The sequence below is a fragment of the Nuphar pumila genome, chromosome 6 (genome assembly GCF_984573655.1).
Source record: "Nuphar pumila chromosome 6, dmNupPumi1.hap1.1, whole genome shotgun sequence".
Classification (NCBI taxonomy): domain Eukaryota; kingdom Viridiplantae; phylum Streptophyta; class Magnoliopsida; order Nymphaeales; family Nymphaeaceae; genus Nuphar; species Nuphar pumila.
Window position 1 is genome coordinate 19,201,457 of NC_143254.1, and position 144,179 is coordinate 19,345,635.

The following is a 144,179-nucleotide window of genomic DNA, read 5'->3' on the forward strand; positions in this document are numbered from 1 at the left end:
CTTTCTCCATCAAAGTTATCTTTGCCTCCGGTTCAGGAATCGAGCCATGGACATAACCCCAAAGCCCTTTTTCTTTAATATGAGCCTCCATGTTTCTGGCCCAAACGTGATAGTTGGACCCATTGAGTTTGAAACCGAGAGAGAAATGAGAATCTTTTTCACCCATTAGAGAGGAAAGATGATGAAAAAGAATACGTACCATAAAGGATTTTTAGATCTTTCTTGATAGAAGAATCTTCTAAAATATTGGATGAACAAGAGGATCCACTCCAATCTTCAAAAAATTGAGAGCACGCTTTTCGAGGCACCAGAAAAAGGTAGAATCCACACGATCTTTCTTTCTCCAACCTTGCTCTGATACCATGTGAAAGTATCTTCAATAAGATACTATGATCAAGACCTTAATATTCTTGATAGAAACGTGTGCACTCATGCACAATAAGAACTCTTAGAACACTTGTGCACAAAAGCACAACCCACTAAATCTCACAAATGCTCAAATGCATAAAAGAATAGGAACACTTTATTAATCACTTGGGCTTTGACCCAAAGCCATAGAAAATACAATAGGGGGATGCCCTTTTTATAGAGGAAGTGGATGCCTTGGAGGGGCTCCACTTCTAGTCGTTGGAGCCCCTCCAACGGTCACAAATGTGACCGTTGGAAGGGGCCCAACGACTAGATGGTGGGCCCCTCCAAGGTGTACACTTCCTTTTACAAAAAGGAAAAATACAAAAAATAAAAGAAAAAGAATTAAAGAAAAATACAACATATTCAAAAAAGAATATGTGCAAAATGACTAAACTACCCCTACGATTATTACAAGAAATAAGTATATATATATATATATATATATATGTAGGTAGGTACATGTACATATATATTTCAATATATATGTGCATGTATCTTCCTATATATATAAAATATATATATCATTACATAGATTTGATACTACAATTTAACATAAACATCTAGAACAGAGGCTTGGCTCAGCAGGCCTTAAGCAGTGCTCAAGCTTGATGCATGCTTGAACTTGCCTGCTCAGGCATGGACTCCTTGGGATTGAACTGATGTAAATTAGCACAGCCAAGCCAAACAAATAAATGCAGAATGCAGCTTGGAAGACCTCTCAGACTGCTCAAGCCCTGGAGTTATAGTTTGGCTGTTCAAGCTCGCTTGAGCTCGAGCTCATTACTGGCGAGAAAATATAGCAAAATGGAGTCCGTGAGATAAGTCTACATAAGCAAAGGCAGAAAAGGCAGGCTTGAACCCATTATCTCTCATATGAAACCAAAAAACTCACAAGATGAACCACCTCTATGGTTTGCATTCTCAACAAATGCACCTAGTATATGACAATAATAATATCAGAAGCATGCATGAACCAATCCTAGCACCGGCTCTCAAGATAAGTTTATTATCTATCAACCTTTAAAGCCAAGCTCAAGTTTGGTTCATGGTACCCATTTTAAATCTTGAAAGCAAGTGAACAAGTCAAGCCTAAAAACCCCAAGCCACTTGCAAGCGGTTCTGCTCATGGGACAAAAGGAGAAGTTTGCCCCCCTAGTTCAGAAAATTTCAACATATATGAGTCATTTGTCTGGCTCTTCCTGTATATATATATATATATATATATATATATATATATATATATATATATATATATATATATATATATATATATATATATATAATCTGTATTGTAATAGTTTGCCCTATAGGGGCATTTTTATCTTTTTACATGTAATTAAATACTGTTTATTAAAACAGTATTTTTCCTTTTTCCTTTTTTTATTTTTATAACATGTAATTAAGGGAGACCAATGGGGGCTCTATGGTCTTTTCAGACCATAGAGTCGTTAGGGCTCCCAACGGTCACAAATGTGACCATTGGGAGCTCCCAAGGTCTCCCTCTCTCTCTTGTTTTGTTGTGTATATATAGGGTTGTTCTCCCCCTATCCTTCTTATGCCTTTCCAAGCATATATTCAATAAAGAATATATTTTTTACTTGTCTTGTGTTGCCCTTTGTTGGCTTTTTTTATTGTCCCATAGTGGACTTGTGTTTTTGCACTTTTGTGCCTATATTGTGCCTTCGTGACCTTATATTATCCACTATTGGACTTGTATGTGCTTTTGCACTTTGTTCCTACAATTCCACATACTTCATTACACTTTCCCCATTAAAAGATTTTGTAAATAATTGCTCCATATAATATAGATTTTATGAAGTAATGGCCATTAAGATGCTTTTCACTTATGTGTATGTATGTGCACAACATACACAAACCAGCCACACCCTTGTACTGTTATAAAACAGCCGTAACATACCAGCAACCCATAACCTACTACACATCAGCACCTGCATCTATGTGCCATAGAGGAAGATCCTATTAACCTTTCCTTCAATTACACATGTAAATGTCATAAAATTTACAGTTCACAAAACAAACATTTTTCTTTCACTCAATCACTTCAATGTTAATCAAATCACTGAGGCATAGAAAACTTGAGTCAAGGACTCAACAAATCAAGTAGCTTGGTTGACAAACAGAATAACAAATTAAATTTACTAGGGTTTACTTTTTTATTTACAATGCCCAAACAAGCTCCCATAGAATCTAATTGTACAAACTTATATGAGTTGACCTACTTTGAGTCTTAACTCCTAACTCAACCAGTTTGCTACTGATGGGACTCGAATGGCTCAAACTCAACCCTGAAAAACTTATGGTTAAAGGAGATGGTACTAAAAAAGTAGACAATATCTAAGGTATAAATTAGTCATGTCAGTTCGTGAGGTTACAAGATATATTGATTCTAGGATTGTTAATCTAATCATGAGCTGATAATTGTCAAAGACTGACTAGAATTGTTTCATAATCTAATCACGAGTTGATGATTGTCAATCACAGAAATTTGCACTTTTCCTACTACACTGAATTAAATGTCAAAATGTTTCAAGCTCATTGCAAACATTTTTCTCTACAAATATAACATCTACCTATCAAATACAAAACAAGGTTAGTGAGTATAAGCCTTATCAGAAAGGCAATCAGAAAGATACAATAGAGCATGTTTTTTTGACAAAAATCGTGAACCCTTGCATGAAAATAGAAAATAATGCAACAGGAAAAATCTATCATGGTTAATCATAACCAGCTCCCTGCAGATATACAAACAAAGATGCTAGATCTGATACCGTAGATGTGCATTTATTTCTTATGAAAGTTTCTTTTCTTTTTTTAGTAACAGAGCTGGTGGATAGGCTCCAGGGTATTCAAAGCCGAGAACCCTCAGTTATATGATAATGCAGCTTAACCATCCGGCTAACTCATTCAACCCCCTTGAGCAAGTCTTCTTTAATCCAGCAAAAATAACCCAAAAAAAAAAAATCAGTCATTGTCGAAAGCCAGACGACAGCATTAAGGTGAAACTATCTGAATAAAAAACAAATAAAGGTACTTAGTAAAATAAGCATGATACAAGTTCAATTGGCATGAAACAAAAGAAAAAAAAGAACCTGAACGCAACCAAGACTTCACGTTTTAAATGCTATGCACGAAAAAAAAAACTTCGATATTTGCAAAATTCATAGTCTGATTCACATGCGAACCATGCATGTCAAACATGGTGAGCAAGAATCATGATGAGTTTTTCCATATCCCTTTGACCGTATATTCTCCAAAAAGGATTACTACCAAGTAACATAAACACTAGCAATCAATCCTGCACAAGATACTGCTTTAAAAAAAAACTATTAGCAGGTGGATCTCAATTGCATTCCACAAAATCATACCAACAATGATCTAATTCCTATTTTAAAAACTGTTGCAGTATTCACAAAATCCAATCGACACTAATGTACGTCAGTTGAGACATATCAACGATTCCGGCCACGCAAATCTGCAAATCGAAGCGAACCACATAAACCATCGACATGAATCTTCTTCTCCAGTATCTAATCAAGCATGAACCGTGCAAATCACCAAAGATGCAGCAAAATTAGTTCAGTAAAAACCATGAGCGACCCATTGGCAGAAGTGGGTGGTCAGAAAAAACGCATGTAATACCAAAATCCATATGTATATCGAGTAATCATATGAAAGGAAATCAGAAATTACCTGATCTCAGTATGTTCGAGAACAAAAACCACCAATGCGTGAAATTAATCTATACACATCATGCCAGATTTTCACCAAATCGATAGTTTCCCGTAACCACCATCATATTATGCTAAGGTGGGCATGAATCACAATGAGAGAGAGAGAGAGAGGGCGCGTGCGGCCGGTACTCCATGGGATTTTCGTTTTGACAAGAGATGATTATAAATGATTGAGTTTTAAAATTAAGCTCGAATTGTAGTGCTGCCACCTCTAACACCATGAGTTTTAAAGATGCAAATCAAGGTCATTCGTATTTGCTGGTATTGTGCCATTGGAGAACTTGACTCTTGAGTTTCCATCATATTGGCCTCCAGTGCTTCATTTGTTTCTTTTATGGAAACAGAAGGCATGACGTGTCCAAGAAAATGGAAACTGTGCCCTTCCTTCTTGGAACGCAGTTACTATTGCATTTCAGCATACGTTTCCTTCATAAATGACAACATGGCCTCATATCGATTTTGAAAAAACAACCGTAATCGTTCCCAGCTGCCACTTCCAAACCTTCTCGCCAAAACTCTTGGCCACTATCCTTGTTGGGATAATTAAGAAACGACGTGGTTATGCAACGTGGCTTCACAATATGACAGGACTTGATTTTTGGATTCTCTAATATTTCTTTCCAAGTATTTGGCACAACAACGAATGAAGAGTTTTTTTTTTTTTTTTATAATCAGGAAAATCTCGTGTGAAGGCCACGACTAGGGGGGGGGGGGTCAACGGGTCGGGTTTAGGCCACGACTAGGGGTGTCAATGGGTCGAGTTCCGTTGGGATCCAGATAGAATCAGACTTGGGCTCTATTTTTGGATATAGTATCGGATCCGGGCTCGAGTCTAATCAAGTTCACTATATAAGAAACCATACTCAGACCCGATAAGAACTACATGAACCAGACCCGAACCATACTCAGTAAAATAAAATTTGTTATCATTTTTTATATTGAAAAAATACAGGTCTTAGTAGAAACTTGGGTCAGGCCTGGGTCTGGTATAAAATTTCACAAACTATACCCAGATTCATGCATTAATCGAACCTTCAGGTCTAAACTCGGGTCTTAAATAGGTCTTATTATTTATCACCATATCCGGACCCTATAGGGTTTGGTCTTGGTTGGATCCGGGTAAACCTGACCCATTGAAACCCCTTGGCATGACCACTCTTCCTTGGGTGGTCCATCTCTGAAAGCTACGGACACAGCCGTGTGTGTGCCACTAAAATAGTTTGATCCAATGCTTTCATCTCAGCACCTCTCACAGCCACCCCGCTAGCCACTCGGGCTAAGCAACACAAATATTATATGAACCCCTTGTTTGTTTGAACCTTTAGGTTTGATATAAATTATTAAATTTCTCCCAAACCTTAGGGGCTCTATTGATGTTTTATTTTGGCTCAATCCGGGCCCCACCTGTTTACCAGTCGGGGTGGAGCAAGCCCGATTCTTATTGAACCTGGACTGTCCATGGCAGCCCTAAACCGATCCATGATGGGCTGGGTATCCGACAGCCTGTCAAGCACCTGTCCCATTGTGTTCCCTCGAGCAATAAGGCTAGGCTGTCAATGGGTCGAACATGTTCCAGATCAGGATGCAACTTTGAGTTAGGAATATTAGGTCCAGTTCTAGGTTCAACCAAACCTAACATCAGCAGAACCGGATCCATGTTTTGATAGAGATGGCGCATTCCAGATTCTGTAAAATATTACATTTTTTATATTTAAAGATTTGCGGATCTTAATCAAAAGTGGGGTCGGACCTAGGAATGTTTGAAATTTCACAAACTATACCCAGGTCCATATACTACTTGAATCCTACATTTCCGGCCCAACTTGTTTCAAACCATCGGACCTTACTTGAATAGGGATCGGTCAATTGACTGGCTTAAACGTACTTAATGTTCCTTGGTGGGGTTTACCTATTTATCAAACGAAAAATGATCGTACTGTAGGAAAAAAATTGTTTATTTTTTATACATTTGCATGTTTGTTGAATTATATATAAAACTATTTTTGTTTATTTTGCTTTTTTTCATTTGTTTTTTTTTTTAAGAACCTTCTTTTTTTTCTCTAGAACTATAGTATTTTATCTTCTTTTATGACGGTTTTCATAAAATTAATTTGAATTTTGATCAAGCTGCGGTATCTTTTCATCGACTTCTTGTCAAAAGGTGAGTTTCAAATGAAAAACCCTTTTAAACCTTTTTAATAAACGTTTTATTGAATTTTTGGTATTTTTTTAAAAATTTCAACAGTACATATGTAATCTAAATGCTTGTTTTTATAATTGTTTTTATAAGAATCAATTCTTGAAGCTTTTGATTCCAATGAACAAATAGATTTTTATAAGTTTCAAAATCAACAGCCTACAATTTTCATAAATTTTCAGTACCATTTTTTACATCCAAAATTGATGATTCAAGTGTTGATTTGTGGTAAATTCAATCATGTTACAACTTAATATACCAAAAACTTTTCATTGACCTCTTAAACCCCATTTGCATTTCGAATCCCTCTCCCTCTCCCGCTCCTCTCAAACTCCCATCCCTATTCTTCGCGAGGATCTTCTTTCTTCTAAAAAAACGTTAAAAGAATGAGGGTTTCGCTTCCTCACCACCGTCGCTGCTCTTGCATATGGATTCCAGATAAGGGTTTCTCAAACCCTAACCTGAGACCCTCTTCCTTGTATTGTTGGGCTTAGGCCGTTATTTAAAACTTGTATTCCTCTGTTTGAAACTCTACAGGCCGATCTCCTGATGTTCCCTGGAACTGCTTTTTTCTTATTTTTAAGCAAGCCCCCGAGAAGAGGCTTAGTTTTAAGCTGTGGCTCTTATTTTTCCTTTTTTTTGTTCTTCAGTGAAAATGTGAAATCTTTGCATTCGTTTTGCCTTGTGAATTTTGTATTGAATATGTGGCATATCGGAATGTGGATTGTTCTGTTTTGCCTTGGATATTTTTTCCACCAGCTTCGCAGATGTTCAAACAAAACCAACCATGAAATTGGGTTAATCTCGTTGTAGTGTCTTCACTAAAGCTCTGTAATCTTCAGTCGCTTTCTCTGTTTGCCACAATCCTCAGATTTATCATCTGAATGGTCCCTCAGATGTAGGATAGCATACAATTTCATCGTCATCACTATCTTTTGTATCAGAGGAACTGACTGGTTCAGGAATGACCATTTGAGCACCTGCCACAACAGATTCAGCTAATGCAACAGCTTCAGGTGTGTAAAGATCAACTTATGAAATGTGAAATAAAAACAAAGAATCACAAATTTAACGCTGTTGGGATCATATGATCCTACGTCCACGGCCAGGCAAACAAGTACTCCCTTGAGATTTTATTGAGGGTCATTTAAAGGTTACTAGCCTCCAGCCAGTGGAAAGGGATAACCACAAAAATAACAACCGAAAGGAAAGATATCGATAAAAAATGAAAACTCAATTATGATAGAAACAAATCACACCAGCCTAACTTCTTCCGCCGTAATGCCTGGTGAGCCAGCTTGCATTCCATCACTCCCCCTCAAGTGGGGGCGTACACATCGTAGCAGCCCCCACTTGCTACGAGCAATAGCAAGTTGTTGTTTAGTCAAACTTTTGGTTAGCCAGTCTACCAATTGGTTTGAACTCTGAGTATATGGAGTTTGAATTTCTCCATTCTCGACTTTTTTTTCTTACAAAATGGTAAACTATCTCTATGTGTTTCGTTCTATCATGAAACACGAGATTTGCGGCAATATGAATAGCAACTTGATTGTCGCAATACATTAGAATGGGCGATGAGAATATGATTCCCATTTCAATCAGTAATGTTTTTATCCACATAATCTTGCTAGCTGTAACGGTCATGGCCTGATATTCTGCTTCAGCACTGGATCTTGAAACTACCTTTTGTCGTTTACTCCTCCAAGATACAAGATTATCTCCTATATACACACACGATATCCCGTAGTAGATCTGCGATCTATACTGCTTGCCCAGTCTGCATCTGAATAACCCTTGATTTTCACATGATTGTTCCTTTTGTACTACAAACCCAGACCCAAAGATTTTTTTCAAGTATCTCAAAATCCGATCTATCATATTTAAGCGAGATTTGTCGGGACTGTGCATATGTTGACTAACTAGACTAACTGCGTGAGTGATGTTTGCTCTGGTCACAGTTAAATAAATATGTTTCCCTACAAGTCGTTGATACTAGGTAATATCAGAGATGGGCTCATCACCTTCCCTTTGGTTTCTGAAATTTCTTTCAAGAGGAGTATTCCTAGGACAGCTGCCTATCTTCCCTGTTTTTTTAGCAAGTTTAGAGTATATTTTCTCAAAGACATAAGAATTTTCTTTTTTGAATGGGGAAACTCAATCCCTAGGAAATATCTAAGTCTGCCCAGGTCTTTAATGTCAAATTCTTTTTGAAGCATTTCCTTGATCATTTGAATGTGGCTAGAATTGTTTCCTGTGATTATCAGGTCATCAACATATATGATAACGAGAACCAAATGGTCTCCATCCCTGCAAATAAACAATGAATTGTCTGCCTTTCATCTGACAAATTTATTCTCTTCCAACACCTTACTTATAGAAGTATCATGCTCGTGGGGATTATTTTAACCTGTAAATGGATTTTCTCAATCTGCAAACGATATTTGACAACTCTTGAGGATGGCCCTGTGGTATCTTTATATAGACTTCTTCTTGAAATTCTCCTTGTCAAAACACATTTTTTACATCCATTTAAAATAATGGCCAATTGAAATTACATGCAACCGAAAGCAATACCCGAATCATGTTCATTTTTGCTATGGGAGAAAATGTCTCCTCGTAGTCTAGACCCTGAGTTTGTGTATAGCCTTTGGCCACAAACCTTGCTTTGTGACTTTCTATTATCCCGTCGTGATTATATTTTATTTTGAATATCTATTGACACCCTACACTTTTCTTCAACTTTGGCAGAGTAGTTAAATTTTAGGTATGGTTCTTGTGTAGCGTTTCAAGTTCTTCTTCTATTGCTTTACGCCAGACCAAACTCTTTTTTGCATCTTCATATGTAGATGGTTCCTGTTGCAGAACAATCGAAAAAGCATGATATTCACCTGAAATATTTTTATATGATAATTGTTTTTCTATAGGATGAGTAACAACTTTATACATAACCTAGTCATTCAAGTATTTTGGTGTATGACTAGTATGTTGAGACCTTCTTAGTTCAACATTGTTCTGCTTAATTTTGCTTTCATCAAGCATTAATGGTTGATTACCAGATGGACACTGAGAATCAGTTTCTGAGTGTTCGCTATTTTGATGAATTTTAGTCATGACGACTAGAACATCATAATAAATCACGTTTGAAAGAACTATCTCCCCCTGTCTATCATTTTCCTCATCAGAATTTTTGAAGAAATGAGTAAATTCATTAAATTTGACATCTCTCAAAATATATAGTTTCTTTTCTTTTGGACTATAGCACCTATAACCCTTTTTGTCTGTAGCATATCCAATAATCACACATTTGCGAGCTTTAGAGTTAAGCTTATCACATTCAGTCTTGTCAATCATAACAAAGATAGTACATCCAAATATTCTAAGATGTTCAACACCAATTATGTGCCCTCTAAGAATTTGAAGGGGAGATTTCCCGTTCAACCGGCTACTAGGTAGCCGATTTATGAGATAACAAGCAATCAAAACAACTTCACTCTAAAACAATTTTGGCATATGAGCTTGGAAAATCAGAGATATGGTGGTTTCAAGAAGATGGCAATTTTTTCTTTCAGCAATGTCATTTTGTTGAGGAGTTTTGATGCAAGTATATTGATGTTTCATTCCACTATTGTTTTCAAAATTATCAAAGAATCTATTTTTAAATTTAGTCTTGTTATTTGTATGTAGGCATTTAATGCAAGTATCATATTGTGTTCTAATCATATTATAAAAAATCTCAAATTTTTCAAAAACTTGGTCTTTGATTTTCAGTAGATATAGCCAAGTTGTCTTTGAAAAATCATCAATAATCGACAAATAAAACTTGAATCCATTATATGACTCTATGGGTGCAGGCCCCCACACATCAACATGCACTAAATCAAACATTTTATTATCCACGCTTTCAGACAAACCAAATGATGGATGAAACATTTTAGAGTACACACATACTTTGATCAATAGTAACATTAGGTATTAGGGCTGACAGAGACCTACTAGATGGATGACCCAACCGCAGATGCCATAGTTGACCATCCTTGGAGCAAAACGTCATCATAACTACTGATTTCTGTTGATCTATCACATATAGCCTATGCTCCATTTTTCTCTCACCAATCTTCAGATTCGACCTCCTGTCCTAGAAGAATGTGTCACATGAAGTAAAAATGACATTGCAATTAAGATCCTGAGTCAACCTTGACACATATAGGGGATTTGACGCAAGGTCTGGCATGTAGAGGGTTTTAAAACTTTTTCCAAAAAACTTGGCTTCATATATCCCCTTAATGGATATTCCGGATCTGTTGGCTATTGTGAACGTTCTTGGATTATGACTTTCTTCTACCTTTTTAACCTTGTTGCATGACATATGTTTTATAGCTCCTGAATCCACAATCCATACATTAGGAGTAATATGATATGAGGATGAGACCATACCTAAACTTTTACCTATTGTAACGGCCGAGGCAGTGATGGCGGGTTCAGAACTTTGCTTGCCAAGATTCCTGATCATGTCGACAATAGTAGCCAACGTGATTTCTTGAGATTTTTCTTTAACACGAGCAACTTGAGCTTTTGCAGGCTCTTTATCTCTCTCACTACTCCCTAGCTTCCCATGAATTTTCCAACATTTTTCCTTCACATGACCTTCTTTTTTACAATAGTTACACATTTGTCATTTAGACGTAGGGCATTGTTTGATTAAGCAGTGCCAGCGGATCATAGGATGTTGCCTTTGGAGATTTAGTTAAGGACATCTCAACTTGCAAGAGTTTCTCATGTGTAGCGGTTGGACACACGGGTGTGTGTGGGGGTTAGGGCTAATTCCCCCAGGGATCACCTTAGGTGGTTCCAACTGAGTATGGTGACTCGGAGCTAGGCGAGTGAATGCCTAGTCGCCGGCGAATGAGTCTGGGTGATGCTCTTCGCTATGGTATTCAATCATCAACTAGTCTTTGGACTAGGGGCTGCAAGGTCTTGTTACTTCAATGGCGAGGTTTTGTTGTGTCGTACGCATGGAGTCACAATACGCGCTATGGCACACAAGGCTAAGGCAAGTTTATACTCATTTCGAAAGTGATAGCTGGTATGAGACGACTATGCACTAAGTGGTATGGACTAGATGAAATTCACATTTGAAGATGCGCTTGATCAGCTTTCGCTAGGCAGCTGTGCACGAGGTGGTGTGCATGGCCAATGAAATGATTTAGCACATAGAAAAGTGTTGGTGCGCGGCCTTTGGCCGTTAGCCTGGACAGTCTGGCGCATCAAGAGTTTGCAAAAAATTCTATGCCTATGACAAATATAATACCAATTTAAATGGATCTTATGCATGGTTCAAATGAAAATGTGATATTTTAACAAGTCCCTTTTTCAATTTCAGCATATGAGAAATCTTACATAATAAACATGAAATCTCATAAAGAACAGATGATACCAATTTAAATGGATCTTATGCATGGTTCAAATAAAAATGAAATATTTTAATAAGCTTCTTTTTTTCACTTTCAGCACATGAGAAATCTTACACAATAAACAGAAAATCTCATAAGGAACAGATGATTCCAATCTAAATGAATCGTATGCATGGTTCAAATGAAAATGCAATATTCTAACAAGTCCCTTTTTCACTTTTAGCATGAGAAATCTTACATGATAAACATAAAAACTCATAAGGAACGGATGATACCAATTTAAATGGATCTTGTGCATGGTTCAAATGATAATACAATATTTTAACAAGTCCTTTTTTTCACATTCAACACATGAGAAATCTTACATGATAAACAAAAAATAACTTAAGGTACTCTTGTAGAAGAACATGAGTAATGTAATATAAAGTGACTATCACATCTCCTTGTCACTAAAAATATATTACAAATACCTACAACTTTTCAAAGTTATTGCAAAGTTATTGCCGCAGCAAGAAAATAAAAATTATAGTTCTCTCTAAATCTCTCAGAACCTCAAATTAAAAGTTAATCACATACCTCACTATCATGCAATGTTTTTTTTGTTGTACATTATAGATGTCCATCTTCATGCATGTCTACCTTTATCATCTAATATATTTCATATAAAAAAAGTCATTTAAACAAGAAAGAACCTAAGTTCGTAAGTAGAGTTGAGAATTATTTAAAATATATAATATATGATATGTTTTTTAAAGGCCAAACAATTCTTTTTATTCTCCTTACAAATATGATAAAGTTGTGGTTTTCCACCAACATCTGCATAATTGTTTCTAAAAAAATATATTAATTATATCAATAATCAAAATAAAAAGATATAAAAAATCTACCAATTAAATTAGCAATAGAACATCGTTTAGCATGCTTACTTTAATGAATTCCTGATGAAATTCTTTTACCACATCCTTTATAACGCACTAGATCACAATCTCTCAAAACAATGTCATCTCAACCAACTGCCTTTTTTAATAGACTTTTGAATGAGAATAGGTATTTTCACCCTTATTCAACCTTTGCATGTGTGTCGAAACTGGTAGACTGTCTGGTGAAAAAATAAGCTAGAATCAAGGAGCTTTTGAATGATATCAAGATTCGGTCTGGCTCTTTATCAACAACATCATCAATGGAATGCAACACCTAGTTGTTATCTTTGTTACATATGTTGTAAGCATTAACATTGACATTCTCATCACTAACATGAACTTGAATCTTAATTTGTGCCAATTCATTTTATGCCTTGTTCAAGAGATTTGAGAAATAGTCGTAACCTTGTTCACAATCTATTGCATCACTGATATATTTGTTTACCTTCAACATAAGCACATGTTTTTTCATTATTGCAGATGATTTACTCAATACCAATAAACAACCTAAATGATGTATGTCACCACGCTTTGCATTCTTTGTCCATCTTTTGAGGATGTACTTAGAATGTAGTTCATGAATTTGTTTCATGTAAAAAATAGAAAACATGCAACAACAATCAATGTCGGCTTATTCCCATAAGCGACAGTGGCATCTTAATTTCTTGTGTGCTTTCTTCATATGTAATGATATATTCTTTTTCAATAATGCGATATTTTATTTCATCTTTTATTGCATGTGTCACTTTATATGTTTTAACTTTAAGAGCACTTTCAAGCTTTGCAAAAATAATTGAATATTTTCAAATATTCATCTTTTAATTTCAAAAATATTATTGGAGTGAAGACTGCTTGCAGTTGAAACTCCATTATGCTATATGTTTGAATGGATAGATTTTCTTCCTTTATTTGAAAGTCATATTTCTTTTCCTTGTAGCGATGTCTATCTAGTGCAACATCATATATTTATATAAACAAGTACAATGGAGTACATGTATCAACCTACTTCTTAAACAAGGTATTCATACTCTCGTTGCGTTGAGATGTAGACATTTCTGCTATAAATATATCATTGCAATATGTTGAAACCCATGAGATGCGGTCTTCTCAAAGGTCCATAATCCACTTACTATTTTGCATATCAGGATACATGGATATCATCTAGCATCAAATTCTATAATTGTTTTTGAATTATAAAACCATGCATCCCAATGCTTTTTAAAATCTGAATAACTTTTATTCCTTCTGCTTATAAAACATTTTTTATTCCTTCTGCTTCAGTGGCAAATAGAACCATCATTTGGTAAGTTTTCAAACCAGATTCTCCCCATGAATTTATAGCATTTTTATCCGGTCTGATTCATTTTGCTGACTTGTGCATATTTATTTTAGATGGATAATGCAACACATGATTGTGCCCTAATCGAATAGATAGAACAATCCACTTCTTTTTATTGGGACATAACCGGACGATCATTATTGTTTTGCAACATATATTTTTCCTTATTTAACTCACCTATTGATCTCGTATAATCTTTCTTTGTGCATGCAAATTGTCTCCAAACAACTACTCTCTCTTTTTCTGTGAAATATGCATTTTAGTATCAAAGTCACCCATCCTAGCATACCTATGGTAGAACTCATTTGCATCCACATCGCTCTCAAATTTCATGCCCTTATTAGACATATACTCCAATGGCACACTTGGCACATATTCTTTACTTATTACATTTTTCATAACACCACCTTCATTTGTACCAGCAAACATAAGACCAATATCATCTTCTTTATCTAATTTTGTAACAAATTCCTCATCGACATTCACATCCAAACACATATCTACATTCTCATAATTCCCCATATCATCACCATTGTTTATATTGTTCACAGACATGTCCAACTTCCTTGCTACATTAATATTAATAAAACATAAACTTTTGTCCATGTCTTCACCCTTCTCCAACCTAATTATAAACATACAAAAAACAAAAAAAATTATAAGCACTCAGACAAGTCAAAGCTTGCCCAAGGCAAGAATCTGTTGTTAAAGTAATGAAGGTGTTGATGAATAATTTTAAACGTGGGAGGATGGGACTTACTTGGATTCTTCTTTAAAACATAGGGACATTGTTACAAGTTCCGACCATCCTTCACCTTGTGAGAAGGTAAAGATGAAACAAGTTTTCTTAATCCTCGTATCTCGAATCGCTCCATCATTGATTGCAATATGCAAAACAAAAGAAAAAAAATGTATAAGCACATAATCCAAATATCAAATAAGATTGAGGTAAGCATGTTAGGGATTTGGGGAAAATACCTTTTTCAAACATGTAGGTTCATTTGTCGTTTAAGCATGTATTCTGTCTATAGCACCTTCGTAGATAGGAGCATTCATCAGTAACTTCTGGACAACATGTTGGCAACATTGAGTAGACATATTTGCGCAGAGCCATCACATAGGTATAGAATTTTTAGATGTCCCAAAGTATAGTGTCCAGTGCTTATCTGGAAGAGTTTTCCCATGCAAGAATTCATCCAAGAAAGAGTCCTTCCATCCTAGAAAATGTATCAGGGCAGTTGGAATCTGATAGAGAAAAGCCTCGAGACTTATCTGTAAGTTTGGTACATCGGACGACGATCAGCTTGTGTCATTCCCCTAACCAATGACACTCTTGTTTTGTTGTCCACAACAGACGACTAAACTGCTCTATTGTTTATCATTGGATGGCTAAATTGGTTATGTTGTCCAGTGACATGGTGTATAATTCTCATACTTGCGCACTTAAGAAAAATATTAGAGATTACACTACAACAAAGCAGTAGATTAGCGACGACCACATTCCGTCGCTAACATGGTTAGCGACGGATTAGCGACAACGAGGCGACAGTATGCTTACGTCGCGAATATTTCGACGCTAACTGGCGACGAAATTATTCCGTCGCCAGGTCCGTCGCTAATTGCGACGGAATAACGAGCGCTATATTCCGTCGCCAATCCGCCGGTACTAAACGGCGACCACGGCTTGGCGACGGATTTACTTCTGTCGCTATGCCGTCGCTAGATTAATATGAATAGCGACGGATGGTTCCGTCGCTAATCCGTCGCAAACACGAAAAAAAATTAAAAAAAAAATCATTTAAAAATTAATTACCGAGAACTGTACAATTTCTATTTCCTGTACAATTTATATTTCCTGTAAATAAAAAATAAACCACACAAAAAATTCATATAACACGAATCTACAACAATTAATCGTTCCACCTTAAAATTAAGAAGTTTAATTATTTACAATTCAACAATTACAATTAGGAAAAATAAAAAAAATAGAACTTCTTCAACACAGTCCTCTAATCATCGCCAAGATTTTGTGCGTCTTCTTGTTCATTGTCTTTATCTGTCCCTCCAGCTCCACTACCCTGATTATCGCTAGCAGCCTACACAAGAAAAGAACAGTCAGTATTGATAAACAAAATATAATGAAATAAATTACACACTATATGTGATTCTATCATGTGCTCATGTGTGATCTAAGGTAATAAAAAAACTTTATATGTGATTCTATCATGCTCATATGTGTGCTAAGGCAGTCAAAAAATTGAATATGTGATTATAGCATGTTCATATGTGTTCTAAGGCATCTAAAAAAACTCTATATGTGATTCTACCATGCTCAGATGTGCTTTAAGGCAGGCAAAAAACTATATATGTGATTCGATCATGCTCGTATGTGTGCTAAGGCAGTAAAAAAATTGAATATGTGAATATAGCATGCTCATATGTGCTCTAAGGCAGGCAAAGCCAAAAATTTTATATGTGATTCTATCATAAATGATATATAACATGTTCATATGTGTTCTAAGGCAGTAAAAAAACTCTATATGTTATTATAGCATGCTCATATGTGTGCTAAGGCAGTCAAAAAACTGAATATGTGATTATAATATGCTCATATGTGTTCTTAGGCAGTCAAAAAACTGAATATGTGATTATAGCATGCTCATATGTGTTCTAATGCAGTCAAAAAAACTTTATATGTGATTCTATCATGCTCATATGTGCTCTAAGGCAGACAAAAAGTTATATATATATATATATATATATATATATATATATATATATATGTGTGTGTGTGTGTGTGTGATTCTATCATGCTCATATGTGTGCTAAGGCAGTCAAAAAATTGAATATGTGATTATAGCATGTTCATATGTGTTCTAAGGCATCTAAAAAAACTCTATATGTGATTCTACCATGCTCAGATGTGCTTTAAGGCAGACAAAAAACTATATATGTGATTCGATCATGCTCGTATGTGTGCTAAGGCAGTCAAAAAATTGAATATGTAAATATAACATGCTCATATGTGCTCTAAGACAGGCAAAGCAACTTTATATGTGATTATAGCATGCTCATATGTGCTCTAAGGCAGACAAAAAAACTTTATATGTGATTATAGCATGCTCAAATGTGCTCTAATGCAATAAAAAAACTCTATATGTTATTATAGCATGCTCATATGTGCTCTAAGGCAGTCAAAAAACTGAATATGTGATTATACCTGAGAGGGACCTCGAATCGAAGATTCCCTATCCTGAACAGCGGCCTTGATCTCATTTCGGAGAAAGGGGGCGACGGTGTATTGAAAATAGTTATTCAGTGATTCATTAATGATCTGGCGTACATCATCACCGGAAAGAATAGTCGGCTGCTTGGAGCTTATGTCAGCGCAAGAAGTCGGTGAGCCGTAACTGGAAGAACCAATAACTGGTGAAGTGTTCATATTACTCCCAAACCCGAACACGCGACCTTTTTTGGGTTCACCTGCTGCAGTCACCCATGCTGTAGGATCAAATGATGGATGCTGATTAGCGTCATCGCCATATCGCTCTACCATTTGTTGCTCATATGCCTCCTACAAAATAATGTTTAAAGTATTCATTAATAATTAATGATAACATTATGATAACTTGCATATATATTGCAATGATTATTAATAGAATTAATACATACCGTTGTCGTTCTCGCCTTCTCTGATACGAAGACTCCCGTGGTCTTCCATTTATGTGCTTCTACAAACACATCCTTATATGGTACACTGTCTCCTTTTTCTGCTTCCTGCGAAGTTAAATGACAAAAGATTTAGTACACAAGTTTGCAACAATACTTATAAAATTAATATTATATATTGATGAGTTACCATTTTCTTTAGGTGGCTCCCAAATGTCTTAGATCCACCTGTGTGTAGATGGGCTTCGGGCATCTTCGATCGATTTTGTGCAGCCTTCGCAGAGCGATTTCTAAATGCATCTTCCGCCCACTTATCGCACATTTCATCCTAGTAATCTCTCATGATAGTAATAGGACCATGGCCCTTCCACAGTAATGGATCATCTACTACGCCAGATGCTTTTTTTGCTGCAGTCTTCCTAGTGTGCAGTATGTCTGCAAATCGATTGGCAGCCACCTTCTGTCACACCTTCCTTGCATCATTTTCTTCCACCGTAGTTGCGAAGCGATTCGAAGCTTACAAATATTTTCAGAAAGTTAGTAGACATTGCTTAAATAAATTAAATATGAAACACATTAACTATGAGGAACAACTGTATACCATGAATGAGGACCACAATCTGTCTAACACCTCCTTTGGGTACTCTTTCTATTGAGCAACTGGTCCTGGTAGATGTTGAAGAAGTGAATTCCTAATCTCCCGTACTACTTCTTGTGGCTCAAACCTCGTGCTGCACATGAATTGTTACACAGTAAATATCAATATAAATATTTAAAAGATATGCAATAATTGAAAACAAAATACTTACGGTCGATTATCGATATACACTATTCGAATGAGTCTTCTTGTGCCAGCCTGAGAAGACCCTGTTTCCTGTGTTGGCTGTTGACTTGTGTGATCAACTTGTGTAGGTGGGTTATGTACAGGCGCAACATCATCTGTAAAAAAATACATTAGAAATTCTCAGAATGTGCATTTGAACTTATCAAGCATCTAATTAGTTATATGATATACCTATCACAGGAGCCCGTGAAGATGAAGGCTGAGCCTGGCTACTACTGGATGAGCGACCACTATAACCTCCACGAACCATATTCTAACAAATAACATATGTCATACAATACATTCAAATAATTCACATCAAGTATTACAATGCATTCAAGTCATTCACATCAAGCATTGCGATGCATTCAAATAATTCAAATCATTGACATCAAGTATTGCACTAATTCAAATCATTCGTTAATTGCATAAATTATAATACATTCAGATAATTGAAATCATTCACATCAAGTATTACAATGCATTCGAATCATTCGTATCAAGTATTACAATACATTCAAATAAAATTTTTAATCATTCACACCAAGTATTGCAATACAACTCACATCAAGTATTACAATGCATTTAAATAGAGGTTTGTAGTATAAGATTTTGCTCACTAGCTTGAGAATTCTTCCTCGTCACTAGTTTGACTTTCTTCTTCTTCTTCTTCTTCATTGTTTGCCCATCCACTTGGTACATCATTTGGATCACATTCCTCTATGAATGTTTCATCGGCCAATGGAGATATGACATGCATATCATGCGCAACATCGTGACCATAAGCGAAGTCATAGACATCATCTGATTGATAGTAATCACTGTCTTCAGCTAATTCATCTTCCTGTAACTGATCATACTCGGGGTATAGTTTGGATTTCACCTTGCAAACTGCCCACCATTCATTTCTATCTGACTTTTTTATACTCGGATATGAAGTATAATAAACTTGTTGAGCTTGCGAGGCTAATATGAATGGTTCATATGTTTCAAACCTGGATTTATGATTCACCTCCACAATGCCTGAAGCTTTGTCGAGTCTTCTTGCAGTTGGATCAAACCAATGACACTTGAATATCGTAACCCTGTTATTCATGCCTAAGTAAGTCAACTCCATTATTTCCTCTATAACACCGTAGTAATCATGTTCATTTTCACCGTAGCTGCTACCCTTGACACACACGCCACTATTTATCGTTGATTTGTTTATACCGTAGTCTTTTGTATGGAATCGATAACCATTTACGATATACCCGTTGTAGCATTGCACAACTTTGGTCGGACCATTTTCTAAATCACATATTCCTTGATCTTTAACATCACCATTGCGAACCTACGCATAAACATAAACAATGATTGTGATCACGATCAATTAAGTAACTTAGTGTTGTTTATAAGTACAAAATTTATGTTAGCTTCTTTACCAACTGTTTCAACCACTCCACAAACTTAGTTTCACGTTCTTTTTGTACTTCTGCATCAGTGAGATGTGAAACTTCATTTTGCAACTCCAGATCAAATCGTCTGCAAACCACAAATACTTATATTACCGAGCCATGTATCCACATATAGAACATAAAAGGATTTATAATTGAGTTGCATATGCATATACTTATTCGATGTATGGGTTGATCGCTGAGCAATTAAAAAGAATATAGATGTGTGTTGCATCTTGCTCTCGATCTGTCAATAGCCTTGATCGGCAACTACCAAATGCATGCCCAAGTGGTTGAAATATCGACAGCTTGTCAGCTACAGTTACTTGTTCTCCATCATCGTTATGGGGCGGGCATGTGTAACGTGTTGGAATATGAGGTTCGAAGTACATAGATGAGAAATTTGAAATCTCTTCTAAAGTGTACGCCTCACAAATAGAGCCTTCTACTCTTGCTTTATTACGAACCTTTTTTTTTAGGTCGAACATGCATCTGACAAGAATATACATTTCAAATTTTAAATATCTGTCATTAAAGAGACAAATATAAAAAAACATATACCTTTCAAATGGGTACATCCATCGATATTGCACAGGGCCACCAACCCTTAGTTCATATGGCAGATGTATGATCAAATGTTCCATAACATCGAAAAATGCTGGCGGAAATATCTTTTCTAACAGACAAACAGTGGTGATGACAGAGTCCTCGAGATTCTTTACATCTGATACAACGACCTCCGATGCGCACAATGTTCTGAAAAATCCACTCAACTCGGACAATACCCCCCATATAGGTTTGTCTAACATATCATGGAATGCTAGGGGTATCAATCGTTGCATAAAGATATGACAATCATGGCTCTTCAACCCATATAACTGTCCATCGTCAATCTTCACAGCCCGAGCAATGTTAGAGACATATCCATCTGGAAATCTCAGTTGTCTCAACCATTGACATACATGTTTTATTTGATCAGGTCCGAGCACGTATTTCGCCTTTGGTTTCAGTACTTTGCCATTATACTCTTTAAGTTCCAATTCTGGTCTTTTACATATTAATTTTAAATCCATACGGGCCTTCGGATTATCCTTCATTTTTCCTTTAATATTCATTACTGTATTGAACACATTATCAAACACATTTTTCTCTACATGCATCACATCCAAATTATGTCGTATCAATAGGGTCGGCCAATACGGTAGTTCCCAAAAAATAGATTTTTTCGTCCAATTGTGATCCTTCCCAAATCCACGGAAGGGTGTAGGACTGCGGGCATCTGTTAATACATCTGGAAAGTATCACAATCTTCTTAGAATCTCTATGCCAGACAATCTTGAGGATGGACCTTCCGTTTCAGTTGTGCCTGCTTTAAATGCATTCTTTTGACGTCGGAATGGATGATCGCTGGGTAGAAATCGACGATGGCAATCAAACCAGCAAGGCTTCCTTCCATGCCTCAATCTAAAAGCTTTGGAATCCTCCATACAGTACGGACAAGCCAACCTCCCATGTGTGCTTCAACCAGATAACATACCATATGCAGGGAAGTCACTGATTGTTCATAGAACAGCGGCCTTCATGTTGAAATTTTGTTTTTTGTGGGCATCATACGTGGTAACACCGTCATCCCACAGTACTTTTAATTCATCAATCAATGGCCTTAGATATACATCAAGATTTTGGCCAGGTGAGGTCAGACCAGGGATCAACAGAGACAAGAAAAGATTTGGACGTTTCATACACAAGCTTGGTGGAAGGTTGTATGGAGTTCCAAATACTGGCCAGCATGAGTATGGAGTTGATCTACCTCCAAATGGATTAAATCCATCTGTACATAGACCGAGTCTAACATTTCGCACTTCCATTGCGAAGTTCTGATGAGTACGATCAAAGTGCTTCCAAGCTTCAGTGTCAATAGGATGCGTGATCTTGTTTTCATCGTGTCGAACTTTATTTGCATGCCATCTCATGTGTTTAGCTGTCCTTGAAGACATATACAATCGCTGCAATCTAGGAGTGATAGGAAAGTAGCAGAGCGACTTGTATGAAACTTCCTTTGATCTCGTGCTACCATTGCCTCTTGTCTTTGGCTTGAACCGAGGATGCCCACATGACGGGCATGATATGTCGTTTTCCTGCTCCTTGAAATACAACATGCAGTGATTTGGACAAGCATCAATCTTTTTATAACCCATACCTAGAGCGTTGACCATAACTTTCGCACGATAAAAATTTTGTGGCAATTTCTCATCTTTAGGCAACATACTCTTCACAATCATGCACAAACGGTCAAAACATGATTGACTCAAATTATACTCGGACTTCAAATTCATTAGTTGAAGAACTGCAGACAAGATAGTGTGACTCTCACAACCATTCCAAAGTGGCTCATCAGCATCTCTAAGTAAATCATAAAATCTACTAGCTGCATCGTTTGGTGATTCGTCATCTACGGCAGTTCTTACATCACTAGAACTCATAGCAGAACCCAGTTCTGTTTCTGCAGCATCAAATATCAAATTCGTATATCGATTATCGTGCACCACATTCACCCGTGCATCAAAATCGTTTCTAAATTCTTCTCCATGAAACGTCCAGTTCTGATAATCACTCACAAAACCCTTCCTGTATAGGTGATGTCTAACGCCATGAGGTTCTACAAATCGATTATTCTTACAAATCTTGTAGGAACACCTAATCCAACCTGTGGGATCTACCGTACTGACACTTGTCGTTGCAAATTCAATAAAACTATCGACACCATCCATATATTCATGCGATAACTCATTGTCCACTATCCTACGGTACATCCATTCACGGTTTGCAGTCATTCTGTCGTATGATATTACGAATAGTATCCTAACCAGTTAAAAGAGAACCATCAGAATGCTATGATAAAGAAAATATCAAATTTATCATGCAATATATGATGTCATACAATCACAAGAATTATAAAACATGCATTGATAACTTAATATTTTCATGTGTAAACTATTCATGACACGATACATTCATTTGAAACATGCTTTCAGTATACAATTTCACATGGAAGACATAATCAAATTGAAAGTAACTACATGTAAGCATGGATACAATCACATCAAACATTGCAATACATCGAAATAATTTATATTAAACAAATGTCAAACATGTACATGCAGCAAATACACTTCAATATCCCACTAACTACCACCATGCATAGCATGGACTCCGTACTCCAAAAATAAGAACACTTCCATATTCATACATTAAAATCATGCTCAGCATGATCTCCGAACTCCAACAAAGCAGTCCTAGATATCAACAACTAAGTGAGTGTGTGAACAATAAAGTGTTACATTCAATAAATTAAATAACATGTGATGCACTTGCATCACTTACTCACCACGGGTATTTACCCGATTTGCATTGTTTTTGTCACTTACTTACCACGGGTGGCGGGGCACAAGCGAGTTCCGTTGAGAAATCTGCAAAAAACACTGTGTTAAAATGAATATTAAAGCTAATTAGGGAAACACAAACACTTATGCAATGCAAAAAACAACTAAACTGTTGATGATATATCTAATGATGAAATGCGATGAAATAAAGTGAAAAAGAAGCATTGAACATCATGGAAAAAATGAATTAAGAAGAAGCAATTCACATGTGGAGGGATTGTGATTTCTACCCTGACATAGCAATTGATACCTTATCGCATAGGATTGGTTAATTACATAAATAAACCCAAATATGATCAGATCCAAACCCACAATCAATTATATCTCAGTTCGATATTGATGGCTTTACTAAAACCATGATTATTCTATTTGTCATTTGCCTAAACATAGATAAATACTAGGATTAAAAGATTCTTTATAAACTAGTAATTCTAAAAAATATTTACAAAATATTCACAAAATAATTAAACAAATGTTTTGTTTTTCTAATCTAGTTTACGCATGCAACAAGAGTTTCTAAACTTGCTATTATTTTTGAAAAATAAAACTCATGCAATTCGTAGCAAAATGGCACTCCAGGGGGTAATAGGCAAATCAGAGACCCTTCTGCAATTTCTAGAAAGCAAAAAATGATTCTATGAAATAAATATCAAAATACAAGTTAGGAACTCTGTTTATACAATTTTTTAAGTTAATTAAAAAAGACTTAACCACCTTTTTTTGAAATTTCAGAAAGGTGCAGAACCTGTAGGTCTCTGACAGAAAATAACAAGAATTAAGAGGACATGCTGGTATTAACAATAACTCAACCCTTCTCCCACAAACCCTAAACCCTCTTCCCTACTGCCCCTCTCTTTCCTCCTGTCAATCGCCCCACTCCGACGATCGATCTACACTGTCGGTGATCTGGCCTATGATCCTGCTATGGGGATGTTGTTCACCCGTGTTGCTTAAGGAGGACGATGGTGCCCTCTTTTTGGGTGTCCACTTTTTTTATTCAAATAGAGTCAATATGGATTTTTTAGGGGGCTCGATTCTGGTAGTACCGGGGACTGTGCACACCCTCGACTCATCGACAGTCACAGTGCATCTGCTGACAGTCTCTCCTCTCTCTTTTCTCTTTTGGGTTTATGGGGTTTTACTAGGTGCTTTTGGATTTTTGGTAAAGTCACAATCAAGGGGTTTGACCGCCTTTGATCGGTCGGAGGCGGCGATGGCTTGACGCCGGTCCCTCCACCTTTGATTATCCTATCTCTGATAACCCCTTTGAGACAATAGATTTGCTGCACCAAAAAACTGGTGATTTTTGCATAAATTTCACTCAAAATTCAAAGACATAAATATGAAAAAAAAAGTATATGCATAAATTTCATTCGAAACCTACATCAACCAAACCCCGAATTTCTCCCAATTTTCGTAATCATATGAACTTCAAAAATAATGACCTGGAGGCTGCAGATGAGGAATCGGAGGAAGAAGAAGAAGAAGAAGAAGATGCAAGTGATTACCTGCGCGTCGTCGGGCGGTGGCGGGAGGCTGACGGGGAGCGGCAGCTGGCGAGCGGTGGACGGCTGGCGAGCGGCGGCTGGCGAGCGGTGGACGGGGAGCGGCGGCTGGCGAGCGGCGGCGGCCGGGCGGTGGCGAGAGCCGACGGGCGGCAGGAGGGAGAGGGCGGCGGGCGGGAGCAAGACAGCGAAACAGGAAAAAGAGAAAGAGGGATGGGATTAGGGATTTACGCGACATTTAGCCATGGCTTAGCGACGGAAAAATTCTGTCGCTAAGCCGTCGTAAATCAAAATACCAAAATACCAAAAAAGCGACGGAATATATTATGTCGCTACGCCGTCGCTGATTAGCGACGGATTAGCGACGACAGAGTTCCCTCTCTAAATCCATCGCTAAAATGGTGTTCTTGTAATAAAAATTAGCGACAAAAAATTGCAGTCGCTAATCCGTCGCTAAGTAGCGACAAATTAGCGATAAAAGTTGTTTCCTCGCTAATCCGTCGTGAATTAGCGACAGATTCTATCTCTAGCTAATCTGTCGCTAATTAGCGATGAAAAAAATCCGTCGCAAATTTCCGTCGCTAATTAACAATTTTCTTGTAGTGTTAAGCATCATAAAATTTTTGGTATCGACATAAGGTAAAATTGCTCATGAAATTATTTTAAAAAATGAAAACTTGACACCAAAAGCCCATGAATTGATGAAAAGGATCACGAAGCTTTGTAAGTCGATAAAGAGACTACTACACTAGAATGATGCAAGTATGTTAATCCAATAGAAGAATGCCGGGAGACCATTATAAAGATTTTGATAGCCAAACAACAAATGTTGGCCTTTATAGTACTTTATTTCTAAAAGCAGAATTGAGGTTCCATTAAATGAAACAGAAAGATACAAGAAAATGAGGAAATTAAAAATAAATAAATCATATAGTCTCCAAGAATGCAATATTTCACTTTTTCATTAAAGAAAAAAAGATAGAAATATTGTTTTATTTCATTCTAAACTTTTTTTTTTTTTAGATATGAGCATTCAATCACCCCATGTGTATACATGTTTGATTTATTGTGAATATTTTTTATATGTTTCTTTGTGTTTTATTTAATATTTGCCACCAAATTTACTCTTTAGGGATTCTTTTTTATAGATATATATATTTGTGGTATAGATGATTTATATTTGTTTGTTCTTTAGTTAATATTTTATTTTTTTATTTTGGTGCAACGAGGTTAGGATTGATTGTGAGCAAAAAAAATGTGTGAATATACATTAGAGAAAGGATGTTTGCACGGTATGCAATAACTTTGGTATAAAATATATGATTTTACTAAGGTATTTGCAAAGTTATAATCATAAGGAGGTTCACAAAAGTTATATTTGTGTGCTTTGTGAAGACTGCAAAAAAAATAGCTGTCAACATAAATTTAAGTGATGGTTAAAGAAAAATGAAAGGAGGTTCGCATGGTTTCTTTTGATTTTGGTATAAAATATGTGATTTTGCTAAGATATTTGTGATTTTACGATTAACCTAGAAGACAATATAAATAACATAATTTTTTTTGTGCTTCTTGAAGATCGCAAAAAAATTTGTGAATATACATTTAAGCAAGGTTTTGCCTTAGTCTATGGGATAAATGATATAACACATGAACTTCGTGAGGTTTGCTTGTGTGAAGGTTAAAAAAGTAATTTTTCTATTTGTGGTTACGGAAAGCAGGTGGATTTAAAAAAATTTAGAGCATTTGGAGAAACACATCATATTTGTTGCACAGTACAATCATTTTTCATAAAAATATTGTGGCTATGATATTTTTTTTGAGGAACTTGGCATGTTTCAATTTTATGGTGTGACAGTGTCGAAGCTTCATATTTAGCTATTCACCCAATGTTTCATAATAGAAGCAAATATATTGAAATAGACATTTATTTTATTTGAGATCATAAACTGACAAAGATGCAACTATATGTTAAGTATATTTCTTCAAAGGATGAGCCCTTGACATCTCATAGGTTCAAACTCTTATGTGACAAGCTCAATGTGATTCCTGTCCCATTAAATTTGAAGGTGGCTGTTAGAGAATTAGATCCAGCTAGAGAACCGAAACCAATGATAACCACAAATAGTTTGGTTTAGAATCCAACTCTAAATCTAGTTAGAGAACCGGATCCAATGGCAGCAGCAAAAGTTCCAGCTAAGAGTCCAGCTCCACCACAGCACAAGAGTTGCCTATCAAATGGTACCAAGTAACAAGGGAACTTGGCAGCTAGAGATGTTGACCAAATCACGTATCATAGCAAGGAGTTGGAAAACCAAGATGGAAAGGAGATAAGAACCAGAAAGGATCACAACTTCAAGCTCTCTTAGGGCATCCGTTCATTCACTTTTAAAAACTGCAAGCTGCTTATTTGTGGATATGCTGGCTTGTGATATGTAGCGGTTAAGATATTGGTCTATCTGTTTTGTAAAGTTGTAGCTCTATTTAATGGAATTCAATCTACCTCCTCTCTCAAGAGAGGAACTTCATGGTGGACGTAGGTCTTCCCTAGATCAAACCAAGAAAAACTTTGGTGTGCCTTAGTTTATATTGTGCTATGTCAATGATAACATATCCCTATGACAAAGGTTCATATTTGTCTACCATAAAAAAGTGTTTTTTTTAGAGAATTCGCTAGCCCAAAAAAAGCTGGTGCTTTTCAAGGGCTCCTACTAATTGTAACCTCAGTTTTGTTGCAAACTAGGACGGCCATATGGAAAGCATTGTCCTTTTGTTAGTGAACTGAATCCAGTTAGAAAAAAGATGTCTTATTAATATAAAGGAGATTTTTTATATCAAACAACTTAGAGGTTCTTATCAAAGCAAATCATCCTCTTAATTTCACCATTGTGATAATTTTGAGTCTATCTTTTAGGAAAATTTGTAAAAGGTCTTATCTTCTGCCCTATATTTCAAAACAGGCCCATGTTTTCAAACATGACATGTAAGTGTTTTTTACCAAGAAAAAAACTATAGTTGCATAGAAACCATATTTTGCCCTCTTGTTTCAGGAGTCTTGGCACTGGTACAAAACTGGTTTCAATAACATTAAAACCAGTTTCAAAAACACCAAGAAACTTGTTTCTAAATTCATATGAAACTCATCCTTAAGAATATAGAAAACCAGCTTTTTATAGATGTGAAACTAGTATCAAACTTGTGTTTATCTATAAATGCATATGACCAGTTTTTTATATAAGTGAAAACAGTACAAAACTTGGTTTCATCTATGGTGGCGACAATAATTGCATCTCTCAAACAAGACAAGACCTGGGATAATAGGGCCTCCACAGCCCCCTCTTATACTTTTCTTATATGTGTGGATCTATTGCATATACTTTTTGTAAATTCTTGCAAGCGGAAAGCCTTACATCATTAGCCTGAGATTGTTTTATGTTTTTTCTTTATTTAGTTATTGTCTTAAAACATATTGTTTTCAGATTTTGCTTTTACATGTTGCTTGAGACATTGTCCCATTGATATACCTATACATAGTGAAATTAGGTGATATTTTGTTTTTTAGTGTTTTTGCTTTTCTTAGCATTTTTTTGTTACTGATATTATTCTTGTAACATAGATGAAATGTATTCAGAAACTCATACTAAAATCTTGTAACAATGTTTATTAGAAACTCATACCAAAATTTTTAGATACACGTCTCAATAAAATGTACCTGAAACTTTTGAGGGTCTTGCATACATGTACCCATCTCTAGCAACTACTGAAAAAACACCATCCCAGACTGCACATTGGCATGCCTCTAATTGTTAAAACCCTTGAGGTTCTTCCTGTATGAAAGAGTAGTACACCCAAGTTTGCCTCTGTGATAAGGGATGCACCTGACCGAACATTCCTTCAACTTGGTGATGCTCAAAGTCGCCCCTACAAGATGAGTGGAGCTCTCGTGGGCACATTTAAAGCTCTTTTATTGCTGAAAGAAGTCACCAAACAAATCCATGTTCTGCGCTTGCTTTGGAAACAATAATTTTTACATTTGTGTTAGTTTCCCTCGGTTCATGCAGTTTAGGTAACTCATAGCTAAAGTATGATCATAAGAGCTCCACTCATTTGGTAGGGGGGACTTGTGAATGCCACTAAGTTGGTGGACACACACATGAGGCATCCTTTGTCGCAAGATCGAAACTGGTGTACTCCCTGATGGGCATGGAGGACCTCAAGGATTTTACCAACCGGAGGCCAGCTAATGTCTCGCCGGTGATGGGGAGTTTTTCCCTAGCCAAAAAACAAAAAGACTGGCTAAAATGTAGTAACTAGAGCCAGTGAGACTCACTTGCACAATCTGTTTATAAAGATGTGTCTTGAATGCCATTGTTGAAAACATGGTTATTCTTTGGAAATGTGAAGATCCCCATATGAAAATTTTCCTTTCTTTGATTACAAGTATAGAAAGATGTGACTTCTCACTTCAATTTGGATGGTAAAGTTATGAGATAAAAATATGCCAAATAACACCTTAGTTGAATATATATATATATATATATGTTTACAACTTTTTTGAATGATGGAATTAAGAAACTGGAAATAAGAAACATTTGCCAATGACAATCTAGTTTCACGTTTTTGTAAGATTTGCAACATACATAAAACAGATAAAAGCCACCACTCAACTAAAATGGTGAAAATCTTCCACTTTTCTGTTATATAATGCCTTCAATTAATAACATATATGAGCTTTGGTGCCATCTATAGCATGCTAACTTGTGTAGGCTTAATGCCATACGTTGTCAAATAAAATCTATGAAATTGTGATCATGTGTGCCTAATAATACAAGGCAGCCGTAATACAAAGTAAAGAATCTAAAACTTGGTGTTCAAATTACTGTATATGAAACTTTAACCCTCTCATCGTTGACCTTATGTTAATAGGCTTCTGGTTCGTAAAACCCTTGAGCTCTCCCCTACTTGCCAGAGAGTACACCCAGCCAGGGCCGGCTGGCCTTTTTGAGATTTGAAACCACCGCCTAGGGCCTCAAATGAAAAAATTATATAAGGATTATATTTCACATGCTGAGGGCCTCCAATGAAACATGGCACATGCTGAGGGCCTCCAATGAACAAAAAAAATGGAGAAATATGGGCCTCCAATCAAATATGCCTAGGGCCTCAACTTCTCTTGAGCCGACCCTGCAGCCAGCTTTGACCTTGTGGCATGTGGGTTTCGAACACATGATGTCTCATCAACTTAGTGTCGTTCCCATGTCGCCCTTACCAAATGAGCAGAGCTCTTGTGGCAATATCACCCATGACACTTTAATTCACGTTTCATGAGATGCAAAAATAGAATTTACAAGCCTTTGGTTTTTTACATGATTTGAAGTGGTGTTATTAATTGGCAATCAAGGATGGTCTCTTTATAATGGGATAATATTTGGTCATGGCCCAACCAAGCTTGAAATCGTGGGCACAAGCCATGTTGACCCCATCTAACCTCATGGATTCATTCAGCATATATAGTCTGCTTGCTAAGAAACATATCTTGGATTGTGTTTTTCCAATGTGAAAACACAATATTTTGAAACTTCAAAGATTTTGGGTTGCTGATGTTTGGGGCCATCTAGAAAGAGTCAGGATCAGGTGCAATTACATGTCACACAATTTGTGCATATCGCCCTCCATCAGGACTTGGGCCACGCCGGCCACCGACAGGCCCTGTCCCCAAGATGGCGGGTTATCAGGTGCTTAATGCACAAATATTTGTGCAATCATATTGTACCTGAACTACTAAAAAAAGGCCTTGTAGATCAAACTTGTAGGCTTTGTTCTGATTAAAAATAAAAATAAAAAGGTGTAAAAATGGTACTTTCTACTCATTATGACAAAATTGCAAGACCAACGTGGGAAGAGGTGTTCAATTAAATATTGGTCTTTGTGCCTTAAAGGTTAATACTTCATATATTCTCTTTTTAAAGCAACAAAAACATGAACTAGCTTTCTCTGTAACCTATCAACCAGGGTTATTGGAAATTCTATAGAAGGATGGAAAACATATTTTCTGAAAAACCGTTTTCCAAACAGGAAACACTGCATTTTTGAAACATGTAGAAAACACCAAAAAAATTATGAGAAACATGTTTTCTATGGAAAAGGAAACGTGCGTTTCGTTTCCCAATTCGGTTTTAGTTTCACATTCACCTGAAAAAACTCATTTCCTGTTTCAGTTTCCCTTTCTGGAAACCGTGCTCTCAACTTCTGTTAATCTACTATTTCTGTCACTTAACTATCTTAGGTCAGATACCTTTTGAGGGCAACCTAGGCTACGTTGGAGTGGTTGAAGTTTAACTAGACATTGGATGATTTTGAGGCACAATGGAATCATAATTATTGTGTGCAGCTATCTGTTGCAAGAGACATGCCACTTTGTAGGAGACGTGCTTAATTATATTTAATTGGTCATATAATGTAAGGGTCATGCCTGCATATATCGCTAGTATCTCTAATATGTTTTGACTTGGAGCTTCCAGAATTGTATCTTGACTTAGTTGTGATCTTTCTCCTAAAGTGTCTGATGCCCTTACCTTCATAGTTTATTGGCCTAAAATTATTTTTTCATCTTTGACTTGAAACAAATGTTTACTGTTATGTAAACTAAATCATAGGCAGTTTCATTTCACATGGTTTTCTTTAGGACAAATAAGAAAGAATAAGCCCTAGAATGTTTTCACATCTAAAGAAAGCCAAAGGGTTTCTTTTTTGTTTGTAGAGAACAGCCTTCTCTTTTTTATGTGTAACGGGTCCCCACCAATTTTGCTAGCAAAACCTAGTTTTAACCCGATTTTGCCAAAAACCAAGCTTTTACAAAATCAGCTTTTGTGGCACCCAAAACTGACCACCAAATGCAGTTTGAGTGCACCAAAACCAAGTTTTGTACTTGGCCTTCAATGTCATACAAATGTACCCTTAGGGTGCATTTGATTGTGCATCTTGTGTGTCTCAAATTAAGGAAGCTGGTCATGCACCCTGTTAGAACATGACCATGAGAAGAGGCAGATTCTACAATAGGCTCTGGGTCTGGTAAAGCCTACCTTCGTGATTTGCCGATTTTAGCAGCTGAGATCCGAGTTATCTAAAATAAAAGAGGCCAATGAGAAAATGATAAACTAATTAAAGATGTATAGAGCTTAACAAAGACTCCTAAACACATTGATAAACTAATTAAAGAAGAATCATATGTTAAACAAATTCAAGAAAAGAAAAAGAAGCAACAAATTCAAGAAAAAAAAGAAGAAGCTCAAGTGAGGAAGGATTCCCACAAGGAGGGGCATCCTCCATAGTCTTGCTCCCGTTGAGACTTAATTTGCCTGGGGGTCTAGTCCTCAAATACGAACCTGGGCAACGGTCCATAACACACACAGAATACTGCTTTTTGTATAAATCCCCTCGAACGATGGGGACAGTACACTTTATATAAAAAAAAAACTGTCCAGAACAACTGGACAGTGCGTCCTAAACAGGAACACTGTCATGTTCGTCCTGTGCAAGTTGTTCTGTCCTAACCTTAACAAGAAGTCAAACACACCCTTAAGCAATACAAATTTGTGATAAGAACAAGAAAGTCGTTTATTGGGTTTAACTTCTGATTGGTGTAATACCATGTCAGGCCTATCCTGATAAACTTGTACTTGTGCACACCACACTTTCATGTAAAAGCACAAGATTTTAAATGTTTTGTACTGCATCATTTAGTTTCATCCTTGAAATTCCAACCTATTGACTAAAACAAAATGACCACTAAGTGTGCTGCCTATGGGTGTTAAGTGCTTACTTTGTGAGTTAATTAACTAAATCCATTAGAAATCTATCACTTTTCCTTAATCTAAATGATAAATATGTGCTTCCATCTTTTAGAAACTAATCCTCATAGGATGTCTAGCAGCTTATATGCCTACTTTCCCCAGGTTATCATCTTTAAACAAATATTTTCTAACAAATGCCCTATGGCAAAATCAAAGGTGGAGTCCAGAACACAGACCTTGGTTAATGGGTTTCAACTAGTGATTTTAAATTCACATGGTGGGGTTAACTTTACAAGTTGTTTATTTAATCAAAAGCGAATACTCAAGATGTGCTGCCTTGGTTTACTTTAATTAGTTGATCTCTGGTTTACTTTAGTTGATCTCTGTTGATGAATTGCATGAGCAACACTTCATGACTTAAAGGTAACTCCACCCTCAACCCCCTCAGCAATTTATTAACCCTAATTATTGCAACTAGCAGGTACTGTCTCTTGTAGTATATAGGTTTCTTTAATAGTTGTTGTCCATTGCTTCAATTGTTCAGCTTTGAATATGCCCTACACACAAGCAAAAGATGAGTACTTTATGAACTACTCATGCATTCTTTGATGCTAAAAATAATAAGCTGCAAAAGAAACAAAGATGGTAATTGACTAATGCTAAGCTATTTAAACAGTAGATTGTCTCTTTGCTTTGTCTTCTCATGCCATATTGATTAAAAACAATAAGCTCCGCCCTAATGGGCCATTCCCCAAGATTTGGGCAATCCATGAGAATTATATTTATATCCCTTCAGTCAATGTCAATAAAAAAACCTAAATAAAGTGAAGAATTAATTATAATGCCGGGTAAGCCTTTAGTGCCCAGAGCATCATAATAAAAATTTAAAATTTTATAATAATTTATTTGAGAAATTTACTTGAAGTCACCAAGGTAAGGTGATTTTATGTTTAACGGTCTGTACTGTCAAAAAAGTACAACGAGCACTCAACTTATCTGCAAGTACGTACCCCACGCTTTGGTTTACTTTCGTAAATTTAATTATAATTGATAGTTAATTAACTTTAAATAACTAACAAAAATGATAGTTTTGTACATATTTGCTTTCAAAAACTCTCTCTCTCTCTCTCTCTCTCTCTCTCTCTCTCTCTCTCTCTCTCTCTCATGAGAGCGGCTCATGCTCATCAGGAGTGGTGCATTCGGAAACCGCAAAATGATGAGCGTGAAGCGACCATCGTCCCTAGGGGTGGCAAAATCTGACTAGATCCGCCAACCCGCTTCTTAGCCGGGTTAGGGTTTGGCTTAAACGGGTTTGTATCGTAAACGGGTCCACCCGCCTAACCCGTTTATTAAACGGGTCATGTTCATGTTAGGGGTATGCTAACCCGCCAACCCGTTTTGACCCGTTTAATAAATGGGTTAGGCGAGCGGGTCAACCCGTTTACACGAACCCGTCAACCCGCAACCTGTAACCCGTTTATATATATATATATATATTAACTTATCTAACCCTAACGGGTCGCCGTGTCGTGTAATCGTGTGCGGTTATCATGTCTATATTATCGGGTCGACCCGTTTAATAAACGGGTCATCGTGTCGTGTAATCGTGTTGTGTCGACCAGACCCGTTTATTAAACGGGTTAACCGTGTCGTGTCGTGTCGTGTCGGGTTACCCGTTTAATAAATGGGTCATGTTCGTGTTTGCCACATCGATTTGACCCGTTTAATAATTAAACGGGTCATGTTTGTGTTGAGGTATTCTGACCCGCCGACCCGACCCGATTGCCACCCCTAATCGTCCCTGTCTGTGGCAGAGAGAGAGAGAGAGAGAGAGAGAGTTAATAATAATTCATGACTGAATTGATATAAGTGAACCGAAGCACCTATTTGAGAATTTTTTTAATGTTCATGTAAGTATATTTGTATTTTTTTATAATACAAGCATTTAAACATAAAATAGCCGCACCTTAGGTGTCTGTATTCAAGTTTCTCTAATAGTTATTACTACTGCTGCTGCTAGTATTATTATATATGTAATTATTAGCGACCAAGTTGTTTCATATATATATATATATATATATATATATATATATATATATATATATGAAATGGACGGCTGTCAGGCCACATTTCATTAAGAAAGACTCTTTTTCTGTAATCCCGCATTTCTTTAATAGCAATACTTGTACTAACAATGAAACAGAAATAGTAGTAGAGATAAGGAAGAACCACAAATTGGATAGAAAGTAGGATGTAGACCTTGGATTTGATCTTATGGTTCCCACAATCGCACAACCTTAGTCAATTGTCCTTTGGGTACTATTATGAATATTTCCTATATCAAAGGGAAAAACATGTGCCTTGTCCCAACAACTAATAGACCTTCCTACTTTCCTTCCCATGCAATCTATTAGGGTTGCATGTTTCATCAATTATTTGAAAGACACTCTTTGTGTAGGGACCTACTTTCTTTCTTTATTAATGTTGTTGTTGCCACTAAAGAAGAAAAAATCAACTCATATAATAAAGGGCATGAATGTTGGAAAATATGGCACTATAGAACCTAATTATAAGAAAGAAACTAAATTTTCTAGATGAGGAGGTAGTTGTCTATGTTGAGGTATATTCTGAACCATGTTTCTCAAGAATAGGCCCATAGAAAACCAACCATAATAAGCAACCATCTGTGATGGGCCATCTCTTGAGACTCGACAAATAATGAGTCCAAGGTTGGTAGTGGCCCAACCCAGTCTCCAACTCAGGAAATGACACCCCCCAATCAGGGGGTAGATATTAATGGTCCATCCTTAATTTTGGTCCAATTTCTACAAACACCAGCTAGATTCATAATCTCAACTATGATGCATCTTCGGGTACATTATGTAAACTGAGATGGCCTGATTTACGAGAAAAGTACCAACTGTGATTACCTCTGCTGTAGATCTAGAAAAAGCTGAAAAAAATAAAAAATAATTAAAAATAAAAAACAAGAATTACTTAAATTTATCTCTCTTCAATTATGATATCTATATAGGGCAGTCATATTTTTATAGATGAGGTCTCCCAAATCTCAATCCCAATAAACTACCTAATTTGATAAACTCCTAAAAAATATAAAACTCTTCTTAATTATCCTAATCTAATAAAATCCAAATATCGGATTCAATATCTATTACAAAATGATCCAAATACTAAAAATGATCTAAAAAAATCTAAAACATCAAAGTGGATCCAAATAAATCCTTATGGAGCCCAGCTTTTTGGCTCCGCTCTTGCATCAATCTCTCTGGGTTGGATAAGACTTGCCCTCAAGTCTGGATCCTACTTGCACTTTTTTCAATTTCATTAATTTTACCTTGTGGGTTATGGACTTACAATATGAAACCAGATATGTATATTGTTACACAAACTGTATAGTCCAAACTATTCTGGTATGTGTCTCAGAGCCCAAAATATTCTTTTTAAACCATATGTAGTCATAATGGTCCTAATACTGATTTAGATCAAATAGATCAAATGGTTCTAGGGTTGGTTTATTGTTTATGCACTCCAAAATCAAGAAGTTGGGCCCAATCGAATGGTGGAGCATCGTGACCCGAACTCATAGTACCCAAAACCGGGGTGTCTAGGGTCAAAATCGGTGAAATCAAGCTTGATTCATGCTCAAAATACCTAAAACCAGGTTTTTTGTCTGTAAATCGGATTGGGATCTTGTTTCGACATCAAATCAATTCATGGAACTGTTCCTCTCATGAGGAACCCCACCGGCGGAAGGAACCCACAGGTGGGTTCCCTGGGGGAACCCCCTGAAGGAGGGCTTGCCAATGGCCAGCCTGCCTAGGGATGGCAGTGGACCAGGGGAAAGCGGGGCTCCACCTCGCCTCGCCCCGTTTGGACCGGGGATGAAGGGTATGAAACGGGGATGGAGGCGGGGACGAAGGTTAAAATCCATCCCCGTTCGGGATGGAGGCGGGGATGGACGTACACTTTTCCCTGCCTCATCCCCACCCAACCCGTCCCCATCACTTTTCCCTGCAATATCCCCGCCCTGCCTCATCCCCGTTTGAACCAGGGATGGAGTACATGAAACGGGGATGAAGGCAGGGGTGGAGGTTAAAATACATCACCGCCGGGGATGGAGGTTCTAATCTTGAGGCGGGGCGGGGGTGGAGACCTTGTCCCCCGCCCCGCCCCACTGCCATCCCTAAGCCTGACCCACATTGATTGGTCTCTTTCAATGCGACATCATTAGTCAACGGTCAATCAGTGGTTCGACCCTACCCTTTCAGAGAAGAAGAATAAGGGACGGGTAGCACCATCCCACCATCCCCAAATTTGTTCAATAAGTTGGGCCATTGTCGGCTCTTTTGTCTGGTAGTAGGTCACCAGGTTGGTTGTCGTCAGTGATTCTATTGGTGTCTATCAAAATTAGCAAAGAAAAGAGGATCTAAGGAGTTGCTAACCCCTCAAATTGAGTTGTTGACGATAATGAGGGATCCTGCCCTATTGGTGGGTTGGCTAGCCGCCAGCCACACCTGTTCGATGGTGGATCACCGGGTGCCCCACCAGTGTCCATATGGAAGTGAAGAGAGAGGGAGGAAAGAGGAGTGGAGAACATCCTCTCTCATCAACATTGGTGGACTGACAGGTGGGAACCCTAACAACCGACATTGTCCTATGACAAGCGATCAGGTTATGCGTGGTGGCTGGATGTGGCCGTTGGATGAGCCCCGGCTAGGTGATCATCGTGGGCTTCTCCTCTAATGGTGTTGGAAAGCAAGGGAGAATTAGGTGGCCTCCCACCTAATTTGATACCAAGAATGGGGCCAAGCAATGGATCAGGCGGCCATCACATCAGTTGCATGACTGCTCGTTAGCCTTGTGCATTCAATGAGGGATTGTTGATCGTCGTCAGACCTTGAGATGAGGGCGTAAAGGATAATTTCAGTCACCCTCAGATTATGTATCTTTTTTTTTAATGTGGCATAAACTCTATTTACTTTTTCGTGAACAAATCAGATCTTTGAATCATTATGTCAATCGTTTGTGTTGTCACATCAAGCTCTTGAATCATACTGGGCATGTCACTTCTTACCTCACATAATGAATTTATCATGCGAACTTTCAAAACTTTTGTCAAGTCACCTTGTGAACTTTGCAGCATCGTGACAAGATCGAAGTCTTGCTCTGATACCAAATTGATGTGAACAAAGTTTACGATTCGCTCTAATTCCAATTGATGTAAATCGAGATGGTCTGATTTATGATAAAACTACCAACTACAATTATCTATACTGTAGATCTAGAAAAAGCTAGAAAAAGCAGAAAATAATAGGGAAATAATTGAAAATTAAAAATAAAAATTATTGAAATTTATGTTATCTTCAACTCTTATCTCTACCTAGGGCTCTCATCTTTTTATAGATGAGGTCTCTCAAATCTCAATCCTAGTAAACTACCTCATCTGATAAATTCTTAAAAATATAAAAATTTTCTTAATTATTCTAATCTAATAAAATCAAGATATTAGATCCAAGATCCATTACAAAATGATCCAAAAATTTTCAAAACATCAAAGTGAATCCAAATGGATCCCTATGGATCTCCGGTCTTCGGCTCTGCTCTGCATCAGATAGGATGCGCGGTGACAGCTGAGAATCCAAAAGTTGTGCTTGTTGGTTACAAAGTCAATCTTGTGATGCAGAGAACAAAGAAAAAATCATTCTCAAGTGAAAATCACAATCATAACTTGCACCTTCTTATGTTTCACTAAACTTGCGAAAGTGTTGTGATTGTGATTTTTGGTTATAGGAAGCTGAGAAAGTCCAAGAATCAAAAAATTGCAAACGTGCCCATGTGTTCATTCAATGCCCTTTAACTATCTAAAGGCCGGGCTAGGGTCTCCCAACACCCAGATCCATATTGAACAGATTCATCTGTAGCCATAAAATACCTTGCAATTAATAATACTTTTACTGCATCAATATTTGTATATTTGGGATTAATATGCCTTTTTCTTTATCACATCTACATCCAATGAGCTGGATAGATATCCATATGAATCTATATGACTTATTTTTAAAAGTTGTTATTTGGTTGATCTTGAGTATGTTTTTCATTATAGATAGCTTGTTTCATTCTCATGGAAGGCTTGGTTTTTTCATGAGAAAGGGTACATCTTCCTGTAAACTGCTATCAACTTAGCTTTCTCATGAAAATCTGTTCATATAGGTGGAGATATACAAAGATTTACAATTGAAAAGAGGAAGGTAGTGGGAAAAACTAAGGCCCACCTTCGCTAGTATGCCACTTTTCTGTCATGATTCTTGAATACTTGTTTCATCCATGGTGAGAAAGGGAGGGAAGAGGATGCCAGCTCAACGATTCCTATATATATATATATAGATAGATAGATAGATAGATAGATATATATATATATATATATATATAGATAGATATATATATATATATATATATATATAGAGAGAGAGAGAGTAGACTGCATCTTCTCAATTAGACCTCATAAATGCATTTAATATAGTAAGGGTGTTTGATAGGAACCATACTTTCACTTTTTGTGAAGGTAAAAATACGAATTTTCATGTCATAAATTTTTTATATATTTTATTTTTTGCTGTTGATCATGAAGATCTTAAGAAACCTATATGTATGTTACAATTACATAATCCAAAGCTTGTTTTGTACTGAGCACTATCCCCAGATAGTGTCTATAAATTTGACAGAAAAGAAACACAAAATTATGAATACTGATAGTTTCTACTAAGTAGGTATAGGTGCAACAAGCGCACCCTATCATTAATTACATATTCATATTGACAATTCTTTTGGAAAAAGATCTATTTGGTGTTCACCAAAGGGGGTTGTTAAATTCTAAATAGCATATCAGGTGGAAGATGTGACGAAGGGAACGTCAATGATTAAATAAAGGGGTTAAGTGACTTGGTGAAGGATGATTCATCAAGTGGTCCTTTTCTTCAAAGTTAGTAGTACATGAGGAGCTGCGTAAGAAACAAGGGCAACGTCAATCACGTAAACATGTCCAGACAGCAAGCATCATCATTCTGCCAAGGTGGGGAAGGCCGGTTGGTTTGAAACCCTAGACTTTCTTGACATAAACCCTACTTCTGGGTTTGGTTGGTCACAGTGACAAAAACTTTATAGTACGGCAGCCAAATTTTATTGAGAAATGTAAATTCTGCGTTCCTCGTTTTTTTTCTCGGCAAAATACAGTAAAATAATTAATCGAAAATAAAATTGGCTAAAAAGAAATGAAAATAAAAATAAAAAGGTTGTTTTTTTAGATATAGACGATAAACATATATGCACGAAACATCGCTAGCTTCTTGAAAAAATAAAATTATTATGATATTTTTAAAATATAGTGAAGGTTTTAAATTACTGGAAACGCATCATGATTTTTACAAAAATATCATGATACTTGTCACACTTGTTGGCGTGTGTTGAACTGTTGATGCTTCCGTATTTAGATGCATGTGTAACCTTCATACATACGCAGAGAGAGAGAGAGAGAGAGAGAGAGAGAGAGATTGTAAAATGGACTTGTTAAATCCCCACTTAAAATAAAGTGGTTGTTGGGAAGAAATTACCTTCAACTTGGTCATGAGAAAAACTTTTTCTTGAAAGACTCGTGAAGATGTAAACTAAGGGAATTCCTTTGGTTTGGTTTGCTGGCCTTTTTCAGATAGAAAACCCTATGGGATGAACATCTTTTCCAACATAGTAATTCCAAGAATTGCAGACGGGAAGCAAAAAATATGCAGCCTCTTTCTCTGCAAAATATCCAAAGTCTGTGTCGTTTGATTACTGATAGACCACATTTCTTGGCAACTTCGCTTAACATGTCCTGAATAACCGCTCATTTACGTCATGTATAATAGAGGAAATCCCCTTGACGACCCACCTTTCCCAAGATATTCCACAAAAGGCTCATGCTTTCTGTAAAGGCATTTCAGTTCCAATTTTTTCATAAAAATGTCAGATAGATGCCTGAAGTCAATTTCATGGTTAAGATCAATATAAAATGCTATTTTAACCTTCGTTTATAAAAATGGATTTCTTGCTTAACTTATTATACAATGGGGCAATTTGATAATTTTATTATATCACCATTAACCTTTTTTTTGGATAACTGGAGAAAACCACCTCAACCTCACTCTCGAGCTCATTTGTGTAAAACCCCCAAGTCCCCACTACTCCCCTGGGAATACAAGCAGCTTCAACCTTGTGGCAAGGGCGCGTTCCCATGAGTTTTGAACTCATGACATCCCTTCAGTTTGGTGACATTCAAGAGTCGTCCTGACAGCTGAACAAAGGCTTCATCAGCACATATATAACTGTTAACCTTGCTCGATGTAACTGAAGTTTAACAGTTTGAACTAAAAGTTGAGTCTTGAAATGTCTTTTCAAAAAATAGGGATGTTTCTAACATATGAGTCCAAAGGTGATTCTCTAAATGAAAAATTTCCTAAGCATTTCTGACAAGTCTCTCACATCACAAGTGCCAGACTTAGTAAAGCTAGACACTTGAATTGGCCTGAGCAGCCTAAAACGTGGGACCCTTTCTTTTTTGTTTTCTTGACTTCTCTGTCCATGTTGTAGTTTAAGATTTCATTTTTAACCCTATAGGGGTAATTTGGATTTAGGGGTGGCAATTTCTGACACGACCCGCCAACCCGCCTCTTAGGCGGGTTCGGGTTGGGCTTAAGCCAACCCGTTTAATAAACGGGTCGACCCGCGTAACCCATTTATTAAACAGGTCGGGTTCGGGTTGGGGGTATGCCAACACGCCAACCCGGCTGACCCGTTTAATAAACGGGTTAGGCGGGTGGGTCAACCCGCCAACCCGTCTGCCCGACCCGCCAACCTGCCTACCTGCCAACCCGATCCGTCAACCCGCCAACCTGAAAACCCGTTTACCCGACCCAACCCATTTATTAAATGGGTTGGCGGGTCGTGTCGGGTTACCCATTTATTAAACGGGTCGGGTTCGTGTTTGCCACAGCCGACCCGTTTAATAAACGGGTCGGGTTCGGGTTGAGGTATGCTGACAGGCCAACCCGCCAACCCGACCCGATTGCCACCCCTATTTGGACTACTGCACATAAATCAAAGCAATAGTTTTTCTAAAGAAACTTCCCTTGCTTTCTTCAATTCCGGTTGGACAACAACCAACTTGGTGTATTTTAAATACCAATAAGAATGTGTTTGGAACTTGTAGTCTTAGTTCTTGGTTTCTTTCACCAAACAATAAATAAGTGGACATCATATAGACATATTTATAGAGCAAAGGAAACATTGTCTCTCATTTCACCATGGCAGAGACTTCCGTAGTTCACCTTCTAGGAAAGGACACACCAAGCCCTTCCTCTCTAAAGATCTTTGGCTTCCAAGTTTCAGAAGACCATGAAAACAATAATTCAAGGCCTAACAGCAATGTGTCGGCGGAATCCGGGGCAGTTTCGGCCGGAGATGGCCGGAAATATGAATGCCAATACTGTTTCAGGGAGTTTGCCAATTCCCAGGCCTTAGGTGGCCACCAAAATGCTCACAAGAAAGAGAGGCAAGTACTAAAGAGAGCTCAGGTGCAGGCCAGCAGGACTCTAAGGATGCATGGAATCCCAACAACTGCTTTTGTGTCTCCTCATGGAGCAAGACTTGTGCCAAACTATATTGAAGACCGACACCGTCTCCCGGCATTGATCCCGGCCTCTTGTGCCAGTCCTTGGCTGTATGCAGTGGAACCTTCATGTTTTTCCATCCGATCTTCAGTCGGGTTCCCGGAAACACCGGTGCAACAGCCGATCTTCTCTTATCCAGTTGCACCAGTGCCGATTAGCGGTGAGGTTGTGGTACCAACATCGTCACCCTCTCCATCGAAGCAATCATGCATCACTCCTTGTCTGTCAGAATTTTCCGGTGAATACTCCAGCAAGAAGGCTGGATTTCCTTCTCTCTCAAAGTTTTCAGGTGAGTTTTCCGACCAGGAATTCGGTCTGGACCTACATCTCAGCCTTGCACCATGTGCAACAATGACTAGAAACCATGATTCAAGACTTGCATAGTTTGCATGTGGAAACCCTTTGCTTAACTTGGTTTGACTAGGCTTAGCATGTATTAATCTCATGGGAGCTGCTGCAAGGTTAATTGGTTGGCTCAGGTTACTCCTTAACTAAGCTCTATGTTGAATGAATGCACTATGTACTTATCTCTGCACCTCCATTGAGCCAGCTTCTTAGTTCATCCAGAATGGTCAACTTCACAACTAGTTGTACTTGTGTATTTTTTTTTTTTTTGCTTTGTTAAAGAAGTAAACTTGAAGTAATATATTTTTTATGATCTCTGAAGAAAAGATGTTATTATAAGAGTTAGGTTGGATCTATAGCTGTATGCCATACTTCTAGTGGAAATCTGATTCATGTTGGAAGAAAACTACCGGAGATACGATGATATCATCTCTCCATGTTGGAAAAGAGTTGATAGCTGGTTCATGAGGCCGAGTTTTCTTTACGGGGTAACAATCTGGTTCACTACAAGCCTCCTAGGGTACAATTACAATTATTAATATGTTTCTTTTTTCATTCCAAATTGTTGTCTGATTCAAGAAATTATGTGGTTCCGTTCCTTTTACTCTTTTAGGGAGAGGGCAGCTATCATTTGAATAAATTGATGGGGTCCTTTTTATACAACATAGTCTCAAATCTCGTTCTCAGGGGTTTTCTTTAGAAAGGTTAGGTTTTTGAGTAAAAGTATTACAAAAAATAAATCAAAACATGAAAATGAATGATAAGATTGTGTCAATATTGTGATAATATCATGAAATAGTAAAAATAGGTGATTTTTTTATTAATGTGAGATATTATCAGGAATGAGTAACTAGAATATGAGAACTGAAATATGAAAACTTGAAACATCCGCATTTCCAACACTTTTTTGCAAATCCAACCATGTGGATGTGCTTGGCATGGTGAATCTGCTAGGAATTAACCATTGGATCATGTATTTTTGATGAAAAATGTGATTTTTTAATGCTTGAATATTTATGAAGATTATGAGCCATTAATTTTAAAACCTTAAAAAAATCCCGTTTATGCATCAAAATCGGATGATTCAAGAGTGGGTTCTTATAAATCCAAGCATGTCGATCGCATTCCTACTGTTAGATTCAAGAGAAAATAACGAAAAATCCATGAAAATAGCGGCTCACACATTAGTTCTCATATTCTAGTGATTCTATCAGGAATATCGTGGAGAGTTTTTGGCGACAAAATCACAAGAGTTCAAAATTCCATATATAATAGAAAGAAAGTACAATGAAAGCACAAGCAAAGTGTTTTCCGGGTCAGGGATTTGGTTGAGACTTGGGGACCATCAATTACTTTAATTAATGAATTCTCTTAGTGTTGTGGAAGCAAGGATGACCCTCGAATCTGAAGTTGGTTGTCTAAAAATCTACTTAGTGGGCCAGCTTTAATGTGTGCATGTGCGCGTGTGAGTGTGCATACGTATGCGCATGTGTGTGTGTGGACGCGTTCACACGTACACGCAATCTGATTGATGAGAAATGCCCTTCAATACTTGTGATGGTAGTGAAGACAAAAGCAGAGCAACCAATTCTTGGCTTAGCATGCAGGGATCACCGACCTTGCTTTATCTTATAACAAATAGTCCATGCCTGTGGTATTGCGTGATTGGTGCATCATGATTGGTGTCATATAAGCATCCAATTATCCAGCTTGCAGCAGCAACCACCACCCTCTCTAAAGCTAGACGAATCCATTTTTGAAATTTTGAGTTAATCTTGGCCTCATGTAATGTATGCACGTAATGGGCGTAGACACCGGGACTCTTTAACTTTATGCAGCACGGTCTCCGGTGAATTTAATGCATACAGTTAGTACTCAGTACATTCAAGACGCACAAGAATTTCCATTGAATTCTGGATATACAACTATTTTGGGAGTGTCGGTTTCAATCCTCCCCCCCAAGGTCATACGAAACAGGCAACTTTGAGAGGGTTGTGTATGTTCGCCCCCGATGATTCACTGAATCCCACGTCTGTGTTCGAGGCTTTGAATGAGCACCACGTATACAAGCACATGGGGCTCGTATTCCCGTGTATGTTGACATAACTTTGCATCGGACTCTGGTGTTGTTGCAAAGACTTAAGTACCCTTTATTGCTATTCTTCTCATAAAGTGATGGTTTGAGAAAATGACAAAAATGCCTTTCATTCAAAAAAGAAAAAACAAATAGTTCAAAAAAAGGACAAACATGTCCTCCATCCAGAAAGTCGAGGATGATGTTGACTCTTCAAAGTCTTCTTCTTTTTCTGTTCAAAAAAAGGACAAACATGTTTTCTTCTTCTTTCTCCGTAAAACACTGTAAAACCCTTTCTCTCTCTAGAGAAGAAATCAAGGGAAACAAAGAGTTCTTCCTGGAGAAGGCCATGAACATCAACCCTCTCACTCTCTCTCCCTTCTCTCTCTACTTCTGTGCACATCCAACAGACGATCCTACATTGCTGCATCGTCATCTTTTTCTTCTTCCTTCTTCGTAAAACACTGTAAAACCCTTTCTCTCTGTAGAGAAGAAATCAAGAGAGGTAAAGGGTTCCTCCTGGAGAAGGCCATGAACACCAACCCTCTCACTCTCTCTCCCTTCTCTCTCTACTTGTGTGCCTGATTTAGAGTTTTTGCCCTTACAGGAGGGGGGTCCGGGGGCTCCCCCCAGGCAGCGCCCTCCGGACCAAAATTTTTTTGGGGCTTCCAACAATGATTTGTAGTATTATCGGGCTTTCCTACAGCAATTAGTAGCATTTGTAGTGTCTTCCGTAAATCGTGAAACGCTATAGCGATTTGTAGTGTCTTTCGCAAATCGCTATAGCGATTTGTAGTGTCTTTCGCAAATTAGAAAAGCCCGATAATACTACAAATTGCTGTAGGAAAGCCCGATAATACTAGAAATCATTGTTGGAAGCCCCAAAAAAAATTTGGTCCGGAGGGCGCTGCCCCCCGCCAGGGGCGGCCCCCCCTGGACCCCCCGCCCGCTGACTGCGCAGCGGGGTCCGCGCCGAGGGGGAGCCCCCGGACCCCCCTCCTGTAAGGGCAAAAACTCTAAATCAGGCACACAAGTAGAGAGAGAAGGGAGAGAGAGTGAGAGGGTTGGTGTTCATGGCCTTCTCCAGGAGGAACCCTTTACCTCTCTTGATTTCTTCTCTACAGAGAGAGAGGGTTTTACAGTGTTTTACGAAGAAGGAAGAAGAAAAAGATGACGATGCAGCAATGTAGGATCGTCTGTTGGATGTGCACAGAAGTAGAGAGAGAAGGGAGAGAGAGTGAGAGGGTTGATGTTCATGGCCTTCTCCAGGAAGAACTCTTTGTTTCCCTTGATTTCTTCTCTAGAGAGAGAAAGGGTTTTACAGTGTTTTACGGAGAAAGAAGAAGAAAACATGTTTGTCCTTTTTTTGAACAGAAAAAGAAGAAGACTTTGAAGAGTCAACATCATCCTCGACTTTCTGGATGGAGGACATGTTTGTCCTTTTTTTGAACTATTTGTTTTTTCTTTTTTGAATGAAAGGCATTTTTGTCATTTTCTCAAACCATCACTTTATGAGAAGAATAGCAATAAAGGGTACTTAAGTCTTTGCAACAACACCAGAGTCCGATGCAAAGTTATGTCAACATACACGGGAATACGAGCCCCATGTGCTTGTATACGTGGTGCTCATTCAAAGCCCCGAACACAGACGTGGGATTCAGTGAATCATCGGGGGGGGAACATATAACCTGCTTTGGGCAACTTTCGTATGAAACGGGACTGTTTCCCACGGGGACTGAAACAAACGCCTCTGTTAGGAGCAGGTGCGGGAGCAGCTGGACTGACGTCATTTAATGGTCGTTTTCACGGGGTCGCATCGCACCACCCCCCTGGCGAGCCTCTTTCGCAGGAAGTGGGCCTTATGTGTGAAGAGGTTTCACACCTTCACCTTGTAACAAACGACCCTTGGGAAAATACTTGAAACACTGGTTCTCTTATGAGTTTTTACACGTACTACTTTCGAGAGATGTCCTCTCCTCTTTTTCTCGATGAATTAATTTCTACCAATATCATTTCCAAGAAATTGAGGCTATGTTTGGGAGCTATGAATCATAGGTGGTGGTCTCTTTAAAAAAAAAAATCATAGGTGGTGGTCTCTTTCAAAAAAAAAAAAATCATAGGTGGTGGTATTTCCCCTAACACTCAAGCTTGTTGGAAGCATCGTGCAGCACCTAGTGGTCCCAACCAGGTCAGACTTACAAGTCAAAAAAACCAACACAAACACAGCACAAGGGTGCACGATCCCAACAGGAGCATGGGCATAGTCTGGCAAATACACACATGCACAATCACAGAGAGAGAAAGCATCAACTTCTTATAACAACTTGAAGATTTAGAGAAAAAGGGGAGGGGGGTAAGGACCTGCTATTACAACAAAACTAGAAGATCTTAGGCCAAAGGCCATTCATAAGCACTATAAACTGCCAAAGAGGTATTTACATTAGGAAAAAAATAAAACATGGTGGTCTGAAACGCTTATTCGCCTAAACAGGCACCATCCTTGGCACTATCTACTGGTGGTATTCTTCAATCGACTGCTAAAACTGGTGAATGTTGTGTGAGTCTCTCAACTGGCATCATTCTCTGATAATCTTTTGCACTTCACAAGACACTTCTTCACTTCTCCAAGATAGTTGTGGACATGATCCATAATGAACTCAACTTCTTTGGAGGTTGAGGATGGAGTTGATGATGGAGCTCATTGAGATAGGCTACAGTTGGGAACTTCTTCATCATCATTGAAGGGCTTCAGATTTCATACGTGAAAGACTGAGTGGACTTGAAAGTTGGCGGGAAGATCTAGATTGTATGCCAATTTTTTGATCCTTTGAAGAATGACAAATGGTACATCATACTTTTGAATGAGTCATCGATGGTGTCCTCGAAAAATAGTTGTTCTTTTGGGGTATAATTTGACTAACACCTTATCCCTGATTCAAAATTTAGTTGGTCAGCGGTTTTGATCTACCTACTTCTTCATCCGCTTAGCAGCTTTATATAGAAATGTCTTTGCCAATTGAGTTTGGTCATGCCAGTTCTTAACAAAGTTATATTTGAAGGACACCTTGCCTCAATCTTGAGCCACTATAGAGTGTGGTGTTTGTGGTTGTTGCCTTGTCACAATCTTGAAGGTATTATGCCCTAACGATTCGCTCTTTTGAAGATTGTAGAAAAACTAAGTGATGTCCAACAACTCCATCTAATTCTTCTTATTTGCACTAGCAAAGTGCCACAATTCTAATATGCCATTAATGTGCTTTGTTTGGCCATCCGTTTGCAGATGAAAATTAGCAGAGAAATGTAGTTCAGATCCCAATAATTGCAAGACTTCTCTCCAAAACTTGCTCGTGAAACAAACATCGTAATCACTGATAATTCTTTTGGAGATGTTGCAATACTTGACCATCTGCTTCACAAAAAGTCGGGCAATGTCTTCAACCGAACAATTGGTGAGAGTAGGTGCAAAGTTGCATATTTAGAGAATCTATCAACCATGATGAATATGATGTACCATTCTGTCTTCGGCAAACTCATGATGAAGTCTATTGATATACTCTCCCATGGTCGACTTGGAATAGAGAAAGGTTCTAATAATCCCACAGGCTTATGATTGATGACCTTATCTTGTTGATAGATCAGGCAAGTGTGTATGTAACCGTCTACGCCATCATGCATCTGTGGCCAATAGTATATCCGTTGAATCAATGCAAATGTTCTTTCTTGTCTTGGGTGTCTAGCCCAGAGAGAGTTGTGACACTTCTTCAGTATCTCTTAATGCAAGGATCCCCATCGAGGCACATATACCTGACTTCTTATTGTCATAAGTAGTACTTGTTGCCAAAATTGCCTCGTCTTCTTCTCTTTCACCAAAGAAAAGAGATGTGCCATGGGGACTTCTCGCAAGCCCTCCTGAATCCTGTCAAGGAGGTCACTATGAGGTCTTGTTCTCACAATATCATCTTCAACCACAACCACCAACTCGGCCTTCCTATTTAGGGTGTTCGCCACTACATTAGTCCTACCAGGCTTATACTCTAAAATCATGTCAAACTCAACCAAGAATTCATGCCACCGAGTTTATTTAGGACTGAGCTTCTTCTGGGTCTGAAAGTAGCTCGTGGCGATGTTGTCTATGTAGACAACGAACAATGAACCCAAAAGATAGTGCCTCCAGGTGCGTAGGCAATGGATAATAGTGGTCATTTCTCTTTTGTGTACCATATATCGCCACTTAGCATTGTTTAGCTTCTTACTCTTGAAAGCTATAGGATATCCATCCTGCATCAACACACCTCAAATAACAAAATCTGAGGCATTTGTATACACTTCAAATGGCTTCTCCTGGTTGGGTAGCTATAATATTGGTTCTCTCGTCATGGCTTCCTTCAATGCTTCATGGCACCCTTCTTGTCATTCCCACTTCTTATTTGTTCTGTTAGTGATGTCACAATTGTAGAATAACCTACGATGAACTGACAATAGTAGTCTGTCAATCCCAAAAAGGATCGAAGCTTATGAACCTTGGTTGAAACTTCTAAAATCTAAATGACTTTCACCTTCTAGCAGTCCATCCTTAGACAGTTATCCTCAACCACATGACCTAGGAAACTGATCTCTTTCTGGCTAAACATGCACTTTTCTCTCTTAACATACAAGTCGTTGCTCTTCAAGGTCTGAAACACCACGCATAGATGGTGCACATGTTCATCCATGTTCTGGCTATAAACAACGATGTAGTCTAGATATACGATGACAAACCGATTAAAGTATGAATAACATATCTAATTTATTAAAGTAGAGAAAGTTGCAGAAGCATTTATCAAGCCAAAGGGCATCACCAAAAACTCGAAGGAACCATATCGCATAACACACGTGGTCTTGGCCTTGTCTCCTTCCTTAATCCTAACTTGCCAATATCCTGATCGCAAGTCCAATTTTGAGAAAACTCAAGCTTCTCCCAACTGGTCGAACAAATCAAAAATTAGGAGCAAAGGATATTTATTATTTATAGTCAACTTGTCGAGTGCCTTATAATCTACTCATAATCTCTTAGACCCATCAGGGGCCCCAAAGGGCGCTTTCAATGGTCAGATGATTCCATCACCTAATATTTCATCAAGTTGTCTTCTAAGCTCTTCTAATTTTGGCGGAGACATCATGTACGACATCATGGCAGAAGGTCTCACACCTGGCACTGACTCTATTTGATGATCAACTTCTCTTCGTGGTGGTAAGTTCCTTGGCAACTCATAGGGTATTGTCTCCCAAAACTCTTCTAATAATGCAATGATTGGTAACAGAATATCCTCAAAAGGCTTCACTCCTTCCTCTTCTCGCATTGCTATGAAGAATGTTTGATCGCCTTGTTGGAGGCCCCTCTTAATTTGTAGGGCAGAAACCACACGAACATTCGATGGTGACGATGTTAAAGTGGGGATCATGCACGGGGACTCCTCACCCATGAAGTTGACTATAATCCAGGTGTGGCATTGGTACGACTTTACTCGCTCATAGGAACTCCATACCTAAAAGTACCTTGAAATCATCCAGCGGAGCAATCGAAAAGCTCAGTTCTACCAATCCACTTCCCGGCCCCAACTGCTATATTCCTAGATACTCTCAAGATGGGTTGTGTGGCCAAATTCATTGCCTTCATGTGACTGACTTTCTGATCCCATCCCAAGCCTAGCCTTCTTGCTTCATCTTGAGCAATGAAGAAGTGTTTTGCGCCTGTATCGACCATCATGTTGCTAGCCCTTCTATTGATAGTCACTTCCAAATACATCAATTCAATTTTAACTATGGACGTTGTAGAGGTGGACCCCTCTATTGCATTCACCCTCTATAGGGCCCCCATTTTGGTTTCCTCTTTAGTGGGTCCTTCTTCTACTTTGATAACATTGGTGGTCCTTCTTTTCGTATTTCCTTGAATTCCTTGTTTTTGGTTCGGGCATTCTCATGCGAAGTGATTTTCACTACAGTGCCAACACCGGGGGTTTGGGGGATATCTTGGGTGTTAGTTTGGTGGTGCTCGTCAATTTTCTAAGAGTCCTTTTGACCATGCTTGATTCTGATTCCTTTGGTCATGAGGAGGTGATTGATACTAATTCTCCCCTTGGCCACCTATTGCATTACCCCGGTTGTCCCTGTAGAACGGCCTTGTTTGAGGTCTCCCACGGGGAGGGTAATCGACCATCTGTTCTGCCACCGTCATAGCACTGACAAGGTTAGTAGGCTTCATCTGAGTTAACTCTTGTTGAGCCCAGTACTTTAATTCCCTTTTGAAGAAATAGATACGATTCATCTCAGCCAATTCTTCTATATCGAGCATTGCAGATAAGTATGCAACTACGTATTCCTGAATGGTCCATGTATGCCTCAGTGCCATCAGTTTGTCGTGAGCAATCTCCTTAACATTATACGAAAGAAAATATTCTCTCATTTCTCTTTTAAAGTCATCTCACGACGTAATCATTAATCTTTCTTGTTTCATGCTTTGATATTGTGTCCTCCACCATACAATACCTAGTCGTTGTACAAATTTGATCAGCATCGTCTTCAATCTTAGCCTGATCAAAGAATTGTTCCATGTCCCACAACCAATTTTCCAAGATCCTGGTGTCTCTTTCACCTTTGAAATTTGTTAGCTCGACCAGCTTTAGTTTAGGTCTTTTGCGTCGGATCATCATTGTGTTTCCACCATTTACATTATTTTCAAGGTTTTCGACATTACCCATGCCACCAATTTCGTTCCCCAACATTATTTCTAAGACTATGTATCTTTCTAAAAAATCTCGTATTTTAATCTCATGTGTACTCAACCGATCTGTTAGTTCTTTGACTGTAGCCCTCAACTCATCGACATCAACCCTCACATCACCATCTAACTTTCTGAATTCATCATGTGCCCTCTCAACCATGTTGGCACATGCACAGACATCTCCCGATAATTTTGTTACTCTTTTTGCAACCTTGGTCACCCATTTCTCTATGAGGCTGACCATTTCTTTTAGGTGGGACACCTCTACCGCCTGCATGTCAAATTTTTTCTTCTCTACCTTTTTTTTCCTTTGTGGACCTTTTCAAGGAGTTCCCTTAACTCGAAGTCCATTATCAAACTCAAACAAGCGATGAGGGTTTCGATGGATACTCCTCTTTCCTTCTCCCAGTTCTCGAGTAGGCTATGGTATCAATTGTCATAGGCTTATTGAAAGCATTGTGCAACACTTGGTGGTCCCAATTAGGTCAGTCTTACGAGTCAAGAAAACCAACATGAACACACAACACAAGGGTACACAATGAGGAGCACAGGCGTAGTCTCACAAATACGCACAAGTACAATCATAAAAAGAGAGAGAAAGCATAAACTTCTTATAACAACTTGAAGATTTACAATGAATGATTTGAATGAATTATCATGTTTGATGTGACTGTATGCATGCTTGCATAAAGTTATTTTTTATCCGATTATGTATCCATGTTCATAGAATTGCATATCATGTTATATTTCATGCATACTTAGCATGTACATGCACAGTTCATGCATAGTTATAAAACTGATTCATGTAGGACCTTTAAATCTTTATATTTCATGCATATGTCATGTTCATGATAAGATCAAGAGTTATGTAACTGATCCAAATAATATTTTTATTTGTTATAATATGGTTTATGGAGGTCACATTGGTCGAGCACCCAGTGGTCGAGGACCAAGTGGAGGTTGTGGAACATCATTAGGCAGATGTCTTTGTGTTAAATTTAAATATAGGAATTCATTATGTTTTTGCTTATATGTTGATATAAAATTTGTTACTTGTTAATCGTCTTTATAGGATCCCAAATGCGAGGTTCGAGCCACAAGAAGTAATACGAGAAATTAGAAAGTCACTAGTTCAGCATCTTCTAGGACCGGTCACTCAATGAAAAGAGTACCCAAAGGAGGTGTTGGAAAGATTATGATCTTCATTCATGGTATACAATCAATTATCATAGCTAATGTATTTCATATTTAATTTTTTATTATAGTCATATGTACTAACTTTTTGAAATTATTTGTAGGATTCGAATCGCTTCGCGACTGCGAAGGAGGAGCAGGACGTGAGGCTAGTGTGGCAGAAAGTGGCTGTCAGTCTATTTGCCGACATGTTGCACAATATGAAGACTGCAGCAATAAAAGCAGTTGGTGGGGATAGATGATTCACTGCAGTGGAAGGGCCATGACCCTTCTACTATTAGAATAGATTATTGGGATGCAATGTACTACAAGTGATCCATCCATGAATTTCAAAACTGCTCAGCAAAGGCTGCACAAAACCGAGCGAAGATGCCTGATGTCCATCTACACATAAGTGAATCTAGGACTTTTGGGAGCCACCAGAAGAAAATGATAACTCATCAATATATATATTGTCAAATTTATAAGTATTTTTGCATACTTTTTAATTGATTTTTTTATCATTTAACCTTACAGGAAGCCGAAAAAAAGAAACATTGTGCCTTATAAGGATATGTTTGTTAAAACACATAAACGTAAGATTACATGAGAGTTTGTATCAGAAAAAGTGAGAGCGACAACAGTATATATTTATTGTATTAATAAACATTGTAATATACAAGTTACCATGAATTACATTATCATAAATATTATAATTTTTAATTATTAATTCATATTGTAATCATTACTTTGTAAGAGTCATACGAGCAGCAGATGGTAGAGTGATATGACGATGACTCCACTCAGCATCCGCCTTTTGATCCTGCAGCATGGGTGACTGCAATCGGTGAACCCAAAAAGGGTCGAGTGTTCAGGTTTCGGAGTAACATGAACAATACACCAGTCGTTGCCTCCTGCAGCTAGGGCTCTCAAAGTTCTCCCGCCAGCATCAACTCCCACTGTTAGATTGACCCTGTTGTTTCTTAGGATGGTGTCTACCAGCTTCTTCAGGACATAATGCGTGACTTTTTACATGAAGTCATTCCCAACCTTGTCCATAATGTGTTGTGCAACTTTTTTCGGGACAGAAAAACTTTGTTTGCATTAAACATGAGCCCTGGTGCCCGTTAGGTATAAAGTTTCATGTCATTTATTTCATGTCGTTAGATTTCAAGCTAGTATATGCATGATTGAATACATATATGCATGATTTCATCACTATGAATTTTTATTGATAGCATTAGAACACATGTATAAATGATTGAATCACTATAAAAAATATTTGACCACCTTAGAACACATATAAGCATGATTTCATCACTATGAAAGTTTTTTGATTGCCTTATAATACATATATGCATGATTGAATTACTATGAAAGTTTTTTGACAACCTTAGAACACATATAAGCATGATTTCATTACTATGAAAGTTTTTTGACTGCCTTATAACACATATATGGATGATCGAATTACTATGAAAGTTTTTTGACAACCTTAGAACACATACAAGCATGATTTCATCACTTTGAAAGTTTTTTGACTGCCTTATAACACATCCTTCAAGGTTGTCACCAGCAATGATGATATCATTAACGTAAACAACAACGAATAACTTGCCTACTATGTTGATTTTGGAAAAAGAATGAATAATTTGCCTTTGATTGTGAATACCCTATCTCCTTGAAAAGTTCGGATAATTTAGAGAACCAATTTTGAGACGACTATTAAGTTCATAAATGGACTTATTTAACTGACTGACAACATTCTCCCCCTATCATGAGAATCCAAATGGTAATCTCATGTAAACTTCTTCTTGTAAATCCCCGTGAAGGAATGCATTGTTGACATCTACTTGAAATAAATGTCAATTTTGTATAGCAGTGATAGCCAGAATACATCTAATAGTATCTACCTTTGCAACATGAGCAAATGTCTCATTATAATCCACTCATTTTGTTTGATTATAGCCCTTGGCAACCCGGCGAGCTTTATATTGTTCAACAGATCCATAAGATTTAAACTTAACCATGTAGACCCATTTACACCCAATGGGGTCTTTTTCTGGTGGTAAGCTGGTGAGTGTCCAAGTTTCATTCTCTTCCAACGCTTGAATATCGGCTTTCATGGCTTCTTGCCACTTTGGGTCCTGCATTACTTGAAAGAAACTAGTTGGTTCTTGGTTTTGAATCAGATTGAAAAGAAAAGCTTTGTGTGAATGAGATAAATTTTTGTCTACAAGATAAGAAAGAATGAGATGATGAGTACATTTTGTTCTAGCAATTCCATCACTCAACGAACTTGGTTTGAAAACGGGTGGAGTCAGAAAGCATCAATAATTCTTGATGTGTCTAGGCGGGATTCGTGGTCGTGAAGACCTATGAGGTTGGAAATCAAAAGGAAAACAGGATGATTGTGCTTGGGTGTATGGGTCACTGACTTCGATTGGATACTCAGTTGGATCTAGATTGGATAATTTTGAGGATTGTATGTTAGTATCTGGGGTGCCTTGAGAGTGTCCCTCATCGCATGAAAGGTTTTAGAAGTCTTTCATAGATATGTCATGAATTGGCAAGGGAATAACCATGTTACCATCATTCTCGAACCCACTCTGAACTTTGAACGAAAACTCAAATTCATTGAACTTGACATCTCAACTTATGAAAACCCTTTCATTTTCTAAATCATATGCATTGTAAGATGTTTGCCCATAGGGGTAACCCAAAAATATACACTTTGTGGTGTACACATCAAATTTGTGAGTTATGTGCATGTTAGTAGCAAAGCATAGGCATCCAAAAATTCTTAAATGGTCATATTTGGGGACACATCCTTATAGTATCAAATAAGGAATTTTATCTTAAAAAGGATGAGATGGCAATCGATTCAATAGATAAACAGCAATCAAAATACTTTCTCCCCAAAACTTTAGTGGGAGGTGGGCTTGAAAAAGGAGCGCCAGTGCCATATTAAGAAGATCACGATGTTTGCGCTCAACTACCCTCATTTTGTTGAGGTGTTGCAACACAACAACTATGTTGTCTCTCTATCCCTTTTTCTCATAAAAGGTTTTCCATATCATTGAAAAAAAATTCTGCTTCATTGTGAGATCTTAACTTTTTTATATTAGTTTCAAATTGAGTTTGAACAATGGTTAATTTTTTTTTATAATACTATATGTTTCAGACTTATATTTCATAAGGTAAACCCATATTTGTCTTGAAAAATCAACCACGATGGTTAGAAAATAATGAGCTCCAGATAATGATGGCACTTGGTATCCACCCCATATATCACAATGGATTAACTCGAAAGTGGATTGAGATGATAATGAGCTATTTGAAAAAAGCAATAGAGATTGTTTGGTTGTATAACAAATAGAGCAATTCACCATTTGTTTGCAAGAGTCAACATAATTTAAATCGACTAAGGTTTTCAAACAAGAATTAGAAACATGATCCAAACGATAATGCCAAAGTTCAGACTTATTGAAATTCAAGAAAACGGTTGTGAGCCTATCTTCATCAAGAATGTAGAGGTTGTTCAACATTTTACCCGTCCCAATCATGTTGATCGAGTGACGGTCCTACAAAAAACAAGATTCATCATTAAAGATCATGTTATAACTTAAATCTGGGCAAAGTTTGGATGTTGATATCTGGTAAAAGTTGAAGTTTGAAACATAGAGGACATTTTTCAAAACAATGTTGGGAGATAACGTCCCAGTGCCACTATGGGAAACAAGGGCCTTTGATCCATTTGGTAGGCTAATTGGTGAACAAGAGGCAGGAGTAGGACTCTCAAGGATAGATAGCATGTGTGTCACATAATTTGTTGCACTGGTGTCAATGAGCCAAGTAGTTTTAAGTGAGAGGTATGTTATCGGGTTCAGTTATTTACCTGCCAGATTTACTTTGGGCTCTACAGTGGCTTGGTTTAACTGGTTAGTGATTCTACAAACTATTGAAAAAATTCAAGCTTGAATGAGATAGCTTGACCCAAACTATTTGTGGCATTGGCCTTGGGCCTTGATTGTTCATTGGAATTGAATTTGTTTGGAAAACCGACCATGATAGCATTTTGATTTCATATGCCGAATTTTACCACAATGATCACAGCAAGAGTGTGGTCTTGTATTGCCTCTTGTTGATATTCCCTTAGGATGTTCCTTTGATTGAAAACTGGCAGCAACAATAGAATCAAATAGAGTCGTGATATTAAACTCTCGTTGTCTATCTTCTTGAGTTATAAGTAAGCCTTGGTGAACATGGATAATGGATCCATCAAAAGAATGTCTCCTAATGTGGTTATAGCTCTCATTTAATCCCATAAAAAACTGCATTAGTCTGTCTTCTTGTTGCATATCATGGATAGATTTCATAGCTCTACAAGTGCAGGACGATAAAGTGACGTAGGAAGACAGCTCGTCTCATAATCCTTTGAGTTCGGTAAAGTAGACAACAATTGAAGAGTGTTCTTTACAAATAATGAATTGTTGAATCTAATAGATTCAGAGAGCATTAAATTGAAAAAATATCTCACAGTTCAGACCATACTTCTGCCGTTTGGGTATATATAACGGTCGAAGATAGGTTCTTATGTAGTGCATTCAAAATCCAAGATTGCACCATGTTATTGCACCTTTCTAAGGCAGCCATTAGTGGCACTCGTTATGTGGGTTTAGGGATTGTGCCATCTAAGAAACTTATTTTGTTTTTTGCATTGAGTGACGTGCTCATCGCGCGATACCACATGGTAAAATTTTCACCAGTAAGAGACAAAACATAGTACCTGGTGAATCGGAGTGGTGGATGTAAAATGGATTTAAATGGTCTTTTGTTGCGGTCGACAATACTGTCGAGCTTGTTCCTTCCATTGTTATGGTGGATAGCAAACTAGATCTGCTGCGTCTAGTTATAGTTTCACAAAAACTATCAGAGTCAAAGAAACTGCAAAGAATGACTGCTGCCTAGAGAAAGGAAGTAGTGTTGCTGAAAAACACGAAAGTAGTGGATTAAGCCAGCACGATCCCACTTGGACTCATCGGATCAAAACACGCTTTGATACTATATTAGAAACTAACACAAGATGCAAGAAAATTAACATGAGAAAGTACACATAGAGCTATGTCACATGGGTGCGGGTACGAGTACAAGACGGGTGCGGAGCAATTTCAAAAATTTTGAACACTGAACACGACTATATATAAGTATATATATTTTTAAAGATATATATATATATATATATATATATATAATTTAAAAAAAATCAATTTTTTTAAAATTTTTATACATCTTTTGCCCTAAAAAATAAATAAAAATAGACTCGATCAAAATTGACCGAGTCTAAAATGTGGATAGACTCGACTCCAATGTGTTGACCAAGTCCAACACTTGGTTGACCGTGTCCGAAGCCACACCCGTGTCGGGTCGATGCAAGTGTGTCGACCTTATAGCCAAGTCCACTTATAGTTATTTCCTTATATACTTTTCAGCAAGGTGATACAACTTATATATTGAATACAAGGAGATGATAAAGAAGACTTACAAAAGAAAGCGTAAAAGCAGGATATACATGGGTGGAACGACCAAATGTACACCGGTGAAATTGATAACTCAGATTTCAAATCAGCACAAAAATAGTGGATGTATTTTTGCACTGATATGAAAAGTAACTACAGTCTACCGCAGACTACCGTGAAGGTAGCTAATGTTGCGGAAAAATCGTGACAGTAAAAATGCTGTTTTAACAGATGATGAACACGTGACGTGCACACACAGGAAAAGAGAAAAATGGTCAACAAACCTGGTAACTGAAAGGCTATGGGTGCCTGGGGGATGCAAATATGATTTTATCGAGTCCAGCCCTAGACTCTGACATCCACCCTTAGCAATAATCACAGTAAGTTTGAGTGTCCCAAGTCGTGACATAGCAAGTTCGAACACAGGAACGTCCCAACACAAGGTGGTGTGCACCAACTGCTTCTACCAGACAAGTGGAGCCCCCATTGGTAAACCCAATGGTACCGTAGGGTCTGCCTAACCCCAGCTTGCCTTTCAAAAAAAAAGTTCGAACACAGGAACAACTATACAAACATACCTTTCTTAAATCGATTGCAAGTAAGATCGAATGGTTGAAAAGGTTGTACAAAAATCATTAGGACTTTGCGCATATACTGCTAGAATCAATGCTAGCATCGTTCCTGTTATCATCAAGATTGTAGGATACAACTACCCTCCAATGAGGGAATAGAAAAAGAATTATACATTTCGGATTCAAGGAAGAGAAAAAATTATACTAGAAATGAAATCTGACCTTCCATCTAGTAGTTCATTCTTTGTTAAATATACTCTTAGGAGTGATGAACTCTTCAATCTTACCCTATTTTTTTGCTCGAGCCTCCATATAAAAACCGCCACTTCCTTGTGTTCCTCTCCTTCCCCTCAGAACCACTTTCATCAACAGGGCTCTCAGTTTTAGAGTCCTCGCAAGGTGTCTTGCCATTACTGCTGCTCTCAGCAATGGTGTTTGTTGTACGAACTGTGGTGAAGGATGAGTGGATGCCATCTCTTTGTTTCAACAGCTCGTCAACCTGCATGAAATAGAATTGCTAGATAAGCATCCTGATAGAAGAAAGGGACAGACATGGGATGCAAAATAACAAGAAAAAGGATTTAAATATATTGCAATTCTTTGTTTTACTACTCTCGCAGGAAGCTCACATGCTTTAAGACTAAAAAAGAACCAGGATTGTTATCTACAAGGTTCAGAAAATAAAGAAAAGATTGATTTATCAGCTAGACCAACAGGTCAGGGACTCGGGGGAGAGCATATGCAAGGCACACACAGATGCACAACACACATGCACAGACACCCCCCCCCCCCAAGAACACAGGCACACCCACCAGAGAGTTCAAGGGTAGCAATTCCCAGTTTGGTCTAAAAATAACCTGCATAGATCTATCTTGCAAACTCGTGCATGGTTATAAAGCATGTCCCAGTCATAATTCTGAAGAGCAGCAATAACATCAACCTTAGCAGGTTATGCCAAATAGGCCCATTCAGAAAGAAAACTTAACCAATAGATTTGCAACACAGGTCCAAGCCTGTCCCAGTTATTCATAGATCATTTTTACTAAGTTCAGAATATTCATTCCCACTATAGGAGCATCCCAGTGCACAAAATGTGAAGGGTTCGAGAGTGTTTCAACTGAGGCCATTTTTCTTCACAACTCGAACAAAGTATTAAACACTGGTTACTTGCTGTGTTAGGTAAAACAATTACACTTGCACAGAAACTGGGAATTAGAAGCCTATCAAACATAATCTCTAAAACAAGAGGGGCCCAGCAAATAACTTATATGTACAAGTAGACGCCCTTAAAAAATAGTGACAGATATGAAAATATATAGTAGGGAAAAAAGTACATTTTGCTTCTCCTGGTTGTATCTGTTTGTAGCTTCTTGATAACGTGCCAAAGCCTACACAGGAACCATTAAGAAAAAGTTGACACAAGCTTCTGTTTTAGTCGTGGGATGGAGAGAAGGGAGCGGAATGGAAAAAAAGAAGGAAAGTATAAGAACCTTTCTGTATTCTGCCTCAAACAAACGCAGCTCATTTCTTTTTGTTAAAATTTGGGCCTCAATCTCCTTTAGCTTTTCTGTTATATCTTCATATGACTTTGCACAAAGAACCTCAATAGTATAGGATGCAGCCTTGAAAAAATTATCACCTAACATAAAAGAGTTGGTAATTATACAAAACAACTTCATGTCTTCCAAACGATTTGAGTGGAGAAAAATGCAGACCATAAACAGCAAATATGTGGGTGCCTGCTTTTAGTTCAGAAACTTCACATGGTTGGAGGCCTTCCAATCTTTTAAAAAATGCAGCTTCAGAATCTTTGGCCATTGCTAACTACATAAGCACGGAATGTCTATACATCTCTTCCAGAAGCTAGACAGAAATAACATAAAAGTGTAAGCAGTGAAGGAGCTGCACATACCGCATTCAGTGTTGAATCTAGTCGATAGACCTGAAAATGCAAAAAGTACATCCCTGCAGATGCCACCTTTCCAGTTTTCACACTATCTTCCTGCATACAAGAAAAAAGTCTATAAGAACTCACAATTTGCTAAGGATTGTGGGGGTTAGTTGATCAGATCCAGGAGCCAAAACTAATACTCATTAATGTTGAGGATGGGAAGGAAGTTGCTGTCATAGATGGAAAAAAACCCAAAGCTATATCCGATTATGAGAAAAAGTGAAAAGGATGAAGAATAGGTCATGCTAAAATTATGTCTTGGCTTATCAATAGCGTTGACATCAAAAAACGTGCAGTCTCGCTAAATTTGAACACGCTATCGATGCTTGGGATTATCTTCAGAAGATGTATTCTCTTAAAGACATTGCATATATATGCAACATTCAAGATAAATCCTGTACCAAGACGCAAGGTGATATGAGTATTAGGCAATACTACAATGCCCTTTCCGAACTTTGGGTAAAGCTAGTTCTTCTTGAACAAAAGAGACATTGTCCCGAGGATATCGAGCTCCGACAACAACAAATTGATATGGAGCACTTCTACCAATTTGTCAATGGGTTAAGGACTGAATTTGATACAACCCCCAAAATTGGTATATTATCCGAATGTCAAAATAACTCAAGTGTGTCAAATGTCTTTATTGTTGCAAGGACATCTCTTGAAATCAAAGGAATAAATTTTTTTGAAAAAATCTCTTAAAAAACTCGAAAAAGATCTTGATTCAAAAAATTAGAATTTTTGTACCCTTTTTCCTCCTTCACCTCCCTTCAACCAACAACATTCCGGCGATCGACGACAACATTCCGGCACGGTACTCTCTTTAGCGCTCTCTCCACCTTCTTCTCTTTCATTTTTTTCCTTCTTTTGTTCCCTTTGTTCTTCTTTTCTTTATTTTATTCTTCTTCTTTTGTTCCCATCTTTTCCTTCTTTCTTTTTTTCTTTTTTTTCCCTTATTCTTTTTCTTTTCCTTTATTTTCAGTTCTTTTCTTTCTTCTTTTTCTTCTTCTCTATTCCTTTTTCCCATCTTTATTCTTCATTTATTTTCTTTTTTGTCGTTGTGTGTGATGAATGCCATGTATATACATGTATGTGTGCTTTCATATGCATGATATATGATATATTGCCCATATATCATAGGGATAGCATTTGCTACCCTTGTGGGTAAGAAACCCCTTAGTTAGAACTCAAAGGGAGAAGTTGTTTTGACCAAATCTAACCTTATGAATGTGTTCAACATGGTCAAAATAGTAAGAATCAACTCTTGAATCATAGTTTTTTGACATAAAAACATGTATTTTGGGGGTTTGAAAATTTGGTACATTGTAGGCCATTGATTTTTTAACCTTCGTAAAATCTGACATACATCAAGAAAACATGATCCAAAGGTCAATTTCTACTAAACTTAATATGTAGATCAAAATAGTAACCTTATGAATGTGTTCAACATGGTCAAAATAGTAAGAATCAACTCTTGAATCATAGTTTTTTGACATAAAAACATGTATTTTGGGGGGTTTGAAAATTTGGTACATTGTAGGCCATTGATTTTTTAACCTTCGTAAAATCTGACATACATCAAGAAAACATGATCCAAAGGTCAATTTCTACTAAACTTAATATGTAGATCTCATTTATAGGGTAAGATGTGGAAAAAAAGAGTAGCAAGCAATAACTAAGGGTGTTAACTGATAGGCTTTACCCGGACCAAACTCTATAAGGTCCAGGTATGGTGACCCGAAGGTCTGATTAATAAATGGATCCGAGTACGGTTTGTAACATTTTATACCAGACCTGGGCCCAACCCGAGTTCCGATTAGGACCCGCAATTTTACAATGTAAAAAAGAAAAAAAAATATTATTTTATCGGGTATGATTTATTAAGACTGTATCATAAACTGGATCGGGTTTTCCAGTATGGGTTGGGTTCTCCAATGTAACTTGTAAGTTTATGTCTGGGTATGGATCCAAATACTTGGTCCAACCCAGTTACTATTTTGTATATGTATATATAAACATAAAGTAGGGCACGACTTCATTATTGAAGTCCCCTTTTGCTGCCGCAGCTCTCTCTCTCTCTCTCACGCCTCATTCTCACGTTCCAGCAAGATCGAGTGGGCCATTCTAACATGGTATCAGAGCAGGCTTCTGCACAGTGAATCGACTCCGAAGGGCGTGTCTAGCAAGATCGACACTGCAGGTGCTGTTCCGTCTAGGGCTATCCAGCGAGATCAACGTCCCAGGTGTTTCTTCTCCCAGGTTCTTCAATCTACCTCCTTTTCTATTTTCTATTTTTGTCTGCATCCGCTTTCTGCCTTCATCCAGCTTTTCCCTTCTGTTTAGTCGTCGTTCCTCTTTTTGTTTGTTTTCTTCCAATCTATCGATAGATTGGACCCTGCGTGACTGCTGTTCTTTTTTTTTTATCTATCTTTTCTTCCTTTTGTTTATCACGTCTGATTTGGATCAGACTGTCGAACCCAAAGGCTATCTGAAATCCGAATCTGCCCAAACGTGGGTTCTGATATCAGATTTGGTATTAAGTTGAAAACAGCCATCAACTGTTTAGGTTCATATATTGTGTTTTGATTGTTGCATCTGTTTCATTCCAGTCTGAAATCAAGATCAGATCTAATCCAAAGATCAGATATGTTTTCTTAGTTGCTGTTGTACCTTCATCTGTCACGGTTAGATCTGAGTTCACTCCAGATCTGAAGCGAATCTGATTTTTATTTCTTCTCGATCCAATTTCACTCCTTTATTCTTGATTTCTGGTTATTCCTTCAAGGTCTAAAATACCTATTCATTTATTCTTTATTCTTGATTTAATCTGGTTTGAATTTATTTCAGATCTAAAGTCATTCCTTAAGTGTTTGTCAGCAGTCAGCAACTTTATAGTTCAGTTTTCATGGATTCTGTTACCCTGCCATCTAGTTTTCTAGGACAACTTATCTCAGACAAACTGAATAACAATAACTATTTAACTTGGAAGAGGCAAATACTGCCTTTCATTAACAGCCTCGATCTCTATGGACACCTAGATGGAACGATCTCTGCACCATCAGAATTTATTGTGCAGGAAATTGTGGACGATAAGGGAGAGACTTCTAACAAGTTGATTCGAAATCTTGAATTCACCACTTGGAGAAAACGAGATCAAGCTGTTGTAGCCTACATTACCTCTACTCTTTCGCGAGAGGTTCTTGTAGGTATTCCAGATGAGTGCTCAGCAATGGAGTTGTGGGAACAACTTGCGAAGACCTATTCTCAAATCTCAGAGGCAAGAATTATGCACTTGAAGAGGGAGTTTCAACTCCTAAAGAAAGAAAGCATGACTGTTACAGAGTATATGAACAAGGTGAAGATCATCACAGATCAATTGGCTATGGTGGGCTGTGTGATTTCTGATAAGGACAAAGTTCAACAAGCGCTAAACGGGCTTGGATCAGATTATCATATGTTGGTAACATCTCTCTTGTGTCTTCCTTCACTTCCTAACTTTGAGGATCTTCGGGCAAAATTACTACAATATGAAATTTCCATTAAAGGAGAAGATGTAGGCAACAATTCAGGAAGCCAAGAAGTATTGTTTACAGGGACAAATTCAGGAAGAGGACGTGGCCACTTTCGAGGAGGACATGGACAGATAAGAAATAATCAAGGGGGGCGTGGATTGTTGCCCACGCCTAGCATGCCGTCAGGTAGTTTTTCGGGAAATCACAATTTCAAAAATGTTCCAACTTGCTATTTGTGCAACAAAAAGGGACATATCAAAGCAAATTGTTGGCACAACCCGCAAAACAAAGGGAAAATGAATGGCACAGGATCGTCAAGCAAGGGAAAAGCTGGAGGAACTCAATGGGATGAAGACAATGTCAAGAGTCTTTTAATATCAGCTTTGTCAGGATTGAATTTCAAACAGGGTGATCAGGGAACTTGGTATATTGATTCTGGAGCTGCAGCCCACGTGACAGGTGATATTGGTAAGATTTTGAAACCTATCCCTTATCATGGAAATGCAAGTATTAAAACTGGAGATGGAGCTCTCCATCCAATAACTTACACTGGAAATGTGAATATTCCTCTTTCCGATGGTTCCCTAAAATTGTCCAATGTTTTTCATTCCCCTAATATTGTCAAAAATATCATTTCTGTTTCTAAATTGGTTGATGACATTCATTCTTGCGTCGAATTTACTCCTTCTTCTGTCTGTGTCAAGGATTCACTCACGAAGAAGATGCTCGTTGAGGGAGAGCGAAAGGGAAATATGTATATCCTCAAAGAGACTTTTTCACTTGTTCGCAGAGCTGGATCGAAATCGTCAATTGGTCAACCATTCAAATTAGATTCATCTAAGGATTGTTTGAGTTTGTCTTCGTACAATAAGCCAAATATTTGGCATTGTCGTTTGGGTCATTGTAATAATTCTTCTCTTGAGAAACTTGTGTCAAGTGGACTTATTTCAAGATCAAGTCCGCATAATAAGGTTGATGGTTTTCTTTGTTCTAGTTGTCAGTTGTGTAAGAGTCATGTACTTCCCTTCAATTCAATAAATGAAAGAGCTTCCTTTCCTTTTGAACTTATTCATTCTGATGTTTGGGGACCTGCTCCACAACCCTCTTTGTCTGGTAGTCGCTACTATGTCACATTCATTGATAGTTTTTCTAGATATACTTGGATTTATTTTATGAAATACAAGTCTGAGGTATTCAAATTCTTTCGTTTATTTCATGCTCTTGTTGTCAATCAATTCTCGACAAGTATTCAACAATTCCAGTGTGACGGAGGGGGAGAGTATCTATCAAAGGAATTTACTGAATTTCTTCAAAACAACGGGATAAGGCGTAGAATATCTTGCCCACACACACCACAACAAAATGGGGTCGCGGAAAGAAAACATCGTCATATTGTTGAAAGTGCCCTAAGTATGCTGCATGACACTCATATTCCTTTAAGTCTTTGGACAGAAGCTTTCCACTCTGCGGTTTATGTAATAAATCGTTTACCGATGAAAATGTTGAATAATTTGACTCCTTATTTCGTGTTGTTTGGTACCCAACCTCAATACAGTCAACTACGAGTGTTTGGATGTGTATGCTATGTTCACATTGACAGTTCCCAAAGTAATAAATTTCAGGATAAAGCTTGTAGATGCAGGTTTGTTGGGTACGCTGAAGAGTATAAAGGATATCGATGCTATGATCCAGACACTCGACGCATTAAAATCTCACGAAACGTTGTCTTTGATGAGAACAATGTTCAGATCTCGAACAAAGAAGCAAGGGTTACTAAGGAGGAAGAAAGCTATCAGCCGTGGCTAGCGAATGAATTATTTGATCAGCTAGAAATGGATAACTCTGCTCCATGTCACACAGTAATAGATGAGTGTGAGCCCATGGAAACCAATGCAGAACCTAGTGGGAACATGTTGGCAGTTGCTCAGGGATCTACTGTGCCTCCTATCGCAGAAGAAACCTTGACATCAGGTACTGCTCGTCCAGATGGCAGAAGATTCAAAGGGGCAGTGTATGTCAGAAGAAGGGACACACCCCACATAACTGAGCATGTCAGACGTTCGGAAAGGATCAGACATCCTATTGAAAGATGGGTAAGCTATGAGAATTTTTCCACAGAAATGCAGTTATTCGTTGCACAGGTTGAAAAACAAGAAGAACCCATCGATTTCTCCCAAGCCTCCTTGTCATCAAAATGGGCAGATGCTATGAATGAAGAAATGGGAGCCTTGCATGAATGCAGGACCTGGGAAATAGTTCCTAGGCCTCCGGATAAGAATGTTGTAGGGTCTAAGTGGGTATATAAAATTAAGTACAAACCTGAAGGATCCATTGAAAGATATAAGGCAAGACTAGTCGCTAAAGGCTTCACACAAGCATATGGAGAAGACTATGACGAGACCTTTAGTCCAATTGTAAAAATGGGAACCATTCGACTTGTGTTATCCTTGGCGGTTCAGCATGGATGGTCTCTAAGTCAACTTGATGTTAAAAATGCATTCTTACATGGCGATCTGAAGGAGGAAGTTTACATGGAGCAGCCTCTTGGTTATGCAGAAAACAATCCTGAGACACATGTTTGCAGATTGCGACGAGCCATTTATGGACTAAAACAAGCATCTCGGTCATGGTTTGACAGTTTCTCCATTGAAGTACAACGATTTGGATTTGTCCGTTCTCAACTTGATCATTCATTGTTCATTTTTCGAGAACATCAGGTCAACACCTTACTTCTCATATATGTAGATGACATTATTATTACAGGAAGTTCTTGTAAGCATATAGAGGCTACAAAGATCCTATTGAATCAGAAGTTCAAGATGAAGGACCTGGGTGTCCTACGATATTTCTTGGGGGTTGAAGTGGATCGACAAAATTCTAGCCTCTTGTTGACCCAACACAAGTACGCTCTGGATCTTCTGGAAAAGTCAAGAATGAAGAACTGCAAGCCATTGAATACTCCTAGCGTGTTAAAACATAAACTCAGTGCTCAAGATGGGGAGATCTATGAGGAACCGAAATATTATCGTCGCTTAGTTGGGATGCTTCAATATCTTACTTTTACGAGGCCGGATATTGTATATGCAGTGAATCAAGTCTCTCAGTTCATGCACGATCCACGTACAGAACACATGAATGCAGTTAAAAGAATTCTTCGGTACTTGAAGGGTACTCTTGGAGATGGGCTTGTTTATCGTCAATCAAAGGCAAAAGGAGAACATAGACCACTAGAAGTGTATGCAGATGCAGATTGGGCAGGAGATCCAGACGATAGAAAGTCAGTCTCTGGGTATTGTGTGTATGTTGATGAAAACTTAATAGCATGGAGTAGTCGGAAGCAACGTGCTGTTGCGCGTTCAAGTACAGAAGCTGAGTACCGATCCATGGCCTCTGCCACTGCCGAAGTTACATGGTTAAGACATTTATTAACAGAGATAGGAGAAAAAGTGAAGGTTGCGAATCTGTTTTGCGATAATCAAAGTGCCATTCAAATTGCTTTCAATCATATCCATCATGGTCGAACGAAACACATAGAGATCGATCAACACTTTGTCCGACAGAAGGTAGAGGACAAAGAAGTTATTCCAGTCTATGTACCAACAGAAGATCAAGTTGTTGATCTACTTACCAAAGGACTTACGAGTGCGCGGTTTTGGTATCTCAAAGGCAAGTTGTCCATGGTACAGGACCATGCACAACTTGAGGGAGGGTATTAAGACTGTATCATAAACTGGATTGGGTTTTCCAGTATGGGTCATGTTCTCCAATGTAACTTGTAAGTTTATGTCTGGGTATGGATCCAAATACTTGGTCCAACCCAGTTACTGTTTTGTATATGTATATATAAACATAAAGTAGGGCACGACTTCATTATTGAAGTCCCCTTTTGCTGCCGCAGCTCTCTCTCTCTCTCTCTCACGCCTCATTCTCACGTTCCAGCAAGATCGAGTGGGACATCTAACATGATTTAGGTCAGGTTCATGTAGTTCTTATCGGGTCTGGGTATGGTTTCTCTTATAGTGGACCCAATTAGACCCAAGTCCGAACCCAATGCCATACCCAAAAATCTGGTCCAAGTGTGGTTCCACTTGGGTCCGAACCAAACCTGACTCGTTGACACCCCTAGCAATAACCCTATATCATATATAGGATTATGTTGTCCTCTATACAAATATGTAGAATATTGATTCTTACTGGTTATCATGATTTTCTTGAAGGTTTCTTATTAAAATTGACATATTTCCAATTAATTCATATATATTACATCTATTTTAGATTTTTCGGTTCCTTTTGCAGTACAAAAATGGCACATAAATAATGCATCTTTTTATTTTGTATTTGGTCATTTTTTTAATATTTTTTGTGAAGCTTATGCTTTATGCCTCTATGCTTACACCTCGCTTCATGAGCGGGTCTTGTGCCTCACTACGCGTCAACGCCTATTTTACATGGGTGTGGGTACGGGTGCAGCGCAATTTCAAAAATTTTGGACACGAGGACTCAGCTATATATATATATATAACAATAAATTAATAATAAGATTATAAATTTTAAAGCAAAAAAAATGTAATTCTTAATACATAAAAAAGCTTGTGAGTGTGATAAACAACAAAACTTATCATAAATCTGCCTCATTGTCTGAATTAGAGGGAAGAACAAAATCGAGGTAGTTCATGTTGAAAATGCAAATCATGTTCTCCCTCCAAGTCAAAATCTTCTGGATTTACATCCCAATACTTGGATGGTCCACAACTGCATAAAAATGCCTAACTTAGTATCCAACTTCAAACTTTGAATACAAATATTTAAATATGAACTTTGAATACAAAAGAAAAAAAAGTACATACACATCTTTAGTGCGGAAAGAAATTAATCGTAGATTAGAGTGAACATAAACCAAATCCTCTGCTCTTTTACTAGTGAGTTTGTTTCTTTTAATGTTGTGAATTTGAGCACATGTACTCCAATTTCTTTCACAACACGATGATGTAACAGGTTGGGATAACAACTTCAATGCAAGACGTAGATTTGGTGTTTCTGATCCATATGTTGCCCATCAATTAAGGGAATCTTCCTCGTACATTGTCACGAGTGCTGCTAAAGAATCAAATCTCTCATAGAGAACTTTTCAAACTCACTATTTACAACCTTAAACATGTGAGGATCATTAAAAAGATTTTCCAAACATATCATTCTATTCCTTGATATCTCAGGATCTTCATTTAAAGAAACACGACCAACACATGTTGTCAACCATTTTTTTGCATAATATTTTGGATTGAGAGAGTGTGTCATGCAATACAAAGGTGTATTGCTTTTATCCCATCTTCTCACTAAAACTGAATGTATATGATTGTAAAATTCTGAATCATCAAGTGCAACATCTTTCTTCTCATGTTTAAAAATGATACTTTGAACCCTTTTCAATCATGTTGTCCCACATTTCATAAATTCTATGAAGCATGGGTACATCTTTGTCAACTTCTCTCAACATTTCTTAAATAGGCTCTGTAAATTCAACAAAATATATATATTTATCCAACAAAAAATCATCACAGATGCATTTTTTGATAGCTTGAGCCTTAACATCATCTTCAGTACGATAAAAATCTCAATCTTGATCAGCCACCATCATCATCAATGCATTATTGAGTTGATTAATTATTTTCACCATAACAATAAGAGAAGCAAAATGAGTTTAAGCAACTTTCAGTAACTTGAGATCAGAATGCCTATTAAATATAGAAAGACATGATAATAATTTACAACAAAATTTCTAATATTTCGAACATCATGCTATATTTCCTCAATCCATAAACACATTTCACGTGCATGTGCATCATCTTTTGATGGATTGCATATACTCTTAAGTGCCAAATTTAAACTGTGTTACACAAGGAGTCCAAAAAATATGTGAATATGTATCTTCACTTGCCAAATTCATTCTTACACAACTGCAAACTGGAGCATTGTCAGTAATGAATTGCACTACACTTCACCCACTTCTTTTATCACATCGACAAATAATCTCTTTAAATATTCAACATCCTTATACTTCTCAAATGCGTCAACAGTCTTCAAAAAGATTGGCCTATTAAGTGAGTAAGCAATGAAGTTTTGCAGTGATTGCCTTTATATATCAGTCCACCCATCAGAAACAATACACTCAATGTCGTTTCCATGCAAATTTTTAGGTCTGTAACAAGTCTTCAATTCTTTTTTTCCTCTGCAAGAACGACTGTTCTTAGTTTTTCTGAACTAGGAGGCACATAATCACTCAAATTACAATTAGCCAAAGATGTAATCATATCTTTCCAGTATGGACTTCTAGCTACATTAAAAGGAATTAAGTTTAAGTAAAAGAATCGACCAATCTTTTTATAAATTTCTGCTCTTGTCATGTTTTTGAATGACGTTTGTATTGTTTTATTGCTTTCCATCTTTCTTTTCTTCAAAAGCTCTTCTTGTACATCACTAGCAATAGGAAAAGGCAGATTAATCGAATCACTTATCATTTCTGCAATTTTAGTCTTTTCAGTTTCCACTTGTTCTTTTTTTAATTGCTTTAACAAGTCTTTGTCAACCCCGAAACATGCCTTAATTTCTTGACCACGAATATGCAAAAGATGTGCTTTCACACGCGTATAAAAACCCGTGAAAGCAGTCTTACATAGATTATAATGAAACTGCACATTCCCACCACCACTACTAGCTTTTATCCCTTTTGTCACAAGCCTCCAAAGTGGCTGAGAAACTTCTAATTCAGGGTTAGAACTTGAACCAACTGTATTGTCACTGCCACTAGAACTCGCCATTATATCTGAAAAGTAAAAACTGAAAAGAAAATATGTAAATAAAGTTAATAAACACTTCAAAAAAATAGTAACAGGAGCTCCACCCCTCACTGTGTGCCTGACATAAAATAACAAAGGCGCCCCCTGCTGAAAAACTGCTTGTGGTTGCAGTGAGCAACACGTGCCACAATCGTTGCTGCTCTGTGCCGCAATTGTGTGCATCAAGCACACGCAAGCTCATGCTGCAGTGTGGCCTACCAAACCGCATGTCTAAGCTTTCTAGCAAGATGCACAAGGAACCTTGCAGTTGAGTTGTTAACACCGAGTAGAGACACGATTTCGCTGCGGTAAAGGGAAAGCAAACACAGAGACCCAAAAGGCACCAGTCGTGCAAACAAACATATGCAAGCCCTCTGGCAAGATGCACAAGGAACCTTGCAATTGAGCTGTTAACACCGAATAGGGACACGATTCCGCTGCGGCAAAGGGAAAGCAAACACAGATCTGAGGCCTTGCCAGAAAACACAAACGAGGCAGGGGGCACCTCCCCTGCCAGAAAATAAATTGAGGCAGGGGGCAGAGCCCCCTACCGGAATAGTGAACACATATCCGACGCAGGGGGCAGCCCCCCGAAGGAAAATAGATCTAAGGCAGAGGAGCCCCCTAACAGAAAAATAAACTATGGCAGGGGCCTCTGCCCCCTGCCGGAAAACAAGAACGAGGCAATGGGCTCCACCCCCTACCGAAAACAGATCCGATGCAGGGGGCAACCCCCTACCGAAAAACACAAACGAGGCAGAGGGCTCTCCTTGCCAAACAAAGAGGAAGAAGAACGGAAGAGGGAGGAGAGCATACTTGAGACTGAGAGGACCGGTGGCTGGCATCGCCTGTGGCTACAGTCGTCGAGGTTTGGGTCGCCAGCGAGACTAAAGGGGATGAGGACTGCCGGACAGCTGCAGGAGAGGGAAAGATCGGCAGGGAGGGGTTTGTGGTAAGCCCCACCCCATGTCATAAGCCCCCTCTTTAGGGTTCAGCCCTGACGCCGATAACATTTTGGATCCAGGTCGGGTTCGGATCCGGACCCAACCCGAGTCCAAAATGAATTTCAAATATGGACCTTTATAGACTCGGTCAAAGTTTACCGAGTCTATAAAGTGGACGGACTCGGCCCAAGTGCGTTGACCGAGTCTGTCCCATGCCTGAAGCAACACCCGTGTCAAGGCGTGCCAACGAGTGCATCAACCCCTTAGTCGAGTCCGTGTGACATAGCTCAACGCTATTCACAAGATTGATGTACACATCTACATGACAATACATCTCTTAACAAGCACATGCATCCCAAAATGGTACACTATAACAATGTAAGAAATCATTGTTGGAGAATGCTGAAGTGATACAATCACACAATTTGGAAGATACCCTCTAAAGCTACCTACACTGTAAGTGTTTTCCATTTATTTAGTTGTCCAAAGTGCACTTTATGTATACTCAATTGTTTATCGGAAGTTGGCCTTTTTGTTTTTCCCTACTATGTGTGTGGCTGTTGCATAAGCATGCTTAAATGAGATCTCATTGTGGATACCAACGAATAATAGCAGCTTTCACCTGTCTACTGTTGTGTTCATTTCAAGGGGCTAACCTTTCTTTCATTTGAGAATCACTAGATAACCCAGACCATACACATGTTTCATTGAGTAGAATCTATCATGAAATGATAGAGAACCCATACTTAATGCAAAATAGTACAGGAACATGACAGGAACACTTCAGTACCTGCCTATCACATGCCCAAACATTGCTTACACTATAAACCAGGTACATCAATTTATGTACTAATAACCTACAAATGTATGCATGGTACACTGAAAGTAATAATGACATACATCAAAAGGACTATATCTCATGGCTCATATATCACAAGATTACTTTAAGATACATGAAAGTTGATTTTTTATTTGGATTTTCCTATGTTGACTAAGCATAGAAACCCTAGAACAGCAAAAGTATGTTTCAAAAACTATTGTATATTTCTTAAGAAAAATTTGATTTCATGGGAATGCAAGAAGCAGAAAAGCATGTCAGGTCCAAACAATGCATGATTTTGGTGAAAGAGCAGGACAGACCCCATATTTGCGACAAATAGGAGCGCAGTTGCAGCCAATTCCGTTTTCAGAATATTTGTGACAATAGGAGTGCATTTGCTACTAACATGGTTCTTACAAATGATGATTCAATAATGTCTTTATTGATCATTTAAGAAGAGTCTAAAAACAATTCATCATTAACCTATACAAAGTCAAAAGTATATTTTAAAGGACAAGGAAGCATAATGCTATATTGCAAACCAACAAAAAGGAAATAAAGAACTTATCATGGCAACCCTTTCATCAGTAAAGCACAGATTAAGAAACACAAAAAGGCATGCAGAACAAGTTTATAAACATGTACGCCAGAGGTGTATAAACAGAGGAGAGCAAAAATTATCTTAACAAATACAGCAGAATCCAGTCTATTAATAAATTCACCTGTAAAGCCAAGCCATAGCCCCTGCTCCCTTCTTGTTCAAAATAAAGGAGCTGTCAAATAATCGAACATTCAGAACCAGGAGACAGTAACTTGCAGAAGAAGAATATTCCAACAATACTAACTACGCCCCCACTGAGTAAAGATTCAATAAAATATCAGCTTCACAGGCTCACAGCCAATCAGCCATGGCATAAACCGATAATGAGCATTTCTTTTTCCTTAGTAACAATAAACCTATGTCACATAGGTGCGGGTGCGGATACGGTTTTAGATGTGGCGATGTAGCACTTTAAAAAAACTTAGGTTCGGGTGAGGGGAGGCGAGGAGGGAATATATATATATATATATATATATATATATATATATATATATATATATATATATATATATATATATATATATATATATATATATATATATATATATATATATATATATATATATATATATATATATTTAAGTTAACACTACCTGTATGTGTGTGCATCTATGTATTTAACTATTTGTATATATAATATAGATAAAACTGGACTTGATTAGGGTTAACTGAATCTACTTTTGGACAGAAATGGACCTCAGTGTAGTTGACTTCACCTAACACAAAGGAAGTCATGTCCAAGTGTCGCACCCATGCGGGTGGAACGCAGGTGTGGTGCCCTGTTAGAAGAGTCTGTGTTACATAGCAATAAACATGCTCTGCACTGCAACAACTATCACACCAGATGGCCTTGCATTATTGCAATAATAAATCTTATACAATATAAAGAGTAACAAGCACATAAACATTTAAGAAAAAAGGATAATAGGCACATAAACATTTAAGAAAAAAAGGAAAATATTTAAAACATGGCTATCCTTACATCAGACCTTGAAATATAGCTTTGCAAATGCTCCCAATTCAACAGAGTTGAAATTCAAGGTAAAAATAATCAGGCCCATTTGCTAGAAGCCTAGAACCAACCAATCCTTATGATACCCAAGAAGTACCATCATTTCTAGTATATAAAGGATTATACTTTATAGAATGGAAAACAACAGGGAGTATCCATGCAACATAGAAGCAGGGTGCAAATATGCTTTCTGACCATTAATTTCTTTAACAGTTAACAATATCACCTAGAGCTTATCTGGAAAAGGAAAAAAAGAAAAACTCACCTTGAATTTGCTTTGGGAAGCTGAAACAACTCTGACCACTATTCCAGCATGAGCTTGTTCATCGTTTATAGTCACACTGTAAAAATGAGCCGACTGTTTCTCTACCTACATCAGAAACCATTTGAATATAAATTACCAGACTAAATATATATCATTATCTAATTCCATGGATTAATTATAAGAATCACCTTGTCGTTACAGCAACTTCCAAGATGAAGAGGTTTAACAGTCACAGCTCCATTCAAAGCTTCCTCAAGGACAGTAGCTGAAATAGTGGTCTTGATAGGCACTCCCAGCTTGCTGAAACAAAGCAATTTCCAACAAATACCCTACAAATGGCAACTGCAAGTAATCCAAATCTTAGAAAATGAAATTTACCTGAACAATGCTGCAAACATTGTATTTACAGTTCCTAAGTTGGATAAGTCAATCTCCATATCCATGTTCTCAGCTTCTAATGCCTGAAAAAGTGAGCACATGCATCAAGAGATCAATAATGAAAGGAAAAACCAGGTTAGAATTATTAAATAGAATTAGAATATTACACCAGACAGACCATGATACTCACGAACACAGGCAGACACAGTCAACACCATTTCCCCAACTTCAGCTATTTCTTTTTGTCATATTGATTGTTTATTCTGTAATTACTTTCATGTTTTTGTTTTGAACCTTGTCATTGTCTTTGCCAATTGATAATCTATAGTTTTTCTGTAGAAAAAAAGTACCATGTCTACTGCTAAAAATGACAACATTTTCAATAATGCCACAGCATTGCTTGGGGATAATGAGAACTTCTTAGACAAATCTTGCCCACATGTTGAGCACTGTGAACCTGCTTCCAGTTCAACAATTTTTTGTCTGTATCCAGGTAATATAGAGCAACACAAAGACAGAAAATGCATGACTAAGTCATGTATGTTAAGATGGACACCTAGTATGACAAAAACTTGCACTAAATAGTTTAGGGTAGCACCAAAAAAAAAAAGATGGATATATCAGTTTGACATGGTTGGGAATGAATTACAAGCCAAAAATGAGAAAAAAAGATTAGATGAAGCATGTTGAGGGGACCTAGGAAAAGGTAATCCTGATAAACAATTTGGAGAGACACAGTGACAGGTGGCATGATAACAACTAGGCTATTAATATTCAACCTAATCCTAGCCAGTGACCTAAACAATAGATTAACCCTTGAGAAATCATAGTTTTTTCAAAATTGTTCAGCAACATACTAGTCCAACATAGTATAATTGAAATTTTGAAGAATCTAATGCACTATATTGACATCTGATTGAAATCTTGTGCAACCAATTAAACCAACAATAGATACTTACCTCAAATCCAGCACTGTCATATTGCCTTCTTTTCTCTGGATCAGATAAAATGCTATATGAATAAGCAACCTCTTTGAAAAATTCGGAAGCTTCAGGATTGGTTACATTTTTATCTGGATGGTACCTATTCTCAAGAAAAGGAAACATCAGGACTACTTCATGGTAGTACCTATAATCCTTATTGGACTCTTCATGTGTTTATGATGAGACCCATCAAAGTTAAGTTTCTAAACGGGTAATACAGAAAAGTAACAAGAACATAAAAAGTGGCATATTAAGTCATAAAAAAAAATGGTTGACACGAGATGGTTGATCCATTGTATTAAGCAAAAGCAGTGGGAAATAAAAGTAAAGAAAATGAGTTCCCATAAACAACTAGTCATAAAGCATGAGACGGTTGATCCACTGGATTAATCAAAAGGAGTGGGCAATGAATAAAGAATATGTGTTCCCAGAGTTATCTTGATTGGATTAGAATGTGAAATGATCAACTAATATATGTACTATTTGCTTCTGAAGCACAAGGTGCAAACCAAATTTGCAAGTGAACCTTATAGAAAGATATCCAGGATAATATAAGTATAAAACTAAAACATAAATGTAATCCAAGCATACAACTATATGTAGAGATAAACCACAAGATACTTTTTCATTCCTGCTTTTTTTAAAAGAGAGAGACCAATATATATCCTCCTCAAACATCAACTTCCAGCTTATATAGTTATAAGCACACCTAGCAGCAAGATGAATTACCATTGCACATTACCTAAACAAGTCATCCGTAGTACATGTTAGATGTCAGACAAACTAACTTCATTTTAGCAACTAGCGCAAAACCATAGCAACAGTTCTAGCCTGAAGTCTCTCCGTTTCTCAACCAGGGTAACTTTAACATTACTCAGCCATATGCTGCCATACAACCAATTAGGAATTTTCCAGAGCATATGATCAGAGAGATCCTTAGGTAGAATAGAAAGATATGGAGGAAAAGGTAGAACAGGAAGAAGAGGTGATATAAACATACCCTTCTGTTTTTTTTTTGTGAATGCCTACCAGAACCGAATAGCATGAAAAATGGGCATATGTCAGAGAAGGTGCCATGACAATAAAACACCCTGTTCTTTTTATTCAATTTCATTGATGAGACCCACTATGTCCACTATCACATCAAAACAATTGTTCGTTCACTAGGTCATTTTCGAATCAAGAACGGTTCAATCATCTTTGCAGCAGGCTATGTTTGGAAACTTACTCTTGGGGATGCAGCAGCGAAAACAACAACACCAATAGGATGTCGTGGATTTCGCAGCACCCACAAGCCTGTTTGGGAGGATCAGCTGTGTATTCACCAACTCATACCTTACACTGTTTGGGATGGAGACCGTTCAGCTCATGCACAACTGGAGAGGCCACCGTAAAGTGCAAGATGCCACTCGGAAGTGGTGTTGGAAGAGGCGTTGGTGTAGCAGCTGCCAACTACTACCTCCTCATGGTGGTAGTTGGATTGAGGAACTGGTGTCAGCAACTGCTACGCCAGTTCCACTTTTCCCCGTAATTCCACGCCTCCCAAACAAAGGAGGACAACATGGATTCCACAAAACCTCTCCTGTGACCGCGAAGAGTTTCCAAACAGAGCCTTAAGGGAAATAATAAGTATCTGAGTGTTCAGATGCCCAGAAGAGGTCCAATAACACAAAATTAGAACTACGCAGATTATAAAAAGGCAAACAAGAAAGAAATTTGACAACTACCACCAACAAATTGCTTGCCAAAGAAGTATCTCACCTAGAATATATACACATAATTATGGCTCCAAATTCCGAAATTATAAGTGCAAAAAATGAAAAAAAAAAAACAAAGATGTAGATACCATAACTTTGCAGCAAACATTTATCTAAAACGCATGATTCATCCAACAATTCATACTGCAACCATTCGTTTCAAACCAAATAAAAAGAAAGACAAATCCCAAAAATGACAGTCGCAACAGACGTGAAAAGACAAAATCCAAAGCACAGGTTTTTCAAGTACCAATTACATACTTGAGAGCTAATTTTCTGTATGCAGACTTGATCTCCTGATCGGACGACTCCCTAGTGACGTTTAACACCTCGTAAGGATCCCTCCTGATGGCCGGCGCCGATGAACCCCCGGCTTTCGCAGGCGCCATCTATGTTCCCCACCGGATGCCCCCGCTCAGCTCATGGCTGCCATAGCTTCAACATCCCAAATCTGGGGTCGAACGAGATAGCTGGATGGTTAGGTCGCACTATCATAACCGAGGGGTCTCGCGTTCGAATCCCACGGCGCGATTCTAAACAGCCTTCAATGTCAAAAACCAAAGTGAAAAAACCGAAACACGAACCTGAGTAAAAACACTGAACTTCCGATATCTATTAAGTAGAAACGATCAAATCGTTCACCGAATCACGCCAATTTCACTCAGAGAACGCGATGAATCGATGAGTTTGCGACCGGTTAGAGCACGAAAAAAATTAGGGTTTCGAATCATAGAAAAAGAGGAAGGAAGGAAGAGAAATCGAAAAATTGAGGAACGAGATTCAACCTAAGAGAGAGAGAGAGAAGAATTGAATCGCCCAAGGATCATTTATACTACTGCCTGTCTAGTGCTTGGCAATTTACTTATTAGCTTTTCGCCGGAAACTTTCGAATTTTTCAGCACGGATGAGTGACCGACCATCTAGCCGCTGTGCTTGATGAAAAGTGATTTCATTCCGGGTTGGATTTATACATCAAGGAAAATGGTGCATTTTCTCCGCCACGTTTGAGGCCTAGTCGCTATCAGACACAAAAGCCCACCAGTTCTGACAGCGTGGCAAAGAAGTAGCCACGGCTTCATGTCTGGATTTTTTCACTTAGTCTTACATTTTACAGTAAACAGGAAACAAAGAAACAAATAAGTAAATATAAAGAAAGGTAGGATAAGTTTTGATTAGAAATCACGGCAACCCGTGAGAATTCAAACGATTCTGTACCGAATACGCCCATAATAATTACCCCCGATATGTCGTTTGGTTCTCCCAAGCAAACGTGAGTGGACCTTGAAAGCGGAAGCCACGTGTAAATAGATTGGATTTTGATTTGAATCTAAAACTGCATTATCGTTCACAATTGTGACAATTGATTAAATGCCTTTGTCTGTCTTATGTCCAATTAGAATTAGGGATGGTCGGAAAAAATGGGGATCCATCCGAATCTGCCCCATTGTGGCGGGATGGAGAACGGTGATGAAGGTGAAAATCAAAACCCATGCAAGGATGCAGGGCTGAACTTATTCTTGCTCCCACCCCGACCCGCCCTACTTTATCCCTGATCCTCGTTAATAAAATTACTAATATATCTTTATTATATTATAAAATAATATTTAAATTTTAATATATATATATATATAACCTTAAGTGGAAGCAGATCAGGTCATGCTGAAAATGAGCGTTTTTGCTCGTGCTGACATCGTGGCCATCGGATTTGCATTTTAAAAAGCTCAAAAGTCAACAAAACCACGTGGCATTCATCCAAAATGCAAACAGACGGTCACGATGTCCGCATGAGCAAAAACGCTCATTTTCAGCATGACCTGATCTGCTTCCACCTTAAGTTTCTACCTCCTAATCCCAAAAAACGAGTCTCATTTCTCTCATCTCCTTCCTCTAATGGCTCTAAAGAGGACTATTTGAATCTTGTATGTCCAAACCCGCCCCATTTGGAGCGGTGATGAAGGATATGAAATGGGGGGAATGAATAGAGGATGGAAGGTGAAAATCAAAAACCCGTCACGGGGATGGATCTAGGATAGAAAGTAAAATTTTGAGACAGGACGGGGGGTGGAGAGCTTGTCCACCGCACACGCCTTGGTCCACTGCCATCCATAATTAGAATGAGTTAAATTGCCCTTCCTTTTGTTTTATTTACATGTGGATAGGGGTGGGCAACCGGCTCGACGGCCCGATGGGCCAAGCTGACCCGGCCCGTCACGGGCTGGGTTTGGGCCATAATTTTAGGTCTGGACCGGTTAAGTATTGGGCCGAAACCTGGCCTATTATATAAGTGGGTTGGGCCTGACCTGGCCCGCGGGCTACTGGGTCGGTTCGATGGGCTTGAATTATTTATTAAATTTTTTAATAATATAAAATTTTTATCAATTAACTATTACATTTAATTCATTTGTTTTTTGTTAATTTTAAGAATAGGTAACTATTACTAGTTATTGTTTTTATGTTTTTTCATTTAATTCGTTTTTTTTATATTCTAAGAATTATTGTATTAATTTTATTAAAAAATAACCTACAAATGAGTTTGAACTGGGCTGGGTCAGGCCAGACCCGACCCACTCCACGTTGGGCAAATGGGCTGGGTTACGGGCTTCTCTTCAAACCCGAGCCCATTAAGAACTGGGCCAAAACCCAGCCCGTTAGTAAACGGGCCAGGCTGGTCAATGGACCGGTCCATTAGCGGGCCAGCCCGAGGCCCACCCCTACATGTGGAGGTTGTTGGCATGCCCAAGCGGTTGGATACAAGTTGAAACATTCTAGATCCGAATATGAATCCAAGTTCAGGCAATAGATCCCGATCGAAGTCTAGATTTGAATGATATATGGTACTGAACATGGTAAGAAAAACTAGGTGCATAGGTTTACGTCTAAAAATTGCAAATGGGTCAAATTTGATCCAAATCTACACAAAGTTTAGGCATAAAATACTGATCTAAAACAAACCTGAATCTGAAAAGTAGTAGCCAAATCAATCTGAATGTGCATTCAAAACTTGTCTTAAAGATCCATATACATGAATAACATATTGGATTTGGATCATATATCTGGGACAAACCGGATCCATTTACAACCCTTGTTAGACACTCTATGGTCTTTGTAATTATACTGTGGAGATCTAACCGTAGGTTTTGGCATCCTGAAAAAGTTGGATCTTAACCTTTCAAAAATAGTAAATAAATCAAAGTACTTTAAAAGCTAGAACTAGTTTTGGTGGTTAGGTTTACCCAAAGTCAAACTGGCTAATGTTGTTGGAAGAAAAAAAGTTTGGTGATCTAACCCACCCTTCATATTTCATGACAGGTACCAACCTTTCCTACGTTTGAAATCATAGTCACAAATATAGCTCCGTTTTTTAAATCTCATGATTTTATTGCGTGACTTTCAAAAGTAGATGCAATTTTGAAAAAAAAAATGATATTTTCAAAATATTATTTTTTTATCCTGATATGATCATGTTATTAACGTGATATTTACAATTTTTATCCTTTCTTATATTTTTATATGTAGTGGTATTTTCCCCAAAATGCTTTTTTTAAATGTTGGCAAGATTTTCCTTTACTGAGAAAATCTCGATAATGAGAAATTTGACTGTCTTTTAAATCAAGACCTCTAGAAGAAACTTCTCGTTTCTTCAAAATCTTTTTGATTTTTTTAGTTGCTTATGTTAATTAGGAACTCCCCTTTAGAGCTAAGCTTAGTGGGTTAGACAAACTGGCTCGAGTTGACTATCCTAAGCATATGCAAATTCGACTCGTCGAGGATTACAAAATGCAACAAGGGCTTGCATGAACGAAGAAACAAATCAATCAAAAGGGAAAGAAGGAGAGCACATTGTAGATTGATTCACGGTGCACTATGTTGGAAGAAATGAGCAACCATTTATTAAAAGGGTTACATGTTACTTGAACTTAGAAATCTTGAATTCAACTTTGATCATTATGAACTGGTGCCAAGATCAAGTCCTAGGCAAGCTTGGCTTAAAATTGCCCCAATCCTCAAGAAAGGGGGAAAGGCATCGGAGTCAACTTCAAATACCGCACCAACCAGGCTCCGCGGTATTTGGTAGGAGTTGTTAGTGCACATCACCTTGTGTTGGGACGTCGCAAGTTCAAATCACAATGGTATGATTTATAACTGGTGGGGGTCTGACTAACCCCAGCTTGCCTATAAAAAAAAACTTAAAATACCGGCCCTTCTCAATGAATGGATCACTATCAAAAGACGATTTTCAGGCTCGAAGATCATCACAAAGGCATGCTTGATAAGAAAGACATGGAAAGCAGGTTTTTATTTTATGGTTGTCATGCACAAAACATTATTCCGTGTACTAACCTCCCTTAAGGTGGACTTCTTCCTTTGCAACTACTTTGGAAGTTGACTTATAAAAAAAGTTATGCCAACCTCATTTGAAGGCTTTCAGGGTTTTCTTTTCTAATGATGAGATGAGCAGCACTTGAACCAGCTCATCACTCTACATCATTGAAAGTGATTGTTACCTCTCTTTGATCCTATGTCTAAGAAAAGCCCTTATGAATATATTTTACATAGTCAAAAAACATGTTCTAGATAGTCTAATTCCCTCTATATAAACAGAATTCTTCAGAGCATCAAATTTTAAGGTTGAAGTTTTTGATACATTGAGAACTTACAATTTTGGCCAAGAGAACATGTATATAAGAAATCAGTTTCTTATCAAACTTGTTTTCATCTATAAATGCATATGAAATTTGTCCTTAAGAATTTCTTATACAAGTGAAACCAATCCAAACTTCATATGTTATGGTAACAATAATTATATTTCTCTCAAACAAAGTAAGACGACATAACAGGACCTCCGTGTAATGAAACCAAATGTGCACAAATATAATGCCACTAGAAAGTTACAAAGGGTGCACAATCATAAAACCCTTTAATGGGCTAAATAAAATAAGCCACAAAAGCTAACACAATCAACTCACAAAGAGTTAGAGAGCAAGAGAACACCAAAATATAAAAAATAAAAAATATTAATAATGCTTAAGACAAGCATGAAATTACAAAGAGTAGGAACCTCTTTATATAGAGGTTTGAGGGCTCATAGAGACATTGGGAGCACCCCACCGACAAGAAATAGAGTCGGTTAGAGAGCTCCCAATGACTCTATGACAAAGGTCAAAAATATCCTTGACCAAATATAAAAAATACAAAATAAAAGAAATAAAATATAAATAAATAAAAAAGATAGATGTGCTCATAGTGGGCACAACCTATCATAAAGTAAAAAATACTAAAATACCCCTAATCAGTATTGCCAATTACAAACATATAAAATATATATACATATTTGTATGTATATATGTGCATATGCATATAAAATAGGTATGAATAATGCCCACTTTAGGCTTTTCAAAAATCATTGTTTTTGGTATTTTTGCCTTCACATCTAACACCATAGATGTGATCTATAGATTTTGTTTAGTGGAAACCAACTTTTGGATAACCGGAATCTGACCTGTATACAGGTTTTATAGTTGATCCAAAATCAATGGCAATGAAGGCATCAATCTTTCTTAGCTTATAAAAATACATTTTTTCATCAAAAAACATGATCCAAGAGTCAATTCCCACTAAATCGAGCATGCTTAACATATCTAATGTTTATGATCTATCATAAAACACTCCAACCTATGGAGCAGAATGAGAAAAGAGGGCCTAATATGTTAAGTTCTCAATAAGTACATATATATATATAGTTATAGTTATATTCTTAACATTTTTTCTCAAACTTACAATGTAATCACTGAAAATTTGTCAAGTAAGAAGTAAAATCAGAGAGAAGTAAGCACTTTTGTAAAAAAATCAGCCTGCTGAAATTTTGATGCTACATACGGCAGGACAATCTTCTTAAGATACTCTGATGCAGAGCATCCTGAAGATCCGAACATTGAATAAAAGTTGGATCTAAATCCAACTCAGCAGACCAAATCCAGGATGTGATCTATTGCAGATCTAATCATGCAGGACTATCTGAGTCCAATTAGATCCCCAAGAACCCAAATCTGTTTTTAATGTTATATTTCAATTTTTAAGATATTTTGCATTTATCTTCTCAAAGATATTTTTTTATTCTATTTTGTCAAATTAAGAAATCATATTAAATATTTTCTTTAAGTGTCAAATTCTACAGATCTGGATAGTTCTAGTGCCTTGTATGATTTCTTTTATGGTACTAGAGGGTGTATGGGGTTTCAAGGTAGTTTTTATTTTTTATTTGCATTTTATTTTAATGCATTTCAGTGTAGGTCCGAATTTTAGTTTATTTGGATCTTGTCTAAGATCCAGATCCATAAATGACCCCCTTAGTTGGCGCCACCCTAGTGTGGACAAGTTCAACCCTCAATTTGAATTCCCTTTGACTTGGAAGTCAATATAGCGATTGAATGGGAATTCAAACCTCAAGCCAAATATAGTAGCATTCAAAGCCTTGGAAAGGAGAATGCCTTGGAGAGGCCCTCCCTCTCTTTATGACACTCCAATTTTGGAGTTTAAGAGCCCAAGGGGGGCGTCCAACAGAGGAAGCTATCTTTTGAATTTGCGAAAAAATTCTGGAAATAGTGAGAAGGGAAAGGCTGAGGGGTGTTTGTTGTCGGAGACGTGAGGGTTGTCGTGCTTGGACGTTGGCTGAACTCGTGAAAGTGCTGAAGTGTTCTTCGATCTTGTTGCTGCAAACAAGATATATTTATATTTTGTTCTGAACTTGTTATCTTTTGCTTTGTATCTTACGTATTTTCTATCTTGACTGACAAATTTTGTGTTATAGATTGTGAAACTATTTCTAAAGTGTTAATGATATTGTTCATACGATTTAAGTTGTTCTGAAACTCATTTTGGTTGATGCATGTTTCGGTTTTGCTGAATCTCATATTTCTGCTAAGGAATTCATTTCTGCACTCGGGTCTATCTGATATAATCCGAGTGTTTCAATCATATCTTCCTAAATACTGGTCCAAATCGGGTGATCTTTGGCTTTTTGAAAAGCTAATATCATATCCTTCAACTTTTCTATTTTATCATTTTTCCTTAATCATCCTCGTTGGGCCATGAAACGTCCTAACAAGTTTCGGTCGTTTAGACAAGACCAGAGTTCTATCATGTCCATGGCATCTCTGATAGTGTATCGTGTTTTTGTCATATCTCATTATTTGTTGCATAAAAATTTATGAGCCATAGCTTGTTAGAAAGATAACGTTTGGCTCTACATTTTTTCTGTTGAGTATTTTTCCTGATTCATTTTCATTGAGCATCGAAAATCCCTGGCAAAGTTAGTCTGTTGCATGTGACCTGAGTTAGCCTCTGTTGTTTGAAGTTTCTGACAGAGTTTTGTATTTATGTCACAACTTGTTCATTTCAGCGTTGTTTGTTGATCCGATTGAAGTTCTGGATTAGTTACATTTTAAAGCATATCCTTCATGTTTTGATATTTTGCTAAATTGTCCATCTACTGCTTTGAAAATTAGCTTATTTGTTGCATAATTAATCACCAAAATGATTTTCTGAGTATTGAGCTTCTGGAAATACTGCAGAATAAATTAGTAATAACTTTTAGTAGACATCGCCAAAATTCATAAAGTTTGATTTGTTAGAAAGATATTACAATCCTGCATAAGTTTGTTGTTCTGAGTTTTTCCAAACTCAGCTATCAGAGGGGTCAAAAATCCTCTCCAAGCAGTCAGACTGGTCACCTGTTTGTTCTGGGTGTCCTGTCCATCTGCCGTTTAGCATCTATCATAACTCTACCTACATAGACCCAAATTTGGTGTTCTCGAATCCATTGGAAAGGTGTGTTCATTGCATAACTTTCCCATGTTTACCCCATCTGTCAAAACAGAGCGCTACTACCCCACATCTCAGAGTGTTTTAGTCCTGGTCAGACTCACATGTTATAAATTTTAGCTTCCGCGTGTGAAGATCCATTTGGATCTCATGTCGTGAATCGACTTTTGCGCCGAGTCTGCCATCATTTTTGGTATCAAAGCCTCATAGTAGGATCCGTCGCCATCATACTCTTTATGAACATATTAACAATCCATCTCGATATGCTTGGTGCGTTCAGGAAAAGTATGATTACCAACTATATAGATGACACATTTATTATCACATCATAACTTTGAGGGCGACTACATTTGCACTCTCATGTCTTCTAAAAGACATCTTAACCACATAATTTTAGATCTTGGTCATTGTAGTTATGCCGTGATACTCAATTTTTGTTAATGATAAAGATATTTTTTGTTACTTCTTGCATTTTTAAGACACTAACAAGTCACCTATAAAAACACACAAACTTGTAAGAGTTAGTGTAGGCAATTAATTCAAGTAGTGAGAAAAAAGATATTCAAATTCTTTTAGCAATAGAATCATACAAATATCTAATAATACAGATAATGGCACTCATGTGCATAATGGTAGGGAAATGCTGAAATTGACTGGTTGTATGTACTGCATGTGAAATGTCAGGTCTAGTGATGGTTAAATAAGAGCTTCAATCATTTACCGATAAGGAGTGAGGCCATCCAATGGCGTGTCACCATCTATCTTTATTTTAGCATTTATCACTTCAGGAGTATCCATATTTTTTTCATCTGTAATTTCAAACATGTAAGTGATGTTTGTACCAAACTTGGATTGAGTTAGAAAATAACTACGTGCAGAGTATGCAACCTCAATCTACAAAAAATATCTAAGAAAACTAAGATCGATCATTTCAAAGTTTTGTTTTAAAATATTTTTAATAAAACTAACTTCATGTTTGTCCCCTTCAGTGATCATATCATCAACATAGAAAAGGAAAATAATGATACATGCATAAGATTTTTTAATAAACATAGCAGTGTCAATATCACAGGACGTAAAAATCAAGTTTAACTATAACATAACTGAATATATCATGCCAAGCCTTAAGGGCCTATTTTAAACCATACAAGGCTTTATGAAATGAATAACATTTTTTGGTGAAATATCGTACCTTGGTGGAGGGTAAAAAAATGTCTTTTAATTCATCATTTAAGAATGCATTTTTGCCATCTATTTGATAAATATTTCAATTTCTAATGGCAACTATAACTATGAGGGTTTGAACCGATGCCATACTAACTACTGGTGCAAAGGTTTCATCGTAGTCTATTTCATATTTATGATAATAACTCTTGGTTACTAACCTAGCCTTTACTACTTTAGGAAACCATCACTCTTGGTTTTAACCTTGTAAACTCACCTACAACCTATGAGTTTTTTTTTCTTTTGATAGATCTTTTATTTTTCACGTGTTAGATTTCTCTAATGCTTCAAACTCATGATTCATGTCATATATACAATTGAGATGAATTTTAACTTGTTTACATGAATTGGGTTCAAAATAAAAAAAGAATTTGGCTAGACATGCTCTATATTGGGCAAAAAATTAATCATAGGATACAAAGTTATATGGAGGTCTAGATTTCCTACTGGATATTATAAGATTACTCAATTCTTGTGACGCAAGACTATAATATTTATTTAAGGTATTAGGTTGACTGTCATTGCCTCTTCTATAATGAATAACATGAGGTTCACTTTTATCAATATCATAATTCTCATCACCAAGAATATGAATAATAGGTTCTTCCTTCTGAATATCATTACTCAAAGAATCTTTCTTAGAAAGTAATTCAAATAAGAAAGAATACTTATTAGTTTTCTTAGAAACATTTTCGTTGAATGAACTTTTTTTAAAAGTAGCATTTTCATAAATATAAAATTTATCTTTTTTTAGATCATAACATCTAAAGCCTTTTTGGGTTTCACCATACCCAAGGAAAATCCAGGGAATAGCCCAAAGAGATAATTTATCATTTTTATTGGTGGGCACGAAACATTTACATCTAAAATTCCTTAATCTATAGTAATGAAGACAAATTTTGTAAAGTTTTTAAAAAAGTGTAATGTTTTGAAGCTTTACTGGAAGAATTCTATTTTTAAGGTAAACAACAGTAAGGAAAATTGTGGACCAAAATTCTTTTGGAATATTTTTTGAAATGAGCAAGGTTATGGTAGTCTCTACAATATTCATATGTTTTCTTTCTACAAAACCATTTTGTCAAGGAGTGTAAACACAAAAATTTTGGTGAACAATGTCATTTAGTTACAAATACTTTTTAAAATCATTTGACATAAATTGTTCCCTTAAAGTAGACCAAAAAATAGTTATATTAGACTAAAATAATTTTCTTACTAAGTTATGAAAATATTTGAAGATCTCAAATACTTTGTTTTTGTGCCTAAGAAAATAAATCCATGTGTACTTAAAATAGTCATCAACAAAGATTACATAATAAGTAAAGTCACCTTTAGAGATAATAGGTGCCAGACCCCGTACATCCGAATGCATTAATTTAAGTAATTTAGAGAAAAAAATGTTTTCAAGAATGCAATCAGTGCAATAAAATGTTTTGTTACAATTTTTTTTCAAATGAAGTATATTAGATAATTTAGATATCCTAGGATGACCTAACCTTTGATGCCATAAAACGATATCCAAATCCTGTACATTGTAACAAAAAATAGTTTTTGAAAGAATGAATCAATCAATCCATATAATAGAGATCTATGACCTACCTCAATCTGCATCTTGGATTGAAGATCAAGCACCAATAGCATTTGTTCAATGAAAAAGAGATTCTATAACCATGATCAACAATTCGATCACAAAAAAAAAAGAGTTTTAAACAAATCTAATTTTAGGTATAGAAAAAATTAAAGAGTTTTTAAAATCTTCAACTCCTTTTATTTCAAGAGAATACTCATCCGCAGTAAAGACATTAGATATACTTGAATTATTTTTTCATTTATAGAGCAAAGAGTTATTAGGGGTCATATGGAAGAATGCATCAGAATTTAAAAGCCAAGAAATTTTACCAGGAAGAGAAGCCGTGATATGAGAAAATGACCCCTTGAAAAACAATTGTAGAGGATCCACTGGTTGGGACAAAAACATAGTTTCAATAAATTTGAAATTTCTATTAGTTCAATTATTATCTCCATGCGATAAATTTATGCTCATCACTCTTTCCTCATCCTTTCCTTTGAACTAGGGGCAATAAGACTTGATATGATCTATTTCCTCACAATTGTAACATATGATCTTTTTTCTCCCTTCATCGCTAAGTTGCCTCCCAAAATTAAATTTGATGAAATAAAGAGGCTTGTATGTGTGAGTGTTGGTTCCAGGTCATGAGACTGCCAGCACATCATCTTTGACTTTCTTGGGCTCGAATATGACTTTTAACCTAGTCTCTTTTACACATACTTTGGCCAAAACTTCATGTAGAGGTAACCACTCTTTGTTATGACGAACGGTGACCCTCACTTGTTCGAATTTGAGTCTAAGACTTTGCACAAATTGAAACAATTGCTCCTCTAAGATTTATTTTTTCTTAGACAAGCATCATTTAAAGTGTCTCAAATAGGCTCAAATTTAACCATTTGGTCGCAAAGTCTCTTTAATGATCCATAGTATTCCAGTACACATGTTATTTTGTTTACAATTGTAGATCTTGTTACAAATTTCTAATTTATGGGCACCATTTTTTTAGGTATAGGTATGCTTGATAAAAGTCCAAGCCTCATCCACTCTCTCAAATTCTAAAATGTTCTTGCATCGTTCTTCACACATACTTCCTATGAAAAGATAAAGTACTTTAGCATGACTTTCACATGTTTTATAGTTATTTTTGTAATCTAAGAGAACATTATCTCTCTTGACCTTTTAAGAGTTTCTTCTTTAGTCTCACCATCTTCTCCCACAACAACTTTTGTAAGAATGAGTTGAGGTTTCAGAGTAGAACTATCAACTAAGTGTTATAACACTTTTACCACAAGTATCGCTTTACCTCGGTGACCCACATGTTGTAGTTGATCCCATCAAATTTGATGAGAACAATGGTTACAACTTTCTTGTCGGCCATAGAAGCAAACAAAAACAAGTAGAGAAAGAGAGAATACAATACAAAGAGGAAAAAAAAAGTTTGAAGAAGAATGATGACACATTTTCTGAAGCAACATACCAATGTTCTTCCAATCTTCACAGTCCACCACACAATCTTTCAATATAAATTTTAACAAGAGAGCACCAAGGCTCTGGTACCATGTAATGAAACCAAATGTGCACAAATACAATGCCACTAAAGGGCTACAAAGGGTGCACAAACATAAAACCCTCTAGTAGGCTAAATACAATAAGCCACAAAAGTGTTAGAGAGTAAGAAAACACTGAAATATAAAAAAATAAATAATATTGAGGATGCTTGAGACAAACATGAAATTACAAAGTGTTAATCCCTTTACATAGAGGTTAGAGGTCTCGTAGAGCTGTTGGGAGCACCTCAACACCGTTCGAGAGCTCTTCTAACTACTCTTTGACAAAAGACAAAAATGTCCTTGATCAAAAACTAAAAATACAAAAAAGAAAGAAATAAAATAAAATAAATAAATAAGATAGATGTGCTCCTAGGGGGCACAACCTATTACACAATGAGAAAAGGCTAAAATACCTCTAATGAGTATTGCCTATTACAAACATATAAAATATATGTATATATATACATATTTGTATGTATATAATATTTGTATGTATATATGTACATACACATATAAATAAATAAATAACTATATATATATATTCTTAACACTTTGCAGCCCCACTTATACCTTTCTTATATGTGTGGATCTTGTTTACTTCCATTGAAACCATCACCAGGCTTCTCTCACTTCCATTGAGGCTGCTGCCATGAGAGGTTATTTTTTCTTTAATCTCAATATGATTTTTGTACTTTTTATATCAATTTCATGATATAGATTTGAGATGATATGCATAAGATCATTCTTGTACTTGCCTATACTTTTCATAAATTCTTGCAATTGGCTGCTCTTGCATCATTAGCTTGAGATTGTTTTATGTTTTTCCTTTATTTAGTTATTGTCTTAAAACATATGGCTTTCAATATTTTGCTTTTACATGTTGCTTGAGATATTGGCCCATTGCTATAATTATACATAGTGAAATTAGGTGATATTTTGATTTTTAGTGCTTTTGCTTTTGTAGCATTTCTTGTCATAATATATATATATATATATATATATATATATATTATGATGGTATTATTCTTATAACTTGAATGATGAGATATACTTTTCAAAAACTTGTATCATCATCCTGAAGGAAACCACATATCAAAATCTCCTATCAATGTCTATTAGAAACTCATACCAAAATTTTTAAATACACGTTTCAATGTAAACATATCCTAAACTTTTGCGAGCCTTGCATATCCTTATCCATACTAGTACCTGTATATGTCTCTCGCAACTATGTGAGTGACGCACCAACACCCAGCTTGAAAACCAGGTTATCTGTAAAAAGGGACCCTGCATGTTGGAAACCTGATTTATTGGGAGCCCCTCCCCCACAGCATCCTCATCTCTCTCTCTACACACCTGGTGTAAGTCACCAGTTAAAAAATGGCCGAAAAAACCCTTTTCAGCATTGATGGTTGCTCGCCGGCCAGTTCCAAGCCAGTGTTTTCTGGCCAGCCATTCTTTTCTTTTACAATTTTTATTTTATTTTTTGACCTGATCGGCTATTTTCCAGCCAGCCACTGGATGGGAAATGACTGGTCTGCCATTCCTTTTATTTTATTTTTTGAGTTTTTTCATAGTTAATGGCTGGCCGGGAAATGGCAGGCCTTAACTTTCTTCTTTTTTTCTTTTTTCTTTTTTGTGACCAAAAACCTGAAAATCGGGTTTTTGGTCACCCAAACAGCCCAACATGGGTTGGTTTTTAACAAAACCAGGTTTTGCCCCCCTCGCATTGCATTTTGTATCGTTAAGGCCCATAAAGTTGAAACAAAACTAAGGACAAACCAAACTTTCTTTATCAGATTTACCTTGTGTACTCAGCGTTAAATAAAGCCACTAAAAGGTACTCGTACTTGAGAACTCAATGGACAAAAATGCTCTTCCACAAAAAGTAATCAGAATCACGAGAACATGCTACTGTTGCAAAATATCACTCCATTAACCATGCGGCATGCGCTTGAGTCCATTGGCACAACTCTCCATCTTTGAACCAAAGAGCTGCACGTGAGAAATTTGTTCTAATTAGACCTCAAAATGATAAGACCAAGAGAAAAGAATGCTTCTTCCCATGCATCACAAAAAAACTAATATTTTTGAACTTTAAACATGAATAACAGAAACAGAATGCGTTATTACATATTTTTTTATGAGCACACGCCTTATTACAGTTGGAAACATAATTTTGAGACATTTTTTCTCAAAATTTGATGATATATAATAACATATTGACTCTCAGATAAAATAAAACCCAAATCCAAAATTCCTCACAGCAACTCATTGCAGCATCCAGTATAACCCATTATACACTAATGGAACATATCAAAGAAAACAGTTAAATCTCTCATGGAATCAAGTCTTTTATATGGTGCACCTATAGTATGTATGCATCACCACAAAATTTAAACCGGAAGAAATATGACATACTAACAATATCGAACCTACTCTGAAGTGTGAACCACATATGAAGACCAAATACTCAACTCTGCATGATGGGCATTAGTTTATAGTGAACATGAAACACAAATATGCAGAATGGTTGCAGTTAAAATAACGTGACAGCAGTAAGTTATCTAATAATAAGAGTTCCTAATGTGGGTAGTGTGTGAGTCATGTGTGTGCATGTGTTTTTCATACAGAGGATTTTTTTTGGGTTGCTGACAATTGTAAAAACAATGTTAAAGTATTTTATGCCACAGTATTTTCAAATAGGCAACGCAGATGGGAAACAGGTTTTCCATGCACTCTTCACAAGTTTCCCATTCATCTAGCAGCACACACAATGTTGTAAAGTCATTATCATATGATATGTTAAAATACAACACTATTGTAGTGGAAAACTGGCATAATACATTCCTAAAACTAGTTTCAGGGTGTATTGGTGTTTACCGCACATATCACACAATATTGTACTGTTGAAAGTAATCTTTCCAGCAGTATTTCCTGCAATCTCTTAAGAGATCCAACCAGTTTTGCCCGGACCTTTCTTATTTATAAAGGACAGTTTTCTACCTCCAAGCACATCCTAACTCTTTTTGTGAGCTTTGGCTGTGAGATCTAACATTCCCAAGGGAGGGAATTTTGGGTTCTTCAATCCAGAGTTCAATTTGCATGAAGAGGAGGTCAAGTCATTGAGGCAAAGAAAGGCAATGTAATCAATTCCTTTAGGCTTTGAGGTAACAAATATTTGTGTTTTGCTTAGATCTACAAATTTTGGAGTCACTACGGGTCTATGGCCATGAACCATATGATTTTGAGGACCATTGTTGCATCAAAATGTGCACCCTTAAATTTCACCAATTCCTATATTCAAGAAGTGCATTGTTTAATCCCCACTAATGAAAAATGGGTGTTGGCCATTGATGTTGAACTTGAAGATCCCTTGATTCCATTTGTATATCAGCTTTTCACTTGTCAGTTTAAAAACATCAACAAGGAGAAGGTACCTGCAGTCTTTAGGATGGGAGACTCTTTACCCATTTCATAGTTATTGGGAATTTCTCAAAGAAATGGTTATTGGAAAGAGCAGCAGGGTTATAAATGTTATCATTTAATTTTTGTCATTCCCCTTCTTCAAAACTAAGTGCACAATTGGATGACCCTGTAAATCATTGCTATCAATCACGGAGATTTGTTAGCACTATATTTTGACAGTTCCTCCTATTGTCAATAAGTAGCCTGTCCACTGCATGTAGAAGATGGTGAAGACCAAGCTAATCTCAACCATGTGTCTTGACTCCTCATATCAATTATGGAGATTTGTTCTCTGCAATTAGATAATTTTTCCTATTATCGTGAAGTAGCCTATATGCTGCAAGTTAAAGAAGGTACCTAAGCCAAACACTTTTGAAAAGATTACAAATACATCCTTTGAGAACAATGACACCCTGAAGGTTTGATGGATATAACCATAGGTTACATACTAACCTAATGAATTTAACATTAATAATTGGCTACGTGCAATATCGAACCAAGATGGTCATGAATCACCACTGACTTCTTATGTAGCTTCAAAATTATCATTCTTTAATCATTGATCCTATGATTAAGCATTAGAAAATGGAAAAACATAAATGATTAAGCTAAATGATCACCTTCCTGTTACTAATCAAATGATGAATCTCCAGCAAATGGAAAATTATTAAGAGCAAGGTAACAAATTATTCAGAAACAAAAACAGCATCACCAACAACAAAAATAACAGCAAGGTAACAAATTTAGAAGACAAACCATGAACAAGGTTATGTAGGGGACTCTCTTATAAACCATGCATTTGCAGTTCCTAATGGACCAATGGATCTTCATACTCGTGAAGAAGAATTAAAGGAAACTAATGACAAATAATATTTTCTTAACAGGCCTAAACCCCAAATATGTAGAAGTCATCAAGTTCAAAGTTCAAACCTATTTCACGGAGGCCATTTTCAGGGCTATCACTTCCATGAACAATATTTCTGCAAAAGAAGTCAATGTTAATCAAGTCTCAGATGACATAAGATAAAGTTAGCAAAACATTTTTAATCTACTCATTCATCAATAAAGTCAACCTTCCAGTTTGAATTGCTAGATCTCCACGAATTGTTCCAGGTTCAGATTGGAGAGGATTTGTAGTGCCTATGAGCTTACGTGCTGATGCAACAACTCCTACACCTTCCCAAGCCTTTCCACCCAATCCCGGACAATGCTTAAAACATCATCAACCAAAAAAACAGGGGAAAAAAGGGTCTAAAGAGGAATCATTAAGTAGGATGTATGCATACCATGCAAACAACAGGACCAGAAGTTATGTATTCAACCAACTTGGGGAAGAAAGGTTTGGATTCAAGATCTTTGTAATGCTCCTGGAATTACAGAGTTGACAGCAGAAATCACAATTCTTGAAATAGTTATAAAGTTATCATGACCCCCAAGTTAAAAAATACAACAAAAAGTAAAAGGATTGAACGAGTTGGCGATAGAAACCTCCGCTAGTTTTTTGGAACACTGAAATAACTTCAACCCCTTCAATAAAAACCCCTTCTTCTCAAATCTAGTAATGATCTCTCCTACCTAATTGTTGTTAGCAAAAAGCAACAAATAAATTCAGGAATGTTTTTTCAGCCTACAAAGCAAATGAATGGAGCAGTGCAGATGCTGAAAGAGTACCAGACCACGTTGAACTCCATCTGGTTTCACCATGATGTATGTAACCTCTGTTTCTTCCTGACCACCATAAGAAATGCAAAAAAGTAAAGATGGTTTCTGTACACACACACAACACATATATGGAGAAGGAGAGAGAGGTTACCATAGAGGCGACAAGGTGAGGAAGGAAGACATTGTTGGTGGGTGGTCTCCTGTATCTTTGGATGAGATTCGGCTGCTTCCATGGCTGCAGTTGTTTCCTTAGGCGAGAAGTAAGTGCTTTTCTGGACACAGAAGAGCTAGTGGCCATCAATGATGAAGCAAATGCTTTTGGTGTTCCATTAATATTGAGACTGTAGTTGCATTTTGTGGTAGAGGTGGAAGAGGTGAGAATTGAAGATCCATTCCAATTCATGCTCGTCACCATTGCCATCTTTCACTGTGTTATTCAAGCCACCATCGCTATGGAGGTCAACTTAAATCCAAAAAATTGCGTACATATTGCCCCCAAAATGTGTAAAAATCGACAAAAAATTATGCTTCTATCAGTGTAGACTGTCAAGTTGAGATAACTTGTTCAAAACTAACTACTACAACTTCTTTTTTATGAATGCGGCAACCATTAATCATTTTCCAATAGCTCCTAGCAGCTTTTCTGATTAGTTGGTCTAATATAAACTTTTATATTATACATAAATAACTGATTCTTTTCCTTAGAGTTTCCATCTGGACAAGCAAAAAATCATGGAAATAAACTAGGATTGCCTGCAAATTGTCAAACATTTATTCAAAAAGGAAGAGGTTGTTTAAAAATGTTTGTATTGCAACTAACAAAGCAGAGTTGGGTGTTAACACCCAAAGAACTTTAACAAGAATAGAATATGCCGTTTGTTTGAATGCAAACTTCAATCATGGCATGAAATCGTCCAAATTCAAGCAGTTTTTTCAAGGAATGAATTTCTTCCACTGACTTAAGTGGCTGTGCCTTATCATGACACCAAGATTCCCAACTTCTTCACAACGAACCAATTACGCTTAAATTGTATGAGAACCAACAGCAATGACCAAATGAGAGAGAGAGAGAGAGACCTACCGATGCCGACAGCACTGAGCTCGACGCCACGCCTGAAATGGCTGCCTTCACCGGCCTGAAAGAGGTCCCTTACTAGGGGTTCAGAGTAAGAGATAAGAGGCAGAAAAGAAGGGGCTCTGTTCGGCACTTTTGGGGTTTCGTTTACACAAAACAAAAAAAAACTAACAAAAGGAAACACGATGTATCGCGATTTTTTGTCACAATTAGCAATATCGCGATATTTTGTAAAAACTCGCGACAAGAAATACAGTTTTAAACGGTTAGGTAACTTCTCATTATTTTTCGTGATTGTATCGCGATTTTCGTGATTGTTTCAAAATATCGCCAATATTTTTCACACCGACTCCTATATGATGGGTGTGCACGATTATGGATCCAGATCCTTATCACTGAGCCGAATGGGAGGTACGATTCGTTTGGAATATTTGTTTTGCTTCCTGTGTTTGGATTCTTGCAAGTCGGAATTATACCAAAATTCTCCTGTTCTGTTTTTCATAATGTCTTTATATATATATATATAAAAAAAGAGGAGTCATTAACTAGGATGTAGACATATCATACAAACAAAATGACCCCAAGTTATGTATTCAACCTTCTTGAGGAAGAACTGTTTGGATTTAATATCTTTGTATACAGAGTTGAAAGTGGGAGTGACAATTCTTGAAATAGTTATCATGCTCCCAAGTTCTAAAATAGAACAAAAAGTAAAATTGATTGAGGGAGTTGGCGATAAAAACATCACCCAATACTCTAGTCGGATTCGGATCCACCCACACAATATTGGGATCGATATTTTTATGACATGCCTAGGTATTGGGGTTTGGTTGGGGTTGAGCACCTGATACGAACCCGATCCATTGAATGTTTGTTTGCTTCCTGCGTTGAGATTGTTGAACTCCAATGGAATTCTAACAACATTCTCTTTTTCTCCTGTTTTTGACTTGGGTCGATACTGATCTTGTTGAAAACATAGTTACTTTTCAAAACTTTTGGGTTTTTTAGATTGGGCCATGTGGATGTGATCTACATTGTTTATTTGGTAGAAAATGAATTTTAAATAATCTGACTGTGATGCGTAAGCAGGTTTTTTAAGGGCTTCAAAAATCAATTGCCCATACTGAAATTTTGCAGCTCAAAAGATCATATTTTTTTGGATTGAAATAACATGATCTAAGATTTGATCTTCAGAAAAAAAAAACTGTGCTGAGCACATTTATATGATCAGTTTGAACTGATAAAAGCTTGAACGCCGGCTCAATCAATAGTATAGCACCAATTATTCACCCTTTTGACTTGACTTGACTTCCAAATTAAGCATAAAGATCGAGCGTATCCAAGAATTCCAATTCCACCAAATCTCAGAAATCCAAACACCCAGTCGGCACGTTGTCACGCAAATGAATACACGTGAGTCGCTGGCATTCCTTTCACCGAGTTCATCGAGAGAGAGAGAGAGAGAGAGAGAGAGAGAGAGAGAGAGAGAGAGGATGGCGCAGAAGGGTATGTCGGAGGAGGGAGAGAGAGGATGGCGCAGAAGAAGGGTATGTCGGAGGAGGAGGTTCCCGTTCCCTTGCAAGCAATCCTCCTCGCCGATAGCTTTACTCAGAAGTTCCGCCCCATCACCCTTGAGCGACCCAAGGTAAAAACCCCATCCTTCCTTCCTCAAAACCCCACAAAAAAGAAAAAAATTTTATAGCTACAGCTTCCTAATTATGATTAGCGTGCCGTTGATGAAGGTTCTCCTGCCGCTCGTGAACGTTCCGATGATCGAGTACACCCTGGCGTGGCTCGAATCCGTCGGCGTCGCCGAAGTCTTCGTCTTCTGTTGCTGTCACGCGAACCAAGTGAAGGATTATCTGCATAAGGCTCAGTGGCTGGGCCAGTCCAGAATCAAAGTCGACGCGATCGAATCCCACGACTCTATCAGCGCCGCCGACGCCTTGCGCTTCATCTACGAGAAGAATGTGGTATGCTTTCTAAGATACAAAGCGCTTAGCGTTGTTCTTTTATTCGTATCAAAGTGCATTGGGTGCTTTTTTTGATAGAATTCTCGTTCTTCTCTTTAGTGTGTGTTTTATGAAATTATCGTGAACAAAAAGAAACAAAAACATGATCTCTTTGAGGCAATTGAGCTTTTAATTTGTATATCCCTATTCGTTGGTGCCTTTTGCGATTAGATTCACTGAGTTTTTCATATCTGCTTTTCTCCTATATGATCTTTGCCATTGTTTTAAACATATTTTGGTAGAATCAGTGTTCTATCGAAACGGGTTTTTACGAAATTCCCATGGACACTGAAGAACAGAAGATGAAAACACACAATGTCTCCATCGTAGACGAGTATTGTATGTTCCTATGTATGTACAATCACTAGAGTTGGTGTAGGTGTTATGTATGAGCTTGTTTGAGCTCTAGACAATAGCATCAGCAATTAAAGTAAATTTGAATAGTAAGATTATTCCAAGTTCATTTGATACTGCAAGTCACAAAAGTATGTCAATTTGCTGACTGCCCTGTCAGTGACATTTGGTGATACTATTTGGAGTTAATGGAGTCTCAAAATTCATAAAACACTGTGATTAGCTCGGGAAATGACCTCATTAGAGTGCATTCTATGTGCCTTTCTCCCTTTGGTCTTTCTCATGTACTTGTCCTGTGTTAATTTTGCTTGCTGTAATTCATGTGTTAAAGATGTATTTTAGTGTAAAGTGAAAATATGACACGATTTTCCCATATTGGGAATCGTGAGAGTTCAGCCCAAACATTTGTCTTGTCTTCTTTCTCTCTGTGGGAACCTCAAAAAACCTAAATCTAACAACCATGTCACGAACTGATGTTATGCTTTAGAGAGCCACTTATGGGCTAGAGGACACTTTGAGAAAATGACCTCTCATGGGTCAACACAAGAAAACACAAGAACAAGCCACTTAAGGGCTGAGAACACACATAAAAAATGTAGAATCTTATTAGGGAAAAACCCTTGAGAATTGCATAAAATGAGAGAGGGGGCAGACCCCTTTATTTACACAAGGCCCATATAGAACCGTTGGGGCCGTAGGCCCCAACGACTAGAATTCTAGCCGTTGGGTAGGGTCCAATCGCTCCTATTTTATTCCCTAAAATCCCATGGTGGCTGGGAATAAATACAAGAATAAGAAAATTAAAAAGAAAAAGAAAAAGTATAAAAAATACACTTATTTTGATGTACATGTGAAAAGACAAAAATAGCCCTGATCTACAAATGTACAGAAATACATTACATTAAGAGTTCCTTGTGTGCATGTGTGCCTGTGGGATGCATACATGCATATGAATGTGCCTACAAGTGTTCAAGTACCAAAACTTTTTAAGATCTTGTTTATGAATGTGTAGGACTCGAGTTGAGTTTATTCCATGAATATGTAATATTGCCTTACTTGCAAATGGGGATACATACCATCTGATACTCAAATTAGCTGGGGAGGATTGGCAGGTTGGGTTAGTTTGTTTTATGTGACACTTTTCTGGATTACACTACAAATCACACTATTCTATGCATTGCTGAAATGGTATGCCTATTTGTTGCAGAAACATCATTTCTCCATGCAGCCAGGCCAGTTTGGGTATCGAAATCAAATACATGCCATTATACTTGTGTTCAGTTAATTTCTTTCTGGGGAATTATTTGTTGGTCCAAAAAATTCCAGTTGTTTTTACATTCAGATTTTAAATTATCCAGGGGAATTGCTTATTAATGCCAAAACTGTTATTGTGAAGTGGAAGGGTCTTTTAAGTCATTACCTTCACACAGAGGATGACGAGGTTTGTGCTGATGAAACTCAGGACTCTTGATTTATTTCTTTCCTCTTCTGCAATTTTGAATATTGTTGGTTGAATTCTTTGCCATTAACCAAATATAGCAAATAGTTACTTTAATGTCAAGGTGTGATTGTCACCTACTATTTGTTAGATAAAGTCTGATGCATGTCCACACTTCCGATTCATGTTAAAAAATGAAAGATTATATGATAATGAAGGTAATTAATGATTCAACATGAAATCAAGAAATAAATGCATCTGTTTTTACCTTAGAAATGGAAAAGTTCAATAGGAACCATGTAGTCCTTGACATCCAAAAAGGCACACAGGACTAGCCAAGTGCATGTGTATGTGTATAACCGCATTGTCTCAGAGAGTGAATCTATTAAGGTTATCCTAGAAACCGTCATGCAAATTTATTTTGCTTATGAAAGTTCCAATATGGCATAGATCCTTTTTCTATTTGCGTCATTTGAGTTTTTGTTTGTATTTGGGTATTTGTATACTCAGAATGTATCACAGATATCATTAACATGAATGGGATTCTTCCTCTATATTTTTGTAGAATATATTTTTAAGGAAATCATAAAATAAGTTTAACACGGAAAGTTTGACTTGCCTATCTCTCACTCTCTCTCATATAAAATACCTTCATTTTGGCTTGAATGTAGTTGCATACCTTTTATCTGGACAGAGGGTGGGTTGGCTAGTTGAAAAGAAAAAAATGTTGATTGATAAGACTAAAAAATTAATTATTAATCCAAAAAGTATTAAATAGTTTAATCAATCATTTAAACATAGCTTAAAGACGAAGAAAGCTAGGAAGTTTCAACATAGGAACATATTTGACTATCTATATTGCAACTCCCATGTTTCAAAAATAAAACAACAAAAACAAAACAGCAACCTTTTTTTAGGTCAGCTGGGGGATAACCCCCATGGAACTCAAACCTAAGACCCCTTGGTTATGATAGTGCGACCTATCCATCGGGCTATTCGACACCAACAATATGGCTACTTGAATCCATCACTCATCAAAGTTACCCATGCAGTATTCAGTCAGATACATGTAATAAAGATGCTTGACAATGTCAAAAGCTATGAACATATATCACACACAGAGACATGCATAATCACTTACTCTGCAAGGGGTATTAGAGATCTCATACCCACGGAGGCCATGAGTGTAGGTTCGTGTATTATCTAGATTCATGTTGATTGCTTCAAATTCAGATTCTCCCTCTAGGTTAATTTCAAATTTTTGTGATCTTTTCTTGTGAAATAAATCTAACTTATATCAATTCATGAACTATAAAAATAGTGGTATGCAATATGTTCATCTTTCTCTGTGGCAGCGAACATATGTTAGAATGCACATAAACCAGTTCTTTGTTGTTGCTGCTATGAGGTGCTGCAAATCATGGAATGTGTACCCCAATTCCTTTCGCGACATGAAGAACAAACAAGTTCTTTAATTACCCTTGGTGCTAAACACTAAGGACTACCTAATCTACATAATCCTCCATGTGATTAGTTTAAGGTTATCCCTAGACATGCGTTTCTACCAAGGTTGCCAGACTAGGAAGTAGAAGTGGGAAACGATACGGGAAGCAAAAGCGAGAAGCGATACATTTTAAAATGTATAGGAAGTGGGAAGCGAAATATATGTATATATATATATATATATATATATATATATATATAAAGAATTGAATGGGAATCAAAATGAAACACAAATGAAAACTAAAATAAAAGTGACTAATATTAAATTTCATGATTTTTAGTGTAAGAATTAAATTTGTAACAAAATCTAAAAATGATGACTACCAATTTAAAGAAAGCACATGGAAGTGAGTGAGAAGAGAGAGAAAACACAAAAAATATGAAAAGTTGAGTAAGAGAACATATAAGAGGAATAGATGAAGCATGTGGAAAGCATAGGAGAATCATGGGGAAATCAAGGTTCTCATCAAGTTTCGGAAGTGAGGAGCAACTCTGGTTTCTACAATCTTGCCAATTTCTAGTTGAAGTAATAAATAGCACAAACATGCATGGACTCTTATATTTCTCATTTTGTAGCTCAATTCAGAATGTTGTGTCTTCTCCTCAACAAAAAAAAAATTATAATGATTGCTGAACCATGTGAGTCTGGAAAAATCTCATGGTTGTATGGGAATGAATTGACCTTCCTATTCTGGCTAAGGTGTAGTTTGGTAGACAGAGACAATTGTGGGAGTTGATGTTCCTTTGAGGGCAAATTTTCAAGTAGTGTCAAACAAGTGCTTGTAACTGTCGAGTTCCTCATAATTTGCAGTAGTACCTTGAGGGGGAAGAAGATAGGGAACATGATAAAAGCAGCCCTGGGCTCCTAATGGTTATGCTATTGTAAGGGCTGTGCCATTAATATTTTATTTATATGTGAAGGTCTTAATATGTGCAGTACAGAATAATGGCTAGAATAAAAGAAAATTACACAGCTGCCACAGAGAAGTGATGACCTATGTCACAGGGACTCGACAAACTGGGTGCCCGATGCAGAGCAGGCGGTACCAGTACCAGTACCAGGTGACCCTGGCACGGCCAGGGAACCCGATCCACCAGTGGGAATGGACGATTGGACCCAGCAGCAGGGTCCGACCCCAGGTGAGTTGACTCGATGCAGGAAGATAACGCGCACCTACTCCAGAAAAGGGAAGACCTGGCTCAACACCGATCCAGTCCAGAATTGAAGCCTTCTCGGGTCCGGGTCCAGACCCGGATCCAGTGACCATCTTTAAAAAGCACAACCTAGGGCTGCGTGGGGGAGTTTTTTTGGAGAATAACGACAGCTTCTTTTCTTTTCTCAGCAGCCTTGTTTTCCTTTCCCTTTTCATTCGTTTTTTTTTATTACAGTGCGTAGTTTTCATTCTTTATTCCCTTGTTTATCAGCAATCTGCCAGAGCCATTGAGCATTTAATAAAATCAGTTTCAACTCACCATTTGGGTGAGATTTATTGTTTTTTTTAAGCCTGTTCAGCAGCCGATTATACACAGTCGAGCCTGCCCAGCCTTCATTAAGGTACGCAGGAACTGGAGTGCGCATCGACAAGCCGAGTCTTCACTGCTTTATTCACAACCCTTTGAAGGCTGCATCAGCTTGGTATCAGAGCCCAGACATCCTCCATCGATAGCCGCATGGCTCAAGAGGCGAGGAACGATCCGACACACGGCAAGGAACGGGAAGAGGTAAGTACCGAGCACCCTATGATGCGCATGATGGAAATGATGACCAAAATGCAAGAGAATATGCTGCGCATGAACAAAGAAATGGCCGGGATCACCAAGATAATGGATGGTATGGAGTGTTGACTCGTTGCCATGGAATCGACGGTAGGGTCGACCTCGGCAACAACTCAACCCATGGGTACCCCCGTGGGTGATGGTGCGGTGATCGCCACCAACCGAGAAGTGCTCCAGCAAGGTATGCCAACAATGAACCCTGGTACGGCTGTAGCGCCTCCGACCTTGGAGCCCGTTGGAGAGCCTCCCATCAGTGCCGTGCATGCGCAGGGTAGGCACCGACCCCCACCACAGGGGCTGCAGGCCAGACCCGACCTGCGTGGCTCAAGTTTGCTACTGGATCCTCTTGGGGGCACGCCAACGTCAGTTCGGATTGGGATGGGTCTGTCGACCCTCCCAGCGCCTGCGCCCGGAAACATGATTGCAGCCCCCTCACGGGCTAAGGGGATCGATCCCCTGTGGATGAATTCGGATCCCTCAGGGTCCAGTCAAGAACCAATGGTAAGTGGACCCGGACCCAAATACCGAGGACCACCCTTTGGGTTCTCAGGAGCGGGTCCGGGTCCAGCAGCCCCATACCCAACCTACCCAGTTGGGTTGTGTTCGCACTTCGTTCCGAATCCGACCCAACCCGTGAATTTTGAATCCCACAATGGATCCCATACCGACCCGAACCTGTATCGGACCCGGACGGAACTCCAGCTTGATCTTGAGCCGGGTCACAACCAGACCCATTTTCATATGGACCGTGGATCGAGTTCAAACAAAACCTTTTATCCCCACAACTCGATCCCCGATCCGACCTATCCCAATCTGGGTCCGACGAGTAGTTTAGGATTACGCCCGATCCATATCCAGTCGGGCGAACCATCCCAGTCCTACCCCAACCTAACTAAATACCCGAACCCTAACCAACACAATAATCCATTCCCGATTGATCATGCATATAATTCAGGGTTTATTAACATTTAAATATGCATGATTTTATGAAATAATGTTTCAAAAACCCAATTTTATGTTAGTTTTTGAGTAAATGTGTTAAAATGATTTAAAAATAGAAAATGCATGAAAAATAGTTTTATTTTTACATTTTTATACATATTTTAGTTTTTGTTATAAGTAGTTTAGTTTTAGTTTGCAATTAAAATGAAATAAAAAATAATATAGAAAAATATTTTTTCATTTTAAGTTTTGTTTTGTTTAGAAAAGAAAAATTAGTAGAATAGTTTTTTTTTAGTTTCTTTATAAATAAGTTTTGATTTTTGAAAACTTTATAATAAACTAGTTTACATAGTTTTTGTTTTTTTTATTGAAAAAAAAAATATAAAATAACCAACCCGTTTACACGGTTTGGGTTTCTTGGAAAAAAATTGAGATAATAATAAACCGGCTCAACCGGTTTGAATTTTAAAAAAATAAATAAACAAACCGGCTTGAACCGGTTTGCATCTGTTACAAACCGGTTCAAACCGGTATGTTGTTTTTAAAACCCCAAAAGCAGAAAAAAATTGGGCGCCTCCTCTCATTCACGGCTGAAGCCGTCTTTCCCCTTTTCCCCATTATTCCCTCTCTTCTCTCTTCCCTCCACCATTGCCGGTGGCTACCTTTTTCCCTAATTTCTCCTTCTTCCTCTTCCTCTTCTTCTTTCCAGCCGGCGGCAGTGGTGGAAGCTTCTTATTCCGGCGATGGCAGTGGTGGTGGAGGTCGCCACAACACCTCTTCCCTCAGGTTCACGGTGAGTGCTGAGTATCCTTCTTCTCCTACTTCTTCTTCTTCTTCTTTATTTCTTCTTCATCCGATTTCTTCTTTCTTCATCATCTCCGATTCTTCTTCTTCTCCTTCAGATCTTCTTCTTCTTCTTCTTCTTCTTCCTCTTCTTCTTCCGATTCAGATCTTTCTTTTCTTCTTCTTCTGATCGGATTCTTCTTCAGTTCTTCTTCTTTTGTCTGTTCAATCGATCATCTATTTGTTGTGTCTTGTTTCAAAAAAAAAAATTAAAATGTAATTCACATTCATTTTCCTGTTATGTTTTTCTTCTTCTTTCGGTTGTTTGTTTTTCATTCCTTAAGTACTCTTTTGTATTAGTTAATATCGTGTTTACTTTTATTGAATTTCTGATTTTTTTTTAGTTTGGCACATTCCGTTTTACATTCTTTCGTGTGATTGTCTGTTTGATGTTTGTGTTACAATTGAATTTTCACATTCGTTATTTCATTTCCTTATTTTCTATTTTGTCTTTAAATCATTTCCTATATGTTTTTTTTTTAATTCATGTTTCATATTATCATAATTCTCTGTATTAATTTCCTGTTTGCTATCATTGCATTAGTTCTGTTAGTTTCATAACTTTCATCTGCATTGTTGTTTTTCAAAAATTTCTATTTTTCATCTTATTGAGTTTTGTTTTTTTTAGTTTACTGAATGTCTATTGTTTTCACTAAATTTCTGTTGGTTACCTGCAATATAGATTGGTTAATTGTTTGTTATGTTTTCCTGATTTACAGTTTTAGTTTTAATATAGAGTTCAATCATTTCCTTATTTTCTGTTTTGTTTTTAGTCATTTCTTGTCTTTACATTCATTTCTCGTGCATTATTCAGTTTTTCATGTTCTTCATTATTCATTTCATATTTTGTTTTCTGAAATATTTCGTTTCCTTTTCTTCATTCAGCACTTCCTGTTTTACAAATCTCCAAGTTCATGTTTTAGTCTTTCAGTAATTTTCTCTTTTCTGTTTTTTTTTTCTAATTTCCTGTTTTGTTTTTACATTCAATTGTAGTTAGTCATTTAGATGTCTTTTATCATTTCTTTCATGTTCTAGCTTTGGTACTGCTCGTGTTCCTTTGAATTGTGCAGGATAGCACAGACTGGAGCGGAAGCGATTATGTGACACGAAGTACGAAGAATAAAGCGTCTTTTTGCTTTTATTTTTAGAAATAGGAATTTTAATTGGGTTTGTAAATATTGCACTTTACGCCCTCTGCGAAGGGTATTCATTTGCTGTAATAGTTAGTTGTTTTACCTTTCTTGAACATTTTACATTTCAAATAATTCGGTAATAAAGGTTAGTTTAGACTTGTGTGTTTGAATACAACATATTCCCGTTCCCTGAGTTCGACCCGGTCTCATCCACTAGTGAGAACCGGTTTTTATTATTTGATGTCTGGTTTTCACATGTTTTACATTTAAAAATCTTTTCAAAATTACAACGATTTAAAAGAAGACATCAAATTTTTGGCGCCGTTGCCGGGGAACGGCGTAATATTAGTATTCACTTTATTGCCTAGTGTTTGTGTGCATTTAGGTTTAGAACCACGTATGTGCATATCTTAGAGACGAGCTTACTTTTCTGCACAGCCCACCTATTAGGATCCCCTTAGAGGTGACTGTGTACGATTGGTACCGTACACAGATTTTATATTTCTGTGCATAATCTTTTTTATGTGTAACTGCGTGGTGTTTGTTTAGTTTTTGTTGTTTTTAGTTCACTCGCTTTGTGGTTTGCGTGGTTTGGCCGCTTAGTGCGTTAGTTAGGTAGAAAACCCAAAGTTAGGACGTGTGCTACACCGGTCTACTCCAAGGTGTACGCAATGTCTGACGATCATCAATTGATCCGTCCTTTAAGGGAGTACTTCATGCCAAATACGTATACTCCCACCTCCTGCATCACGAGACCTGATGTAGGAGCGAGCCATTTTGAGATTAAGGCCAGTGTGATTCAAATGTTACCTTCGTTTTATGGCCTTAGCAATGAGGACCCATATCGTCATCTCGACGAATTCCTTGAGATTTGCTCTACTGTGCGAATCAATAACTTTGGAGATGATGCTATGCGGTTGACTTTGTTTCCGTTCTCCCTAAAAGATAAAGCCAAGTACTGGTTAAAATCTCTTGAGACAGTTCGTATTACTACTTGGGAAGGAATGCAAAAAGAATTTTTAAAAAAATATTTCCCAATTAGTAAAACAAATCTGTTTCGTAAAGCTATAACCAGTTTCTCTCAAATTGAGGGAGAACAATTTCACGAGTCTTGGGAGAGATTGAAAGATCTTCTCCGCAAGTGTCCCCATCACCAGGTGCCTCATTGGCAGTTGGTGCAGTATTTTTATGACGGGTTTACTGAAAAGCATCGTCAAATGGTTGATTCGTCTTGTGGGGGCACTTTTATGCTCAAAAGTGAGGACGAGGCGTGGTCTCTATTCGAGACCTTGAGTGAAAACACGATGCATCATAACTTGTCTTCACGGCTCGATAGGACTACATCTCTGTCTAGTGGTCCTAGGAAGGTTGGGATTTCTGAAGTTGGGTCCGAATTAGAATTGCGTACCAAGGTTGACCAATTGACTAGGAAGTTACATCAATTCCTAGCCAATTCTTCGAGAAATCCAGTAGAAAGAGTGTGCGAGCTATGTGCTAGCCCTGCACACTGTGTTTCAGATTGTCCGGCAGCACCATTATATCCTGAATTCGTTCAAGAGCAGGTGAATGCTGCCCAAGGTTTCGCTAAACCCATGCCCGATTCATTTTGGCGAAACCAGTCTATTTTTCCATCCCATCAGCCCTCCCAGACACAATATAGACCCAGTAACCCTTCACAAGGTTACTCGCATCCTATTTTTCCACAGGTTCATCCCCCAGCCCAACATGCTTATACTCAATCCCATCCTCATGAGCCTTCATTTAGTCAATCCTTCCAAGATAGCATTCATTTTCCTGTTCTGTTTTTCTTCTTCTTTCGGTTGTTTGTTTTTCATTCCTTAAGTACTCTTTTGTATTAGTTAATATCGTGTTTACTTTTATTGAATTTCTGATTTTTTTTTAGTTTGGCACATTCCGTTTTACATTCTTTCGTGTGATTGTCTGTTTGATGTTTGTGTTACAATTGAATTTTCACATTCGTTATTTCATTTCCTTATTTTCTATTTTGTCTTTAAATCATTTCCTATATGTTTTTTTTTTAATTCATGTTTCATATTATCATAATTCTCTGTATTAATTTCCTGTTTGCTATCATTGCATTAGTTCTGTTAGTTTCATAACTTTCATCTGCATTGTTGTTTTTCAAAAATTTCTATTTTTCATCTTACTGAGTTTTGTTTTTTTTAGTTTACTGAATGTCTATTGTTTTCACTAAATTTCTGTTGGTTACTTGCAATATAGATTGGTTAATTGTTTGTTATGTTTTCCTGATTTACAGTTTTAGTTTTAATATAGAGTTCAATCATTTCCTTATTTTCTGTTTTGTTTTTAGTCATTTCTTGTCTTTACATTCATTTCTCGTGCATTATTCAGTTTTTCATGTTCTTCATTATTCATTTCATATTTTGTTTTCTGAAATATTTCGTTTCCTTTTCTTCATTCAGCACTTCCTGTTTTACAAATCTCCAAGTTCATGTTTTAGTCTTTCAGTAATTTTCTCTTTTCTGTTTTTTTTTTCTAATTTCCTGTTTTGTTTTTACATTCAATTGTAGTTAGTCATTTAGATGTCTTTTATCATTTCTTTCATGTTCTAGCTCTGGTACTGCTCGTGTTCCTTTGAATTGTGCAGGATAGCACAGACTGGAGCGGAAGCGATTATGTGACACGAAGTACGAAGAATAAAGCGTCTTTTTGCTTTTATTTTTAGAAATAGGAATTTTAATTGGGTTTGTAAATATTGCACTTTACGCTCTCTGCGAAGGGTATTCATTTGCTGTAATAGTTAGTTGTTTTACTTTTCTTGAACATTTCAAATAATTCGGTAATAAAGGTTAGTTTAGACTTGTGTGTTTGAATACAACATATTCCCGTTCCCTGAGTTCGACCCGGTCTCATCCACTAGTGAGAACCGGTTTTTATTATTTGATGTCTGGTTTTCACATGTTTTACATTTAAAAATCTTTTCAAAATTACAACGATTTAAAAGAAGACATCACCGATCCAAAACCCAGTACCTCGCCTGACCCTACCCCATTATCATAACCCAAACCCTTACTACCCCTTTCCTACCCACTTAGAGCCAGAGACCCAATCCCCCCCCCCCACCTTTAGTAGGACCCCCTTACATACCAGTACCGCAGCGACAGCCACAGGCGGCGCCCGCCCGCGGGCAAACCCGGCCGCGACAATTTCAGCAGGGAGCGGCGCGACCTGAGCGTCGACCACCCCTCGGTGGAGTCCGTCAGCACCAGCATCCTGACGAACAGTACCGCATAGAGGACGATGAAGCAGCTTGGGACGACGACGCGTTCTGGAGTGAGTATCCTGCAGGAATGGTGGAGGCTCGACAATAGAGGGCAGCGGAGCATCCCTCCACTTATGGAGTGAAACTGGACCTTCCGGAGTTTGCAGGACGATTCGACACCGAGCAGTTCTTTGACTGGTCATATGCTGTACAGTTTTTCTTTGACTACCACACCGTAGCAGAGCACCGTCGTGTCTCTTTAGCGTCCACTCGGTTGAGAGGGTTAGCACAAACATGGTGGGTGGAGTTGCAGCGATCGAGGGAGCGGCAGGGGCTAGGGCGCGTACAGTCGTGGGAGGAGATGCAAAGACTGATGCAATCAAAATTCGTGCCTTCGGATCACGCTGAGAGAGCTTATAAGGAGTATCTAACCCTGCGTCAGGGCACTCATACTGTGGCGGAGTACACTGCCGAGTTCCATCGTCTTTCTCTACGGGTGCAGATCGAGGAAACTGCCCGCCAACAGGTCACGAGGTACGTCTCTGGTCTCCGTCCTGTTATTTCTGACGACTTCAGCTGTATCACGGTTGAGACATTAGATCAGGCTAGCAGTTATGCCATGAACGTCGAGGAAAAGTTGAAACGGAGGCAGGAATATAGGACCTCCCGTAGTGACCAGTCGAGTCGACCCAAGTCGAGTTTTCCAACCAGGGGAGCTAGCTCCCCTAGGAAGGAGGACTCAAAGTCTACCCCTAGAGCGGAATTTAGCAAACCTGATCCGTCCGGACCCGCATTCAATACCCGGTCTAAAACCAAACTTAGTGAGTCTACCATCCGTTGTTTTAGGTGTCAGGAGTTAGGGCATGTCGCGTCTAGGTGTCCCACTGTGGCCAAAAACACCCATCTCGTCGAAGGTATTGTGGAGTCAGCATCCGAGAGTGAGAGTGAGTCCTTGGGCGAGGATGAGGATGAGAGGGAAGTCGTAGAGTTCGACGGCAATGTCGACAATCTATTATCCATCTGTCATGTCCTGACCGCACCCCGTGAGTCGACCCCTGCCGAATGGATACGGAACAACATCTTTAGAACCCGATGCAACTGTGAGGGTCACGCATGTGATGTTATTATCGACACTGGTGCTTGTGAGAACATGGTGTTCGAGAGCGTTGTGTCTACCTTGAACCTGAGAACCGAGAAACTGTCTCACCCCTACAAGATGGCGTGGTTCAAAAAGGAAAACGAGGTTCCTATCACCTAGCGTTGTTTAGTCCGATTCTCCATGGGGGAGCACTACCACGACGAGGTGTGGTGTGATGTGGCCCCTATGAGTGCATGTCACATCCTGTCGGGACGTCCTTGGCAATTTGATCGCAAAACCATTCATGATGGCCGTAGGAACACGTACTCGTTCATCTTTAAAGGTCATAAGATGATCCTTCTCCCCATCAAAGAGACGGGGTTTCCCACGGTAGATAAGCCTGAGCGAGTTCCCCGACTGTCCGGACTATCCTACCGGTCTTTCTTGAACCAATGTCAGGAGGATGGTTATTTTTATGCTGTAGTGGCTAAACCCTCAGTGAGTACGTCGTTACCAGTTCCTACGGACATCAAACCCCTTATTGAAGAGTTAAGCGACATTATGCCGGATGACCTTCCAGATGGTCTTCCTTCCATGCGTGTCGTGCAGCATGCTATTGATTTTGTGCCAGGGTCGAGTCTTCCCACTCTCCCCGCGTATCGTATGAACCCCTCCGAGCATGCCGAGTTATTAAGGCAGGTCCAGGAGTTACTGCAAAAGGGCTTTATTCGTGAAAGTGTGAGCCCTTGCGCAGTACCCGCCTTGCTCACCCCTAAGAAGGATGAGTCCTGTTAGAAAGTGACTTTGAATACATTAAGTTCAATAATGAACCCGTACATGCACATGAAGTGCGAATAAACCCATTAAAGGGAACAACATAAGCACATAATGTGCTAACACATAAACCCACACAAGGGGCAAAAATATGACTTAAAGTCATAAGTTGAATATTATTGAAAGAAAGGAAGAAGAGGGGAAAAACGCCTTACAATGGAGCAAGAGCTCCTCCAAATCTATAAGAAATACAAGGGGGAGACCCCTATTTATAACACAAGAGAGGAGCCACAAAGGGGGCTCCCAAAGGAGTCGTTGGGAGCCCCCCAACGGTCACATTTGTGACCGTTGGGGGCTCCCCAACGACTCTTTGGGGAGCCTCCCTAGGTGGTGCAAACCCAAAAAAATATAAAAATAAAAAATAAAAAATAAAATTAAATTACAAACATATTCCGAATGGAATATGCGTAAAATTGGAAATGTCTAAACTACCCCTATGCCTATAAATAGAAAAATATATATTTTATATATATAATTAGGATAATACATATGCATATATACCAGGGTTACCGGAAGCGCCTAGCTAAAAGGGGAAGCGCGGAACGTCACGCTTCCGAAGCGTGGGGGGAAGCGTCTCCCTTTTTTGGGAAGCGCGTCCCCCTTTTTTGGGAAGCACACTTCCCTTTAATGGGGGACGCGTTTCCCTTTAATGGGGGACACACTTCCCTTTAATGGGAAGCGCGCTTCCCCCTCGCTTCCCCTGTTTTTTTCAATTTTTTTGTATTTTTTATTTTTTATTTTTATTTTTTTCGCTTCCCCCTCGCTTCCGAGACGCTTCCTATGTCGCTTCCTAGGTCGCTTCCGAGACACTTCCCGAATCGCTCCTAAGTGGTCCCACGCTTCCCCGCTTCCTAAAATTTTGAAAGTGCCTCGCTTCCCGCTCCCGCTTCCCGTATCGCTTCCCGCTTCCTCAACTGGCAACCATGATATATACAATATATGAATATGTATTATCCTTTATATATATAAAATATATATAGTATTACAAAGGTTGAATGATACATTTTAACACCCCCCCTTAAACTTTGCGTGGGGGAACGAAAAGATTGAAGAAAGCAAGAGGAAGAATCTCAAGGCTTCAAGAGCCTTTAGTCCGAATGTCATTGAAAATGTAATTGTCTTCCTCCAACGTCTTTAACGATGAGCACCTTCCATGATCTATCCAAGGAACTTCCTTTTCTACTTATCTTCAAGATCCTGTGGAACAACAACAAAGAACAAGTAAAAAATATCTTTGCACTTTACTCAAATGGGACTTTCCTAACAAGGTGCAAAATTATATTTATGCAAGATCACATGATAAAATACTTACTTTAGCATGAGGAAAATTTAGAAAAAAAAACAAGATTTCAAAATCATATATCATGTTAAATGGTAAGCGGAAGCAAATTATGCGGAAATGAATTGCAAGAATGCATAATTCATTCATAAGGTTCAACATTGAACAAACATAACCCCATAATGGGGAATAACACAATGGTCCCCTAAGGGACACCATAGCAAGCCTACGAAGAGGCATAAGTTACATATGATTTATTGAATGAGATCTTAAAAGGCCATAAAGAGCCTATGCATATATTATCATGAAATGAATTAATACTTAAAGGAATCATTAATGAACATGCTTCAAACATGTAATGAAATGCTAAACAAGAGAAACGACGTCTACAAGCATACTTTAGACAAAATAAACACAAGAGTTCACAAGGTTTTAAATCCATTTACGAGGCAAAACGAAGAGTGTTATTTGAGTAGAGAGTCTTACCCATTTAGGAAAATCTCACTCAATTGAAAAAAACACATTTTGCATACAAAAGTGGCCAAAGAACCATAAGCACTTAATATATGCCAAAAATCAACTTGATTTTTAAAATATGCATATCAAAAAAATGATTCACTTGAATATCTTAAAACACAAGTCATGAATGAAATTTTGTAAATTTCAACAATAGTTCATCCATTACAAACCACTACCTCATTAGTCCTCCAAAACCCATAAATCAAGTGTATAAGCTACTAGATCAAGAATATAAATATAATGCCATTAAAGGCCAAATGACACACACTAAGGTGTGTAAAAATACCTCTTGTCTACATATAATAATACTTGAAATGAGTGTATCAACGACAAGAACAAGAGAATACACGCCAACATGGACAAAAAACATCTCTTGTCTACGTAAAAATACACTCAAGATCAAATATGTTCAGCTACTAGAACAAGAGTATTAAGCCAACCATGGGCTAAAAACACAAAACATCTCTTGTCTACATAAAATGACACTTGAATTGAGTGAAAGAAGTCCACCATGGACATATAACTCAGCGACTAGAACAAGGACACACATGCCAACATAGGCTAAAATCACACACCATGGTGTGAATCAACGTGCCTTGTCTACATAAAATAACACTCAAGACAAGTGTGTTCAGCTACTAGACCAAGAGAGCAAAAGCCAACAAAGGGCAACCAACACACGAAGGTGTAATAAAATTCTTGTCTACATATGATGACACTTAGATAAGGGGCATAAAAGGATAAGACTTTTGAGGCAATAAAACTTGTAATGACAATCATATAAATAAAACCTTGAAACAATATTCTTCAAAAAAGAATACTCATAACAATATCATTTTGAAATAAAATGTGTGAATATACACACACCAAGAATACTTGTGCATAAGAGCACAAAACATAAATGTGCAAATGCACTCATATGATTCATAAACAATAAAAGGTTGGGCAAAAAACCCCAAAACCTTGATTTTAATATACCTTAAAACATTTAAGGTTTTAAACATTATATATCCATCACATTTATATATAAATAAGAGCATCCATAAGATCAATGGCCAACATTAAACTAGTGACACACTCATATACCAAATCATTCTAGAGTCCCAAGGTGCCCATAACTCACCTCAACCACCATCTATAATATGGTAAGTGGACAAACTAAAATGACATAACAATGAGTGCCACACTCATAATTAGAGATCATATACCAAATCATTCTAGAGTCCTAAGGTGCCCATAACTCACCTCAATCACCATCTATAATAGGGCAAGTGGACAATCTAGAATGATATAACACGAGGTGCCCATAACTCACCTCAAAAATCTCTAATATAACAATAGGGCCGTAAAAGAATTGATGCATCATATGACAACATGTGATGGATAAAATAAGTGTCATTAAAAGTCAAAAGAATACCTTGGCAACAAACATAATGACATGAAGAATACATCTTGGGATAATCAAGACAATCAAGCTTTTTAATCAAAGGAATCACAAGAACCGTAACGGTTCACAAAGAGAGGTTTAACTCAAAACTCAAAGAAAGAATATTCAATAGTACTTGAAATTTTATAGATTTGGGATAAAAATCCCATACAACAAGTTTTAAATATCCTTTGATTGTGATAAGATATGCGGAAACGTACAAAGTGCTATAAGTACTTATCATGTTTTATAATGATTTTAAAAAGGGTCAATATCTAAATTCATTATATTTTTCACAAAAAGAAATGTGCATAAAAGCTTCATAATGTAAGAAATGTCTACGAAGAGACAATACATATGCAAGCACAAAAAGATGTGCACGAGGGCACTCATACAATATTTGAACAAATACACACCAAGGTGTAAACAAACATGCACTAAGGCATGTATTTCATAGAAAAGAGGAAATGCATACAAGCGCAACTAGTTGAGAAACAAATGTATATAAAATACAAAAACACACAAAAGGGAGCAAGTATGCACTTTATAAAAAGAGCAATCCTTGAGATTTCTCAAACTTTTAATTATGCAATTATATGCTTGATAAATGTAATTTAGGACAAAGAGGACCATATGATGGTCAACATAGACATCTTTAGAGATATAAACAAGAGGTTTTGAAATCTTATGTGAAAAATACAAACCAACAAGTTTGTAAAGTTGTATCAATAAAATTAACGAAATCTTTTATACCAAAAAGATGTAATAGACACACTATGCACTCTATATAGTGTGAGAAATTCTTTTTAAAAAAATCTTTTACAATGGTTCGAACAACCTATTTATCACAAAAAATCCTTTAAATAAACCAAAATCATTGAAACATCTTTAGGAGTTCTTATCATTAACAAGAACTACTTAGGATTCATAAAGAGGTAAGCTACAAAGATTTAGATAAGAAAATCGATAACTATATAACCAAGAATTATATTTTTGAACAATAAACAAGTTTACCAAATTTAAAAGTAGATATACGAACACGCGAAAAAGTGAAAGGAAATGATTAAACTAAAAACACTAAATGTGCAAGAAAGATAGTCTCATAATGCATAATATGTTAAGAAAAGAGATACATACCGAACAACTTCTAATAAAAAAAGAACAATGAATACTTCACCATTTCTTGAGCACCACGCTTTCCGTTGCGCCAAGAGACAATCCCATCGTAACCGGGCTCTGATACCATGTTAGAAAGTGGCTTTGAATACATTAAGTTCAATAATGAACCCATACATGCACATGAAGTGCGAATAAACCCATTAAAGGGAACAACATAAGCACATAATGTGCTAACACATAAACCCACACAAGGGGCAAAAATATGACTTAAAGTCATAAGTTGAATATTATTGAAAGAAAGGAAGAAGAGGGGAAAAACGCCTTACAATGGAGCAAGAGCTCCTCCAAATCTATAAGAAATACAAGGGGGAGACCCCTATTTATAACACAAGAGAGGAGCCACAAAGGGGGCTCCCAAAGGAGTCGTTGGGAGCCCCCCAACGGTCACATTTGTGACCGTTGGGGGCTCCCCAACGACTCTTTGGGGAGCCTCCCTAGGTGGTGCAAACCCAAAAAAATATAAAAATAAAAAATAAAAAATAAAATTAAATTACAAACATATTCCGAATGGAATATGCGTAAAATTGGAAATGTCTAAACTACCCCTATGCCTATAAATAGAAAAATATATATTTTATATATATAATTAGGATAATACATATGCATATATACAATATATGAATATGTATTATCTTTTATATATATAAAATATATATAGTATTACAAAGGTTGAATGATACATTTTAACAGGTCCATGCGCATGTGTGTGGATAGTTGAGCCATAAACCGCATAACTGTCAAATACCGTTTTCCCATCCCTCGTTTGGATGATATGTTTGATATGTTGGCTGGTGCTTCCATTTTCTCCAAAATCGATTTAAAAAGTGGGTATCACCAGATCCGTATCCGAGAGGGGGATGAGTGGAAGACGGCATTCAAGACACGTGATGGGTTGTACGAGTGGTTAGTCATGCCGTTTGGGTTATCCAATGCCCCAAGTACTTTCATGAATATGATGACCCAAGTGCTACGTCCTTGTATAGGGAAATTTGTCGTGGTATATTTCGATGATATTTTGATCTATAGTTCGTCTTTGTCGGACTATTTGAGTCACCTGCGTCAGGTCTTAGAAATTTTAAGGAGAGAAAAATTGTATGTCAATGCGAAGAAGTGTGAGTTCATGACGTCCAGTGTTGTTTTCCTAGGCTTTATTGTGTCATCTGATGGAGTTAAGGTAGACCCCGCGAAGGTTCGTGCGATTGTCGATTGGCCTGTCCCAAAGACTATTGGAGAGATCCGTAGTTTTCACGGCTTGGCCACTTTTTACCGACGTTTCGTGAGAAATTTCAGCACCCTCATGGCCCCCATCACGGAGTGCCTCAAGGGTACTAGTTTTCAGTGGACGCCTGCTGCGGCAAAAGCCTTTTCTATCATCAAAGAGAAAATGACCAGTGCCCCTGTCTTAGCCCTTCCTGATTTTAGTGCTGTCTTTGAGGTTGAGTGCGACGCCTCCAAGGTGGGAATTGGCGCAGTCTTGAGTCAGAATCGCAAACCTGTTGCCTTCTTTAGTGAGAAGCTGACGCATGCCAGGTGTCAGTATTCCACGTATGATGTTGAGTTTTATGCCGTTGTACAAGCTCTTCGTTATTGGAGACATTATCTCATTTATAAGGAATTTGTCTTGTACACGGACCATGAGGCATTGAAGTATCTGAATAGTCAAAAGAAGTTGAGTGCTCGTCATGCTAAGTGGGTCAGCTTCTTGCAAGAGTACACCTTTTCAATTCGCCATCAATCTGGTACCCTCAACAAGGTGGCTGACGCTCTTAGCAGGAAAAACAACATTCTGATGACTATGTCAGTGCAGGTTGTAGGGTTCGAACAGTGCAAAGAGTTATATCTAACGGACCCGGATTTTCAACAAGTTTGGGAGGGGTGCATCTCTTCTGATCGCACCCTCGACCCCCGTTTTAGTATTCATAATGGTTACCTCTTTCGTGGGAACAAATTATGTGTGCCTGATTTCTCCCTTAGGCTTCAGTTGATTTCTGAATTACATGAAGGAGGGTTAGCAGGGCATTTCGGGCATGATAAGACGTTCGCTCTGTTAGATGAACGATACTTTTGGCTTAAAATGCGCAAAGATGTTGTCAAGTTCATCCAAGGGTGTCATGTGTGTCAAGTGTCCAAAGGTCATCGTCAGAACAGTGGTCTGTATACTCCATTACCCATTCCTGAACGGCCGTGGGAGCACGTATCCATGGATTTTATCGTGGGCCTCCCAAGAACGCCACGTCGTTTTGATTCAATTTTAGTCGTGGTTGATCGGTTCTCCAAAATGGCTATTTTCGTCCCGTGTAAGCGAACCACCGATGCCTCTTTAGTAGCGTCCTATTATTTCAAGGACGTCGCTCGCTTTCATGGTTTACCCCACACAATCACTTCTGATCGTGACACGCGTTTTATGAGCCATTTTTGGAAATCGTTATGGGCTTTGTTGAATACCAAGCTTCAGTTCAGTAGTGCGTACCACCCCCAAACCGATGGCCAAACCGAAGTTGTGAACCGCAACTTAGGAAACTTGTTAAGGAGCCTAGTAGGGGAAAATGTTAAAACCTGGGATCTAGTCTTGCCTCAAGCCGAGTTTGCGTATAATAGTTCCATCAATAGGTCCACAGGCAAGTCTCCTTTTCAAGTGGTTTATGGTCGGTCGCCCACTCATGTCGTCGATCTAGCTCCAGTGTCCAGTCTCCCTGACCCCGCCCCAGACGCCTTTGATGCTGTTGAATACATGCGTGATATACATAGGCAAGTCCGGGCCAAACTCATTGCGAGTTACGAAGCGTACAAAGCCTTCGTTGACCAAGGTCGTCGCGACATTCAGTTTCAAGTCGGTCAGCTTGTTTGGGTCTACCTGCGTCCTGAGCGTTTTCCCGTGGGCACCTATAATAAACTGAGTCCTAAGAAATATGGTCCCTTCCAGGTCCTACGACGTTTAGGGTCGAATGCCTACCTTATAGAACTGCCTCCCGATTGGAACATTTCCCCAATTTTCAATGTGTCTGATCTATATGCTTACTGTGGAGACAACAAGTCGTCGGAGCCGACTTCTTCTTAACCAGGGGAGAATGATGCAGAGCAGGCGGTACCAGTACCAGGTGACCCTGGCACGGCCAGGGAACCCGATCCACCAGTGGGAATGGACGATCGGACCCAGCAGCAGGGTCCGACCCCAGGTGAGTTGACTCGATGCAGGAAGATAACGCGCACCTACTCCAGAAAAGGGAAGACCCGGCTCAGCACCGATCCAGTCCAGAATTGAAGCCTTCTCGGGTCCGGGTCTGGGTCCGGGTCCGGACCCGGATCCAGTGACCATCTTTAAAAAGCACAACCTAGGGCTGCGTGGGGGAGTTTTTTTGGAGAATAACGACAACTTCTTTTCTTTTCTCAGCAGCCTTGTTTTCCTTTCCCTTTTCATTCATTTTTTTATTACAGTGCGTAGTTTTCATTCTTTATTCCCTTGTTTATCAGCAATTTGCCAGAGCCATTGAGCATTTAATAAAATCAGTTTCAACTCACCATTTGGGTGAAATTTATTGTTTTTTTTAAGCCTGTTCAGCAGCCGATTATACACAGTCGAGCCTGCCCAGCCTTCATTAAGGTACGCAGGAACTGGAGTGCGCATCGACAAGCCGAGTCTTCACTGCTTTATTCACAGCCCTTTGAAGGCTGCATCAGTGCCACACCCGCATCGACATGATGCGACGCGATGCAGGTGCACGTGCGGCACTCGATGCGGTCAACGGGACCCTGGGTGCAGTCAATGCACCCAGGGTCATTTGTGTCCAATTTTTGGACAAAAAAAATTGCTCCCAACTTTTCTTCCGACGGACGCAGAGAGAGAGAGAGAGAGAGAGAGAGAGAGAGAGAGAGAGAGAGAGAGGACGCAGCAGGGGGTCGTCGGCCTCCTGCCAGGCCTTCGACAAACAGAAGAAGGAGATGAAGAAGAAAAGAAGAAGAGAAGAAGAAGAGAAGAAGGATATGCGTACCTGAGAGAGAGCCGACGTCGTCGTCGGTGCTGGGGTTCGGTCGCATGCCGGGAGCGAGAGAGAGTGCACAATCGAGAGGGAGAGGAGGAGGAGCGCAGGGGTGAGGGCTTCCCCCTCACCCTTGCGTGATTTAAAGGGCACGGGAGGACGCAAATCGGGAAACCCCAAAGGGGTTTCCCTTATCAGCAGAGGGGAAAAAAAATGAAGGCTCGCGGCTGCGCGGGCGTTAATTTTTTTTTTAAAGGGAAAACCCTTAGGGTTTTCCCTGGACTCGGTTTCGGTCCGGGTCCGATTTTTTTTTTTTTTGTAAAATCATGGGTTTTACACCTACCCCCAATGAGCAAAGCCCTCGGAGAGATGAGACAGCTGACCCTGGGTGCGTTGACCACACCCAAGGTCATTTATGTCCAACTTTTGGACTTTATATATATATATATATATATATATATATATATATATATATATATATATATATATATTTTTTTTTTTTTGCCGCACCCCCGCACCCATGTGACATAGGTGATGACCCAAAGATAAACTCCAAAACACTACAAGTTACAACAAGGCCACTCTTTGGTGGTGCCACTACAAAGACAATATAGTAATAAAGAACATCATATTCTAACAGTTCCATGGTAATGAACTCTATGGAGTCAATGATCTTGCTGCTGTGAGAACTGAAAAGTTATCCCAGATGTGCTTAGTTGGACGAAATTTGTGAATTTGGTTATGGTAGTTTGAAATCTAATAGATGTATGTTTTCATGTATGTATGCATTAAGTCCGTATCTATGTATGCCTAGACACCATGATTTGTAGGGGATGTTAACAAGTTCACTATCTTTTCATACTTTTAGTAAATTCCCAAATCCCTGAGAAGCATTTTATCTTAAATAATTTTGCTTGGTAGTTTTTTTAATTTTAGAAGTTTTTATATTTTAACTTGTATTTTCCATGACTAAGAAATACAAAAGTAATTGCATTTTTTTATTAAACTAGGGAAGTACCCCTGGTTGTGCTGTACAACTATCCATGACAGGTATTGAATATATGTTTGTATGTGGACTCTATTTAGAAAAGTTATTTAAACTATGAAAATGCCTTGGTAATGTGATCCAAAAAAAAGTATTGATGATATAGGATTCATTTTGTCATGAGTTTAGATGTGCGAGTGGAAAGGCAGAGAAGGAATAATTATGATCTGCATCCTTCATCCTCATTACGGGGCCTTATCAGTTTCTAAAATTGTTATACATAGTAACCTTTCTATATCACACTTTCACCTGAGGCTTGTTTTATCTTCACACGAATTGATGTTATTGCAAAACAGGAATTAGCAAGGATTCATTTTGTCATGTATGTGTGAGTGGAAAGGCAGAGAAAGAATAATTATGATCTGCATCCTCCATCCTTAATATGGGACCTTATCAGTTTCTAAAATTGTTATACATAGTAACCTTTCTATATCACACTTCCACCTGAGTCTTGTTTTTGATGCACTAGTTCACAAGCTTTAGTAACCCCCCTTTTTATTTCAACTGCCTAACTTAGGACGTGTTTGCAAGCACTTTGAGAGAGATTCAAAATCAAAAGTGAGTTTTCCTTTCTAGAAAAGGAGCCAGGGGGGTTGTCCCAGTGATGCTCTTTTTTCTCTTGGGGAGTCATTTTCCTATTTGTCCCCATCTCTTGTTCAACCAACAGAGAAGCATTTTTTCACTTTTGCAATCACGTCAGGTTTTGGTTCTTCTGAGAATCATTCTCTCCAAAACTGGAGAGAATGATTCTCAGATGGGTCTAAGCAAACATGATTATAATGTTGTTTGTCACCAGTTTTACTTTATGGATGGTAATGAGCTGCAGGTCATTTGCCACACTGTTTGATGCTAGTGGTCATTCATTTGTTGCATTTTTCAACTTATAAGTTTTTTTTGTGTTGACTATTTTCACTTGCACTGTAGGTAGAAATACTGCTAAAATTTGAAGAGATATGTTTGGAGTCTGCCAAAGAATTTGCTCTGATATTTTCACCGGTAATGTTGATGCTGTATATGCATGACAGAAACCTCAGTAGTATTTATGTTTTTTGACTTGTGATCGCTCCAATCAATAATTGTATCTCAAATTGTGAATAGTTTGATGTTTCTTATATTGCGTCAATACTTGCTAAGCTATCCAAAAGAAGAGGAAAAAGAAAAAAGGAAATGAGACACCGACATGCACTGTTTTGGCTTGTGTTTGGTTTGAGTTTAAACACATTTCTTTCAGAGACCAAAACTATTCTTCTTGTCAACTTGAATAATGAATATGATGCAACTGTAACTACATACAGAAGGGAGAATATTTCAATGTCTAAATTACCTGCGAGTCCTTTGATATTAAAAATTATAAAAAGGGATTGTACTAAAGAATACATTTACAAAGAGGGAAAAAAGATTCTATTTCACATACACCTTGACATAGTACAGGACACACTATGGTTTCAAAACTAGGTTACATGCTGTGATAGATCAACTCACCTTTGTTTGACTATTCTATGTTTTCAGGTGATTTTTCTTTTTTTTTTACGATGAAAGCATTATAATGTATCACTTTCATCATTGCAGTCAACTAGAGAATAATGCTTACTATCACCACTCAGTTACTCTTGCTGATATGGCAGTTCGGTATTCTCCTCATTTATTTTTTGACAATAAGACTTCTGTTTATTTTTTCGATCAATTATGACACACGTTTTATGATTTAGAGGACCTTTTTTTGGGTAGTCAAGCTGGGGGATGGCCCCCTCAGGATTCTTAACATATAGACCTGCCATTTATGCATTCTATCCTATATATTTTTACCAAAGGATATTGCTTGAGACTCACCTTTTTAAGTACAGTATATATTGTCTTTTACTTGCATTAACATGAAATACAAAATCATAGTCTACATGTTCACATGTTCAAACTGTTAAATAATGTAACATAATTCAATATGTAATCTCATAGTTTTAGTTTACTTTTAAGCTTAGTTAGGATTAGGTTAGTTTATTTAACTAGGTTAGGTTTCTTTTTCTTTTTTAGTTTAGTTTTTGGACTTATTTGGCTTTATGCTTTTTTGACCAAAGTCAAAAAGCATAAAGTAGAGAGAGCTGTTGGACTCCCAACAGCTCTATTTAGAGCCGTTGGGAGCCCAACACTCCCTCATTCCCTCTCTCCCTTGTATTATAAATATGGGGTGTTACCCCCTTGTAACTCACACTTTTGTAAAGCCCTCTTTTGGGACCCAACATATTGAAGTTGATATTTTTTTACGTTTGTGCATTTGTATCTGTGCCTTTGTGCACTTGTGAGAGTTCTCCTTTTATGCCTTTGTGCATTTGTATCCGTGCCTTTGTGCACTTGTGAGAGTTCTCCTTTTATGCCTTTGTGCACACTTTGTGTTTCTAGTATTGTATTTATACACAAAATCCCTTTTTTTAGAGATTTTCACATGGTATCAAAGCAAGGTTGCTTGAGAAAGAAAGTCTTGTGATTCTTCACAATATTGAGTGCCTCGAAAAGCGTGCCTTCAATTTTTTTGAGATTGGCGTGAAGACTTCTCTTCATCAAATATTTTGGAAGATTACTACAACAAGTAAGAGTTAAAATCTCTTTGTGGTACGTATTTTTCTCCTTCATCTTATCTCTCTAATGGGTGAAAAAGACTCTCATTTCTCTCTTGGCTTTAAGCTCAATGGTTCCAATTATCATGTATGGGCCGGAAATATGGAAGCTCATATTAAAGGAAAGGGGCTTTGGGGAGATGTTCAAGGTTCCCTAACGGAACCCGAACCAAAAATTACGATGGTTGAAAGAGGAGAAATCAAAATTCTTGAAGGAGAAGAAAGACAAAAAGCTCTTGAAGAATATTCAAAGAAACATGAGGAATGGGAAATGAGAAACTTCAAGGTCCTATCTTGGATCTTCTCATCCGTTGAAACCAAGATCAATGCCAATATCATCAAATTCAAGAAAGCCTCCGAAGCTTGGCATTATCTTGAAAAGATGTATACTTCACGAGACTTATCTCACAAGTACTATCTTCAAAAGAGGGCCTTGACCCTACAACAAAATGAGATGTCTATTCGTGAGTACTTTGCTGAATTATCCTCTATTTGGGATGAGCTTGCCATGCTTGAGCCCAAGTGGAGTGGCGAAGCTATTGAACTTAGATACAAGCAATTAGAGGAAGATCACTTCTTTAACTTCCTAAATGGTCTTCGACCCAAATTTGAACAAATTCGGTCCTCTCTTCTATCTTCTTTCACATCTCCTTCCATTGAAGATGTTATTACCAAGTTAAGTGGAGAGGAAACTCGTATGAGCATTAGCAAGCAAAATCCAAGTGTTCTTGCAATGCCCACAAATCAAGATGAATGTGATGGAGCTAATGCCGTGTCTAGGCCTGACAACAACTTGAGGACATATAAACCTCCTCACTTTAAAAACCAAAATCAAGGATACAATGGTGGTCAAGGCGGAAGAAGGGACAATAGCAAAATTGTGTGCCACTTTTGCAAGGAACCCGATCACATCAAACCAGTTTGTCCTAAATGGAAGAAACTACTTGCAATGGCAACCACATCTCAATCACAAAAAGAGGAATCTACAAGTGGAGCTCTCTCTCTAAATCAAATTATGGAAGCTCTTCAACTTCTTCTTAAGGGAGCTATTTCTGGTGCCGCCGTATCCACTCCTTCTCCTCCAGGTAAAACTTCTTGGCTTTTAGATTCGGGTGCATCTTTTCATATGTCTCCAAACATCTCTTCTCTTTCTGAATATTCTAAAAGTTTATCACCATCTTTTGTTTCAACTGCGGATGACACTTCTCTTGAAATTAAGGGGATTGGAAACTTTGAAACTCAAAATGTTTTTATTCCCAAAATTAAATTTATACCTAAATTGAATTTGAACTTACTTTCCGTCTCTCAACTCTCGGACCTTGGATGTGACATTCAATTTTCATCTAATAAGTGTTTAATACAGGATCACCGGTCCGGGAAGTTTATTGGGGAAGGCTCTAGGAAGGGAGACTTGTACTATGTGGATTCTCTCCAAATCCCTAAAACCCCTTTTTGTAATGTGACCCAACATAAAGACATAAATGTTTGGCACAAAAGACTTGGTCATCCCAACATCACCAAGTTATCCTATTTGCATTTTATTAAAAATCTTTGTAAAAATACTTTCTCTTGTAATGATTGTATTCTTGGAAAAATGAGAAGTATGCCTTTTGAACAAAGATCTATGTTTACCACAAAACCTTTTGAAATTGTTCATTCGGATGTTTGGGGACCGGCACCCGTCATATCCAAGGGAGGCTTTGCCTATTATGTGATTTTTGTAGATGATTTTTCTCGATATTGTTGGATATATTTCCTTAAACATAAGCACGAAGTGTTTTCATGTTTTAAATCATATCATATGATAATTAAGAATCAATTTAATAGTAATTTAAAGATTTTTAGGACCGATTCCGGAGGCGAATATCCTTCCAATGAATTTAAGAAATATCTTGAAGACTATGGTATTGTCCATCAAAGATCGTGTCCTAAGACCCCACAACAAAATGGGTTAGCCAAAAGGAAGCATAGGCATATCATTGAAACCACTAGAACCCTTCTTATTTCCCAAAGTATTCCAAAAAAATTTTGGGCCGAAGCGGCTCTTGCTTCAGTTTATCTTATTAATCGTCTTCCATCCAAAAATTTAGATAAAATCTCTCCTTTCGAAACTCTATATGAAAAAGAACCCGATTATAATAGATTGAGAGTTTTTGGTTGTAAGTGCTTTGTCCTTACAGATAAGAATGATAAACTCTCACCTAAAGCCATTCCTTGTGCTTTTCTTGGCTACTCCGAAACCCAAAAAGGGTTTCGATGTTATGATACTAAAAATGATAAGTTATATGTCTCAAGGAATGTAACATTTTTAGAAAATGATAGTGGTTTTGAAAAGAATGAATCTCATTTAGAAATTGCTGACTATTCATTTCTCTTTGATCTTTTATCTAAAGATGATGATATCTCTAGTGATGATGAATCAACATATAACAGTGACAATGAAGTGGTTGAAATCAACAATAACTCTAACCCTACTACCTCTCAAGAAGAAAATATAACTAGAGACCCTATCACCTATACTCATAGAGATAGACTCCCCTTTAGAAGTGCTATTGAGCAATATAGTGAACCTAGCGAATCTATCCCCTCACATGATTCAAACCCTAGAAGAACCGAGAGAACTAGAAGAACTCCCTCTAGATTCGTATCTTTTAATTCTTTCTCTCCTAAATATCGGGCTTGCTTAAGTGCCATTCACTCATATTTTGAACCAAAAAATTTTGAAGATGCCAAACGATGTATTGAATGGAGAGAAGCCATGGAGAATGAACTCAAAGCGCTTAGGAAAGCCAATACTTGGGAATTTCAAACGCTTCCCAGTGGAAAGAAAACTATAGGATGCCGATGGGTGTTCAAAGTCAAAACAAAGAGTGATGGATCTCTTGAGAGGTATAAAGCTCGTCTTGTAGCTAAAGGGTATAGTCAAGAATACGGGATTGACTATGAAGAGACATTTGCTCCAGTAGCTCGTATGGTTACTGTTAGATGTCTCGTCACCATTGCTTCCATTAGAAAATGGAATATTTACCAAATGGATGTCAAAAATGCCTTTCTAAATGGTGATCTTAATGAAGAAGTCTACATGGATGCTCCACCTGGTATGGAAATTCCTAAAAATAAAGTTCTTCGTCTTCGTAAAGCTCTTTATGGCTTGAAACAAGCTCCCAAGGCTTGGCACGATAGGTTTAACAATGTAATGACTGAAAATGGTTTTACTTCATGCTATACTGACACTGCATTGTTTGTTAAGAAATCTGATGCAGGGATTGCTATATTACTGTTATATGTTGATGATATGTTAATAACAGGTGATGATGTCAAAGGAATCAAGAGCATTAAATCTATCCTGACTTCAAGATTTGAAATGTCAGACTCAGGATTTCTGACATATTTTTTGGGAATTGAGGTTGCCTATTCTCACAGAGGCTATTTTTTGTCTCAAACTAAACTTGCTTGTGACATTCTTGACAGATCAGGAATCACAGATGACAAGGTCTGTGAAACTCCTGAAATAGTAGGTTCAAAGATGAAGATTGATGATGGGATTCTCCTAAAAGATCCCACACCTTACCGGCAACTGGTTGGATCTTTAACGTATCTCAGCATTACGAGGCCTGATATTTCTCATGCTGTACATGTTGCTAGTCAGTTTCAACATGCACCTACTTCAGTTCATATGAGTGTCATTCTCCGCATCATCAGATACATAAAGGGTACAATAAACAATGGGGTATTTCTATCTTCTTCTTCTGAATTGAATTTAATTGCTTATACTGACTCTGATTGGGGAGGTGACCCAAATAACCGTCACTCCACCACTGGTTTTTGTATTTTTTTAGGGGAATCTTTAATTTCTTGGAGATGCAAGAAACAACATAAGGTCTCACTTTCATCCACAGAAGCCGAATATAGAGTCATGGCATCTACTACCATGAAGATTGTTTGGATTCGCAACTTGCTGGAAGATATGAATATTCAAGTTCAAGGGCCCACAAAACTATGTTGTGATAATAAAAGTGCAATTTATATTGCCAAAAATCACACATTTCATGAGCGCACGAAGCACATTGAGATGGACTGCCACTATGTTCGTGAAGAATACTTAAGAAGAACTATAGACCTTCCATATGTTACATCAGAATACCAACTAGCAGACTTCTTCACCAAAGCGTTGTGCTCTCCAAGATTTAACTTCCTTCTTGGCAAACTTTCGGTTATGTCACCCTAAGTTTGAGGGGGGTGTTAAATAATGTAACATAATTCAATATGTAATCTCATAGTTTAGTTTACTTTTAAGCTTAGTTAGGATTAAGTTAGTTTATTTAACTAGGTTAGGTTTCTTTTTCTTTTTTAGTTTAGTTTTTGGACTTATTTGGCTTTATGCTTTTTTGACCAAAGTCAAAAAGCATAAAGTAGAGAGAGCTGTTGGACTCCCAACACTCCCTCATTCCCTCTCTCCCTTGTATTATAAATATGGGGTGTTACCCCCTTGTAACTCACACTTTTGTAAAGCCCTCTTTTGGGACCCAACATATTGAAGTTGATATTTTTTTACGTTTGTGCATTTGTATCTGTGCCTTTGTGCACTTGTGAGAGTTCTCCTTTTATGCCTTTGTGCATTTGTATCCGTGCCTTTGTGCACTTGTGAGAGTTCTCCTTTTATGCCTTTGTGCACACTTTGTGTTTCTAGTATTGTGTTTATACACAAAATCCCTTTTTTTTAGAGATTTTCACACAAACATGGTTTATGGCTTCAGAGATCACAGTAAGGAATAAATAGAGTTTTAACTAAGGTTATTATTTTGGTTATTTTAGCTGTAAAGTCATTAATGAATGGCAAGGTTGTAATTCATTTATAATATTCTAATTATGTTTGGGTTTCCCAGTTGTAATTTTGCTTTTGTTTATCATTGTTTTGTGATCCCTAATTAAGATCCCTGTAAATAGAAAACTGTCAATGCTTCCCCTTGTCATTGAGTGATTTTGGGGTTTACCACTGCTCTTTGCTTCTTTTCTTTCCTTCTAACAGTTGCTGCATGTTCCATCTCTAAGATTTATAGAGTTATGGCTAATGATATCACATTCCCTTGGTTAATGCAAATTAAGTTACGCCAAGCCTATATCCTTATTCCTGTTCTTTAAGTAAAATAGTTCTTTTTCATCCCACAACGTAATCACTTTTCTTTTGTCCGAAATGTGTCCAAATGAATAAAAATGTTGGAGTTAAGTATGATGCATTTGCCTGCAAGGGCATTTAAGTTTTAACATCACATACTAGATCAGTATAGTTGATGGGTTGCATGGTGCTCATCTTGAAAGAATTGATGCCGTCTTGTGATTGTATCTTTGTTGAAGGCTGTCTAAATTATTAAATTGAATGTTGGATTTATCATGCATTTACTTGCAAGGGCATTCAAGTTTTAACATTGAATGTTGGATTTATCATGCATTTACTCGCAAGGGCATTCAAGTTTTAACATCACATACAACATAGATCAGTATAGGTGATGGGTTGCATGATGCTCATCCTGAAAGAATTGATGCCCTCTTATGATACATATCTTTGTTGAAGGCTGAAGTTTCTGTCTGCTTGTACAGATTCTACAGATCCTTTATGAGCAGGATATCGTGACAGAAGATGCTATCATATCTTGGGCTTCAGAGAAAGAAGGGGTGATGAATCTGATAAACTCTTTGTAAAACAGTGTGAAGCCTTCATCCAGGTACTGTAGCCTTCACCTTCTTGCAGTTCATTGTTTATCAAATTTTGTAAGCTTTGGCAGGATAATTTAAACCATATTCTGTTTTCACTTCAACATGGAAGATTCTATTTTTGGTCTTGACTAGTATCACCAACACTTGAAAAGGTCAAAAGATCATATATTAGAAAACAAAAAAATGAGCTTTTAGGGCTGTGGCATCTTAAACCTGATCTGGAAGTGGTGTAGTTTTTAGCAGAGTTACCAGAAGCTTCTTAGATAAGTGGGAAACTCGCTTCGGAAGCTCGATACTACTCGCTTCCGAAACTTGATGAGAATCACGATTCTTTCACGCTTCTCTTATACTTTTCACAAGCTTCATCTATGCTTCTTATATGTTCTTTCACTCTACTTTTCATGTTTTTTATGTGTTTCTTCTCACGATTCTTACTCACTTCCATATGCTTTCTCTAAATTGACAGTCATTATTTTTAGATTTTATTAAAAATTTATTTTTTACACTAAAAGTCATGAAATTTAAGAATAGTCAATTTTATTTTAGTTTTTATTTGTGTTTCATTTTGATTCCCATTCAATTCTTATATTGCTTTTCTTTATTCCTTGCTTTCCCCTTCCTATACATTTTAAAATGCATCGCTTTTCACCTTCGCTTCCGCTTCCTAGTCTGGCAACCTTGGTTTTTAGTCAAGATCTTTTAGAGGGCACCTCTATCTTTTACTTAGCTTATATTCATAAAATTTGATGTGAACCATCAGAATAGCTGATGGAACACATTTCCTATCTTTCATGTCCAACTTTTTGACACTCTGATATAAGCTCCCAAAAATTGTCTTCAACGCTTTTGGAGCTCAGAATGATGTTTCCATTTCTGGGTCCAAGTGTTTCTATTACCACTAAACCAGAAGGACTATCTCCTTATGTGCATTGATGTTAGAGAATGAAGCATGGACCACTCAAACCATTATTACAATGCCAAATCCTCTGACATTAGCCATCATCCGATTGTTTCTGCAATCACTAAGTTGTAATCATAGTCACAGATATCGGTGATATTTTCAAAATATCTCAATATTATCACTGTATTTTCAGCAAATGATATTGTAGGTAAAATATCACGATATTTTGAAAATATTACCAATTTGATAATATCATGATATTAGCATGAGAATATCGCTATATTATCAATTATTGTTACTGTTTTATTTATTTTCTACATCTTAAATGTATTTTTCTTCTTTATTTTGTATTTTTTACTTATTTTTTTTTATTATATATGTATTTTATTATCTAAACATGATAGTTTTTTTCTTATTTTTCTTATTTTTATATATTTTTATTTTTTTAATCCCTGAGATTTTCCCGAGATTTATCACCAAACCTATAATATCGCGAGAAATAGCCTCGCCGAGATATAATGAATACCGATATTTGTGACTATGGTTGGAAGGACTATCAAGGTGCATTGGGCTTTAGAAAATGAAGTTTGAGCCAGTTTAACCTTGTGACAAAGCCAAGTCCTTTTCACAATTGCCAAAATGATTGAGATATTCCATCAAGTTTCATGCCCAAATTGCTTAAACATCGTTCTAGACATGAGCTCATCCATGCCATTTCATACCAATGTTGTAAAGGGCATATTAGAAAGGTCTAAGGTACGGGTGTATCACAATGTATTGTATCATAAGGTCTAATGTACGGGTGTATCACAATGTATTGTATCATAAGGTCTAATGTACGGGTCTAAGGCACATCCAACCCCATTATATATATATATATATATATATATATATATATATATATATATATATATATATATATATATATATATATATATATATATATATATATTGTTTGTCCCAACTACCCCCCATCTCCCAAATCCAGCTACAACCTCTAGTGGTTGTAGTTGGCAACGATGTAGGACATCTTTGTCATCTCTCTTCTCAGGGTTTTCATTCCCTCCAACCAAACGACCGCACCTAATACTGTTCATTTTTTGCATCAGCTCCCATGTGCATCAGCAAGTCTCTGTTCCTATCTTTTACCTATTTAAAAATGAACCCTCTTGTTGACCGCTAAATGGTCCCTGATATTATTTTATGATTCGTTAACTAAAGTCATCTACCACTTGGTCTTGTCTGAAAAGCACGTTGGTTGTATGTCTTGCAGTGGTTGAGAGAAGCCTCTGAAGAAGAATAGCAAAGAGAAAATAGGGTTGATGACTACATCTTTCAGAGTCTGCAATGTAGAGTGATTCAGAAGCTGTTTAAAAACAGTTTCAAAGGGTACAGACAGTGGAGACTTTTTTCTGATAGACCCTGTCGGAGATGCTCATCCAGATGCAGTTGACCGTCCGTCATCTCATAAGAATTTTGTCTCCATCTGTTGTTCATAAGAATTTTGTCTCGTGACATCAAGTAAATTTGCAATCTTTAATTCTAATCCATCTTGTAACTCTTTTGGCTTTTTCATGTTTGCTGTTGAAGGCTATCTCATATTCATTGTTATGTGTCTATTGGAGGCGATTTTTTTATTTAATTTATGTAAACTTTTTGGATGCTAAAGTTTATTTTGGAAAATTCTATTTAGCGGCTAACTTTTTGCCACTAATTTCAAAATTGGGCCTCCCTTATCTGTAATTTTTGTGTGGCTCAAGTTTTACTGGAAACCATCAAATACTGACCTGCAATGTCACGGGGGCACGCCATTTACTAAAGTTCTTATTATGATATTTTTTATTATTTTAAATTTTATTTCAATAAAGAGTAATTTTATATCAAAATATTGAAAATTTTTATTGATTAAAAAATAAAACAAATTCCGCGTCTTACTGTCTCATTTTTTTGAACCTTTGAGTCTAACCCGAATCTTGCTTCCACGAGTCCACAAATTATTGTGACATAGCTGACCTGAGGTTGACATTCATCATCTCGACAAGCGTGACTTTTTTGGGGTTTTCTTATACTGTCCTTTAGAATTTAAAAACTCATTTATCCTCATAAGAAAGGAGTTAAATTCGATTGTGAAGGGTGTTATTGTAATTTGACTCGTGATTAGACCTCACTTAATAGACAATAATAAAGGTGGGGTTTCTCTTTGGCAGTTTGTGACAAACCATGGGCCCATGTCAGGAAATTCAGAAAGTGTAGTACTTTTTTTGAAATCAAGGTTAAAGATTAGCCCTCAAAAGAAAATTTCCCATCATTTTTAATATCCAGACCTTAGATTTAGAATTTGCTGAAAGCTTCGTAGTATACCATCTATGGGACTGTTGTAAGAGCCAAGTCAGGTGGATGCATATAGGGACGGGGATATTTTATCACAGGTTTTGCGCAAGCACAGGTGATGGCTACCATTTTTCGGCAATCTGATTGTATGGGGATGTATCTGAAATGGTTAGCGATGGCAGTGGACTAAGAGAAAATGAGGTCCCGCCCCGTTTGGATCGGGGATGGAGGACATGAAACGGAGATGGAGGCGGGAATGAAGGTTAAAATCAAAACCCGTGCAGGGATGAAGGCAAGAATGAAGGTTAAAATCAAAACCTGTGCAGGGATGAACTTACGCTTCCCCGATCTCAATCCCTGCTCTGTCTCCAATCTTTCTTTAGGGATGGCAATGGACTAAGGGAAAACGGGTCCCACACCGCCTTGCCCCATTTGGACTGAGAATGCTGGATATGAAAGGGGGATGAAGGTTAAAATCAAAACTTGTGCAGGAATGAAGGTGGGGATGGAGGACAGGATTTTGAGATGGAGCAGGGGTGAAGACCTTGTCCCTGCCCCGGTCCACTGCCATCCCTAGAAATGGCCTGTTTGCTAGGGCTTAAATGATTGAAATATTCAACTAAATGCCTTAGTGAAACTCAGTCTTTCGTGGTATATTCTGTTGCAATCGGGATAGTGGTCATGAAAATGCATAACAGAGACATTGAGGAGCATTTGAGTAATTTTACAATGCCAAGCCACGGTTTAACCACAGCAAAAGTAACTGAGCCATGGTGGTGTGTTCTTCGGAATTAGTTTACCTCAGGTGGATATTTATAAATTTTGAAAAGTTAGCCGTGCTTTTGTAGATAGGTCAAAAGTTAATCGTATTTTTGTATTTTTTTTTTAACCATATGTTCGTTGTTTAACGATTGTTTACCTTTTCAGACATTCTGGTTGATTAGAGGGCACTACCTTATTCAAAGGGTCTTTAGTTCAATCCATTAATTCCCCAGCTTAAGGAAAAAAAAAAAAACTAGACATGTCTCTTAAGCACGGGATTAGGGTTAGGGATACCAATGGATTGGATTTTATTTGATATCCAACCGAATCCAATTCTGTTCCGTGTATTCCGTACGTAGGGTGTCAATGGGTCGGATCTGGTTTACACTCAAGTATGTCAAAATCTGGATCTGACTTTGAGGTGTTGATACAATAAGAAAAAACATACAAGTCCTATAAGGATTACATGAGACTTGGTGAAAATAATATTTTATTTACTTTTCTACATTGACAAATCTTGGATCTTAATCGGAACTTAGGTCAAACTTGGGTCTGGTGTGAAATTTCGCAAATCATACCCAGTTCCATATATTAATTGGATCCTTAGCCTCCTTTTAGTGTGGGTTAGGTTCGGATCAAACCCGACTCATTGAGGGAGAGAGAGAGAGAGAGAGAGAGAGAGGCGCCTTATCCATTGTCACAGAGAGGAACGCTTGTGTTATATTTGTATTGGGAAACAAGGAAGGCGAAACAGCAGTAGGGAATCCGGGGAGGGTTTCTGAGACCACCATGCTGTCATCGTTCGCAGTTGTTCCAGGTTGCAGAGGGAATGGAGGTCCCCTGCCTCTCGTTCAATCCCTTCCTCCTCAAAGGCTCTCCTCTCCTTCCATGCCCTCCATGTTGTCCATGAGCGCCACCCGTCTACCCAAAAGCCACGGAATCGCAAGCTGCTCTGTGGGTTCCTCTCTTGTCTTCGACAACAAAAGGAAGGCTCCCCACAAATGGGAAATCTACACGGCAGCAGCAGAAGCAGCCCAACTCGATGATGACCCTCCTCCTTCCACGCCTGACCCTGAGCCCCAAGATAAAAAAGAGGTTCCTCTCTCTCTCTCTCTAGAATGCAGTTGATTTTGAGCAGTTTAGTTTGGGATATGAGGTTCGTGGTTTCAGTAGTATTTTGCCTCTTTCTTGAAGGAAACAAATACACCATCTTTTTCTTTTTCTCTTAATTTTTTGCCCTCTACCTACTAATTTAATTTATTTTCTACGTTTAACGTTATGTGGTTGCGAGTTAATCAGTGGGTTTGAACTGAAAAGAAAGTTCGATGCGTTATTTCGTTTATCCGTTTCTTGGTGTTGATGGAATATTGATGTCACCAAGAAGCTTATTTTCTCGAATCCATGTAATTTGCTGTCTCGTATCGTGAAAAATGAAGTTTTGGGGATTGCAGAAGCTCAAGGTTGTTGTCAACCCGCTTAAGAAGCCAAGGCTTGTTCTGAAGTTCATTTGGCTTGAGAAGAACATTGGACTTGCTCTGGATCAGGTCATACCTGGCCATGGAACAATACCACTTAGCCCTTATTACTTTTGGCCTAGAAAGGACGCGTGGGAGGAACTCAAGGCTAAGCTGGAAAGCAAGCCATGGATTTCTCAGAAGAGAATAATTATTCTTCTTAATCAGGCAACCGATATCATCAATCTATGGCAGCAGAGTGGTGGCAATTTGCAATAGCTAGTTCAGAGTTCTTATGATGGTCAGCTGCAAATCATTTTTCCTTAAATCCATCTAGAATGTAATTCTGAATGCTTGTTCAAATGGAAACTTATGTTGCTAGAGATTAGATCCAAGAGCTTCGCAGCATTTCAAGTGTTTTGTTCTTTGAAGTTAGTTTTGACAGGTTTTACTTTCTGTTCAATGTTTGATCCTCCATGGTTTGTATCTTTACCTTGTAATGTGCTTTATATGTTGAGACTCCATTGCCACGGAAACAATTGACATGTTTGGCTGATTAATATTGGGTCCTGCAAACTCAATGTACATCAAGTTCCACAAATAGCAACATCACGTTGCGGACATGAGAAGATGATTCCCTTAATATAACAATGAATTTGAAAGTATACAATTATCCTGCCAAATGCTCCTAATTTAAAGCAGGATGAATGGGATATTTTCAATGAATGCACTTCCAAGCATTCATTTTGATTGGTCAAGCATTATTTGTGGAGCATCACCTGCAACATTTGTTATAAGGCATTTTGTGTGAGCCTCAGGCCTTAGGGTGCTGAGATTGAAGCTGAGTCCTGCAAATACTATACTATGAATGTAATCGCGTTTGTTTTTTTTATTAATTTTAGAATATCAAAGGAAACTCTTCTTCCATAATGATACATTTTTCGGTTATATGCTTCTATTGTTGTAGGCATGTTTGCATGTAAAGTCATCCATTCCTGTGTGTGTGTGTGCTTGTATGTGTTTCTATGTTTGAAAGGCAAAATGTGATACAGTACTAGCAGATTAGGGTAAACAACCTAAAAGTTGTGCACTAGATTCAAAGAAGCAGCACATATAAAAGTAAATTTACTAACATGTTGTATTGACAGAACTGCAATGGAACTACAGTTAAGCCACTGGCATGATAAACAACGACGTATCAACAAAATCATCATCAAGTCTCATCCCTACTACATGGAGTATCAACAAAATCATATGACTAAAAATTGAATCTTTTCTTTCAAATTTCAATATATCTATTGAATATTCACGTCTAGGCTTGCCTAATCTATGTAATTGATGTTAACAAATAATGTTCTTATCACTTTTCTTTAATTATCCAGATATAAGTTATTTCTTTAGTTCAGAAAATATAGCACTCTATCTATTTGCCTGTTTTTAATACTGCATACACGCCTAGACCTAATGACAGCCTTCCACGAGCAAAGAGAAAAGCGCATCCTAAATAATTGTTCAAGCTTGATTACAAACCCCTTAGGAATACGAAATTGATGGTTTCAATCGCCACAAACCTTTAGAGAAAAGACTTATCTAAGCATTTGTGTAAATCACTAATCCATCATTCTTGATTGTGACTACTACATAGGCGCATACAGATTCAGTGCACATATTTTAGATCTGTGACATTAAAACACATTTACCAGAAGGCATTCTTGTTTTTTTTTGCTTTTTTTTTTTGAGATGGGGCACTTGATATTTACATAGTTGATATGTGTGAATTATCATGTTGTTAAAATATTCTTTGATAAGAATAGAAGATTATACTTGATTGAAAATAGAAAACAATGTAGTCATCATAAAATATGCTACATTCTTTGGATAATCAAACCTTCAATTTTGTATATATGATAAAATTAGGGTAAAATTATAACTGTGATATGCACTTGACTGTAAAGACCTATGTTTCTTTTGGTTAACCATGAAAATATTTAGGTTCATTTCAAGAATTATGAAAAAGGTTCGGTGCACTTTTAAAGGTTAGCAGAAACTTAGGTGCTATGTCACATGGGTAAGGGTATAGAGGGTACGACATGGTAATTTCAAAAATTGCAGGTACGGGGACATGGCTGTATATATATATATATTAAATATCACATAAATACAAAATATATTAAAAATAAACTGAATATAATCTAAATATATATGCTATATCTAAAATATGTTTTATACTGAAAATATAATTATAAATTATAAATTATAAATTATAAATTATAAATTATAAATTATAAATTGAATACACACTTGTATGTATGGAGAATGGTGGGTCCAGGTGTCGACGTGTGTCCACACGGGTACGGAGGGCAAAATAGAGTGTCTGTGTGACATAGTTTAGGTGCCTTTTTGAACAGTTTCCTAAATTAAAAAACCTAAAGTAATGACAAAAAGGGAAACAAATAGCATGACAAGCTGATAAGTTAGCTTTCATGCCTAACATGATCAAACAGAGTTATCATCTCAGTTAGCTTGGTTTCTCAGTGGTTACCAATTAGATTTCTGACATATGGGAACTTGCACATGGTGATTCTTTGGGTGAGCATGTGCATCTTTTTCCATTTGGTTATCATAATGATAACAGTAGGCAATTTGCTGCCACTTGAATGTTTAGACTTCCACTTAAAGAGTTTCCTGAAGGGTACTGATACTGAAGAATGCATCTTAAAAGAAAAATGGTGGTTTCTCCCCAATATCAAAATACAAAAAAGAAAAAGAAAAATACTGCTTTGAAATTTTTTATTGAAGTTTCAATTCAGTAGACAAGGATTTGGGATGATATGGGCGTGACAAGATCAATCTCATTTAGCCTAAGAAGAGCAAGGAGGATGGTGTATAAGGTTGATGTTAGAACTCATTTAACAAGATAGGTGGGTTAGAGGATAGTGGACCTTGTGGGTAGACTGTATGATCCAGAAATGAAGGGTAACCCCTATTTATGACGTATTTGAGTTGGATCTTTTGAATGGGGTTTGACCTATGGGTGATGTAGCTACTTGAATATGATTGGGCCAAGGTTTCTGGGAAAACGTTTGTGATTTGTCATATCCTTCTTGATTGATACTGATTGGTTACAACTGTCCCGGTTTCATTTATTGATTAATTCTACTTAGGTTGGGCATAAGGATAAAGAGATTGATTAAGCTTTTCTAGTGTTATTAGGGTTTATTATGACAATAAATGGCAAGGAAATATTCAATGACAAGTTAAAAGAGTGACTAGTGGCAAGTTAATAGTCTCTATCTTATCATTAAGTCAGCTACTACCATCTGGCTCCCTTAGAGGCCTGTATTAATGGAAGCTTCCAAAGATTGAATCCATATCATTTTTTATGTGTAAACTTTAATTCGGGTGTGAAAGTTAAAAGTGCTGTTTTTGGTGTAGTAGGATGGAACCTACCGCTAAGCAGTTGATCTAGGGTCAAATCCCATGGGCATCACCCCTTGCACAAGCCAAAGTGTGGCGACTCCCCCTCGGGGGCAAGGGGTAAGCCCATTGAGTTTTACACTGCGAGGACAGCGACCGTATGGCAGGCAAAGCCAGAGCGGCTAGGTCTCTGGTTTCTTTGTAAATATCAAAAAAGAAAAGAAAAGGTCAAGTTTGTATCTGAAGTGGTAGAAACCTTGTTATTATGCAATTTTACTAAGGTAATTGCAAAATTACAATCATAAAGCGGTTCACAAAACTTATTTTTGTGCGTTTCGTGAAGACGGCAAAAAATAAGTATTACCATACATTTATGTGACTCTTAAAAAAGGAAGAGAGGTTCACATGGTTTCGATATAAAATATGTGATTTTACTAAGATACAGAAGACCTTCTAAATATTTTTTTTTTGCGTTTCTTGAGTATAAAAAAATGATCGAATATGAGATTTAAGTGAGGTTTTACCCTAGTCGATGAGCAAAAACAATATATTGCACAAACTTCATGAGTTCGCTTGTGTGAAGGGTAAAAAAAAGTCTTAAAAAGTTTTCTATTTGGATTTTAGACAGCGAAAGAATTTTAAAAATTTAAGGCTATTTGGAGAAACACGTCATATTTGGCGTACAGTACAATCATTTTCTGAATGATTTAACTCCCACTTGTGCTTCTCATCAAAGCAAGACTAGCTTTCATGAGAAAGGGGTAGTGGTGGGGAGGATCATGCAGAAATCAAAGAATCAGCTCTCTCTCGACCATAAGAGTGAACAAATTAAAACGCCTCGAACGGGCATCTAGTATTGATCTCAGGCAATTAGTGGTGGTCGCTACCAAGTAGATACAGACACTAACCAGGTTTTGATACGACTAGATGTGCATTTTCAAAATATTCAAAAAATGAGAGGCGTGGAAACAAATTTTTTATTATTCAAACATTTAAAAGCATATTTGTTATTCAAAATATTATAAAAATATGAAAAAAAACAATTCATACATGCCATTGCGTGTCACAACGTGTGTCCATGCATCCAATCTTGATCCGTAATGGCGTCTCCTGAAACGTAAACTACAACAGTTCCAATAAAAGATTTAGCAACTAAACTCAGTTGCAGGGTCTAAGATTGCAATAGCAGACATTTTGAAGATGCAACATGTTTATTTCTTTAACAAATTCACCTTCAAAATGTTTTTTTAAAAAACGTCTTTTCCAAAATATTATCCAAACGGGCCTAACTTTGTGCAAGGTGAAATGTCTTCAGAGGGTAGATTACAGGCAAATCATCCAAGCAAGCAGCGGAAAACCTTAGTTCATATGAAAAGTTGAAAACACTGCCCAACCAAGAAGGAAAGTTGGTGAAACTCCCTCAATTCATAATGCCCACTTGGTTGGTCGGTGAACTCAACAAGCAGGCTCTTAGAACCCTTTAACCTACCCAACTTGAGGGATGAGCACCACAGGACTTGAACCCATAGGCCGCACTAAGAGGGCAATACACACTGTTGCGGCCACCAGAGTTACCCCTAGAAGCTCGTGAAATGAAACCATAATATTAATGAATATAGTAATTCAATCATAGTTTGGATAAATCTTGATGGTGATGATAGTAATTCAACTGTAAAGGGAAGCATAAGCATTGGCAAGTAACTATAACAATCATAAGAATACATTTCACAAAAAATATCGCAGTGAGTACCATAAAGAATTTCCAGACCAAGGGAAACCATTACTGATATTTCATGATTCTTCCATGATTTCATTTTCCTTTCCACGTACAGTTATTTGAACACTGCCAATTCCGAAGAACTTTGGACTGGGCCCAGTGTCAATGGGTAACCATTTTCAAGTTACAAGAACAGATTCAACAGACTCTGCATGGGCAAGAAAGATTCCGATCTTTCAAATGGTTGATATATAATGCTGCTGGTTGCCTGCATGTGATCCACTCAAGCTGCAATTGCATGTCCGAAGAACTTTGGACTGGTGCTCCACTGTATGAGAGAGAGAGAGAGAGAGAGAGAGAGAGAGAGAGAGAGAGAGAGAGAGAGAGAGAGAGACTGATTATATCTTGGGAGCGCCTGTGACAAGTTGGGTGCATGTATGTATATGTACACGAGAGCCCAGAAAAAACAGCTCACCACCATCAATCAATAGAGAAACTTCATCTTTCTTCAAGCTTGTCCTCAATGGGAGGGGTGGTAGAAAATGTGCCATCAATGCAATATACCATCCTCTTCTAAAATTGGGAAATCTTGCCTAGATTACTCTAGTATTATATGAGCCGCAAGACCCACATTTATGGTACAGCCAATGAAAGCGAGACATCCCCTTCTTCTCACAGTCATTGCAGAGAATATCCTGAAAGATATTTTTTCTTTTTAAATCTTAAACTGCTATACATAAATAAAAAAGCTGCAAGGCTCCACAATTCCTAAGGTTTTTTTTGAGAATTCCACAGTTCTTAAAGGTTGGAGATCAGAATTTAAAAGCCAGAGTTTCCAATCTCCACCGGATCTTTGCCTACCAACCAGGTTGAAAAGTTATTTTCAAATGATAAGAAGCATCACTTTAATATGGCTTCAAATTACAGATGTCCCTTCTCAATCTATCACCATCCCCATATAACATTCTTTTTTTTAATTTTTGTTTTGCTACACATGCATATATACACATAGGCAGTGGGTTCTATGCATTTTTCAAAACTAAAGTGTACTGTATTGTTTACCTGATACCGATCTCTGTATTCCTCAGGAAGCTCTTCTGCAGCTAACAAGGCATCAAGCATGCCAAAGTAGACCTGAATGATAAGTAGCAGAATGAGATGATAATCAACAATGAAACCAAAAATATTGTTTACTAGAAATTCTTCCCGTCATTGTATTTTAAATCATAAATGTTAAATTACACATTTAACCCAAAAAAATGCACTCCAACACAAACTAGCTTGTACCTCCACCAGAAATCATCTTTAGTGGAAAACTTTTCAAATAAATTTGGAGATAAAAAGTTCACTTACAGCCATGTCTCCCAAGGATTTGCAGCATATTGGACAGGTATAATGAGAGCAAGTGTAGGCCTAAACACCGAAGAAAGAACAAGAAGCTCTTTTCTATCAGTCTTATTAATGAAACAGAAAAGTTCAAAGGCAAAGTTTGCATACGAATGCTTATAATTTCAGTATAGCAACTGCTCCACAAACGCAATACCTGAAAGCATGCTGAATGCATGAAATGACCACAAGGAAGAGCCTTCACTGATGCACTTGAAGTGAAGAGAAAATCACAACAAATTGGACAATTTGTCTCTAGACCTTTCTCCCGGCACTTGTGCTCAACCAGTTGCATTCCCAGGCAACAGTTGCAAGTCATGCAATGGAAGAAGTCAACACCAAGCCCCTTTCCAAGGCGGCATAGATTACAAAAAGGGCAATGATATACTGTCCTGCAGCAAGTAAAAATTTTGGTCAAGAATATCTAAATATAGTTTAGAATATAACACAGCAAAATTGATTCTTTACATTTTTTTTATCCAGAAGTTAGTACTACATTTGCATAATCCCAATTTTTCTAGCATAAGAGGATAAAAAAGCTTCAGCATTCAATAAAAAAAAAGAAAGTCAAAGAAGTTTAATTGGGTGAGGATTTCTACTGCTAGGCAAGCCAGCCAAGGCAATAATACTTAATTCTAAACATTGGGACAAGGTCAGAGAGGAACAAGAACAATTGAACAACAGAGATTAGCAGTTACCCATTGAAATTGAAATAGATACTGCTAAGTATGACCCAAACATGAAACACATCCAGTAAGCCACAATGAGATGTTGCTCAACAAAATCACATACAAATTAAGGCACAGAATAACCTAAACCAATCCAAATTGAAAATGACATCAGTTGACCATTCACACAGATTGTAGATATAAGCATTTGTTCAAATAATGTAATTTTGTATGAGCATCAAGAATTCAACTAAAATGTCTCCCGACCTTTCATCGTCAAATAACTTGCAGATATTGCAAAAGTACTTTGCCATTGAAAATCCATCACAAGAGGGTGTCACACATGTTGGCCCAACAGGCTGAATTTTCAAACAACGCATACACATCATCTCAGCAGTTGCTTTCCTGCAAGGAATGAAGAGTAAATATAGCAAACCTTTAGAAAATTAGATTTGCGTTATAATATATCAGCATCAATCATTTCAGTTTCAAGAAGATAAGAAAACAGACCTGTCCATTGAATGGTCACTGACTTTATCATGACAGAACCTGCATGTGAACAGCTTGTTGCAGCATGCAGCAACAAGCTTGCAATTCCTTTTATAGTGTTCACAGCCATATATCTTATTCTCCACATCTCGAAATGATGGAGAGCACCCAGGTATGTCATCACCATTTGCAGTTTCTCCTGCACTTGATTGAGGCAACTTCTGCTGGGAAGCTAGCCAACGACTAGTAGAACCAGAAAAAGTTAGTTCATTTTTCAACCTTATTATAACAAATTGAAGTACAAAAGCAGAAGCAGACTGCTAGATTCCATTCAGGTTATAAGCAAGTAAACCCAATTCAAAATTTAGAAGATAAAACAGAAATTAAGTTGGGAGGTATTCCCTCGTTACCTGGTCATAAGGTTCTGAATAAGATATGCCTTTCTTCGTGGGTCTAGTGATGAGTCTCGAGACACCTTTCTTACTTCTGCCTCAAGCTCATTTTGGTTCATTCTGAAAATATCCTTCCATCCTGGCTTGAACATCTGGTCACATTGGTCCACATTTTCCTGGGCATCATTACCTGGTTATCAGAAGGGCAGAAACCATTAGAACACATCCAAGTAAATGATTTAAAAACCTTTGTGCATTGTATGGAAGGAAACGTTAAGACTTAAGCATTTATCCTGATTCCACATACTGTCCACATGAAAAGAAAATGCAAAGGCACAGCAATAACTGAAAAATATCACGACCTTGCACAGGAATGCTATCATCTGAAGTCCTTGATGAAGATGCCTCAGAGCTTACTTTCCACCATTCACTTAGCCACTCGCTAAACATGGTATTTTTTGTTGCATGCTTCCATGTGTCCATCATTTTATTTTGCTCCTCCTGAGTGAGAGCATCCGTCACCCATGGCAACATTGCTTGAAGTACCTCCGCTCCTGTAGTCCCAATAATACGGCCTACAATCTTATCCTGCTCGTCAACAGTAAAATGTGTATCAAATAGTGGCCATAGCTCAAGCTCCTCACTGAAGACGTGCTGATCCAATGCAACTCTGAGTGATTTGCACATGCCCTGAAGTTTTGTTGTGAGCTCATGGTGCTTTCTGGTCCAGTCATTATCATGAAAACTGAACATACCAAATCCATTTTTAGTGTGATCTACAGATTCCACGACACCATTAAAGGCTTCATGTAGTTGTGATAGCTCAGAAAGAACAGATGATATATCTTCAAATAAATTCTCCTCCTGTTTATGATCAATGGCATAGGAGTGGCTAACATTATGAAGGGACTCCTTAGATTCCAAGGCAGGAAATACGATTTCATCTTCTGAATTACTGTGAGCTTTGTATAAGCCCCTCAACAGGCGAAATCTTCCACTGAACTGCCGGAGGAATTTCTCGTCACAGTCCATAAGCTTTCCAGATTCAACATCCAAATACTCCAAATCTTTTCTGAGGGCTTTGTGAAATTGAAAAATGTTGTCAATGGGCCTTAAAGTTTGCCCAATGCCAGAGCCCATGTCTGATTGCCACGTAAAAAGGCTGGAGTGAAGGGACGGTGCAGAAGAATTATATGATAAGGAACGTAAACACTTTGCAGTAGTAAGTGAACTTTTACTTTTCCCACAATTACTGCCACTAACTCCTAATCCTGGGACACAACAGGGCTGATTACTACAAGACGACATCCTAGAATTTCCGGCTTCAGCATGATCACCAACATTTTCATATTCTGCCAAGAGGTTGGCACGTTTCAATGGCTTTACACATTCGTCAACCAGCAGAGAAGATGACTCCCCATTAGACACTAATGCAGGAACACATGAACAACATCGTCCATAAGAATTTTCATCAA

At 37.6% G+C, this 144,179-nt stretch overlaps 6 protein-coding genes and 1 long non-coding RNA gene across 10 annotated transcripts in view; 3 read left to right on the plus strand and 4 right to left on the minus strand.

The window, feature by feature from the left end:
- Positions 1-3,214: 3,214 nt before the first annotated feature.
- Positions 3,215-4,219, minus strand: LOC149834202 (uncharacterized). The gene is made up of 3 exons (XR_016432515.1): positions 4,123-4,219; positions 3,798-3,959; positions 3,215-3,438 (listed from the first exon to the last, which is right to left on the minus strand). It is a non-coding gene; the product is annotated as an uncharacterized LOC149834202 (long non-coding RNA).
- A 37,830-nt stretch (positions 4,220-42,049) lies between these two features.
- LOC149834203 (zinc finger protein 6-like) lies at positions 42,050-42,799 on the plus strand. The gene has a single exon (XM_090009308.1). It carries the CDS (start codon positions 42,050-42,052, stop codon positions 42,797-42,799), a length of 750 nt encoding a protein of 249 aa, XP_089865434.1.
- A 16,112-nt stretch (positions 42,800-58,911) lies between these two features.
- LOC149834204 (chaperone protein dnaJ 15-like) lies at positions 58,912-78,638 on the minus strand. Of its 2 annotated transcripts, XM_090010019.1 has the most exons (12): positions 78,499-78,638; positions 78,176-78,365; positions 76,134-76,257; positions 75,175-75,257; positions 74,985-75,096; positions 74,797-74,901; positions 73,641-73,691; positions 60,771-60,860; positions 60,574-60,682; positions 60,349-60,497; positions 60,193-60,246; positions 58,991-59,357 (listed from the first exon to the last, which is right to left on the minus strand). In XM_090010019.1, exons 2-12 carry the CDS (start codon positions 78,301-78,303, stop codon positions 59,142-59,144), a joined length of 1,221 nt encoding a protein of 406 aa, XP_089866145.1. In that variant the 5' UTR covers positions 78,304-78,365; positions 78,499-78,638; the 3' UTR covers positions 58,991-59,141. The 2 variants fall into 2 exon arrangements, with proteins under 2 accessions (XP_089866146.1, XP_089866145.1); XM_090010020.1 differs by lacking the exon at positions 78,499-78,638 and having other exon boundaries at positions 58,912-59,357; positions 78,176-78,456.
- A 13,209-nt stretch (positions 78,639-91,847) lies between these two features.
- LOC149834205 (uncharacterized) lies at positions 91,848-96,432 on the minus strand. The gene is made up of 8 exons (XM_090011276.1): positions 96,288-96,432; positions 95,358-95,633; positions 95,216-95,272; positions 95,033-95,119; positions 94,831-94,911; positions 94,618-94,730; positions 94,475-94,524; positions 91,848-92,071 (listed from the first exon to the last, which is right to left on the minus strand). Exons 2-8 carry the CDS (start codon positions 95,625-95,627, stop codon positions 92,004-92,006), a joined length of 726 nt encoding a protein of 241 aa, XP_089867402.1. The 5' UTR covers positions 95,628-95,633; positions 96,288-96,432; the 3' UTR covers positions 91,848-92,003.
- Positions 96,433-110,805: 14,373 nt separating this feature from the next.
- LOC149834206 (uncharacterized) lies at positions 110,806-111,399 on the plus strand. Its single transcript, XM_090009309.1, has one exon. It carries the CDS (start codon positions 110,806-110,808, stop codon positions 111,397-111,399), a length of 594 nt encoding a protein of 197 aa, XP_089865435.1.
- Positions 111,400-133,883: 22,484 nt separating this feature from the next.
- LOC149834207 (small ribosomal subunit protein cS23y-like) lies at positions 133,884-135,195 on the plus strand. Its single transcript, XM_090011277.1, has 2 exons — positions 133,884-134,276; positions 134,618-135,195. Exons 1-2 carry the CDS (start codon positions 133,971-133,973, stop codon positions 134,912-134,914), a joined length of 603 nt encoding a protein of 200 aa, XP_089867403.1. The 5' UTR covers positions 133,884-133,970; the 3' UTR covers positions 134,915-135,195.
- A 4,515-nt stretch (positions 135,196-139,710) lies between these two features.
- LOC149834208 (zinc finger protein BRUTUS-like) overlaps positions 139,711-144,179 on the minus strand; it is an 8,277-nt gene continuing 3,808 nt past the window's right edge. Inside the window, exons 7-15 of one of the 3 annotated variants that reach the window (XR_016432753.1) lie at positions 143,067-144,179; positions 142,723-142,894; positions 142,334-142,555; positions 142,091-142,228; positions 141,313-141,547; positions 141,123-141,182; positions 140,832-140,903; positions 140,245-140,464; positions 139,711-140,097 (exon numbers count right to left, since the gene is read on the minus strand). The exon at positions 143,067-144,179 is cut by the window's right edge and continues 144 nt beyond it. Coding sequence is in view for 2 of the 3 variants with exons in the window: in XM_090011279.1 (XP_089867405.1) it covers positions 140,715-140,903; positions 141,123-141,182; positions 141,313-141,547; positions 142,091-142,228; positions 142,334-142,555; positions 142,723-142,894; positions 143,067-144,179 (2,129 nt within the window). In the remaining variant the exon portion in view is untranslated. Of the gene's footprint in view, positions 140,465-140,629; positions 140,904-141,122; positions 141,183-141,312; positions 141,548-142,090; positions 142,229-142,333; positions 142,556-142,722; positions 142,895-143,066 lie in introns of those variants that run through there. The other 2 variants (XM_090011280.1, XM_090011279.1) reach the window with 2 other exon arrangements.

What these genes read in the sequence shown, in the direction of transcription:
- LOC149834204 (XM_090010020.1), bottom strand. Translation starts at nt 78,303, where the DNA reads ATGGCGCCTGCGAAAGCCGGGGGTTCATCGGCGCCGGCCATCAGGAGG. An exon ending in ATGACAGTGCTGGATTTGAG is followed by an intron (nt 75,258 to 76,133) that starts GTAAGTATCTAT and finishes TCACTTTTTCAG; the next exon opens with GCATTAGAAGCTGAGAACAT. An exon ending in ACAACCAGGAGAAGCAAAAT is followed by an intron (nt 59,358 to 60,192) that starts GTACTTTTTTCC and finishes TATTTCATGCAG; the next exon opens with GTTGACGAGCTGTTGAAACA.
- LOC149834206 (XM_090009309.1), top strand. Translation starts at nt 110,806, where the DNA reads ATGGGGGAGCACTACCACGACGAGGTGTGGTGTGATGTGGCCCCTATG.
- LOC149834205 (XM_090011276.1), bottom strand. Translation starts at nt 95,627, where the DNA reads ATGGCAATGGTGACGAGCATGAATTGGAATGGATCTTCAATTCTCACC. An exon ending in CTCACCTTGTCGCCTCTATG is followed by an intron (nt 95,273 to 95,357) that starts GTAACCTCTCTC and finishes TATGGTGGTCAG; the next exon opens with GAAGAAACAGAGGTTACATA. An exon ending in ATGGAGTTCAACGTGGTCTG is followed by an intron (nt 95,120 to 95,215) that starts GTACTCTTTCAG and finishes AACAACAATTAG; the next exon opens with GTAGGAGAGATCATTACTAG.
- LOC149834207 (XM_090011277.1), top strand. Translation starts at nt 133,971, where the DNA reads ATGCTGTCATCGTTCGCAGTTGTTCCAGGTTGCAGAGGGAATGGAGGT. An exon ending in AGCCCCAAGATAAAAAAGAG is followed by an intron (nt 134,277 to 134,617) that starts GTTCCTCTCTCT and finishes TGAAAAATGAAG; the next exon opens with TTTTGGGGATTGCAGAAGCT.
- LOC149834203 (XM_090009308.1), top strand. Translation starts at nt 42,050, where the DNA reads ATGGCAGAGACTTCCGTAGTTCACCTTCTAGGAAAGGACACACCAAGC.